General features: G+C 39.7%; 1 protein-coding gene across 6 annotated transcripts; it reads right to left on the bottom strand.

The window, feature by feature from the left end:
* Window positions 1-39125: 39125 nt before the first annotated feature.
* Window positions 39126-140064, bottom strand: TBC1D4 (TBC1 domain family member 4). 6 transcript variants are annotated; one of them, XM_032677608.1, is made up of 21 exons: window positions 139493-140064; window positions 85329-85931; window positions 83896-83985; window positions 80245-80349; window positions 77605-77737; window positions 75567-75658; window positions 74659-74769; window positions 73457-73576; window positions 69799-69873; window positions 68580-68806; window positions 66640-66789; window positions 59836-59996; window positions 58714-58923; window positions 56176-56178; window positions 54361-54519; window positions 53399-53557; window positions 52729-52973; window positions 49767-49926; window positions 47634-47803; window positions 44959-45135; window positions 39126-41374 (listed from the first exon to the last, which is right to left on the bottom strand). In XM_032677608.1, the coding sequence occupies exons 1-21, from the start codon at window positions 139979-139981 to the stop codon at window positions 41147-41149; spliced, it is 3867 nt and encodes a 1288-aa protein (XP_032533499.1). In that variant the 5' UTR covers window positions 139982-140064; the 3' UTR covers window positions 39126-41146. The 6 variants fall into 6 exon arrangements, with proteins under 6 accessions (XP_032533499.1, XP_032533529.1, XP_032533538.1 ...); XM_032677638.1 differs by lacking the exon at window positions 139493-140064 and adding an exon at window positions 92059-92222; XM_032677647.1 differs by lacking the exon at window positions 139493-140064 and adding an exon at window positions 92077-92221.
* Between the last annotated feature and the right edge of the window lie 4115 nt (window positions 140065-144179).

Genomic DNA, 144179 nt, shown 5'->3' with positions numbered 1-144179 from the left:
TGTGGCACTTTACCCTGCTCCTCCCTCCCAGAATAATTTGATGGGGTCCGTGTGTGCTGTAAAGTTGATAAAGCAGGTGGGCTGGTGAGGTTGGGTAAGCAGGCAGAGGTATACACAAACTGAGTTGGCCGACGGCTTCTATTGCTCCTCGTTCTCCCAAAAGTCAGTGGAGGCCAATTAAAACAAGACTGACATGATGGTGAAAGAGCGATTACCCTGTTTTCTGCCAGCATCCCTGGAAATGTAGCTCATAAAGTGTACTGAATCATATAAAAGTGTTCAAGGATTCAACAAGAGACAGGAAAATTAATCTTTTCTCCATTGGCATCTATTTTTGCTATAATGATAAAACCATACTCCTTGAGTTCTTCTAAAAGTTAAAGACTTTTATTCAAAGAGGACCTGACTCTGCAATCCAGTCATGTTGAGTAACATTTCAAGGGGATTTTGCTGTGACAGCTTGAACAAAAATATATTGTTTTCCTATGAATCAGGCCAGCAGAACGGGTCTTCAGCTTTTGTCACTGTTGTAGCAATTTTCAAGCTGGCAATTAGGGGCAATACGAAGTGTCAAGTGAAATATTTTGTATCCCTTTTTCAACAGTATTCTAGAAACTACATGCCATGCCAGCTTAGGGGACCAGTTTCTTAGAGCGGGAAAAGGGTTATGATAATATACTTTACTTCCACCCCGAAAAAAAGCAAACGCGGGGCGATACACTGCTAGTCTGTTGTGGAAGCACAAAGATGAGAGGTTGCACAGCACAAAGCTGCCAAAATTATTCTTTTCAAAATCTATTTTCTAGTGCTAACACTTCCACAGTCCTGCACCTCCAAAACCCTGGAAAAAAAATAGAAGCTATTTCAAAAATGGCTCCTCTTTGCAGGTCAGGTGAAGCTGTAATCTGATGTTCCCTTATAGACCGTTTAAGAAACGTAGTCACAAGTGAGAAAACTTTCTCCTTAGCTCTTTTTAAGGACTAAATAGCATTACACTCTAAAAGCAGAACCAACCTTAACACAGATGTTCTGAATGTGGGTTATTTCTTCTAAAGAGTCCTATAAACCACACTACCTTTTCCTGCAGTACGCCAAGGAGACATCGCAGGGACCATCTCTTGTGGAAGGGAACCAGGAAGATTTTGGTTGGTTTTAATCGGGGTAGTGGTGGTGGCAGTAGGGGTACCATGCTTGGGTTGCGAGGGGACAAATTGCAGGGGTGAGAGACAGAAAGAATTACGACTGCAGCATAGGTGAGAGTGCTGCTGCTCTGCTTGGTTCTCCTGGGAAGGCAAAATTTATGTTTGCTCACCTCAGCTCCACAGGAGGGAAATAAAAAGTTTGAAACATAGCATAGGAATAAGAATTTTTTTCAGACAACATATTTTCTTATGGGCAGCCTCTAGCTCTGTCTTCTTTAATGTCATTGGTGTTTGTGACTAGCAAATTCCTCATCACAAGGTTTTTAATGCAAGATAGACTTTTCTACAAAATGTAGAAAAGTCACTGTTCACCTCATAAATACCTGAAGCAACTGATGTGTTATGGTGCTATGCATGCTTCATCAAGCATTAATGTATTCCTTGTAAACACATATTTTTTATTTGGTTAGGACAATGACAGTGCCATGTGACAGACTCACCATTAAATCCCAGTTCCTCTATTTGTAATGGGCTGTAACAGATGTTTTATCCTCAAAGAATATTCTTCATTCCATTTTCTGCTCTGAACACCCCAAAAATCCTACATTATTGATCTGTACCAGTTTTCCCTCATTGCCTTTCAAATTACCACACAGAAAGCGCTTTGCTGCAGACACGTGAATAGCTGTTGGGAGGTGAGTGATTTATATCCTGGCACAAGAATGACTGAGAATCACATCAATGATTTAAAATGTAGCCAGTGGGGGGGAGGGGGAAGGTGGAGAGAAAAAAAAAAAGAAGAAAAAAACCCTCATAAATTACAAGCACATCATCATAAATCTCCCTCAGACTGCAAACATCTTGCACTTTAGCAGCCTGCACCAGGGCTGTTTCAAGAGCTGGATGTGACACCTCTGCAGGCCCATACCCTCAAGTGGGCTGCTGCCGAGGCTAGGCTTGCAGAAGTACAGGTCCAGGGATAGTTTTAAGGGCCACACCAACCCTCCATGCAAATGTTGCCTTAGCCACAGGAGTGCTTCATTAAGGCACCGGGAAACACAATTTCTACCCTACCCATTAATCCCATGGAAATGCTTGGCTGATTGCCAGAGCTGAGAGTGGGCCATGAGCTCTCTGCAACTGCCTCTTTTTTTACCTTGTTTTATGCGCTATGGAAGTAAGACCAGAAGAAACCAAATAAGTTGGAGTTCAGTTCGTTTCAACTTATTCAGTTCTTTCAAGAATAACTGCATCATATCTCACAAAGAGTACCGTGTGTAGCTCAGCCAGGGTCTAATAAACATATGTCCTCTTCTAAAAGCCTACCAATAAGACAGATAGAGCTGGCACAAGCTTCTAACCTGTTCATACAAAACCTTGTGTAGCTTGGCTTAGAGCACAGTTTACTTCCAGCCTGCTTTCTAGAAAGCTGGTCTGCAATTGAAAGCACGAGGTTATAAAGGTTATGAAACCTTGTCTCTAATACATCTAAGCCACCAAATCAATCGGCATGCATCACCCTGTCTGTACATACCTGTGCTATACATCACCCTGTGGGTGAGGCAAAGCTAGATTGTGGCGTCAGGCAGGGAGGAGGTCTCTTCCTATGCTTTTAGTAGGTGTCACTGAATAAAGCGTCAACTGCAACCGAGAAGCTGGAACCCGAATAAAAATGACTGCTATCACAAATCAAGCAAATAGATTATTTCCCCTAATACTATTAGTGGGATTCAGCTCATCAGAATAAGCCAATAAATATAATCAAAGATCTTATTTCATCTTTATTTGATGCTTTTTTAATAAATTTGTAGGTTAGTACCTGCAGTAGTTTGATTAAGGGGTATATGTATTTTACTAGCAGTAACATTGTGTCTCCTGTCTAGACAGCTTTGTGGACATCAGGTGACATGTTTCTCCTTCAGGTATTTTTTGATTCTGAAAAAAATTTGTGTTTATTAGTGCTTTCAGCCAAGATGCTAATTAATTTCCAGTGGTTACTCTGTTCATTTTCTGATTCTTTCTTTGACTGTACAGAGCTAAACAGCAATATTTGTTCCACACTGGGTGATATACAGGTAAAAATTTTATTGACCTTGTTTGTCAAACCTATTTTCCTCTGAATATGTCATGCTGATTTTACTACTGATTTGTATTAGATGAGGTTTTATTCCATATAGAAACTATAGGTGCTTAACCAAGTGCTCTTGCTACTTAGATGAATTATACACTACAGAGGATAACTACACTCTTGTAATATGCAGTATTATATATTGCAGTGTTGTCCTGGGTTACACAAAAACTCTGGCATCCACCTGTTCTTTTGTCTTTTCTCCAAACATGCCTTTTTGGCTTTTTGGTGGTTTACCTTCTTTGGAGAGGCTGAACTGCTAGTGATTAATGATTCAAACATTCGACCACCTGCAGTGACCGCCCAGGTGCTGTAAGAAACAGGACTATTGGTGCCCATGGCTCAATCAACAGCGTGCTTTGCTAACAACGTGCAGAGTGGCCACCCAAGGTGTGGGTGTGCACACCAGACACCTCAGGCTTCAAGATGGGTGTTGAACAAGATAAGGAAAGAGGCAAATCCTGCGAGGTGGGGTACTATTATCTTTTTCCTTACACAGATGACTCAGCTGTGATAACTCCGATTTGGGGCCAGCTGAGACTAAGCTTGTCCGGATTCAATTCCAGTTCAATGAAGCTTCAGAATAGTTTCAGGTTCAGGATTGGTCCTGAAGCCTGGAGCAGTTGGTAAGGATTTTTAGCTTTGTTTTGACTCAACTCTCTGAGTCAAACATATTTTTACTGAAGAAGACAGTTCTGTGCCCTTTTGGGATATGGGGTGGGGTTTTATGATTGTGAAATTGCAGCTGCTATTGTAGGGAGAATCCTATAGAATCTTAGTACTGGTGAATTTGTGACATTGTGAGTTTAGACAGATCATCATCACATCATTTATTCGGGTGAACCTTTATATTAATTTGTTAAATTACAACAGTAAATTCTTTTCTTGCAGAGGAAAGAAAAAAGAACTCAGACGCCACTGTGGATAAATTCTGAACAAAAAACAGTGGGAAACCTTAGACTAAACTATATATTCAGCAAATGCAATTCAGAAAATCAATTGTACCAAAAGCTGCTTTATGGTGTTAGGTGCTGAAATTATGGCCGTGTTAAAGTCAATGATTGTTTTGCCATTAACTTCAAGTGAGCTGAGATTTCATATTCTTGGCCTTCCTACTGGAGACAGAAGTTTGCTGGAAAAAATAGGGCCAAAAAATGCCACCAAAAGAACAATACAGGAAAGTGATACATAAGCAGAATTGCATCAGGTGACAACAAACACCTAGTCTATATAGGTTTAGGTGCTGACAAGTGCACAAATGTCAGGGAAAATAAAAGCACAGTTTTGCTCTGAAATTTTCATTAGGTCTCAATAACACCTCAGTATAGGAAACAGGACTAAAATTTTCTTAATACAAGACCAGAGGCTCCCACTTTCTGCTAAAATAGCAGGGAATAGGAATTTCCATTTTATTGGCCTTCTGAGACATACAGGCAGCTTTGTGCTTTGTCATGTGGACCAGTTGTTAGAGAAAAAATACTGGTACAAGTGTTGCACGGGCTCTCTTTTGCCAACACAGACAAAACACTGTTCATCTTTCCATTTTTTTCAGTGATCTAACAGGGGACCAGTCTAAAAAATGAGCTGTGTATCATTTTCTTCTAGCCATCTGAATGCTGGAAGTTATGATAAATATTAGCAAGGTGCTATAAACATTAGAAAGTTATGTTAGGGAAAATATGCCTAGAAATCATCACAGGCAGAGATGGGGAAATCTTAGCAACTCATGCTTCCAGTTCTGTACTCAGTTCCTCAGACCAAACTTCGTATAGTAAAAACAAATAGTCTCCAAGTGCTGCTTACAGCCCAGATTTGTTTGGAGGAGTTGCAAATCTGAAAAGGAAAATTGCTGTGGTATAAGGCTCAACAGGTATATTTTACTGCAGGGAAACATTTGTCATTTACATTTCTTTATCCAATTTGAAGGAAGGAGAGAGGAATTGTCATCATAAGTGGGGAAATAAATGAGAAAGCAACATCCAGGGCAAGTCACCTGTGTCTGAGAGAGGAAAAACCTGGGCCAAAGGAAGATCCACCCTTGCAGGAAAAACATCTCAAGGAAGCTGGGGTGGGCCAAGTGGGGAAGCAGAGCTCTGCCTAGAAAATAGTCTCTGGAGAGCTCAGCATAGTAACAAACAGACATGCTGTATAAAGAATTTCAGGTATGAGGGCATCTCAACTATGTGTCTGAAGAGCACAGAAAGTGCAAAAATGAAGAAAAAAAAGAGTGCTGTTCTGTTAGCTGTGGTTTTCCTTTAAACATTAATGTATCTCAAAATCAGCATTTCTTGCAGTTTATTCTAGTCCTTAGCAATGGATGCCAGGAATGCAAATGAGCAGCTGCCCTTCTCAGCCCCTGTTTTGGATTTTACATAGTTAAGAGAATCTTTAAACCTTGGAACATATTTATTCTTTGATTTCTTTTGCTAAAACAGACTGCAGCCTGGGTAAACACTGAAGAGGGCATGGAGCCAAGTGGTTAGTCTACATAGGCAGCTTTTTGTTCCTCCAGCCTTCATTCAGACTTACAGCTGAGCAGTTATAAGTAGTGGATTCACCCTAGAGAATTGCTTTCAACCTACGCAAATGGAACTGAAATCTGTGAAGTTTACTTCTCACATCCAGATTCAACCAATTGTCCATATATATCTCAGATGACCTGGGCAACCTACTGAATTGTCTGTCATAAGCACTCACCAACCATCACAGTCCCACGAGGTCCAGGTCTGATCTTAGAGAAGTTTATAGTAGCACAGGTTTTTTAGCACTAGCAAAGTTTCTCTCAATTTATATCAATATGTAACAAGTTGAATCATAATGACGAAGGGCTAAAGTGTCGGTACTCAGTCAAAAGTTCATGTCTCTACCTTACGGTTTAGAAGAATTTTCCTTTATATCAAAGTACTTAAAATTTACCTTTCTGTTAAGCGTGTTGGTATTTGCACTTGTAGGTCTAATGAAATATTGGATTAATAGATTAATGGTTAATCTAATGGCTAATTCAGTGGCTAGATCATGTGATAAAGATTGATGAATCACTGGTTCAGGAACCATCTCAGACAAATAACTTGTTATACCACGCCTCACCTATCTCATTGACTTGAGCTGATACAACCCCAAGTCACTCATAATGCCTGTCCGTTTGATCACCCTCTGCCCCAAGTCTGGTGTGAGCTGAGAGAAACCATAAATACTGAAGTACACCTAAGTACAAAACACACATTACATGGATAGCCTCTACTTGCCCTGCAGAAAACTTTGTAATGGAGAGTAATCAAATATGAGCAAGGTAATTGTTTTTTCCTAAATTTCAGGTTCTTGATTTTAGTAATTTAAATAAGTTTAGTGAAATTTTACTCTTACGTTTTCTGCACAAAATCAGTTTTATATTTGCAGAGCTTTATTTTATGTAACACTGCTGTAGCTCCCTAAAGTCCACAGGAGGACTGAGTAATTACGCTTTCCAGTGGGATAAACCTCTTATTTTAGCTTTACTGAGAGAGTGCAAAGAGAAATCAACTGCTGATCAAAAGCTGAATTTTGTCCAGTCTGAGTCAATATATGCCTATATTTAGATGGATGAACAAAACATACTTGCAGTAGATCCATTAATTTTGTTTTAGTTGTAATGGCAGATTACAGGCTGAAGGTACTCGGAAGTTTAGAGGAAGTGCCAGTGGTGAGGATTTCATGGGTGATGTATAGCTGAGACTGGTAAACCTGGAAGTATCTATTTCCTCTACCTGAGTGACACATAGCACTAGTCAGTCTACAAATACTGAAGACAAATGTATTGACATTGTCTAAACTGAGGTAAAGTAGTGAAGAGTAGTATAGTATATGTATCTGTAGGTTCTCAAGTTGTATATAAGTATGTGTGCCTAAATATGTACGTCTCTTGTTTCAGTTTTGGGACACTACGCTTAATACTATTACACAAAAGTTCAGAGATAACAGAGAACACAGAAAAGAGGCAATTTACGTCTCATTTAATAAATTAAAATCTGTCATATATACAGGCACATTAAAACATTGGATTAGGACTTTTTTGATTCAAACTAACTTAAAATAATACAAAGCACTGTATTTTAAATGTTTTATACAGAAAACTTTTTTCATATCATTCTGTATGAATGGTTACCTTTTTAGCTTACACAGGAGGTTGACTAAGTTTTAAGCATGGTGTAATAAGATAACAGAAAGCCTAATGTTGGAAAAACTGTAGGAATAGGGAAGGAAAAGAAGGCCAATTGAATTTGACTCAAATATTATTTGTATAATAGATTTTCAGTTGAAATAAATTAATTCTTAGCATCACCGTTATAATCACTGTACTTTGCTAAGGTTTTGTTTCCTAAGGCCTCAGAATAAAAGGCTACAGTGTCATTTTCCTCCTGTTGCCATGAGTAATGTTAAAGCCACAAACAGTTGATCACAGGATCCTACAGAGCAAAATGGTTTTGGCAAATGTGTCAAACCTAAAATACGTCTCCATGAAATATATACCAGAGGGATAGTGCTCCTGGTTTAAGCCTGAATCCATACTAAGGCAGAACATTGCATTTTTCATTCATCAAATTCTTCCTAGTAAGTTATGCCGTTTGACAGACAAAAAAATCTTATTTTACCTCCTTTTACACTACAGTTGATCTATACATTAGAAGATACCCAGTGTGTTTAGCATAAGTTATAAGCTTACACTCTTTAGCACAACTTTCTAGCAACCATTTTTCTCAATTTTCCACTGGGCAGTTGGGTTTAGGTCACAGTGACTGACATTTTTTGTCTCAGTAGTTACATTTGCAGTGTATTTAAAACAAAGGTCCAAGGCCAGTTCAGATTTCCCATCAAATCCTGTGTTCACATGAGAAAATGAAGACTTGGGCTACACCTTTGCACTAGCTCAAACAGGAACACCAGGACCTGCCGAGTGGCAAAGCGTGTAGGCATGAAAAAGTCAGGGAATGGAAAAGGGGAAAAAACCCCAGGCTTCAGCTCACTGCCCAGCCCTGGCTTTTGGAGAAGCAGCATAGGTACAGCTAGTCTCAGTATCTCCTTTTTCCTCACTGCATTAATCAATTTAATAGTATAGCTATACTGTTGCAATGCAGCATCAACACACAGAAAGTACTGGCTGTGATCCCAAAGCACTGCAGATGGTTTAGTATAGCATATGGGAGGATACAGGGTAGTGTTTTACACCATGGGACACACAGCTTCTGGACTGGAGGTGGGGCTGTGCCTAAATTTGGATAGAATAAGCCAATATATTTCTGTTCTGGTCCATGTAGACTCAGTCCAGGAATGCTGCATGGTCTTTCTCCAGTGGTGCTGAAGAAGGAGGCAGCTGCTTCGATTCCTTATTCAGACACTGACAGGGAAACAGAGAAGCCTTTGAAATTATAAGTTAATGCCAGAACTGGTAGCGACAGCTATTACAATTCTTGCCAAAGATAGTTTTTTTCATGCTTGGGGATACACATTTAACAGAAGGGAGGGGAACAAAGAGGACATGAAAAAATAAAAGAAAATGGGTCATTTTTTCCTTTCAAGAAACAGTGAAAGTGATTATTTCTCAGGCTGTTCAGCAGTTCAGGATTGTATCACTTAAACAAAACGTTTCTAAACCAATATAAACTAGGGTCAACTCTTATGTGCACACTGTTAGATTTTTTTTTTTAATTAGATGAAACAAGGCAGACAGATACAAAACCAGCTAGAACATGAAGTAAGCAAAAAACTGCTATATGCATCTTCTGGTGTTTCATTTTTTCTTTTATTTTTGCTTTGATGAATTTGGGCTCCATTTTACAAAGGTGTCAGTAAAAAAAAGGTGTTAGTAAATCTGCTGACTGTAGAAACAGTTTTTTTTCTTCTGGTGAAAACTGCATTTTTTTTATTCTGTAGTGGATTTATCAGAAGGCAAAAGACAAAAACCTGGTTTTTATTTGCTATCAAAAAAATCTTTTTTTTTTTTTATCAAAAAATAACTTTTGGTAGTATTGTCTAGCTGAGACAGTACCAAGTTAGGACACAAGAAAGACCTCTTCTACTCATCTGCTGTTTTCCTATGAAACAAGTCATATTATCTCTTCATTCCTTAGTTTCCTCAGTAGCCTAATTTGTAAAATGTTTGAAAATCCATCGATGAAATACCTCCATTTTGTCTTTACTGTGAGAATCCCCTTAAGAAAATCAGGTTGAATAACTCTCACCGCTTGAAAAATTTGCCTGTCATACATTTGAAGAAAAAAGATGAGTGCTGATACGCAAATAAAAAAGTACAGTCTATCTTTTGAATCTCAGCTGAGAGTTTGGCAGCTGGGAAACCCAAGCAAACACATTTGTTTTGAAATGAAACTTGAAAATTAATGAGACCAAACCCTGGATCACTCTAGTGCTGTTCATACTATTGGTTCTCACAGCAAAAACATATATTGGGCCACAGGACAGAGCATATTATACCTGTTATGATAGGCAGGAAACACATTTCTAGCTGAACCTGAGGCCATGAAGACTTTAAGAAAACCTCTGCACTTTCATCTTCTAAACTCCATCCAGCTGATACAGCTGCTCAACTTCAGGGTTCTCCTTCCTCTCCATCATCTCACAAATGGCCCTTCAAGGGTTTGCTCATGTATTGGAGCATTTGAGGTACAAACTTGCATCTGGCCAGGACAGAGCTGGTGGGTCAGTGCTGGTGCTGGACCAGGACCCAGCCAGGCTGGACTTCTGCAGGAGGGTGCAGGGCTCCCAGCACGGATGCACACCCCAGCATCTGGGGACCTGAGAGCTGGCAGGTTCTAGCAGTGGGAGGAAAAGCGGTAAACTGGCATAATAAAGAGGTCTTCTCATTTCTCTCTTTTCCAGGAGAAATGCCTCTGTCCCCTTATTTCTACTCTCCCTAGAAAACTCACTCACAATGAGCCGAAACACTTGACCATCAGCCCCACCTCCTCATATTTATGCTCTTCAAGCAATTTCCTCAGCTCCCTGCCCACATCCATCCAAGGATTATATCCTCTACCTATTCCTACCACAGTGCTGCCTCTGTGTCCCTAGATGGAAGTGCTCAGCAGAGACACTGCTGGTGCTGAGTGGGTGGATGTGCTGGCAGGGGCAAGATTTTGGTGCAGCCAAAGCTGTGGGAGCTATTTTCACCTCATTTAAGCCCTAATGATGATTTAAATAAGCAAGTTAAAGCTCTGGTGCACCTGTGAGCTCAGTGTTTCTCCAGCAGCTGAGCTGGCTGCATTTTCACAAGCTGTGACCACCAGCATTGCTAAGACAATCACCATCTCCTTTCTGTCCTCTTCATGCCCTGAGTCCCTAATTCCCACAGCCACACTGGCTCCCCTTAGCCCAGCACAAACATCTGTGTGGCCTAGCAATGAATCAGCCAGGGAAACTGATCCAGAGCAAATTCACAATGTCGTTTTGGGATACTGCTGAGCTGACCCAAGTGGCTGCTGCACAGCTAGTCTTGATTCTTCCCATCCAAGGCACACAGACTATCCTCCTTCACTGGCCTGGCATGTCTCTAGGCGAAGGGACCTAAACCATCAGGAAAATATTCATCTTGTTACTTTAGTAGTTACTTTGCTGCCCGATGAACTCCCTGAACTGGAATGCCACAAGATCATCGGTTTTCTGTCCGAGTGGGATGAATAGGTGGGGAAAAGCAGGATGTCTCCCTGTGGCAGCAGCTGACAGTACAGATCATCAGCACACTCGTAACTGCACCCTGTGTCCAGCCATCACACATGCTCCTTAACCCTACTCTGGAGCATCCTCCTTCTTGCCTTTGCTACATGGCCCCTGTGGAAAGGACGTGTGCAGTGCAGAAGTGAGCAGGTGGGGATAGAAAGGAGGGAGGGACTGAGTCTCTGAGAAGCTCTTCTGGTTGCACCTGTAGATGTGTTTGTGAAACAATGGGGTATGAAATCTTTGTGCAGCTCTACTGAGTTTTCCTAATTCAGAAATTTTCTCTGATTTTCTTTTTTTTTCTTGGAAAGTGTTATGTTGCTGAATACTGAACTCTTCTCTATGATTTGAAATTATGAGGTTTTAATTATTAATATATGCAGGTTTGTTCTGATCTTTTACAGGAGATATAGCTGCTTTTAAAGATCAAATAACTGTTCTTTAAAGTAGTTCATTTATGGTAACAAAGCCTAAAAATCTTAACAAAAATTTTCAAATATCCAAATCCAATTTTTAATTTCTTTTTCTTTTAAGTTCCTCCTTCTTCTCCACAGGTTTTCACCTTTTCATCCTGATTAAGGCTTGGAAAAGCCTCACAGGTTCTCTTTCAGAGAAGTTTTTTCCTATGCATCTCTGGCTCTGAATTAGCAATAGGTAGTGTCTCTGTGTTCTGTTACCCCTGGAGCCAGGGTGAGCTATGCTGGAAGCAACTGCCAGTGAAGAGAGCAGAAGCAGCATGAGCTACAGTTTGGACGTACCAGAGCCCCTGCAGGGCTGTCTACAACCTTCACCACATCTCTGAGAATACAAGTATTCTGGGACCTGAATCCCCAGACAATATTTCTAGCAGGAGCCACTCCCCACTGGGAGAATTAAGAAAAGAAAAGGATCCATAAGCGAGAACTTAAAGAAACGTATTTATCCCTTTTTTAAAAGAGATGAAGTGCTGCAGGGAAGTGTCGGTCTCTAGTGGGCACTTCTGAGCTGCGGCAAGTTTTCTTTGTAGTTAGGTAGTTGGCAATAGATCATCTACCACTGTAATAATATGATCCTGAAGTAAAATCCCTGATGCTGGCTTGGCATTCATAGAAGAAAATCCTTCATTGTTATTAGCACTCTCCATATGTCTTAAACACAGCTGAGAACTTCACAGGTACGGGTCTCCTGGCAAGACAGCAATACTTGCTATTCCTTATGCTGATGACAATGAGGCTATTTGTGTTAAAGCTGGTCACCATCAAAAGCAGGTAAATAATTATTTCTGTATAGTTAGGGCTAGTTGTTCCAGAAATTATACCTGAAGTTCCTACTGTTTAAAATTGAACAGGAAATTCCTTGGAAAAATACTTAGCTAACGTGACAGACCAGATAAGGTAAGAGGTATTCTTTTAACTCTGATGTAAATTACTTTACAATTCCTTACATGGATGTCACCTTCAGGGTGATGGAGTGAAGGAGAATGTTCCTCTTTGTAATAGCTGAAGACTGGGAAGTTGAGGTAAATAAAAGTTTTGCCAAAGTGCCTGTCAGGGGCACAGACGCACAGAGGAGGAAAGCTTAACACACTATTATATAGAGAAGTGAAAGGCTATAAATACTAGGTAATCAAGTTTTTCTTTTTTACAGCCCTACACATCTATCCATTCCTTGGACACAGGACAGCATTATTTAAAGAAAAATGCTGGACAAAATCGTAAAGCTCCAAGTGCTTTTCAATTGCCTCATGTTCCCTGACTGATATTAAAACCAAACTGATATAAAAACAAAATAAACAAAACTGAAATGAGACAGAGAAAAAAAAGAAAAGGTTGCTAGACATGAAATGTAGCCTTAGACTAGCCCATCAAGTGTGGAATTATGATGTTTGATAGGCTAGACCTGTGTTAGAGTGTGCTAATAAATGCTAATAGTCTAAGTCATGTGAGCATGTAGATGGACATCTCTCTCAATCAGACACAGAGCTGCTTTAAAATAATATTGAGAAAGAAGCTATGGAAAGGGAGGCACACATGGCTGAAACACTTCTGGCCAGCTTTCAGGGCTTATCCACTGAATATCAGCATTGATACAGCTCACTGTCATTACTTGGTGTGCTGCATTGGCAGGCAAAGAGAAGAGAATCAGGAATCCAGCAATATCTTGATCCACAAGGAAGTTGATGCTAACCCATGGGAAATTAATTCTCAGACTCAGAAGGGTGAATGCCTGTGCTGTTTGTTAACATCCTCTTTCCAAGCTAAAGCACACCTTTGCCTACCTCTCCTCACAAGCTTCCGAGCAAGAAAAAATTAGGATTTGTTCATAGGTAAAATGTCCTCATTATATTCACTCCTTCTCCTGAGCACTGTTGGTCAGTTCAAACTGCGCCATCTGTGTCTCTATGTATGCAAGATATTTCCAAACAAACATCTCCCAACTTTCCATCCTTCAGGTTATGTGAGATTATAGTGTGGCCCAAGGAGGGTGCAGAGGGTGTGTGGTTGTACTACTACAGAGATGCTGGAGCCCAGTCTACTGGCATGTCTTTCTTTCTCTTTCTCCATCTCTTCTGTCACTTCAGTGACACAAATAATACACTGCTCTACACCACCCGTGCACCTGGCATGATGTTCTTCACCAGTTTAAAGCCTACCATGGGTCAGGAATTTAACGTACTCAGTAGTGATAGTAAGTCCTGAAAAGCTACCCCATAACGAGGTGCAAGTTTGCCTTGGCAAGTAGAGCCCTGGTTTATTGCTTATGATAAAGGATTCCCTAAAGCTGAACATATAATAAGTTCCAAATTCCTCCTTCTGCTTAAATTTCTTATATATTCTATGCAGCCTGTGGTATTAAAGCTGTTATGCTACAAGGAATGATTTTTAGTTTGTTTCGTTTTAATTGAGAATGTCTCAGCATTCTGAGTGGCTAGTAATGTGGCTTTTGAAAACATACTGCCACAGCAAGACACTTGCAGATAGGGTATTTTCTTTGTTTCTTTCCCCTCCTACACACTATCTCATTGTTTGTAATTTCTCTGGCAGATGAGCTGAAAATCAAAATCTTAATGCTGGAGAGAACATACTGTACATCTGTTTCCAAGTTTAGAAATTATTGAGATCATATTGTTTGTGGATCTACGAAGTCATTCCCTTATTCTGACAAAGACTAATGCCAGTTCTGTCTTGGTCCATTGTTATATTATTGCTGCTTATATTTTCCTTAGTACTTCTGAAAATCATTGCACTTCATCTTGATCATCAAACTGGTGTGACACACAACACCATGTAGCTGCTTAATTTTGCATGTGAGTGTTCATTTTGTCAAAACCACAGCTTTCGTGTGCGAGTCTCTAGTAAGGCAATGACTTCTGTGTAGTTGTTTTGTGAGATACATCCCTGCATGATTTTGCAGATGCCAGCACCATAGTGTCACATCATTCACATCACAGAATGCAACAGCATGCCACCATGAAATGCAATGAGAAAATAGGAAAATACTGCTGTTATGCCAAGCTGACATTGACTACTGTAAAATTTGTTAGCAGTTCCTCAACAAAGCACAGGACTTACCCTCTCAAAACCAGCCTCACCATGGAGACCAGAACTGAAGAAAGAGCCCTTGTGGACATTTGCAACCATTAGACAACTATCGTTGTTTGTCGGCTCCTTTGCTGCCTTCAACGTGACACCTATGCAATGGCACTGGGATAGAGGGAAAATTTTCCCCTTCATCGAGGTCAAGAGGAGTTACTTCTCCAGTGCAATGACCCAGCACTCTGAGTCCAGACTGATGTTGACTGACCTTCATACCAAAAATCACCCCAGATGATGCTCTTGGTTGTTTCAGCAGGCAGCTAATGATTGAATACTCCCTTTACTCCAAAAGTTGGCTCTATGGATGTGGCAGGACAGTGCACTGCCAGAGTCTGTTCTCTAGATACTGTGAGGAGAGATTGAGTCTTTCTGTTCAATTGCTCTCTACAGTTTTCAACATTATCTAGTCAAGATATAAAGAAAGAGCTATATGATTTCAGGGTTTGGATTGTCCTATGACTTTTGTAGATTCAAGGAGTATTTGTTAGCTAGCACTGTCTCCTTTGATTTCTGTATTAGATAAGTCTATTCTGTTGGACAAGGAATTTTATGCTTCTTAAACTATGTTTCTGCAAAGAAGACCTAAATGACTTACTTTTTGGCTCATTAGCTTGTCCTTGCACTTGAGAAAGGGCAGTACTGCTTATGAGTTAAACATCCATTTTGGCTGATGATGAATGCCAAAGAGATTAGTATGGCTTTATCTCCATTTTGTCCACACTTCATAATAAATTTGCTTGTCGATTAAGAATCATGTAAAATGCTTAAATCACTGCAGAACTGTTTTGTGTGTCCTGGCCTGTGGACAGTAAGAAGTAATACTGCAAACAAAGAGCTAGAACATGGCAAAGATAGGCAGGATAATGACAGAGCGATGAGCAAAGCAGCAGGACAAGAGGCTGTGGATCAATTTGGAAAGTAAAATAAAGGGAAGTAAAAAGTCTTGATGAATATGTCATTTTCCTGCAGACAAGTGTCTGAGAACCACATTAAGGACACTTTCCAAAACAGTGATAAGCTTATTTTAGTAAATTATGGTGTGAGTCAGTTTTCTTGCATCTATTATCTGCTTTTCCACGCATAATGAAAGATAGAATATTAACACATGAAAGAAATTCCACATATAAGGTAAGTTCCAGTGTTCAGCAAGTCCTAGTTGTGGACCTCCTTTTCTTCTCAAAGCCAGCCCCCCTCCCATCCTACCGAGTTATATTTGGATGATGCCTACCAAGGACCCACATTTTACTTTTACGTTCCCTTAATTTTATCTGTCACCCAGAATTCCTTGCTTCTAATAGCTGCAATGTATTTTTTTTTTAGCAATTAGACTAGCTGTGTATTCATTCCCCTTTTGACAGAATTCAATAACCTGAAGTAAGTTCAGTTACATCAATATAAATATGTCGTTCTTTCAAAATATGTAGTTTCCCACTCAACATTCCTTGAATCTGTTTTTAGTTACTTCTGGGTTTGAATTTTTGATAGCTTTGTTGTCCTTAGTTTTAGAAAATTAGAATATAAGATAGATTATCTTCCCCTTTTTTGGCCTTTGTATAGAATCCTTTCCTATTAAATACAGGAAATCAGGATTCATACTAACCTTATTACTTAGACCGTGAAAGCAGATTGCTGCCTCCTTTTTTTTCCTATAAACAAGAAAATCTGTCCAGTGGCTAGAACAGATTTATAATGATTCATAACAGACTAATCATTCACACAACCCTACCAACTAACAATATTCCACCAGGGATTAATTTGTCTTGTGACATTTAGGACACATGTTGCACTTACCAAGTTGCAGGTACACATTAATGTAACTTGATAATCATTCTGTGATGAGCTCAAAGTCTTTCAGTGAAAATCCATTAGTACCCATAATCACCTGTGCAGAAAACAATCATAAAAATTTTCTCTGGGAAGTTGATGCCTTCAGTATTTTACATAATAGCTGCCATAGTGTTTTATATCATAAAGTGTCCTTAGGAATAAAATATTACTATTTTCAAATACTTTTATTCATCAAAGCAGAATGTGTGGAGTGTTTCTACAAGACTGCATCCTTTAAAGCCTTGATCCTGCAAATGCTTGACTTCGATGACACCTGAATGTGGCTATTACTCATGTTTCTAAGGTTAAGCATATTCATGTCCACTGGATCACTCCTTAGCTCCTAAGCATCTTGAAGCAGGAACATTGCCTAGAGATGAGCATACCCCTGGGAATAAATTTTCATTGATGTGCTTCCATGCAGAGTGTATAAAGAATCAATGATGTATGTATTTCTTTTAATTTAATGAAAATAAATCCATCCTGTGTCCTCAGCGAGATTAGTTTATCACCAGTACATCACAGCCAAATGAGTCACAAGTCAGCTAAGGCCAGTTCTGCCTCCTTAGACCTCACCTCTGCATCCCCTGCTGGTTTCTACCCAAAGAAAATACAGCCTTTAACACCACTTCATCAGAACTTATTTAGTGGAGGACATGATTACAAGTTCAAATCTACGTGTTTTATATATTTCAGATAAATTTCTTCCTGTTTTTATAGGTTCATGATGGCATGGATCTCCATCAGAGAGGTTTGAATTAACTAGTGTGGCAGTGGCTGACCTAATGAGTACAGGGCTTGAAAGGACCAAGGCTGTAAAAAAATATTAGTCACATTTCATTATTAAAGAGTGTTGCAGAAGTGCATACCTAGAGTTCATTCTTGCTGATTCAGCAAAACAGAAGAATAACTGCAGTTTGTTATTTTTCGCACAGGAATTTACTATTTCTGAGCAACAGTAAAACAGAAGAGGATTGGGACTGCAGCACGTGAGCAGCAGAGCAAGAAATACACAGGTTTAGACAATCACAACATTTTCACTTGTACAAGAAATACTTCTGTCTACCCAAATACGTTGTTGAAATCAGCAGCTGGGGTCACAAAAATAAAGTTGTATGACTGGGTTCTTTACTTAAGAGAGAAAAAAGCTAACAGAATGAACAACAGAAAAATCACACACACCATAACCTCCAGTATGGCACTGCACATACACACACATGCAGACACACAGTCCTGCAATGCCAATTTTATTGACAATGCCAGCTCTGCACCTGCCTCATGGCTAGAGAACAGACCCAGGGGCTTCAAAGCCAAATTTTGCGCGCACACACACACACACACACACACACACACACACAGATAAATTATAAAGGTATGGCTCAGGAATAACCCTCTGACCTCTTGAGGCACAGCTAATTCATCCCAAGGCTCAGTACGCTGAGAGTCACCCCATCGGTGCTGCCGTGGGGGGAATGCCACACTCTTGGAAAGGCCTCATCCCATTCCAAAATTGCTTTGGCTTCTCTGCCACTGTTAACATCCCTGCTCCTGCCCACACCACCCATGGGCATCCTCTACTTCATCCTTCACCCCAGACAGTCCCCCTGGCCATGGCGCTGCTGGTGCCCTCCAATCAGCAGATATCCATGGCAACCGGTCTCCAGCACCAGGAGGAGACAGCTGAGTTGGATTGAAAATCTCCCTTCTGTGCCTGCCTCCATTGCGTGCTATGAATGGGCAGGCTAGCAGTTTCCCTGCTCCCTCAGATTAGGGTGTGCATTTCTGCCTCCCTTTGTTTCCTTCTTTCCAGCCATCAACGGCACGCTCACCATGGACACCCTCGCATCGCTGACGCTGCTCACTTAATAAAGATGCTGTCGGCTGGCGGTTCTCTCACACCCTACCAAAATTAGCACTCAGTAGGCGAGCCTCGCAAATTGCTGACAAACACAGAGCCTCTGGCCATGCCAAGGCTTTTGTTGTGCTGCCCTCAGAAACCAGGCAGCCGCATAATAAACAGATTCTTATAACACAATTAAATTGGGGGACCAAGTAACTGTTATTGTTTTAAAGCATTTGTTGATGCCACAGATATTTAAACAGGATAACAGACTGCACATCATTTTCTTTCTCCTTGCCAGTGGAGACCCAGGAACTGATTTGCATGCCGTGGCCCCCTGGCATGACAGCTGAGCCCTCCGTAAATTTGCAGCAAACCTGTCAGCTTTGGACTGTTCAGTCCGCAGACGGCAAGCACATGCAGATAGAACCCTTAGCACCAATTTCTGTTGATCAGAGGTATCGACAGCCCTGGACCAAGCCAGGCTGCCAAAGAATTTTGAACTCTGTTTGGGGAGTGTTTCCATCCTCATCTGTGAACTAGTATTTTTGGATATCCAGATAAATTTGACTTGAAGTTTGGCTTTCTGTTCTTCGAATGAAACATTTTTTTTTCACTCTGTGGAACTTCTTGCCAGATCCTTGGAAGGAAAAAAGACAGAGGAATTCGATGGGAACATAGCACATAGTCCTGTCCCACCTCAGCTGCACTAGTTCAGAATCTGATACTAAACCTCTGTGCTGTGTCCAAGTTGTCTCTGCTGAATTATCCTAAAGGGAGGCTGAGAGACAGACATCTTACCTTATTTTTATCATGGAGAGACCAGTGCCAGATGTCTCTGGATCTACATTAGCAAGAATCTGTCTTTTCTTTGGCCAATGCACACAAACCCCTCTACAGCTCTGCAGTCTTAAAAAGGTCTTTCAGGATTAGTCACTGAATACATAGTCCATTAAAATGCCTTAGGATATACCTATGAAACACCTGTGGTAAATGTAACTTTTAAGAAAAAAACCTGTAATCCATAACTATTTTAAATACTAAAAATTGTTTTTCCCCCCAAACACATAGAAAAGTAAGAGCAACTGCAATATGAAAAACCTCTTTATACCCTCTTTCTAAAATACAAATTCTAATGATTTTAGAAGGTGTGTTCCTGTTAGCTGGGATGCCTGAATGGCTTGGAGCACAGATATATTTCAGGTGACTGACTGACCTAACTGGCTAAGATGGCCTCAACATCTTCTTCAGCTGCACCATGAAAATAGTAACCCATAGCTACATCAGAAACCTGTGTTCTCTATAGACAGATGCAGTGGACAGGCCACATATGTAGCCTATTAATACAGAGAGATGATATATACAGGTTTTCTGTCTCATCCCTCTAAAAAGGTTATTAACTATCTTTCTTGCATCTAAGGGGAGAGATTGGCCAGACTTGTCATATGTTCCTGTCAGGTTTTTCATACTGGCACTGCAAATTAGGGTTTTGGGGAGTTAATGAAAAATAAAGATAGGTGGTACAGAGCCAGGTGGAGAGAAATGTTGAATGTTGTATTTGCATAGGGTTTAACAAAAACAGTATCAAAGTGAAATTCATCCCTGTTGCAGAGGGCTGGCTTGAGTCCCATGAAACACCCCATTAAATCCTGATGGCTCCACCGCTAAGGTAGATCCTTCATACAGACAAAATACCCCCATTAAAAAAGAGCAGTCTGGCTTGGATGTCTGTAGCATTTCTAACTGACTCCAAAAAGACACAATGCAGTGTCAGCAAATACCACCCCTCAAAATACGCAAGACACAGCTATCACTAGAACTTGGAAGGGGAGACAAATATATCATAGCAATTTTCTCCAAGGTAGGAACAGCTATGACTGGTCTGGAGTACAAGGGCTCTAGAAGTGATGAATTTCTGCAGTAGAAGTCCGGTTACAAGAATCCCCTGCTTTGGTGTGATTTGTTTACTGCTTGTTCATACATTTACAAAAACAGTATTATCATATCTTATTCTTTCCTGTTGGTTATATCTTTATGATATCATACAGGCCATATCTTGACATAAGTCTGGTTATCTCAGAGGCTGTCCCAGTGTACAATGCCTGCATGAAAAAAAGGGGCAGAAGGACTTTTGCCAAGCTCCTACCACACCCGTCCCAGCCTGTTCCCACCCTAAGGTGAGGTATGCGGTGCTTTGGTCAAAAGAAGGTTTCTACTGCTGAATTAATTACCTTACAATCTTTCAAAACTTCCCTTATTTAGCCTGATTGCTTTGTTCTGTCTTGGGTCTCCATCACCTGCATTGGTTCCATTGCTTGCTCCTGCCTGTGCTTTCGGTCTTATCTCCAGTGCTCTGGGGCACCCATCCGAGTACATTGATTGCCCTGATGAAGCCATAATAACTGCCTAGAGATGACTTCTGGGGAGAAATGCAGAAAAAATGAAGTAATCAATTCCGGTAAGAGTAGGATTCAAAAATCATGGTATCCTGGGTTACACAATGACTCTAGCATCCACCTTTTCTGTTTTCTCCAAATATGCCTACTAATTTAGACTGTGGGGAGGGACTTAAGACAAGGGTGGTACTCTATTATCCTGGGAGAAGAATGTAACCACCAGTGTGAAAAGACTGGAATGCTGATGACTCAGAGTGCATGCACACCTCCCACCTCAGGCTGTGGGCTGGATATTGTTTCTTTGTCCTTACACAAATGACTCATGGCTGATAACTCCCCTTGTGCAGACATCAGGACAATTCACACACACACACACACACACACACACACACACACACACACACACACACACACACACACGGCCATAATGGATCCACCTGTGCTCAGAAGGTGTCAAAGACTCTTGAAATGTCCTGCGATCCAGTATTAATCATCCAGTGAAGAACTGCCTGCCTCAGGGGAGGTACCTACCCTGAGCCCAATAAAAGACCACACTAGGACTTCATTTGGCAATGGTAGCAATGGAAAGCTCACGTGAGATTTCAAGACCCATTCCTACCCAGTTTAAAAAAAAAATAAGTCCAAATACATAAGAGTAAACTACAAATCAGCACTATAGGAGCTTTTGGGATTTGAATGTTTCTCAGAGATCTACTGTGCATCACTGGCAGGCTTTGCTCACTAGGACAAAGATAACAAGGTTTGTTTATGCAACTAGCAATTTGACTTTAACAAATTTACTCCTATTGTTTTGAAGACATTCATGTTTTCTTAAAAAAGAACTTTCTCTACCCAGAACCTGGCTGCTGCTGCTTGCTTATTAAGTGAAGTCATCACAATTCTGCATCAAAACTTAACTGTGAGATAAAGAAAGAGAAGACACGTGGTGGGGTTAAAAATACTTTGTGAAGCAAGCAAATGCCTTTTAAAGTAGCCAGAGAGGCTTGACAGAAAGAGAAGATAAAGCACCTGAAAGGTAAACAGATGCAGGCAATGACACAAGTCAAAGTTGCCTCCAGTGTGAAAACTCTCCTACACAAGACAAATGAGAGCATTTGGGTCACAGAACAGTCATGCCTGTGTGAAGGGTGGAACATATGGAAATTTTTACTTCTAATTAGGGTGTGCCTATGGCAAGGCCGCTGCAGTTGGATTTGCTTCAATTCAGAAATGTTCAGCTCAGCATAATGGTCTGGTTGGAATTCAGAAAAGAAAACCAAGGGTTGTGTTTTTTTCCTTTTTGTTTTTTCCCCCTCACAGATGCCAGAACAGACAACGTAGAAATCAGGAGGAATAGCAATAGGAGGAATGGAAGAATAACCAGAGTTTCTGAGCTGGGAAGGTGATGCCCCAGGTGAGAGACCCAGGTTTGGTATGACAGCTAGGACATAGGTCACATGCCTTTCCATTCTGCTTAGGGTCAATTTTTGCCCTTCACAAAATGAGGATGATGATATTTAATGGCCTATGTAAAGTTCATCGGGTTGAGATGAAGGGGATCTGGACTTTGTTCTTGTCGCTTCCATTACTGGTTGAGTGATACTGGGCCAGTTCCTTTGCTCTACCCTGGGTTCCTCAGCTTAATCAGGGCTAACAATACCGACCTTCTCTATAAAGAGCTTCCCAGTCCACAAAAATCTGGATGTTATTATAATGATTGGCAATCACATCATGAGGGTGGGATTAATTTGTTCAAATTCAGATGCTTAAAGTATTTTTAACTCTTTCATACCAACCCATAAGATCATTCTTACAGTCAGTTTAGAAGTAAACATTCTCTTTAGTGTTTGTGCATAATATTTATGTGACTCAATCCAATCACCAAACGTAAATGCAGTCCTGAATATGAACTACACTTAGACTCACCTTTTGAAGGAAATTTTGAACACTCAGGAATTGAAATCCTAACCTATGATGTTAAACACTCTGGTCCCTCAAAGAAATATATAATGGAACTAGATTTTCCGGGCTTATTTTCTGTATACCAACGACTTAGTAATATAGAGAATTTGTATTCCCTAATAAATAAAAAGCATATAGCTGTTAGGGTGATGCCTGTTTCTCTAGGGAGATATTTTTTGTCACTTTGTTTTTCTTCTCTGAGTTGAACTTCAATAAAAAATTCAGATTCAGGACTAACAGTGACATAGAAGTCTGCAGACTTGGACAAGGTCTATGGTGAACTACAGCATTATGTCCTCACTGGGCCTTATACAAGTATGACTATCCTTGTCACAACACCCATGATGTGTCTTATGCGCCTGACATGGTGTGACACTATGATGCTTGCGGAAAAAACTCAAGTTTAATGAAGTCCCCCAGTGTTAATAAAGAACTTAAGAACTGATAGAGGCTTTTAAATAAGCCATTTAGATTGTACTCTCTCACCTGAGCATGAATAGGTCCAAATTAACATTTTGAATGAGATAAATTGCTGTAGATCCAAGCAGGTAATCAATCACATTTTATCTAGGTCTTTCCAGGGGAAGAGCTGGTGAATGAAACTGCAGCATTGAAAAGAAAAAGGACACAGATACACCAGCCATGCTGCCCACCAGCTCCAGAATAAAGAGAAGATTTTAGACAGTGTCCATTACAGAGAGATGCCCCTTTTATAAGTAAACTTTATTAAAAAAAAAAAAAAGCTCACAGCTTTCATTTTTTCCATAAAATCTGAGAAATGAACCAAGTAAGACTAGCTGGTTATGTTCAAGACACCATTCTTATGGTCCATTTCCCTTTGACATTTTCTGCTACCCACTTTCCGTTACAACAGCACATACTGCTAGTTCATTTGACAGCCTGTGCTGCCCTATACATAGACCTGCTTATTATATCAGGTTTGTTGAGGTTCAAGAGCAACTCAAATGTGAAAGAGAGCCCTCACTTAGTTTCACAGTAGTCTTGCAAATGCTGCACAAATGTATATCTAATTTCCTGAAGGACACATTGACCCACAGACCACTGTGAGTCACCATGATTTTCCATCAGTGTTCCAGGGATTGAGAACTTGTAAGGGTTTTTGTTGGTTTTGTTCAGTTGTTTTTTTCTGGAATGATTTAACAATGGAAATTTACATCACATGAAATCTTCCAAATATAGCTTGTACTGATGAGAAGAGATATATTTATCTCCCTTTGTACTTCTCTGAGACCACCACAGATACAAAGAGTAGAGGTTATTAAGTCTGATGTCCCAGCTGTATGAGCCTTTCAACACTGTAGCTGAATACATGGAGTTGAATTTATTGACTAGATTTACATCACTGAACACGGGAATCCAGAAAAACATTCTTTCAAGTGAATGCGGGAAAAGAGAGTGGGCTAAGGCAAAAGATATTTTGATTTTTATTAAAGTAACAACTTAGGGAAAAAAAAAACCATTTTAAAATATATAACAGCAACAAGATACTTTCCACTGTACATGACTTTGCAGTCTAGTATATTAGAAACTTGTGAAATTATTCATGGTCTTTTCTGCCGAGATAAGTCAGTGGAGAAAGACATCTCCTCTCAGCTACTTTCTCCTAGGCTTGACATGGCTTCTGATGTTGACTAGCTTACTCATATGGCTAGAAGGAAGACAAAAGCCGAATGCTTTATTCAGATAACCATCTGCATTTTTTCTTCCATGTTTGAAATACACAGGATAGTAGCTGAAAAATTCCCAAAATATTCACAACTCCCCTCAGTAATTTCAAGACTCATGCTTGTCATGTGTGGGCAGACTCTTTACAGTGAGACAACCTTATTCCTTATTTATGTTCATTGCTACCACTACAGAGCACTCTGTTTAGTTGGTTGGTTGGTTAGTTTAACAGAAATTTAATGAAGGTCTTTCACTCTTGACTGTTCTTGCCTCTTTTTTACCTCATGTAGGTGAAGGACAGTGGTCTCTCCAGAGCTGCTTCTGTTGTAATCACAGTTGTTATGTTACGAGCAACTAATTTCAGGTCAGGTTTGAAGCAGCAGTTAAGATTCTATTTCACTGATAGCCATGTCCAAGAAAAATACAGTTTATTTGAAAACCTGAGGCCACTTGTATTAAGTGCAGATAGTGACAGACATTACAAGAAGTGCCAAACAGTTCATCCTACTGGGAAGTAGGCAGTTATGGTAAAGGGATGCTTGGACAAGCACTTAACATTGAATGGAACTTAAAGCAGAACGACCTCCCACAGTCACACAGGCATCACTCTATAGAAGCTTTTTTTTAAAGTAAGATATACCACAGATGTAAACAGAGGGCCTGAATAGTAGGTGTGATCCACAAATAACAGCTTCGATCATCTCTTTTCTTTTCCCACACCAGATCAAAGCAACATTCAGAGACAGCCTTGCAGAAATCCACAGCAGACTTCTCCACCTCACTCTGCCCCTTTGGAGCACGTTGCCATTCCCTCTTCACAGGCTGCCCACAAGTCTCATCTCTGTTCCAGGCGCACAGATACTCATCCCTGGGCTATGAAAGCAGCTGCAAATTGCTTGGATATACAGAGCAGGTGGCAAATCCCTGATCCATGCCAGGGCTGAGAGGATTTCATTGCAAAGGTGGTTTAGACCTTACCTGCATTCACAGAGACAGAAATGGTTACACAGCTTACAGGATATAATCAAACCTGCCATGCTGAATCCAGAGATACAAAATGCATATTTTGGAACCCTGGCAGAGATCTCAGTAGAGTGCCCAGAATAGAAAACCGTGGAAGTGTATAGGTGGTGGAGGATGAAAATGGGTGCAGGCAGCTGCCAATCACACAGCACAGGAGTACACAGTGTATTGGCCAATGGTCACAGAGGCACAGGGGGTTATTCCGTTCTCACTCTGTCTTCTAGACAATCCATGCTCGGTGGCTACATTCCAGTTATCCTTTTTCCCCAGTACAACTAGAAAAGCCAAGGATCATGTGTTAGCATATAAGGTAAAATCTGCTACTTTTCCAAGAATAAAAGATCTCATTAAAGACACCATTCCCTATATCAAAGAAAAGCAACATCAAAAATGCCACATATCTACCCAGGTATAGAGTGCATATTTGAAGGACAAACCTGAGAAGCCCTGTCAAGTTCCCTCGCCTACAGAAGAAAAAGTCATCTCTGCCCCCAAAACAGGAGCCAGGGCTGATAACCTCTAACTGATAGGCCAAAACAGAAAGCATGTGTTTGCACACTGGTTGGGTTAAAGTTACCAGACTAATTTATATTCTTCAGCTAATTCCTGAGCAGCAGCAACAATATTCATTGCTCACTAAAAGACTAACTCTATCAGGGTAGTAATTTTCCCCATGAAATACGCAAGCAATTGAAGGAGCAGAGACCTTTGCGAAGAAACAGGAATAGTCGATTTTTACATAGCAGATACATTTTCACTTTGCTATTGTGAGGAAGCTTCAAAGGAGAGTTAAAATATCGGGTGTGACTCAGTTTACATATCTATGTGTGTCAAGGGTCCAGCACAGTACCTGTTTGAAATGAGCTGCTTTCCGCCACAAAGGACTGTGATTCCTGTGTGGGGGCATGGAGTCAGTACTGTAGTCACCTTATTTTCCCCCCTTTCACTTCTATCAGCTCATACATTCTAGGCATACTGTATCAGGGTGAATTTATGCTGATACTTTTGGTCTGTGTTTGGCCCAGACAACTGTAAAAGTTTTATTCTTTCCCTGCCAAGTTATAAGACAACAAGTACTGATAAATGGGTACTTTGTCCTTGGAGAGAGAGCTTCTTGTATAAACTGTTTTAATTGGTGTCCTGTGATTGGCTAATTGTCCTCCAAGGTCGCTTGAAGGAGAGACTGGAGAAGAGAGGATGAAGTAGCGCTCCCAGACTCATTTGGACAAGACCCCCCGAGTGCAGTACACAGGCGCAAGGGAAAGCCACGCGTGCACAGAAGAGATGCACTTACATAACTAAGGGGTGGGACGAAGAGCCTCTGGCTGGGCGGTGATGACCACTCCTGCCTAGGTTGAGGTCACTCAGTTAATTGTATAAAAGCAGATAGTGCTTTCTTGGAGGGGAGCTAACTTCACACCAAGGACAACGTTGCCTTTGGCGGGGACGCCTGCCAGTTCGTGAACTTACTGACTCTCCAAGGATGCAGCTTCTGCTATGGGTAATTATAGGCATGCTAGGTCAGTGAGATAACTTTATGGGCAACAGCTGGGTAACTGGGGAGGTTGTGCTGGGGGCTCGTTTCTCTCCTCCTTCCTCCCTTTTGGGTTTGTTCGTTTTGTTGGCCACCTCTTGGTAATAAATATTGGGTTTTGTTGAGCTTTCAACGGTGTCATGGTTTCAAGATTCAGTATGGTTCAAACCCTCCCTAATACAGCATACACAAACACATTGTCTTCTTAGACAACAGGCTTTAAAAACAAGGGGGGAAGATGTGTTTTCCCAGGACTAGGCAGCTCAAAGGATTATACAGCTACAAAGATCTACTCACAAGGGATTCACATGAGAAGACATACAGGATATGATGGGGGGAATAAAAACAATAAAATCAAGGCAGCTCACAAGACTAAGAAAAAAACCTGATGCTTTTCAGGATCCTAACCAGTAACTGCTGAAGCTGTGAGAAGACAAAGATCATTGAGCTGAAATATTAGTAGTAGTTCTTCCACAAGGGAATGAAAGATCACAATGACATCTTCTCTCCAAGATGTAGTTTCCAATTTTCTCCCCAGCACCAGGAATGAATTCACTGAGAAAGCTGTGCCCTTGTGGAAGGTGTGAAATCTTCTGCTTAATATTTACATCTTTACTGAGCGGTAATATGGAAAACAGGTTTGGGTAGTGTAGAAGCAGGCAGCCTGGGGAATTTTCTGGCCTGGGTTGAGGCTCTGCAGAGGCAGACAGCCATCTACTGCCAAAAAATGAAACAGAAAGCAGCCCCACATGATTCCTGAGAGCTGTATTGCAGAAAACCATGCTTCACAGGAAACAGCTTTGCTTGGCACATCAGGCTATCCATACTAGCCAGCATCAAGACAAACCTGTCTCAGGAAACATAATATTTTCTTCTCCCACTGACATGTTCGTGCTGCAGCTGGGGGGAAAAAATCAGGAGCAGATGATGGAGTGAAAGCCTTTTCCATACAGACATGTTGGAGGTTTTTGGTTTCCGTTTGTGGAAAATCCCTTCTCCCTCTCCCTCCACCCCCCTCAACATGCACAGTCAGATTCACAATGAATCCTCACAGACTGAAACGCTCTGAGCTCCGACAACAAAGGGCAGTGAATGGAGGCCAGCAGTGCAAATTGGAGCGATGGGAGCCGCAGGTAGCCAAGTATCAGCTTATCCAGGCACCACAGCCTGCAGCTTCCACCTGGAAGGCAGGGAAACAAAAGCCTCCCTTTGTGTCCCAGGGTTTTGCAGGAATTAAACACAGCTCCCCTTTGTGGCAGACCCAGACTCTCACCAGGAACAGGGAGCAGCCAGTAAACTCCCAGGCTGTCCTCAGGGAATGGACTATTTTAAGCCTGCTTGCAAACATCTCTCTGCGTATGTGCTGTATTTTCACGGAAGAATAATTTAATCTTCATTGCCATCATTAATTTTTGACAGAGAGCACCATACGACATCCTGTTTACAGCCCACTAAATCTCCATTGTGAAGCCATGCTTACAGAAAGAAGAACAATCTGAAGAGCTGTGTTAACTTTTATGATTACATTCCAGCCCTAGAAACCAGAAACATGACTGGAGTTACACACATACAAAAAAAAAAAAGTAAACAAAAATTAAAATAATTAACATTTTGTTAATTAACATTTTCAGGCTTCAGAGGAAGAGCATTTTTTAAAATCACCTATACATAGATATCCTTAAAAATGCCTCTATAACATATTGGCATTCATCCCTATGCAATATTTACCCTGTTGTTTCCAGCTGTGTTGAACAGCACAAGTAAGTGCTCCTATTCAGAGGAATTCTGTGATAGCAGCAGAGATTTAACCCTGGTCAGTGGGATTTTGCTAACACTTCTCACACTAACATCCTTTCATTTAAAAAGGTAAGAAGAATTTTGGTGAGAATTGTTGATTTCCCCTGGGGTAAAGCCACTCATCAGCAAGGAAAATTGAGGGAAGCCAAGATGAGACTGGATGTGGCACTTAGTGCCACGGTCTACTAACCGCAGTGGTAGTGGATCAAGGGTTGGACTTGATGATCTCGGAGGTCCCTTCCAACCCAGCTGATTCTATGATTCTATGATTCCAGAAGGCTTCTGACAAAGAGGCATTATGCAGAGTCAAGGTTCTGAGAGGGACTTGTAAAACCAGAAACTGTTCAGTAGCCACAACACACCATGCATTGATTGCACCATTTCAACAAAAGAGAAATCCCATCATTTAGGCCTAGATTTACCCAACTAAGTTAGGCACACCCAATTAATTTAATACTTCTTCAAAAGTCAGTGAAACAAGAGAGGTCCTCCAGAGGATAATCCAGACCTTATGTTAACTTTCAAGTAGTATAGTCTAAGACTGGAATTACTTCCACACTTCCCCCCTTGCAGAGAGTGCATAGAAACACTCAAGTGCTTCACAATGTGGGGTAAATCTGGACAATAGCTCTCCTCTAGCCCACCTCCTTTGAGATGAGACTTTCTGTTTTGCAGTGGTTTGAAGGACACAGCCAAAATTTCTAGCCCTACCTAACTCTTCCAGGTGAGACTATCCTCTTCCACTATATACTTTAATAAGTATATATTCTATTAAGTATTTTATGAAGCATTTAAGTATATATTTAATACAGTACTTCCTTTTCAATCCTACTCCTAGCAGCTGTCATTCTCCACATACACTCAATCTCCTTTGGATTTAAGAAAGTTGAGTCATGGCTCAATACCCTAAAATGATTCTCATTAATCTTAGCTCCCAGTCTTCAGTTTCTAAGGAACAACCTCAGAGCCACTATAGAGATGACAGCTCATGACTATGCAGGGTAAACCCAGGTTTGTGTGTGTAACTCTATTCAGTGAGAATCTCTGTAAAGAATCTGGACATCAAGACGAAAATGATTAGACACTAAAGCAAACAGTGCTGTGGTTAAATTAACCTTCATAGATTAATCAAAACATTCTATAAAAGTTTATCATTGTGTATATTTTGAAAATTTACACAAAGCCTGAGTTTCAGATTCAGTAGTCTTTTCAGCCTACCAAAACCTAACAGCAAGTACCCAGAACTCTGTTAGAAGAATGAATAAAATTCTGGAGATTTAATTTTTTTTTTTGTCAGTGCTATTTTTCTATTTGGGTGATAGAAACAAAATAAGGAACCACTAACAGTTTTGACTGTTTCTTACCAAGTTCCCTCAAAGTTGAGGGTTCTGCAAAAAGAGCAGAACCCTTTATAACAACCTTCAAGTCAGATATCACTTTTTTTCCTATTTATTTATTTTTATTAGTAGTACAGCCTGTTGAACCTCACACTCCAGTCAGGGAATTGCACAGCCATCACCTGGGAAACACCAATATCCCATTTAATATCTCTTCTACAATCCACATGTACACTTCGTCAATTCTGGTTTTTGCCTTCTCCACTCATTTTCTTAAAGAAAAGTTGTTCTCCTTTCTCAAAGCTTAATGTCCCCAACTGCCTCCTGCCTGTTTCCCCTCCGCCCCCATAGTCCCTAAGCTCTTCTTGCTTAAGGCCACTTGCTCCTGCTTCACAGCCCTGTCTCAGCTTTCATCAGAAGGTTGGTGAAAGCAGAGAAAAGCTGAGGACTGCTCCTCAACCTCTAAAGAATCCACCTTGCCTTTGCTGCCCACATCTCTGCTGCTGCTCCACCACTTGCACCTGCACCTGCCCCTACACTTCAGGATTTTGGGCTGCAGCATAAGGAGCAGGGGTAGGAGGCCGACAGGGAGAGCACATCGAGATGGTCTTGTTTGGTCTGGAGATTACATCACTTCTGAATTGCCTGTGTCACAACCATCTCAGCCTGGCACCCTGCTCCTCTCTCTTTCCCTGCCACAGCTGTGGTAAACCTTGCCCTCTGTGAGCTACCTGGCTTTTTCCCACCTCTGCCTCCAGCATTCAGAGTGCAGAGAAAATAACAAAGCTTTTAGTGCAGGCTATGATCAGAAAGGAATTGAGTGAAACAGTTACTTTTACTGAGATTTCTTTATTTCCATGGCTGTTAGGGGCAAAATTGAATAAGGGGATAGTATTGGTGATCACATCAGCTCTGCACTGCAGTTAAAGAAGTGTGATCCCTGATGAGAAATTGGTGATCTTCTTCCTCTCGTCTACATCTAATGCATTTCTATCTAAATGCCCTGACATTTGCCTAGTGGAGATCAGATGTAGGATTTGGAAGAGAGAATATCTGTTAACAAATGTAACAAATAGATTATGTAAATGAGAAGAGTGCTTAAATACTTAGGTAGCTGACTTTGCAGAAAGCTCAACACTCCAAACATTTTGCAAGCTCACTGCTGTACTTTAAGTTAATCCTACATGGTATAATAGCCATGACTATATGTGGCTTTTCATGTGGAGAGAAAGGAAATATTTAAAGCTTTTGTAAAAGGATGACTAAAGGAAGCCTCAGTATACAAGTTTCATTGGCCCTGCAAAATCAAAGAAATATGCTAGAAATCCTTGAGCTCTCTGTACTGAAATTATATTTATCATTTACATGCACAGAACAATGTATATTTTGACATTAAAGAAGAAAAAAAAAAAAGCACAAATCAGACCAGATGGATGCTCTTGCATTTGGAGGGTTACAAAAAAGCTAACACCAAGGAGGTCACATGCTCTAACTGCCTGGCCTGGCATTTGGATTGTTCTGAAAACAAGAGTTCCTTTTCACTGCAGTTCAGAGGCCAAGCCAAACAGATCCAGGGATTTTGTGCACTGGATCTTCACTCAAAAGCTCACCTCTTCTTTTTTGTTATTTTGAAGTTTAAATGGTGCTGAACTTGCTCTTTGGGAAGGTGGAAAGGTTTTACCCACTTCAGTGCTAAAGTGACTTTGGGTCTGTGGCAAAACTTAACATGTGACTTGTTTCCTGTGGGAAAAGGAACCCTGTTTGTGGGGAGCAGTGATTGTGGGTGCCATCAGTGTGTTTTACACCTATCAAAGATTTTGTTGGTAGGTGCTTTCTGCTCCCTGCTTTCTGCCCTATTGTGAAAGGGCAGTAACCATTGAAATGTTTACAGCCTGGAGAGAGTTGCTGGAAGAGCCCAAGAGAGAGACTGTGAACCTGATTTGTGGCTTCAGACCTCATGGTGAGAGGTACGTCCAGCATGCAAAAAAAAGTGGCACATGTTTTTCCTCACATACCTAATGCAACCTCAGTCTTTGTTCTCTCCTGCAGTCCATGTTCCCTCCTTCCCTTCCGTTTCTTCTTTTCTTCCCTGCCTCTGGCCCATTACACTTTTAGCTGTGTCTGAAGTGGTTTGCTCCTGTCCACATACTACAGAGGGTGATAGAGCACACATTTATTTTGCGACAGATATATTAAACTAGGCCCCAAACTCCAGCATGTTCAATCTACTTAAGGCATCTGCAGCAACAAATCCTTCTTCACCTTTCCCTGCAGGTCCAGGCAGCAGCAAATCCTTCCCTTTCACTTTTCCCTGCCGCTCCAGGCAAAGTTTTACTGCTATTCATTTTCCTAATCAAACACAGGACAGACTACAGTTTATTCTGTGTTCAGAGGTTTACACTGAGACTCTCGTCAGATTTGGATTCCCCTGGGATGAGGGGAAATAAAAGGAAGAAATAAAAACAATAATAAAAAACCCCAAAACTACTAGCTCAGATGACACTGCAGTTGCAAAACAGCAGTGCCTCAGGTCTTGGCATGTGTGGAGGGACAGTGAGAGCACCACACTCCCCTCTTCTTTTCCTGCCCTCCCTAACATGGCGGCTGGAGATCCTGACTCTGGTGTCTAGGAGCAAGGATGGGTTGGAAAGTCCTATCAGGATTGCAGCTCACACAGGGGAGCAGGAAGAGAAACTTATGCACACTTCAAGGAGCAGAGGATCTGCCATAGCCCAGATAGCCTGAGGGTTCATGTTTAATAGCATGTTCATTATAATTTCCCTCAAAGCATGCCATAAATGGGGAAGAGAGTCAGTAATTGAGATCCTGTGAGAGTTCAGTCATGCTCATTATTTGAATCTCTAAGTATAAGAATAAACAAACAGGCTGTGGAGGCTGTCCATGTTACATATTTCCCCTGGCATTTTTTTTCCAGGATGCATTTTTGACCAGAAATCAGGCTTTTCACTTCCTTAACAATTGTGCTAAGCATTAAGCTATCATATAGAGGACATTTTCTTGCTGATACTATGGGGTGGATGGGAGAGAAGAAAGGACTGAGCAAATGTTTTAGGACCCACCACAGCCAGAAAAAGGTAGGTATCAAAATTAGATTAATAAGATTTACTCTTTGGAGATGTCTCTACAAAGTCAGTGTTGAGCCAAAAAGCTTGATCAAGGCTAAATGAAATCTTCCCACTTCTAAAAACAGGCATCTACAATACAGTTGTACATCTGCCTAAACTGATCATAATTGTCCTGGGCCTACACTGTTCTTCTTATCAACTCACTCCTGTCCTTCTTCCCACCTGTTTGATTTAATGGTAAATTTCTTGGGACAGTGTACATATTTTGCTGTCTTAGCAGATTTATGTTGTGCTATCTCTCTAGGCTCTGTTACATCACAAAATAAATATCATTTCCAAATGCAGGACTCTCCACTTAGCAACTTTGTGTCATTTTAGTGCTTTGGCTCTCTAGAATGCTATGAGCACTTCAGGTGACGCTAGGAAAAATACATACTTTTTGTAAGAGGTAAGTAGGACAAATGTCAAGAAATCAGAAATCCTCAAAAACCGGCATGTTATCATGTGCTCTGGTATAAATAAGCTGCTGTAAGAGCAGAAGTGTTTGTCCCATCTACTTTACGATTTCCTACCTTTATTCCACTTTTTCCTGCCCTCCCACATTACAGCCACTTTACACATCTCCAGTCCCCTCAACTGATGTTTCCTCCAGCACTGTTTAGCTGCATCAGGTTCACTTCCACTGAGAGACAGATAAAAAAAGTCTCAACATCTTTATGTACAGACATGGGTGTTACAGATATCAAAAACCTGGACCTTTAATGAGGAGCCAGCTGTAGCAGGCACATGAAGCATCCTCTGGCATTGCTTGTGCATAACCTCTGCAGGAGCATGCGAACTAACCCCAAGGAAATGCCACACAAAACTCTCTGCCTTTCCACGAGAGTGGGGAAGCAATGCTGCTGCCCATCGGGCTGATGGAAATGCATTTCTTAGAAAAACACAAGAGCTTTGATGCTATGTTTCTCCAGCAGGCTGAGGCTGGTAAGAACATCACCCACAAGCCAAGGAAATGGTCAGTGAAGATCTTTGTGAAGAATGCAAACAGGAGGGAAATGACTGCACATGTGAGACCCAGCTGGCATGAAGGGAAAAAAGATATGCAGCAGGATCCTGTCCTCCTGCAGAGAATATAAAGTTGGAAAAATATGAGAAAAAGAAACACACACAGAGTTTAACACTAGTTTGCACATTTTGAGGAGAAAGTCAGTGAGCACCTGCGCAGGTCAGGCTGCAGAAAGAGATGCTATCAAGTGTCAGACCTGGGTTACCCTCTACTGCATTCCTATGCCTCCTCCCACCCACCGAAACACTGATCCCTCTCCTACAAAGCTGAAGTTTGCTGCAGCACTATGTCAAGTTTATTCATACACAGAAAGAAGAAAAAAAATCTTAATGGAGAATTTTATCTATTGGTCTCCATCAGAAAACTGCTAGAAGTTGGCCTCCAATAGACGTATTATTGTAGTTATGCACAAGTACATGTATTAAAGGCAGTTATGCCACTGTGAACCATTTAGTGGTTCAGCATACCTTCTTTCCCTTCACTGGTCCCTTCAGAGTAGGAAGCATCATGTATCTTTTACTTGTCTAAGGCAAAAAGTGACAAATTATGTTCTTCCAAAAGGGCTGCTTTGCTCCTTCCACAACATGCAATACCAGGAGTTAGCAAAAAAAAATGCCCATTTCAGCCTATAAAACTGTCTGAATTTTTCAGGATCATCACAAGGGGAGAGGAGACAAACATCACAAATTTTGGTTAGGATGATGACTTGACAGTGCATCCAGCCTCAACAGCTGTGATTGCTCAGCAGGCAAAGGGCTGCAGGGAATCACTGTTCCCAGGACCACACAACTCCATCCCTGCTACTGGGACTGCAGGTTATGCAGTATGGAGGCATATTTGGTCACTGAATTTTTAAGATACTCTCTCCCTCTCCTTAAGCATTGCTGAAGTTAACATTGTTTCTAATTATTTCTTAAATAAACACGTGACATCAAAAAATTACTCTAGATTCTCCCTCATCTATATTTACCCAGGCACAATAACAGCTGCCTACCCAGATTTGGTCTTGCTATGCATAGCAATAATCATAGATCCACCCACAGCCCATCTATTTTGGTAGAGTGCAGAAATAGACATTAAACCTATAAATGTCAGAACATGCCTTCATTTCAGATGTTAGTATTATTTAAATTAGCACTTGAACGATGTTTCCACAACGTGATAGCTTTTCAAATGATGGTGTATTGCACATGAAGTGCACTGGCCCTGCTTTAAGCACCTTCAACCCATTAGGCCCATCTATAATTTGGTGCTTTTACAAATGCAAACGCATTGTGAAAGAGCTGTGGTCTCTTTGCTTATACCCAAAGGTCCCCAGGGAGTTGCTGATGCCATAATTACCTGAGTATGGTTTGAACATTAGGCTCTGGTTGGGAGCTTTGCGCTTGTTGTTCAGACGTATTTGAGAACAGCTGTGTCTGGGTGGCTGGAACAACATGTTAACTTGAACGTGTGCCCCACGTTTCAGAGTGAGTGCAATGCTCATTCTGGAAGCAATGCTGTAGGAGGAATATGTGTTAACTGGAAAATGGAAGCAGCAAATCATTCTCTGTAGCTCTGGGAAAATTAGGAGCAAATCCTTAATTTTTCTTCTATCACTGAAACCCAGTAAGATTAATTAAAAGAAAACCAGGGAAGAAGAACTGGTTATTTGAGACTCAGTGGGTATGGGGAAGATTATTGCAAGGAAGCCTTATTTAAAAAAAATTAAAAGAGCAAGTGTGGAATCAGACTACAGTGAGACCAGAACAACTTAAACATAAATTCTGCTCAATCAGAACAGTACAAAAGGAGACACCTGGGATCCAATTCCTGGGGACAATATCACTGTTGCAGGGTGTAGAACTGCTTCCATAATTCTTTCACACAAGACCAGACGTAAAATACTGCAACTAAGGCATCTTTTTCTGAGAAGGTCCTATATGCCACTTAGTAAGTCCTCTCAATTATAATAAAGTCTTAGACCACAAACATCACATTATAAATAGTGTGCAAATAAAGAATCATGGTTCATCAAGCAGGAGACTAAGTCAATTCTCTTCTTTAAAGTAAGAGCCACAGCAACCACCATACACACGAGCTGCATGTTCAAAACAAACACTGACACCTTGTGGGCAGTATTCAAGCACAGATTTAGTAATTACAATTTCTTCTGAAGCATCAATTTTATCAGATTGATCACTAAAAAATGAAGGCAAATGTTCTTTTGTAGCTCTGGAAAAAAAGTATCATGCTTTACTGAGTGATGGAGAGGATAGTGTAGACAGCCTGGCAGATTCTTACAAAACTAGTCTTGTATTCTCCAGAAGTACCAATGGGATGCTGACTGGCACTGGGCCCTGCCTATGGCAGGGTTTTGGTTAGAATCAAGTGTGCACTTCGAAGGAAATCTCCCACTCATCCCTACTTTCTCTGATTTGGTTTGCATCATACTGCTGTGTAGCACTAAATTGGAAGATGACTTGCAGGAGCACAAACTGCACAGGACAAATGGGCGCTCAGTCCACAGGCCAGGCTTGACCTCATCTGCAGCAAGGAACCCCAAAATGCAGCATGGAGGTGATGGCCAGCGCTCCCAGAGACAAATATAGACTGGTTCAGCAAGCCAGGCTTTGCACAGTGCCATTATGGCTGCTCCCAGGCTTCAGCTAACTTGGATCTGCACCTCACAGTGTGCCCCAGAGTATCTCTAGTCCCCATGTCTGCTGATGATAACAAATTAGGAGGAGCTGTGGACTCCCTCAAGGGTAGAGAGGCCTTATGAGGACATCTAGATAGACTACAGAGCTGGGCAGTCACCAACTGTATGACATTTAACAGGTGCAAGTGCTGTATTCTCTACCTGGGATGTGATAATCTTGGTCATATGTACAAATTGGGGGATGAGAGGCTGCAGAGGAGCCCTGCAGAAAGTGATCTAGGGGTCTGGGTTGATGGCAAGTTGAGTATGAGCCAATATACGAGCCAACAGTGGCCGTGGCAGCAAAAGGGACAACTGTGCCCAGGGATGCATCAGACACAGCATACTTGTTCCCATCTAAGTTCCAGCATGACAAGATGTATGGCATCTATGTTATCTGTCAGCACACGCTCTTATCAAAAATAAAACCTATATATTAAAACCTTCTTACTTCTTTTATAACAATGAAGACTTGCATAAGTTGCAATCTGAGTACAGAAATAGTTTGGATAAGATCCAGAAGTTTTTTTAATGGTAAACCTATAAGTAAAATTCTCAAATCCCTTGTTAAAAAGTGGCTGCTGAGCAAGACTTCTAAAGAGAACAGTAACGGACTGGAAAACGTCTCAAAGCAAATGCCAATAGAACATTTCAGTAAAGAAGCACTGCCAGCTCCTTCCTTTGGTCCACAACTAAGGTCACCATTAAAATAAACCCAAGCAACACACCAAATGCCGATCCATGCACGTTCTACTTCCCTGCAAGCCAGTCAGCATACAACCCATTAGGTGCTGAAGGCACAGTCATCTTTGCTTCACTGCCCAGCTTTTTACTGTCACTGCAGAGTTTCATATGCTTTCAGATAGAGAGAGTTAACATGTGAAACTTTTAGCATATAAATTCTATCCCTTTCACACTAGATGTCTGGAGGAAGGATATAGCTAAACATTTGATATGTTTTTTTGGAAAAGAAAGTTAAATTTTGTTCTTTCTAGTTCCTGAAAAGACTGAGGAAGGAAAAGCATACATCAAATGCATTCAATAGCTAACACTGACAGTAAAAACTGAACCACAGAAATACAGAATCAATCACAATTCTTCTAAAGGATGGTATAGCCTGGTATAAAGCTTGACATGCTACAGCCTGCACGTGCCTGTCAAAACCCATCTTTGACTACAAAGACTGAGTGGATAATCACTATTAACAGTACCTGGGGTTATTCACCTCAACACACAAAAGATTACTCCAATTAATACCTATACAGTTTGAGGTTTAGATTAAGCGTCCAAAGGTAGACTCTCTGGATCACACTACTAATATCAAATTCTTGGATCAAACTGCTGAAATTCTTTCGTATGTTACAAATTGTTCAGCTTTCTTGTATTGATATTAAGCAAAGAAATGTGAAGAGGGCAAAATCAAACCGCTTGAGATTATCTAGATTTGCGATTTCAAGTCTGGTCTATTTTCAGTAAAATCTAATGGTTTTTTTAGAGAAAAGTGAAAAAAAAGCAACTCTAAGGAACCTTAAATAAATAAATTTTGTGGAGAGAAATACTCTCTGTTTTAGGAAAACAAAAAAACCCAACAAACAACTAACTCTCCAGACAGGTTTTCCATCTGTAACAGATGCGAATACCAGAGTTTCTTACATTGGCCCTTCTTACCTGACTGATTTACTTCAGTTCTACTCCTGGCAAGTGGTACTCCTGACTTCCCAGCTAGTTTGCTAGCTAAAAGGACATACGTCTTCCCAGACTTTTAAAAAAGCCCTCTGCCAGCAGAAAGCAGTCTAAGTTACCCGTTTCTGAAAACAGCAGATACTCTTTCCTCAAGAGTTCAGTCTTCTAGATAATCTTGATGATTATTCTTCTGAAGATAATCTAGAGGATACTTGCTTGAGTGCAGACTTAAAGATACACATCCTAAACCCAGTGGCCAGGCACACCGGGATTCAGCATACAAACGTTATCATAAATGTCCTAAAACCATGAGGCACTTACCTCATTGTAGCTTTACTTCTGTAGTTTATTCCTCTGTGTTGCTATGCTGTCCTCTTCCTCCTCCCAAGCTAGATGCACAGTATGGCATATGTACTAACTGAACTGCTACAGAACAAAAATATCTTTTAACAATTTCATCTTCAGTTAAGAATGGAAAAAACTATTTTCCCTGACAATTTCTGTCCTTGTACTCTGGGTTTTTTGACAAATCCTGTAGGTTTTTTTTCCCCACAACTAGAAACTTAAACCAGATCCTTTTCATATTTCATGTGAACAGTAATATTGAAAATGAGATTGGCACTTGAAGTGTAGAAAAATAAAACTAGCCAGAGGCCATGGGAAATGCAGCAATGACATTTATTAGAATTTCTCCAGGCATTACACGAAAAATTTTATAAGTGAAACAAAGGATAAAGCACATTCAGTGCATCTTTAAAAAAAAGATGTATCTGAATAACCTTGATTCCTTGTAATAAACGCTGCTGCAGTTCCTGGGATTGTTTTTTTATGTACACATCGGCTAAAACTTACTCTGAACAAAACTGCAAAAAACTGCCTTTTCAACTGGCATTTTCCCACTTAGTACAATACAACATTCTTGAAATATCTAGAGAGATTCCACATAATTTCATACACAGTGTTAAGACCTTTCACCCCAAATGTAAAAAGAAAGTCTGTTACATGAATCAATTATCTTTAATCAAATAAACATCATGGAAGTAAAAAAACCAACAAAAAACCCCAGGAAAGCCCAAGCCTCTAAGTTCCACAGCAGCGTGCAGCCAATCAGCATTGTTGCTTCTCACTTTTATGTTAACATAAAGCATATAACTTAGAAAGCAGCGATATTCAGTCCTTGCTTTCTAAATTGGACAATCTTACGCAAAAAGACACTGCTGGATTTGGCACTTTGCTTAATTGTTTTTCTTACTAAAAAGAATAAGTGTTTTCTGAAATACAGTGAAAACGGTGCAACATGAGCTACCGTAACACTCAATTAACAGTTCAGACGTCCACTCCAAAATACTTGTCTATTACACATTTGTCTAAGCCTTCTCAAAAATTCCTCTCAAAAACATTTTCAAATCTATATGTAACTTTTCATATCTTTATAAACATATTTTCTCCCTTGAAACAATCAGAGTTTATCTAACCTGCCCAGAACACAGAAATACATGACTATTGTTTTAAAAAGAAGACCACAAAGCAGTATTAAACAGAAATAGTCTGGAAAGAGTTATTAAAACTGTGCCTGTACTCCAGAATCCCCTTTGACATGTATATCCACTATATATGTGAAAACTGAAAGGTATATAATATTTGAAACTTGCTTGGTCCTTTCTTACGCACTTACGTTCAACTTCCTGCAACCTACCTCAATTTTCTGCTCAAATAAAATTTAAGAACCACTTTCTGCCTCCCACTACAATAAGACAAGGCTTCTTGCAGTATTTCTTCGGTTAAATGAGAACCCCTTACATGCTTAACTCTTACGACAGCAAGTCTCCGGTGGAAAATTAACATCAGAATAAATAGAGCCCACAGCTGTGCTTCCTTCCTCCTGTCATCATGACCAACCCCAGGACAGGTGGAAGGAAACAGGCCAGAAAGAAAGGAGTAGTCACCGTTAGCTCTTGGCTTTGCAAGTTCTGCGAGTGTGAATAGATACCTATTTCTTAGCTCTGAGTTACGGAGGTGGAGCTATGATGCAATGCTTCTTGTTTCCAGTTCTAACATGCATGTGGAATTACACTGCTGACTGGTGCAGCCCAGGCAGCTGATGGCACTAGAGCTTTTTCTGTATGAACCAAGTCATGATACTTGTTCTGCTTATTGGTCTGTGCTCACAATGTCAGTAGAATTAAAAGAGAGGTACGCATGAGTTCACACAGATTTTCCACAGAATATGTGAAACATGCTGCCCTTTGGAGGGAAAATTACATTCTCCTTTTTTTTTCTTCAAGTATTATTCAACATATTCAATATACATATATATAAAGACACGCTATCCTCATTTCACTACAGAAGAAGCACATCCAGACTGAATTTGTTGATCACCATTATCTTGGTTTTGTCTACTGAAATTTCTCTTTTCCTTTAGGTGAAGTCTAAATATACATCTACTCATCAATATTACATATGAGAATCCTTTATTTCTCCCTTGTGATTTATTTACATAATCATAAAAAAATTAATAGCCTGAATTTGCATATAGACATTTGAAGGCCCATTTGTAGCTATGAGTGTCCCAGCACTAGTTTTGGATAATACCATTGCCTATTGCTAAGTAGCTATTGAAAGCAGCATACTCATCTTTTCGTTCCCTTTTCTGAAGTGGTGCTGCCTAGAGAGCCCTGGTTTATGGCTTACTCCTTATTTTATTATTTGGGTTGTAGTTTACTTCCTTCAGGAGCAGTTCACAGTCAGACAATGCTTCTGCTGGCAAATACTTCACTATCTGCTCAAGAGTCTTTTGATACATTATCTTCTCCTGTTCCAATGACTGAATTGCAGTCTTCATTCTGTTCTCTCGAGTCAAAATAGTCTCCAGGCTGGCTTCCAGACTCTGAATTTTAGCATGAGCAACCTGTAAACAATAATAAATTGATACATTCTGAATAGCTTTTTTTTTAGTATTATGATATGGTATTGAAAACAGCATACGTGCCTACATACCAGGTCCAAAGCCCTCTACTCAGTGCAGATGGTCAAATGTTTCTGACAGATAAAACCTCCATTCTGAATCGATGGTCTGAACACTTTCAGACTCTTTTCAGTACCAGCCGTATAGTTCGAGACTCAGCAATTCAGTCCATCTCACAACAACCAGTGAAGAATTAATTGGATATTGCCCCTACTATGGGAGAAACCCTTAAGGCCATACAGCAGGTGAAAACTGGAAAGGCAGCTGGGGTTGATGGAATTCCACCTGAAGTCTGGAAAAATGGGGGTCTTGCACTCCATGCTAAATTTCACGAGTTTGTGGTGCACTGTTGGGAACTAGGCGAACTCTCATCAGACCTTCGTGATGCAGTCATCATCACTTTGTATAAGAAGAAAGGAGTTAAATCAGACTGTTCAAATTACCAAGGTATCACTCTGCTCTCCATTGCTGGCAAAATCCTGGCAAGAATACTTTTGAACAGACTAATACTCGCTATAGCAGGAGTTCTACCTGAGAGCCAATGTGGTTTCAGAGCTAACAGGAGTACCACAGACATGGTATTTGTCCTCAGACAACTGCAAGAGAAGTGTAGGGAACAGAACAAAGGTCTCTATGTAACCTTTGTTGATTTCAGCAAGGCTTTTGACACTGTGAGCAGAAAAGGTCTGTGGCAGATTTTGGAATGTTTAGGATGTCCCCCCAAGTTCCTTAAAATGATCATCTCACTCCATGAGGATCAGCACGGTCAAGTCAGATACGGCCAAGTCAGCACGGCAATGCACTTTCTGAGCCCCTTCTAATAACCAATGGTGTGAAACAAGGTTGCGTTCTCCCACCAACCCTATTCACAGTCTTTTTCAGCATGCTGCTCCAAAGGGCCACGGCAGATCTCAAGGATCAGGACAGTATCTACATCTGATACCATACTGATGGAAGTCTATTCAATCTAAGGCGACTGAAGGCCCACACCAAGACCTTAAACCATCTTGTCCGGGAGCTGCTCTATGCTGATGACGCCACCCTTGTCGCTCACACAGAAGCAGCTCTGCAGCGTTTAACATCCTGCTTTGCTGAGGCTGCTGAGCTCTTTGGGCTGGAAGTCAGCTTAAAGAAGACACAAGTTCTGTATCAACCTGCACCTCAGGAAGTCTTCCATCATCCCCATATCACCACTGGCGAATCAGAGCTCAAATCAGTCCAGCAGTTTAATTACCTAGGTAGCCTCATCTCCTCAGATGGTAAGATTGATGGGGAGATAGACAACAGGTTATCAAAGACATATAGTGCTTTCAGAAAACTCCATAAAAGAGTTTGGCGAAATAAATACTTGAAGAAAAGTACAAAGATCAGTGTTTACAGAGCCATTGTGCTGTCTACTCTTTTATATGGGTCCAAATCATGGGTCATCTACTGCCACCGCCTGCGACTCTTAGAACGCTTCCATCAACGTTGTCTCCGTACAATCCTTAACATCCGCTGGTCGGATTACGTGACTAATACGTCTGTTCTAGAACAGGCAGCAGGTACGAGTATTGAGGCCATGTTACTGAGAACACAGCTGCATTGGGCAGGACAATTCTCCAGGATGAAGGACCACCGCCTCCCTAAGATCGTGCTCTATGGTGAACTTGCCACCGGCTGCCGCAAGACAGGAGCCCCGAAGAGAAGATACAAGGACTCCCTGAAACAACATCTCAGCCTTGGCCATATTGATCAACATAACTGGTCTTCTCTGGCCTCCAACTGGGAGGTCTGGAGACACACCATCTGTAATGCTGCTGCTTCTTTTGAGAACGCACGCAGGATCACTCTCGAGGAGAAAAGACAATGCAGAAAGAACCATGTCTTGTTGATACCACCTAAGGAGTCTTTCCGCTGTGCCTTTTGCAACTGGACTTGTCTATCTCGCATTGGCCTTTTTAGCCACCAGTGTGATTGTAGCAAATGTCCTTCCCAAATCTTTGTTCGTGAAGCCTAGCCATGATGATGATGATAGTATTTGTTAAAGAAAGAATAACACAGCTATTTCTAAAAGACATCTGAGTAGGCAGACAATACAAGGATTGCCTACTGTGTATCATACAGTCACTAGATCAATCTGAAGAATTTCTGAAAGCTTTACAGAAGGAAGGAGACAAACAAGTTGCAGCAAGTAAGAAACAGATGAGAGTAACAAGGAACTGGAGGTGCAGGGATAAAAAGGAAATCAGCAGCTGGAGTAGCACTGGAAGAGATGACCTGCCCGATAGTGATGAATCAATGGGAAACCTATGTAATAAAGTAAATTAGCAGGATGGAGAGGTTAGAGGGAAAGAGAACCTCAACATTAAATCTAGAAGCAGACAGTGTTCCCTAGTCTCCAATAAAAGACCTACAGCTTCCTCTGGCTAGTCGACAGAAACCCTGGATCTCAGCAATAGCAAATGTCCCTCTGCAGAAGTGGGGAAATTCTGATTTTTCCTGGGAAAGGGCCCAAGCAGAGGAATGAAGACGCTATACAAACAAAAAGGTGAGGAAGTTAAGGAACTGAGAAAGATGCACTATAATATGGCACTCTGGAAGAACAGAAGAGCTTCGACAGAGCCTTTCAAATCAGTCACTCTCAATTATTCTATGTTGTTGGTGCAATTTTATAACAGAGGTAAAAGCCTAGGCTGCAGTAAATAAGTAAAGAGAAATAACTAAGCAAAACCAACAAAAGGAAAAAAGCAATTCCTGTTTTCAATATCAAAAGAGCACAGCACAGCAACCTTAGCCCATAAACATAAAAATAATGAGGACTTGATTTTTCCTTTTTTGCTTTCTTCTATTTTCAGGTCTCAGAAGCTGAAAGTGCTCTCTGAGCTCTTTCAAGTGCTTGTTCAAATTAACCAATATATCAAGAAAGAGCCTGGTAATGAAAAACCAAGAGCTTGTCTTTCAAGAATATGCACGACAATACATATCGGAACCTGAAACAAGTCTTAGCCAGGCTAGGGGACAAAGGGTGAATAGTGAAGGGAAGCAGGAATTTTTTAAAACATAACTTTATCTGGTGGGCATTCAGATGAAGGCAAGTCTTGTTAGGAGAGACCACCTACCAAAAGTAGGACTATGAGTTTCAGTAGAAGGAAACAAAATGATATTGCCTAGAAAGGCCTGGAGAAAGCAAGTTTACTGCACTACGGATTATTTCTTAAAACTTTCCAATAGGAAAGCAAACAGATGAAGGGATAGAGAACTTATTTTTGTAAGATACACAAGTTTTGCCAATAGATTTTATAGGAGATAAGAGTAGAGATATTTTGGGAAAAGAGAAATCTATATCAAGAAAGAAAGGTCCCAGGAATGACAATGGAGTTTAAAGTATGTCTAACAGAAGTAAATCACTGTTGAGAGAACTGGTTAACTGAATAAGGTCTTGCAGTTAGGAGACTTCCCAAATACATTTAAAAAACCACTTTCAACTCTAATGGCCAAATCATAGAAATGACTACTCTATGATTTTGTAGTCTTAAATCATTTACCTGTAGCTTCTCCAACAAATCCATGTTTTGTCTCTTCAGGTGATTGTTTGCCCTTTCCAGCTTCTCCAGGGGTTCACCTTCCTCACAGGGACTCACATTTTCCTGCAGTTCATCCTGAAGAACGTGGTACTCTACTTCGTAGGCATGGAGCTGTTTTGAAATATCCATCTCAAACACCTGCCATGAGAGAAAAGACAATTTTTAACTACAATAGGGAGCACTTATTCCACATGAATGCTTGACTAAGAGTCAACTCTCCTTGATTAAATTAATGCTTTTCCTGTTCCCTTCAAGAAAGTATTTTAAGAGGAAGTCTACAGTAGGAACATTTTAACATCTAGAGTTCTGATTGCAGCCATAATAAATCACAGTCTTTAGAATAAACTGGATCATGCCTTTTACTATTACCAAATACCATCTCTTATAGCAAGATGTATCAGCAGAAAAGTCTAATTTCGTCTAAGAATTCTATAATATGACAAAGTTTTATCCACTCTTGCTCAGGAATATGAAGACAAAATTTTTAAATTTAAGTCTCACCAGATTGTGATTGGAGCAGCATCATATGAGGAAGAATAATCCAGGACTTATCACAACTCTACCTTCAAAACTGGATCTCCAAGTGCTCATTTACAGACTTCTATAAAAACATTCTTCATGATTACAGTTTCCCTGTGTTCTGTCTCTGCATGAAGACATACTATTTTCTTATTGGGATACTTTGGTGATAAAGTATTCTTAAGACTATGGAACTGAGCCTCTAATATTGATGGGACCATATGACCCTTATCTGTTTACACATCTAGTCATAGCCTCTCAGCTTTTGAAAACTACCAAATATTTTAGACTAGGATTGGAAGGATGTCTACAGCGACTTTAATTTTCTGTTCCTTGTCCTAGAGATCACAAACATTCCATCAACGGAAGACACACATGGATCACTTAAAAAAACAAATTCTGCATTACTTTCACTGTTCTTCAGGTAATTCAAATGAGGTAAAACTTAAAATTATATATAGTTTTCCAGTGCCATTTTCCTCTACGTAGCTACCTGGTCAATTCTTCATCTGTATTACAGATCTGCATAATGTCTATATTTTTCTTTCATTATCCATTATAAGAGGATGGTCCTGGGAATTACAACACTGAGACAGCCAAATAACTCCCCCTGCAGCCAGCCTAGGTGGGAACAATAGGATATAGGCAGTCTACACATGAATGCAGATCCAGAAGGCTGCTCAACATCAGACCACAGCACAGGCAAGCAGGCGACCTTACTCTCAGAGCTGAGCTGACCCTGTGTATAACCACATTCACTTCTGCTCAGGCAACATAACCCATTCTTTATTCAATCAGACCTGGCTTTGCACAAAGCCACAGATTTTTACCATGCTCATCACAGCATGATTGCTCTGCAACCCATGCAGAGCACAGAGTAGATATTTGATTTCTAATAGTATTAAAAATATCAAACTACCACCTCTATCATTGCTAGAATCAATGACTTCTGAAGAGACATGAAAGTGCCTGACACAGGTTTAGCATGGCAATCACAGTCAATGCAAAGAGGAAATGAAGATCTACACTTCGTGGAAAAATGAATTCTTAACTAAGAGCATCTGAAACATTCAAACATTAACAAACCACAGGAATGTATCAGTGTTAACTGCACTCCTGCATAGGGACATAGTTTTTTAGAGCTCTTCTGTTATCTCCGAGTTACCATCTGAAGGGGGGAAACTGTTCATAGTTAAGGTACTAGATTGAGGCTCATTCTCAATTTTCAGCTTCAGTACAGAGGAAGATGATGTAGAAATGAAGATTCCAGCCACTGACAGTATTTCTCAAGAAGCTTTTCATATATAAGCAGCAGTAATTCTTTGTTTCTTTCCTATTCTAGCCCTTTGCCATGAAGCTGAAATAATTCTGATGAAATAACACTACTCCAAGTCCTCCTTGCCCACACCCAGGAAAGGCAGAGATCAGTCCTGAGGGACTTCTACCTCTGACACCTGCCAAATCTGATTCCTCCAAGGAGAGGATTGAGGTGAGAAGTTGCATGGGGACATCCTAAAAGTGATCCCCAGGAAGATAGAAGAGACATCCACAGAACAACAGAAGTTTGCATGACCTTGATTTTAATACAGACCATGAAAGCAGTGCCTCATCAGCCTCCTAAGTTATGGGGTTTTAGGCTGGAGGTGTCAGAAAAGTTCTTATGGGTACTTGGCACTGTACAGCTGCAAGTTTGAAGGACGAGCAGGGGAAGTTGCTGTGATGCTGCCTCTTCCCACCATGGCAAGTTGTGCTTCCCATCACAAACTGTTGGACTGCTCAATCACCAACAGGAAGCAACAGCTGGGTTTAGGCTTGGAAAATAGGCTACTTCTACCCTTCTGATGGTGAGGGGAAATTTATAGCAAAGTCATGTTTTTTCAGTACCTGGGACACAAAAGAACTTTATACTAAACCTTGAGGTAGCAACTAAAGACCTGCTAAAATTGCAGTTAAAACCCCACTGAAATCCAATCACGTCCTATTTGTATACAAGTTACTGAGAAAAGCATTTCAAACCAAAAGGAACATACTGAGAAGACTTTTACATATAGTTTAGGTATGATTCTTTTAAAGTAAACTAAATGGAGGAAAAAAAGTAAAGAGAAAAACATCCTTACCTGAGTAATAATTTTTTCCATTTGAGGCTGAGTCATATCTGGAATAGTGGTTTTAAGAAAATCAACAATGTTCTCAAAATTCTCACATCCCATTATAGCTGTTTCTTGACTGCTAAGTAGGCTCAATGCTACTTTAAATATGACTTCTGTTCCTTGAAGAAAAATAATGTCTAAAAAAAAATAGAGTATCATGAAAATGGGAGCTAGAGTCATTGGACAAACACATATATCTGATGGGATGTTTTTCTTCTTAATCACTCATACTGAAGATGTATTCAGTTCAGAAGAGCAATCTGTCTTATTTCAACATGAGGTTAAAGCATATAAAAATCTTTCATCTTACAGATGTAAAAGAAAATATTGCACCTTTTATGTCTGTAACAGTTACCTGCAATAAGCATTTCATCACTGTCTGCTACAGACTGGTAATGAACTGCTAGCTGGTTTTAAGTGCATCTGTGACTGAAAAGCAATTGGGAAGCAGATCATAACACAACATACTGACAGAAGCTAGTCCTTAAACAATCACGTAGATTCCATAACCAATCGCATTACTTTCAAGAACATGTAGTGATCTTACTGGTCATAACCTAAGCCCCAAACCCTTACTTTGAGGTGTAATTACATGGATGTTGAAGGGAAAGCCTGGGCTCTGCAGGTCAGTAGACAAAGACTACAGAAATGAGAGTCCTGGTGACAGTACATAGAAATTCTGCCTCAGAAGCATTACTGAGATGAACATAGAACATGAGTAGTTCAAATAAACCACCTGAGCTGCTGGCTCTGTCACACCACAAAGAGTTTGTCTGGAGCTACGCAACTGAACAAACCCAACTTCTGATCCTGATACTGAGAGGTCATCCCTGGCCTAATCCAGTATCACAGGATGAAACCAGGACACCAGTGAGGCTGCCATCTCCCTCAAACTCAGTTCGTAAAAGTCTCCCTTCTCAAGTCTATGATGCACATTCAAACAGCATAAACATAATTTGTGAATGGTAGAGACATTTGTCCCTGGTATAGGACAGTAGCCCAAATGACATTGAAAATGCAGAGAATCCAAAGCACTAGGAGGTAAAACGACACAGGGACTTTAAAGTGTTAAAACAGGAACACGCCCTTTTCAACTCATTTACAGAGAAATAACGACTCTCTTTTCCTCCCTCCCTCTCCACCCCTAAAAAATTCATTTCCAAAAAACCTCAAAACCCAACAAAAAATAAAAACAAAAAATGCTTGAGTGTCCTGGAATCAAATAATCCCACTGGGAAAGAGATATTCATGCGATTGGTACACTATTGAAAAAGAGTTACACCAGTCATTCGATCACAAAAACAGCAGCCAAAAAAAGTTTGTTGTAAAAGGAAAAAAACCTCTGTAATGATTAGGTAAAAAAAAATTTAAAAATTAAAATCAAAACCAACCATCCAGCCAAACCCCTTTTCCCCCCCAAAATCACCACACCCAACAAATTGAGAAATTTGAAAAAAAAAAGTTGCATTACTAAAGATTTGGTTAAGGTGGCAGTTCTTACTGATAAGAAAAGAAGACAAAACTAATTACTTGACATTCTGATACAGTAAACACTACAAGGCACAAAAAATATTAAAGCTTCTGTAGTACATGTTACCTGAAGAGGAATGTATCATTAAAAAATTATCTAAATGGAGTAAGAGTAATACTAAGACTCAGAAACTGTTCAATACATACATGAACACCTGAAACAGCCTTTAAGTTCAAATTTGCTGGGAATTTTTAGGAAGCACTTTAGAATCAGAATTCCAAAACAAATGCATTCTCTTTTTTGCAAATTGAACTTTTCCGTGGACATAAATTGTATGCTTGATGCATAAAATGCATTTGCAACAACAAACTTTCTGCTGTTTACACTTCAGAATTCTCTTGGCTAATATGAAAAGACAAAATTAATTGCTCAAGTCTGATGTTTCAAAGAATACCTCTCAGTTTTCCTCTTTAAAAAGGAGCTGACATCCCACCATGAAAAGCACTGCTACTTGCCACCCACAATGGTCACCCCAAATGTCCCCAGTATGTAGAAAACTACTTCCCGAGAGTCTCAAAACACAATGGACATTGTTCTTTTTATTACTGCAATAGAATAAACTTTCTTACCAAATACTCTGGCTACAAATCCTAATGGAAACTGAGATGCGAACAGTGTAAGAAACCATGGTGCAGCATAAAGACTGGGACTGATTTCATTTTCTTCAAGATGATTATACAGGTCTCTGTGATAATCATGTAGAAGCCTTGAAAGCTGATACATCTGAATCTACAGTGCATGAGGGGATTGGGGGGGAGGGAAATAAAGAAAGAAAAGTTCAGCTTTACTCAGCTTTCCAAATCATTCACATTTAATTTGAGGGAAATTACCTCCAGTACACATAGCACTGTAAAATGAAGCTTAATTGTTGCCTGGGGCTTTGAGTGATATCTACTCACAGATAAACAACCCGGCTCTAATGAATTAAAACTAACACAGCATCCAATAACAAAGAACAGTTTGAACCTAATTATTAATGAAGTATCATTTCAGATTCACAGGCTTAATGTAACAAAAGAATGTATTGCTCTAACTTTATCAACAAACCAAAACTTTCAGTCTTTCAGCAATGAAAGTAAAGGCACCTCTTCCAAGATGTCAAAACTCTCCATTACAGAGTTGAACTATTTATGAGTAAATTTACATATTGCAGCTTTCGGACTTTGAATTTTTGCCATATTTTTGCTGCATTTAAAACTCCTATGCTACTTAGGACATCACTTTAGACAGCTTTTGTACCCACAGAATACATATGTACAGAGGTGTATACATGTTTCTCAGACATTCCAATGGTCCTGAGGAATTTAAGATATTGATGCAAAAAGTGTTGCTATACAACCCATAAAAGGTTGCAAGGCAAAACGATTAAAAGATGCTTTTCACTGCTAAAAATACCACCCTGTGGCAAACTATTTCCTTGCAATTTTTATAGTTTATATGACATGGTAAGTCACAGTATAGAGCAATGCTTCTTTCAGAAAGCAGAAGATGAGAAGCAGACATTGATTAGTTGTCAGGTCCAATTTTGTTGTCAACAGTGCCTTTGCTTAAGGTGAATCCATTCCTTAATAAGAAAATGACTCATCCAGCTACTTTCCTACTTCTAGAGTTCATGTTCTTCTCTACCAAAAGCTGATTGCACTAACTACCTGGTTAGTCAGCAGTGTCCACAGGCAGAGAGATCACTTTTCATTTAGGCAAATCAGCTAAATTTGTGCATGCATTTGAGTCCTTGCTTTAATTGCCAAAGATACCAATTAAGTACAGTTTGTACAGTATCAATATAAAACACATTTACATGTGAAGTTAGAATTGGTTCGCTATGAACTAAGGATCTAGATTACTACTTTTTCCAGACAACAATTAAAAATTTTAAGTCAAATAAGTTTTCATTATCCTAAAGAACCATACAACATTTTTCTTCTACAGGACTGAAGCTAATTCTGCCTATAAGCTTACTTGTGTTTCCATACTGGAAATGCAAATGTTCTACTCCTGTTAGAAAACAACCCAAATTTAGTAAGATGCTCTAAGTCTTGTCTAGTTTGTCTTGAGCAGACAAAACACTACTTTTGTGTATTACAGAAGACTGGCCTAGAAGCAAACTGTGGGGAAAGTAAGGTCATTTAATTTAAAGGGCAAACAGTACTACAAGTGGTAAACTTTCTCAAATTTAAAAGTGTTCTTACTAAAAGCTTCTGGCAATGAAAGAGTCATACTCATTTAAACCAAAATGTGAAATCCTGGACATATGAATGCTCTCAAATCATCAGATGTTACTGGAAGTCTACAAATGCAGTATAACACACAAACACAAAGAGAGCATCATCTAGGGGAAAACCCACAAACATGTATTTATCACACTTTGATCCCCACAGGTTTAAAACACATTTGTAGGGTGGAATGGAACATGGAGGAGGTAAAATGATGGTACTTATGGTTGTTCACCCTTAATTCATCAACAAAAAACTTGCTATAGCATACTTACATCCACAGAAAAACACTCCTCTATAGTTTTCAGAATAAGCACACACAATTTCTTTAACTACAATCTATTCCATTGCTCTGGACATTTGTCAAATAAGCACCTGAAGTGACTGGTCATGAAAAGTGGATTCAAACTCTCCTTTAAGTTCCTACTTAATTTTAAGCGTTTGCTAAGCAGGTAACAAAAAAAAACCAGGAGACTTTTGTATCTGCCTCTTAGTTTTCTCCACTGTGGACTACAAGCTTTAACTCAGCAGTGGTATACCCCTTTATAATATTAGGGGTTTATAGCATATAAGTTATTCTAGTTAGTGGATAGTCGCATGTCAAAGTGAAAGATTTCTCAAATCTTAAACCTGGAGTTTATATAGATCTGAAAGATTTTCTGCCTCCTTCCTAAACAGTCTTGAGTAGCTAGCTGTTAAATAATATTGCAGAGCATGCACCGTTGCTTAGGAAAATTAAATGATTAAAAATTCTTCTGTTTTCTCTCTGTATTGAGGGGTGGTGGACTAGAGAACAATGAGAGAAAAAGATGAAACTATGAGTCAAGGCAGAGCTGCCCAAAGTACAAATGCCTGTGGAGTACACTGACTGGCCACTGTGTGTCACTATTGACTTGACTTGGGGCTACAAGAGAAAAATCTACATCCAAGTGCTCATGGATTGATAAATAAAAAAAAAAAAAAAATCTAATTAATTTCTAAACTCCATCCATACAGATGCAAGCATATTGGGTTTGGGATTTTTTTGGCGTAAGGATGAGAGAGAAGTAAGGAAAATGAAAGGAAGAGCAAATTAGCAGAGAAAGCAGAATTTCCAAACAGGAGATGATGAGGATGTGTGACAGTAAAAGTCTGCAAGTCCTGAACTTCTCTGTTTTCAAACTGAGAGGCAGAGAGGGGGGTCGACAATAGAATACCCATGCATTTCACAACATCCCAAACAGCATAAGAACTTCATAAGGCCCTGAAGAACATAAGCAACCCCTTAGAGCTCAAAAGTAATTTAAAACTCTAGTTTGCTCTGGAAGGACTGACTTACCTGTAGTGACATCATGTCTGGCCTGTACTGTTTACGGAATCCAAGGTCATACATGAGGAATTTCAGCATTTCAAAGGCCTGTTCTTCACTCATATGTAGAAGCAGCACTCCAGCTACAAAGCTTATACCTTGACAATAACCCACTTCTTTGTCCAGCAAAGAGTATGCTTTCAGGAGATTAAAGAGTGATAGCTGTCCTGCTCCCAGGTGGGCAGAAAAGTAAGGATGTGTAGGGAATGTGCGTCCTGATGCAAAAAGAGAAGAGTTGTTCATATTCAATTCTTTTGAAAAAAAACCCCCGATCCAATTCATCTGACAAACAGCACTTCTCCTCCCACAGATCATTTCTCTTTGTTTTTCATATGCAGGTTCCCTTTAGTCAGGCCAGTCTGTATTTTGTCACTGATTTTAAACTTTATCCATTGAGCTCATTTACTACTCTCCTCTGCATAGAACTTGCAGAAGTGACTGAGTTCTCTTTTCAAACAGATGTAGAAGAGCATAAATACAAATGGCATAAACTCAGAAATCATCTGTTTAGAGGATGGCATACACAGAATGTATCCTGTGTTGGTGCTCATATAGCATCTATCTCCAGCAACATCTTCTGTTAAGACTGGTGCGTTTTCACTCAAAGACCCACAGAACAAGTCAGAAAAAACAGACATACCTAGATCTACAAGGATGGCGTGCTGTTGAGCAGTCAGTTGTTTCAGAAGTTCTTTGTAAGAGATGTCAGGAGGTTGTTGCTTGTTTGGAAGCCTGTGTCTGACTCGATGTTGCACAGCCAAAAACTGCCATATCTCTCCCCGACGACTTTTTGGTACACCTGCAGGTAAGGCAAAAAGCAAGAGGCCTAAGCAAGGGGATATTTTTAGTGCTACAACACAAGAATTTGCTTTGTCATAATCTTGGCTGAACCACTCTGGTAGCAATTTAAACTTCCCTTCTGTACCACAGCCAGATTATACTGAATTATTTTTCAGCATCTGTAACACAGATATAAGACTCTATGGAAGAGGAAAAAGCAGCATAGTCAGACCCAACATCTGCATTATACTAACAAGGCCCTTAGGATACCCTCTTGGCCTATGGCTAGTCCACAGGAAGATCTACTTCAAGCCAAAATCCCCAGCCTTTCACTCCAGAAAATGGAATACTAAATAACCATATTCCAAATCTACAAGATGTGGTTGTTCTGACTCTCCAAAGCTTGGCTGTGATTCCCCTAGGTTTTGGGCACAGTCCACAGGAGACATTATGGTCCAGCCTTCTGGGTAAGTAAGTAAAATTAGAGCATCTGAAACTCAAGAGTCCATTGGATCCACTGATCAGAAACCAGAAGGTTACACTGTTAGCACAGAGGCTCCAAGTTCAATCTTGAATGTAGCAATATGTGGGAACAAGAAGCTACTTCCAGGAGTATGACTATACATGCTTCTACCTTGCTGACATTGTAAGCTGCAAACACAGTGGAACTAATTTTCTGTTTGGCAGCAGAAAGTGCACCTGTGAAGGTAATTTTTTGCTACTGTAAAACGTGTATTGATGGCAGATTTCTTCTGGTATCAAAAAGGAACAACAAAATACAATCTTCAGACTTCATAGCTAAAAGCCCTCCTACATAAATACCTTCTTTTAAAGTGGAATGAATATCTTCCATGTCACATCGGATTTTGGCTCTGCAGTTTAGTAACTTCTTATCCCAAACATTTATGGCATCTTTCTGACATGTACCAACTTCATCATAGTCCAGTTTTACTTTTCTTGATTGAAGCTCATCTCTGCTTGCTAGAGCACAGAGCACAAAAGAAGAGCACATGGAAAACCAGAATATCAGAAAATTACAAGACACAACAAATACACAAACCCCATTCAATTTAGATATAGCTCTTTGATAATCTGACTAGGGATAAATGCTCCTTCTACAATTCATTAGTTTATAGCTCAGATGGGGCCAGCGTTTTGTCATAAGATCCTGCAGGTAACAGTTTAACTTCTGTTATTGGGTCATGAACATGAGTAATTCATGGAGCAAACAAAACCCACTTTTTTAGGCTTGGGGCAGGAAGAAAAACCCACTCAACACAACGTTATAACACCTGCTGCTTCTTTCAACAGCAAAACCACCTTTGATCATTTTACTCTTATTTATATTAAACATTACAATTGTTTTAGTATGGAAAGTCCCAAACATATGAACGTATTAGAGGTTTAGGCAAGCAAGCTAGGCAAATCTTCTGAATGAAGTCAGTCACACTGGTTCCAGTTCTTATGTGTCCCTTAAGAGAGTGATAAGAGCTCTTGGCAGCACTAACTGGCATCATCAGGTTGACTAGAGTAAACAGAATGAACCAATGTAAACCATATTCAGAAAGGTACATTTGTGCTGAAGCATAGAACTCCTGTTGCTATAAACATAAAAGGTTTGCTGCATAGGACTACCTGTGGTGCAAAAAATTTATTCCAGAGGACTCACTATTTCTGAGTGGCATTGGTATTTCATGGAGGAAGAGCTTTCATTTCCATTACTGAGGAATTAAGTGTGGGTATTTTACATGTGCAGGAAAGTACTCCAATTCCTCTTACTACTAGTGTAAAAAACTGCAGTCTAGACTTGAATGTGTCTTAATTTAGAGAGGTGTATTTAATCATCATTGGACTGAATTGTACATTCCACAACATGACCTCAGAAAGCTGCAGTCCAGTTTATCCCAAATTTGCCTTGATCTGTGTGCAGTACTTGCCCCTTGCAGGAGCCTCCTTCCTCTTACAAACGTACACCCTTTCCCCATCATCACCTCTAGGTAAAAGCAAACTCTTGCTCAACCTGCAAAACAAGACAATCTGTTCCTTTGCCTACTGATCTCACTTGAAATAGAGTCAATATTGGATGAATCCATAGAATCATTGCCTAGCCCTCTTCAAAAATGACAAATTATTTCCAGAAGCTTTATGTTACACCTCTGAGAACTTACCTGTTCAAGAATACAGGAGGCCTTGTAGAAGCAAGCATTATAAAAGGTGTGGTACACTGCCATAAAAATGGGAATGTGATCTTACCACAGGATTTTGCAGTTCAGTTGGGGTGATTTTAAATGCAAGTCTATTGTTGTACCATTTCACTCAAGAATGCTCACTCTTGTAAGCAGTATGCAATAGATTAAAGACAGCAATAACATATTTCAGTGTGACAATTAACTCCGAGATTAACTATGCAGTTAACACTAGTGAAAGTCAGCAAGCTTGACTGTTGATCATACTTGTTCTACCTACTATTCCACCCTTGGTTGCTTTCAACCATCCTTGTTAACATTCTTCCTAATCATTGCTAGGTGGCCTAGCATTTTTTGCAGCTCTTATATTTCTAGGTGATCTACAGGAAGAAGTAGCTTCTAGATTCTTAGGGAAAAAGAAAAGCAAGTTTGTGCAATTGACAGAACTTACCTTCTGTAAAACAAAAGAGCTAATAGTATTCGAGTCTCCTCGACAGCAAAAGGAATAGGAAAAGAGGTTCTATTAATATTTTGTAAATTAAAGGTAACAAAAGATTAACAGAAAACCACTAGAAACAATTCCATAGCAATTTTGGTCTTACGCCAGTCGTATAGAGGTAATAAATTCCCAGCTAGGAACCTGGTTTCAAGTAAAGAAATTTCTGCATTTCTGTTACTACATCTCCCTTTCCTGAGATCTGCATTTCATTATATGCTAGGATGCCAAGAACTACCCAAACCAACACTTGTTTGGAATGTATCAGTTCTGTGCATGTCTTGTCCATAAAATGGCCCATGTTCTAACAGCTCACAGGAAGGAAACCTACAGCTAGGAGGTCAGACAGTTTACTTTTCACCCTTTGAAAATAAGATGTTGAATTTTAGCTGGCCAGAGCACCAGTTTCACCAGCAGTATTTACGAACCTGAATACAAGAATGAGACAAGCTCCTTGGAGCACAAATCAAGAATGGGGGCTGGCAAATGAGCACCAGTTTGGAGGTTCTACTGCCAACACTCATGTTTTCACCACAAACGATCAGGTAGGAAGAACTTGCTTTCTACACATCCATTACAGAATGAAAATAAGTTGTCACTGAGCCTTAAGGAACTGGATTGATTCAACAGTTTTCAGTATCCCCGTACAGGGCAAGTATGGCCCTGAGTTTGTCCCTCAGCAGCTCAAATTAACAGAGGGAATAACATGAAATCAGTAACTACAGTAGATGTTCAGCTTCCTCACCCCACAACAGACTGTTTGTTAAAACGGTTTATGAAATGAAGATTTTGGCTGAAGTTAAAACAGACTTCTCTCTAATGTTCCCTCTGAACCTAGGAGTTTCCACAGAAGTGTGTGTCAACAGGGAGAAAAACTGTATGGAGAAACTGCACAGAGAAATACCAGGATGCACTCTTGTTGGGACACGGAAAGACTTTTGTCTTAGTTTTTTTTCCTCTCCTTGCCTTCTCAGTAAGCAAGACTAAACAAGGAAAAAGAGTTAACTGAACTTAAAAAGATAATTATGTTTTGTCAGAAGAATCATATTACCATACAATAACATTATACAGCTGTGAGGAACTGAAAAAAGTTATTAAAAACTTATTACTGGCTTGAAACAACTCGGGGGGGGGGAAGAGGACTGACTGGGTTCTGCCCAGGGGGAATGGTGCTTTGCTCCCCCATAACCTGCCTCTTTGAGAGCCACTGGTGCAGCTGTCAGTCACTGGCACATCAGGAGCACTGCCCCATCCCCACCACCATCCTGTCCCTTTAGTCCAGCCCAGAATGGCTATTAGACATTGGCACACCTGAAACCCTAAACCACCCCGCCTGAAGCCCCTAACCCAGCCCCACATGGCTGACAGAGCTCCCATGTGCCTCTCTCTCTCTCTCACTTCTTCCTCTTCTCCTAATTCCTTTCCTTGATATTTGGGTAATTTAGCCCTAGAGAGGTTGGAATTTGCTAAGTCAAGCTTTGTGAAATGCCACATGTTGACTGAATGCTTGTTTTAAACTTTTGCCAAGTTAGCTTATTTTCCAAAGTTTATGTGTTATTTTCACCCCCTGAGAAGTGTCATAGTGTTTCTCTTGTGGGCGGTCTTGAGGTCTAAAAGAACTGAAGGCCCCTTTTAATAACTACCTCGTGTGGGTTTTGGGAGCCTTGTACCTTTTTTAACGTAAAACCCCTCCAATGAGCTCATGAACCAAGAGTGGGATGTTACAACAGCATATAGAAAAAGATGAGGGCAGCAATTCCAGAGAGGACACTTGAAATTTTCAGCTTGCACTGAAAGCTTGTTACGTCTATTATACTGAAGAATTTCTATATGCTAGGACAGACATTGCACCTTATCTTTTATTTGTGTGAGTCTTGATCAGTCATAATAAAATATCTTAACTGTTGCTCAGGTAGCTGACGATCAGAATGGTTAATTTCAGATCCCTCGCTAACAGCACTCAATTTCCAGTCTACAAGTGCTCATGTTCCAAAAAACAGAACTTTCTGACATGCCTCAAGAGCCAGTTGCTCAAAAATCATATTTGGATTCAAGTATTAATAAATTACCACTGTGATATGGTTAATGAAGGACAAAAAGCCTGGAGAGAAATACCATGAGCTGCAAAGGACTGAAACGAGATAGAGAGGGTAAGGTTTACTATACCTAAGTGTTCACAGAGCACCTGTTCTCACTCCACATTAGAACTCCTACACTTAGACAGATAGAACACAGACTGTAGCAACTCTTGCCTAAAATGCATTAAAAAAGGAAAAGTTATTACGTTCTTCTGTAACTAAGGTGACTCAAAGTCAGGCAGATAGAGAACCTGGTAGAGTGTGAGATAGGACTAAGCAAACGCATTTTTTTTCTAGCACTGTTAACCAAAAAGTTACAGAACCACATCTCTGTGGTGCCCAGCACCAGAACAGTTTTCATTTTAAGGCAGCAGAATCTGCAACAGCATTTAGGGGTATTTTCTAAATAGTTTACCTTCCAGCTTCTGGTTTTCTTTTTCCATCCGAAGTAACAGAATTTGTTGATGGATGGCTTTTCTCCACAGGCTTTGTAGTTCTTCTGAGTTTTTCCTCTCTCCAGTTTTATCTGGACCATCCTCATTTTGCAATACTAGAACAAGAGCGTCCTCCTCCAGGGGTGGAGCAAGAGGGGATAAGGGTAACAATTCACTTCCGTCATGACCATCTGCAAAGAATCATAAAGCCATTACAGGCAAATTAGATTGTTTGACATATCATGAAAAACTGTGTCACAACAGAACAAAAATAGCTGTCTTCCACATTCAGCAGAGATGTGCTTATTCCAAAGACAGAGAAAATGAAGTTCAACAGTAGAGAATTATTTTTAAATACAGTGTTTTGTTTACATTAAAATTATATTTAAATTAAATGCAGCTAAATAAGAGGTCACCCAGTATTTCAACTCTTTCCCCTGCTAGCTCTTTACAGAGTTACAATGAGGCATTTATCCATGAAGTCTCCTTTACAGCTGAGCTTGTTTACTGCTGTGATTTACCACAGGCTCTATATTAAAAGCAACTTTTTTCATCTCCTAAGCTGCACTACAGGCAGTGATGTAGCACTTTATGGTCACTAAATACAGAGTCTGTAGCTTACCTATGGTTTTGAATTCTGCCAAATGGGACTTCATCAATATAGCACTATTTTAGATATGTCAGAGGTTTCTACCTTAAATGACTTAAAGCTGTAAGAATTATTAACACACTCAACAGGTGCTATGTGCACTACAAGGACAAGGCAGAAAATTTACCATTTTCTGCAAACACTCCTATTATGTACACAGGCTAGGGTAAAAATTTCCTAACTCTTAAAGAGGGTATCTTTGTCAGCATGAGGCTACCACTGTGGCTATGGGAGGTTGCAATTCATTTTATTTTGATGACAGAATCCTCTGTTCAAAGCAACAAAGACCTAAGTAGTCTAAAGCCAATTGAGCACAGCTGATCTCTAGCAAGGTTCTAGCATTAATATTGTATCAAGCTGACTCCCTTCTCCCTTTTGTATTTGCACATGTTGCGGTTCACTATAGTATTAAATAACAACTGCTTGTTTATTTTCTTTAAAAGCACACACAGACCTGGATGCTGCATCTTGGAAGGAGATTTATTCATAGGTGAAGCTACCTGCAGGAATATTCTCCGCCGCCAGGAGATGCGGCGAGGTGTGAGCGTGGCCCCCACAGCATTTAGAGACTCACTGCTGCAGAAAGTTGATGTTCTTTTCTTTCCCTCCCCATCACTGAAGGAAAGAAAAAACATATGGGGTGTTTAAAGTCAGTCATCTTTGGAGGGGAAAAAAAAAATAAATCTTTATTAAGTCTGTCTAATGTACAACCAAACCTGCAGGAGCCTTTGCTGGGAAGCTTAAGAAGGGCAAAGCGTGCTGTGTGTGAGCTTCACCTTGAATACAGAAGTGCCCAATTGTTTTCTTGTAACACACTGCTGTGAAGTTGGCACTATATACCACCAGGAAGCATTCACACAGGGCTCAGCTGGAAGCTCAGAATAAAAGCTAAACTTTTGGAGCAGCTAAGAGAGAAACACGGTAATACTTAGCCTCTAAAATAGACAGCAATGGGTTTTATTTTGCCATACATTAGTCTTATGGGAACAAACTGACGTAACACTAGATGTTGCTCTAGTGGAGCACAACACTCCATTTAGTGCCATTTTGAATGTCATGACGAGCTCACAGGTGAATATTTTATTGGAGGTAACGTTCTGTCTTCTCATATAGTCTCTTTCTTATGCTTCAAGAAGTGGATGTTTCACTTGCATAAATTACGCCAAAAGTCTTCATGTTTCATCAACATCTCCAGCTGAGGGAACAGAGCCTCTGCAAACAGAGGGCACACTCAGCTCCTACACAATGACCTGAAAGGGGCTGATCTCCCCAGTTACCATGTAAAAATATATTTACACAGTAATTTTAACAGTAGCTTATGTTGCTGGAAGAAGCAAGGAGAGGATACAGGAAACCTCTGCTGGGAGGTTATTCTAAGAGGACACACCAAGCATACCTTTCTACTGACTTCTGCCAGAAGAAAAGACCTTCAGCTTTCATAAGTACTTGAGCCACTTTCAAAAATATTTCAACGTTTTGTATTTCTGGTAGTAAAGTAGGTGCACAAATCTCATATAGCAATGGGTACGCTGATTATCTGCCACAAATCCTTCCATGTAATGTCAACAGCATGAGACACAACTACAGGCTTTTAGGAAGAGAGCATCAAACCCGGGGAGTTATGTCCACAGCTTCACTTTCATCACAGGGAAAACTGCTATATCAACACAGTAGCTACACTTAAACCTCCATCCTGCGACGAATTTCCATACTACAGTGCAAGAATCCTAAAAAGATAGATGAAAGGAAAGCCCAGCATGTTCACTATGTTTTTAGTGGTAAGGCAGTTGCAGGTGATTGCAGTTTGTCAGCTGCAGTCTGTCCCCCACATCTTGCTTGCACAAAAGGAGATATCTGCAAGGGAGGACTGTGAAGTTTCAGCTACACCATCTCAATCAGCACTTCATATCTCATACTCTGTGCTAAATGAATGTGCTGAATTCACCAAGTTAGAACCAGCCTTTTCAGTGACCAAAGCTGTCATCATGTTAATGATCTACAATAGCTCCCTGATATTTGTAAGTCTCAGCGAGCAAAGTGGACTCACCATCGTACCAAGGTATCAGACCTTGCTTCCATATCCTGGCAGAGAAATAATCGTCTTCAAATTCAACTACCTAGCAGTAGGCACCACCCTTGCCCTCCTCTAAGAACAGCACTACAGGCTGGAAGCCCTGAATATCAGACAGTCTGCATTATTCTCTACTCCTGATTTAGTTTCCATTATGTCTCAGTTCCCTATGCATCATACTATTAGTAGGTGGTCTCGGTAGATCCCCATGTTGCATTAACCAAGACAGCAACTGTGACAATCTTCTTTCTTTAGTGATGGCCTAACCACTGCTCGTGGTAGCTAAACATAGACTACAACACTAATTCTGAATCTACAGGTATTGTTTTCCAAAGGTATTTCAGTCCAACAACTCTTGGAAATGAGATATTGAGTTTGGATATATAATCATTCTAATGGATATATAATCTGTTCTGTAAATATCTGTAATGGAACTACTTCTCACTATTTCAAGTCTTACATATCTCATGTTAGAACACAAAAACTGAGTCATTTCAGGGCTTACTAAATAGAAGCCACACAACAAGGGAATGAAAACTTTCTTTCTACTGCTGTGTACAAAAATCTATGTTCAGCTACTATGCCTCTAAACGTGCTGACAGTCCTATTTTGAGCTGGAAGGAATTCACAAGGATCACCAGGTCCAACTCTCAAGTGAATGGCACGTATGGGGATTGAACCTGGTACCCTGGTGCACCATGCTCTGACCAACTAAGCTAATCTCAGGGTTAGTGTTCAATTTACAGTAGTAAAATTAGCAGGAAAGTCAAAATAAGAAGATGGCTATTACAGGATAAGAAACTAAGCTGTTTACACCATTTAAGTCATGGAGTTGACATTGGGATGAACTAATTACATATGCTACCTCATGAAGTATGCAAATCATACAGTTCTGAGGACCTGTACTTCTGTTGTTAAAACTTCCCTTCCAAAAATCCCCTGGTATTTTAAGTGACTAACATTAATCACCTCCTCTTTCAAAGTGCTGTCTGATGAATGATTAGAGGAAACCTTTTGAAAGTCTCAGGAACACACTTTACGATATTCACCCAGGAAAACACCAAGATTTAGGAAAAGGAGGCTAGAAAGGGAGCAAAGAAAGTTTTCTCATTTCAAGAAAAACAAGTCCTAGCTTAGTATCAGATCTGAAGGTGTGAAACAATATCCTACAGAGCAAAAGTACGAAGAAGTCAGAGTAAAATGGTTGTGTCTCCTATCCTAATGAAAAGGTTCAGGAGATTGGTGCAAAAGACAGTTTTCTAAACAGGGTGGGGGTAAGGAAAAAAGTGTATGTGACCATCAGATATTAGCTCCCTACAAAATGATGAGGTTTATTAAGTGAGTGGAGAGACTAAGAGCCAAAGCAACTTCAAAACTTCTTAAATAGAGTTCAGTCATTGCTACTGAGAAGCAGAGAAGAGCTTTCACTACCTCCCAACTTGGGGAAAAAGACTTTCACAACTTTCCTGTCAGGGCACCAATACTGAACCTCACTCACAGAAGAAAATTCTTAAGAATTCTTAAGAAAAGACCCTGTTCTGACAACACCACAGGTGAAATATCCACATGGGAAACATGTTGCACAGTCACCTAGCAGAAGTAGTCCAATCACTTATTCTAGTTTTTAATAATGTTTTCCACTTTTAAAAAAACGTTTCTACGTCAAACTAAAGAAATTTATGACTCTCTGTAGACTATGAATTATAGAGCCTAGGCACTGGGGCAAGGCAGAGGATGAGTACTTCCTGGGTTATACAGTAACATAGTCACCAAGAACAAAAAAATCATACCTACTTTCTACAAGTTCCTGTTTGGTTAAACAGACATACGAAAGAGTCAAATACTTCAACAGAGAAATTCCACAAAATGGAGGATTTCCATTTGTTTGGGGTTTAACTTAACTGTTTCTGTTTTAATCACTTAATATACCTCTCATGTAGCTCTGGAAAAATAAAACAGCGTAATACTCTATATTTAAGATAAACGCATCACAACTCAGGTTGGAGAATAATGGTTCTCTGTAAGGCTACTAAGTCTCTGCTTCTGAATTAATACAGAAACTAAAATGCATTTATCAGCTTATATGCAATAAAAAGTGAAAAGCTACAAATTCAATGTAATGCCTCAAATATTTCAGTCTCTACTTTTATCCTTAAGCTGTTACAAGCAAAAACCCAAGTAAGTCAAGAGTATAGTATACTGATTATCTCAGTTTTTTATCTCAGGTAATTGCAACTCAGTTTCCCTGAAGCATCATCTAATTCACTATTCTATCAGATAATGCAGAGTATGAAGATGAGACAACTACTTCAGGGGAAGGAAAAAAAATAAGGAAAGAAGAAATCTCAGAAACTTGGTCAGATTACAAACATGCTTACTGCTTTGTTTTAATTATCCAAATATCTTCCCAGAACCGTTCTTTAAAATGCTCCCTAAGACTGATATTCAAAAAACCACAAAGCTACCTAATTTCTTGTGAACTCTTTACATAATACCTACCTGAATTATTTTGCGCTTGAGTCCATGAAAGCCAACTGACTTTTGAACAAATACTGTTGCAGCTCGTGCCAAGATTTGCATTTTTCCCCATTTCACCTTCATTTAAACTTCTCTTCTTGATTGCTGTAACTAGCAATTGAATCAATGCAACCTACTTTGCAGTTTGGAAGCTGATGGTACAAAATCCCCCAAATCAAGTACAGAATTCAACTTCCCAGTGCTTAAGCTGCAGAAATCTATATGTAAGACTAATACATTAAGTATTCCTCTCCTCTGGGAGGAAGAAAAACTAGTTTCTATCAGTTTACACCCCTCTATTGGTTTTCACTCCTGTCATATATTTTTATTCTGATTAATTACTTTCTGCTATTTTGTTTAAAGAATATTCCCAAGTATTTTACTTTGTTCATGACATGTGAAGCTGTTTTAAAAAAAGCAATCCATTCAAATTCAGGCGGTGATAATTCATCTTAAATTATCCTTGCACAATGATGCAATGAATAGAGAGTCTGAGCTAGTCAAGTCTACACTTAAGGTTGTTCCATTTTTAAAAGTGCTGCTTTTATTTTTATATTAAACAAACTTTTTTATCTCTGTATTAACCAGACTTTTTTTTTAACCCTTATGTGTGCTTCTGCTCAATACTGAATGCTGCACAACACACTTGTCAAAAATCAAGATTATGTGGAGACCACTTCCACGCCAGACCTGTCTCCAGACAAATGTATTGAAAATGCTGTAAAAACATTCTGAAGGCACCTATAAATATTGTTTTGTTGCACAACTTTAGTATACTGCTCATTCCTTAAAGTAGAAAACTTATACGTGTAGGAGGATTGGAACTAAATGATCTTTAAAGTCCCCTTCCAACTCAAACCATTCTGTGATTCTATAAAAAAAAAACAAAACCCAAACCCAAACCCAAACCAACAACATTCCCACTCCCCACCAACCACCATTCTATATGTTTATATTTGTATAGGCCCATCTGACTGCTACAAATCAAAAATCTTTCCAAACTGAACTCCAAGTGAAACTGTCTCTGCTCCTGCACATCAAAGTTCACCAGGACACCAAGAAAAGCTGTCTGCTTCATCATGTGTAATCTCAAAGTTACATAATATGGAAGTCAGACTATACAGAATTTTTCTCCAGTGTAACAGGACTAGGAAACACTTCATGAATGTGTAGTAACCATGATTACTCTGGAAAATGCACTGAAGTTTTAATTAGGGTCCCTAACAGTTAAACTGCTTATAGTCTGCAGACTGTAAAGGACTGGCATACCACGCTCAATTCCAACCTATCATACACGCATTCACACAAGAATGCTAAGAATACCTCACATTAACCCTACTGGGATAGACGATGGTCCTTCTTTGGAAAAACAGCCAAACGAACAAATGCACAAGAAAAAATACACTGTAAAAATTAGAACTTCCTCTCATGAATAACCTGACGGCACAATACACATTTGTGAATTTTGGCCACCATCAGTTGGACAATATATTTCACTTACCATTAGTAAGTTCAAGCAATGGATTACTTAAGTGTTCAGTGACTTATCACATCAGCATTATTAATTCGGTACTTCTTTCTGACTATATTTCTTGTCTTTACTTCACAAACTCAGCTAGATGCTAACAGTTCATTCTTGCTTCTGCAATTTTGTTACCATGACAGTTCAGGCCCAGTTGCTCCCAACAAGACCTGCAGCTAATGAGAACTCATTTTCTCAAGAGAATGTGCCTTTTCATACAAATTCAAGATGAAATTATATCAGATGTGTATACTGTAAAACCTACATAGAAACATGATGGTATTCTGGGAATGGTTCCTGATTTGAAGATCTCCCCACTTAGAGTTCAAAACTCCATTACAATGAAACACAGTGTCTTGACCTGTCTGCATAACCAATTTTAAAAAAGAGTAATATCTTAGAACAGTCTGGAATTACCTGGGATTAAAGTACAGTTTTCATAAAATAGTCAATCCCTACATTCCCCAAATCTAGAAAGCTAGGTTTGATGGGAACCAGCTGTCGGTACAAAATGACTTGGGCATAGGTTCAGTTTGGATCAAGACTGCTAACTAAAGGGAACACAGAAACAAAGCTGCACTGGAACACAAATTAGAGGCAGCCTATAAGAGACAGGTTATTTTTTTTGCCACTTCTCATATCTTTTCTTCTTCCCCATATCTCTTCAACTGGAAATTATTTGTTAATTCTCCCTAAGCATCTCACAGTTAGTATCACCCAGTTAACTTGGTGTTTCCCCTTCTCATGCACAGGCAACCCACACTAGTACTGTGCACTCTTCACATTGCTCTTTTCTTATTGTAACATGCCAATGATCACAGCAACGCATGCTGGTTTACATTCAGCAGAGAAAGCAATTAACTGGTGTGACACTCCTAAAATCCACTGCATTTCACATGACAAACCAATGCAGCAGATTTGCAACACTAGAACAGAAATAGGTGATAGCTACTAGATGTCAGCATAGAAGCCTCTATTTTTAACAGGTTTTTTTATCCAAAAGCCTGTTCACCTATTTGCATCACAGAAGTCTGTTAGAAATGCAGGAGCACAAGGCAGTGGGAGAGATGCTGTGTGCTGCATTTCACTAGGAATCCTTTTGTTAAGCTGGTGGCACTGAAGAACTAGGCAGAAGACAACGCTCTCACCTCTTGGAGAGGTCACTTTCTGAGCGCTGGAGCAACCTTCCTGAGCCCTGGTAAAAGCTTTTCAGGAAAGAAGGGGCAGAGACAGAGGAGGGGAGACCAGGTGACGCAGATTCACTCTCACTGAGAGCGCGCCGAACCCCGACCTTAGGACTGTGCAGGCAACAAGAGAACATAGCAAATGGGTCAGCATAGATTTGGAAACAACAAAACATCCAGATTAAAGATACTGGCCAAGTACTCCATCTTTGTTTCCAAGAAGATAAAATGTACCAAGTGCGCTACAGGGCAGTTTCCCTGGTGATACTCATTTTCTTGTTACAGCTGATTTCTTTTAAGAAACTTTCCAATGACACTGCAGAACAGGGAGACCACCTTATTTCTTTAGTTTTATTTACTTTCAAAGCAAATTCAGAAAAAATAATCTCTTAAACATTCAGAAAATATCCTTAGAAACCTTCTTCCAATAATATGAACCGCCTTGTTTCTTCCCTTCACTTTTCTCTTGCTTTTGTAAATACCACATTAGAAATTAGACATCATTTAAAGGCATTATTTTTGAATAAATTTTTGTGAAGTGTTTAAATCAAGAAAGACAGTCAGCTAAACATTACTTAAGAGTAATAACAAGTGTTGGGGGGACATACAAATTAATTCACTTTCTTTTACTTAACATTTATGACTAATCCTCAATAGGAAAGAATGCAGAATCTCAGTCTAGAACCACCACCGCTACAAACTCTTGACTGAAAATCTGATGATGATGTCACTTAATCAGAGACTGCTTAAAAGTTATTACAAAGAAATGTAGTCACCAAGTCCTTCGGCTGGAACTGTCACAGGGTTTCCTGTTTGCATACAACATGAGTGAGTGGGGAAAAAAAAAAACAACCGAAGTTTATCTCAGTAAAAAACACATTATTTATGCCTTCAGAAACACAGTGTAACAAAGCTACCTCAAGGCTAGCTTCTTACCCCTCATCCCCTTTCATTCTCTTAAACAGAATAGATTTTTTTTCCTTCCTCTACAAGCTGGTGCAGCATTCACACTGATATATCAAACAGGTGAGAAATTATTATTTAAACCATTTTTAGAAAAAGCCCACAAAAAGTATAATTGCAGCTAAGCACTGAAACAGACAAGTAGATTGGAGAAAGTGATCCTCCAACAGGAAAAAACTCAGCTCATCTGGGCCTCAATTTTGTAAAGGTTTTGGAGTTTGTACACTCATTTACTGCAGATATCCAGGATGGAGGCAAAGAAAGTAAGTACAGCCAAAGAGACCCACAATGAACTGTGGAGACCTCTTCTACTGAGTGACGGAACTCCTGAAGGAACAGTGTTCCTCCATATGTTTATAGCTGGATAGTCTCCAAAGGAAGGGGAAAGAAATCATAGAGGAAGCTTCGGAGAAAGGCAAACAGGGAAATCACAAGCCTCAGAGTTCAGTGGAGGTGTTTAATCTTTATGTCCTTATGGAAGACTCCTCACCAGTTTAAACTGGACGTACTCTCTGTGAGCTTTTACGAACACAGTGACAGACACTTGTAGCTTTTTCAACCTGGCATAAAAGCATCAGGTTACCATCTCTGCTATGTAAAGTACTGAGGACCTCTTCTCCAAAGGGCATGACTACCCATACTGCCAGAGGCTCAGTTCAGAGTTGACAAATAAATAAATAAATAAATAAATAAACAAACAGATTGGTGCCAGTATCCAGCTGAATCATCAGTTTGATCTATTGATGCCTCCTCTGAATGACTTTCAGGGATTAATGAGTTACTGCAAAGCACCAAACTACTTGGAGGCAAAGACAGGCTGAAAATATATGAATGGGCAAACCAGCTCTGGAGAAGTGCAGAAACAGCGTCCATAAGGAGTGAGGCTTGCGTATCGCAACGCAGGAGAGAGCAGGAGCTTGGCACAGCATTCTCTGACTCACCTTGTTGCCTCCACGCAGTTCTGCCGCAGCAGCGGGGACCGGACACTCTGGGACCTCCCGTTCTGGAAGGTTATCCTCCGCTTGGCGCTGGAGGGGGGGTGGCTGAAGGTGTGTGCACGCCTCCTGAACTGGGGGGATTCCGAGTCTTCCTCAGGAAATGTCTGCCAGGCCGAGGACACGGGGGAAGCTGGAGGAGTAGCTGGCGGGGAATCGCCCGGCGAAGTGTCCTGAAAGGAAGTGCTGGCGGAGTAAGGCCTGACGTTCTGTGCCCTACGAGAGCTCTCATCTAACCCACGGGCCATGCGCCGCAGCATCAGGGCACCAAAGCCTCTCCCCCTTCTGGGTCATGGCCTATTGTATGCTAATTATCACCCAAACCAGACATCCTTTGATAATTCACTCAAAACCAGCAGCATCCTTCTTAAAAAAAAAAAAAAAAAAAAAGAGAAAGCAGAGGGAAGAATAAAAATGTATATGCAAGACAAACAATGTATTAATTACACCGGGCATCCTCTCACAGGGATTGGCATTCCAGTTACCAGACTTTTGTCTCTTTTGGGAAAACAGGGGAATGGAAAAGACTAGGGAAACTGCTTTTAGCTAGTTTCCTCGACATATCGCGAGCATACTTCCTGTACCGTCACAGCAACATCCTGGAAGAGAGACTGTTATTACACAGCCAGTTTATGAGTAACTGTAGCAGGAAAACCTTAACAGAATCTTCACTCCTGGGAAAATCAGCAACCAACTCTCATGTGAGGTAAAACATTAAAAACAGGAAATAAAAAGAAAGTGAACAGAGTTCCGCCCTCTTGCTACCATACAGCATGCCCAACAGCTGGGTTTAGGTCAGAAATTCTTACTTCCCTAAATCAACTATTACTAAAGAAAGGATTCTTCACCTTCAGCGCATTTCCTTCTGTTGAGACATGACCTTTTTAAATTACTTCAGTAAAACAAGGCAGAAACTTAACAGAAACTCCTTGTTTTTTGTAAAGCAAGAGAAATGTAGAAAAAAACCCGATAACCAGATTAAAGCTGAAGATTCAAGTCAACATAAACCCCAGCTTTCTTACACCCCCTGACTCCCAGTGGAAATTCTTCTTCGAGTTTTGTAAATTGGTGTGCTTTGTGCTACTTCCTTCCAGAGTGCCATATTTACACTTCATTAACACCCGTACATGAAAACGTGCCAATTTAAACTAAGCTCCTTACATACTTTGTCAGAAGCAAGGCTGTTGTAGCGCTCAAAGCTGTCCACACTTCCCAGGCGGCCTCGCATTCTGTTGGCTCCCTGCAAAAAAAAGGGCAAGTAATCTAACCTGGTCTTTTTCCTCTTTTTCTGAAGGTTAAGCAAAGATGGCAACACCTCTGCAAGTGAACACAGCACTGTTCAGGCACAAGACAAGTTTGACATGAGACCACAGCTGATGGGGCAAGCACAGGATTTTACAAGCAGCGACATCTTTAGCTGGTCAAACTGTACCTTCTCCCATATTGCTACCAGGAGCTTTAAACCTGCAACTCTATTGTCTGAATCAACTGAATATTTCCTGATACATCTGAGGCAAAATAGCTGAGTTGGCTTAAAAAGCTGAGTTCAAAAACTGTGCAGACTTCAGTACTGTGCACGCACTGCTGTTAATGGATGCATGTGACACACTGTAATATCAACACAATTTGCTCCATATCTAGACATTTCAGACAAATTCAGTCCACCTGCGCAAAAGTAGTTAAAGTACTAAAACTGGGAAAAAAAACGCTCTTTGGCTGCAAATCCCTCCAAATAGCACAAGACACAAACAAGACTTTTCATTTACAGTTCAGATAAACCTGACAAGAATTTGCCAGAAATTAATGCTAGAGGACCTTTGCTGAACTTGTAATGGTCCTTTGGTTTCACAAGAAGAGGTGATAGATCAGCAATACTTTTGAATACCTTTCTCTCCTAACTTTAACTCCCTGGTGATGTATGCTGTTGGACACTTCTGACTGCTGAAGTAAGTTGCTTTCAGTACTTTATCAGGAGAAAAATAGCCTAAGTTTTAGGAAAACTGTAGACAGAACTCCTCTTGGTATGCTTGCAACTCCAGAGGAAGTTTTGTTAACATCAGCAGTATTTATTTAGCCTACTTTTCCCTAGTAAGGGTTACTTTCTAGACTCAGAGTGCCCTTTAAGTACCTTATTCCATTTAAGCGCATTACCAATAAATACTCTGCCTGAAGCATCTCTTCACTGACCCTCACAATAAAACAAGAGGAAAGAATAACTCACTACCTTTGAAAGCACACACTTTTGGCATTGTAATAAGGGCCTTTTGGTTAAGAAAGAAAAACAACAGAAGAGGTTAGTGCAGCGTGGGCTGGAAGAAATCTGTTCATGAGGTCAAAGAAAGGTTATACTTATTTTCCTGAGGTACCTCATTAGGAAGTCATGGCCTGTTTTCAGTTCAAACCTCACAAAAATAAGATCAGTCCAGAAAAACAAAGAAGTGAAAAAGTGACATTCCTCTGGGACTAAGCAAAGCCAGAGCACAGAAACCAGCATGTTTCCCTATGGCAAGTAGTGAGCAGCCACTCCTTCAAGTAGCTTAAAATGTCACTTGATGCTATTTACCTAGCTAAGAAGCCATCCACTTAAAGTGTTCCTAGATATCTGGTTACTACACACTTCTTTTAACTTTGCTAAGATTCAGGCTGTCTAAGTCTCTCCCCAATATATACTGACTTTTACTTTTTATATAAACCTTTTTATCTACAAAAAGATGCTGAATGCCAACTTAAAAAAAAAAAAAAAGCCCAAAACCAACTTAAGTTTTTTCTTGGTCTCTTCATTCCTAAATGTACATTTACATAAAGATGGTAACTTATGCATAATTAGCATCCATTACAAGATCAATACCATTTGCACCTGGCTTAAGGAGGAAAAACCCACCACAACAACACGTATTTAGTGCTTAAATACCTTCGGGAATTAACCATTATCCATTAAGCTTGTTGTAATAGCCTGATGAAAAATATGAACTATTGATACAGTTATTGTGTATAACATGTATGCACATAACACAGTGCCAAATGCAGAGAGATACTTGTATATACTTGCTTTAATCAAATAATTAGTGGTTGAGCTGCACTGCAAATAATTTTTCTTGGTCTTGGATTGTGTAACCTTTAAGTGGATCAGCAAGGATGAACCCCTACACGTATCATGATTTCCTGCAACATACTGCTGTTTCTGATCTATTGCACTGTGAGGTTAAAGATGAAACAACATTCCTCACAACAGGAAGTCCACTTCATAAATAGCAAACTTGAAATTGCCTTAATCCAAATTCAGGTGTCCCCTTCTCTTGAACTCAATCATGGACTGTGTACATCCTTACATTATAATATGCAGCATGTCAAAGTGGCCCTGGTGAGAAGAAAGATACTACTTAAAAAACCTCAACAACTATTTTTAAGAAATTTCCCTTTAGAGACTTTTCAATTAAAGCAGTGTACTTTGTCCAACTGATTTTTCCTTGACATGACCAGAGTGCCAGTATGCCTGTATATGCTTTACCGAGTTATTTCAGTGATGTACACTTGTTCCATAACCACTGTGGTTCGTGACCCACCATCAGAGCTAGATTACTTTCCAGTCACATGTCCTTTGGACGTGGAAAAGAAATCAGACTCAGGAAAGGCCCAACTGTAGCTGTGACCATTTGACGATATTCCAAACTGCCAAAATTATCCAGATCTTCTGACTGTCATCACTCTCTTTTGTGCATGCTCTATCCCTCTCTGTCTCTTTCTCCATATTCAGACCAAATTCCTAGCTTGTTAAACTTGCTACACAGCAGAGGTCATATTTGACCAGGAGAGTACCTATGCTAGTTTCAGCAGAAGACCAAATTGACACCTAACTGTAAGTTCTAAGGATTCTCTCTGGCAAACACTATTTTGTTTCCTTTATAGGGAACATCTGTGGCATTCTACGTTTGTAGGTTACTTTATGACATGCCTATGAAGCTGCAGGACAAATGCAACTTAGTGCTTGATTTAGCATGGTACTTTTAAAATTACTAGCAGAAGGAACTTCATTTCACTACTCCAAGTTATATTTAGACCTCACCATCCAGTACTCACAGCTCATCACACTTTGTAATGACACATTGGATTCCAGGCACCCAGCCTTCTTCAGTTACTCCTCTATATGTCTCTCCTCTGACTCAACCTACTAAGCAAGGGGACACTAAGCAAAATTTGCAATTCAGACTTCTTTATTAAAAGAATTTTAATTCTTATATTCTCTTATATTTCATATAAGAGAGTTTCAGTAATTATCTGCAATTTCACATCATATCTGGCTAGGAACATTAAAATGAAGAACAACTTGCTTTTTAAGACTATTGCTTATTTATTCCCTGCAAAAGGAACTTTGTAACTACTTTCTGAAGATTCTTGGTGCCTACTAGAAGCACTTTTAGCTATGAGGCCTAAAGCATTACTTCTCAGAAAGGAAAGATTTCCACTATATGCAGGTACACTTATTCACACCTTAAAAAATGATGTCTCTTTATGGGATCATAAGAGATAAAATTAACTTTTATTCTGAAGCAACACATCTGATAATGCTCAACTAACTCGCCACCTACAATGAATGTTCATTATTCAGAAATTTGTCCTTTTTCCACCCTGTACGTGTGGCCTTACCATAAACTTTCTAGTGCAGTTAAGTCACAATCAACCCAGCTGTAACTCAGATTTCACAATAGGGTTATTGCTTCATTAAGCATTTATCAGACTGAGGCCAAAACAACAAAAAAAATCTGATAGGTCTTTACTGTCAAGGGGATCTGGGAGAGCTGATGACAATGAGTTGTTAATCTTACCCTCGAGAAGATATTTTCCAGAGAGCTAGTCAAGGATTTCTTGGCCTTGTTTTTCAGAATGTCAAGTTTAAACCTGCCACCACTGGTGGTGCTTTCTGGAATCGAACTGTTAGAAATGACCTGTTGAAATGAGCAAGGACACAACTCAGCTTTGGCAATTATTTTTTTAATCACAAAGACTATTTCCAATGACTAGAGCTGAAACCAAGTTACATAATAAAGAATATACTGTTGGTTCTTATTAAAAGAACACCATAAACCCATCACCCCTCTCCAAAAAAACAAACCCAAACAAAAAGCCAAAACACACTCCCAAAAAACCAAATCCACAGTTAAATGCACATTCCATCCCTAAAGGCTATATTGTAAAAGTATATCAATTTAACAATACTGTTACATGTTTCTTTTGCAAGATGAGTTCATAGTTTAAAATGAAACCTGTGGGGGGAAGTGGCAGGCCCGTTAAGCCCCTAGAAGTTGAACCCATAGAAGAACATAATATATTGGATGGCATAAGACCATTCCCGTGAGAGCAGAGAAGCTAATTAACCATTCCCATGAACAGAGCAGCCTCAAGAAGCTGGAACTTAATTGGAAAGGTGATAAGTAGGTTTAGGGAGGATAAAATGTACAAGGACAAGAACGTTGGCTTTGTTCATGGTGCAGGCGCATAGTGATGATGTTTTGTAGAAATTATGTTATTTACAGAAAGTGTGTGAGAAAATGTGGGCTAGCTGTCCTAATAAAGGATGCTGCTGCGCTGACGTGGCAGACAGCTCTTGTCTCAACTCCTTGTGCAGCGCGTGTGTGCTTTTCTATCGGCCAAATCTAACTACTACGATAGATACCCCACAACAGAAACCAATGCTCTCTTCATTTCTATTCTCCCTGAATATAACTGCTTGGGAGGGGGGATCAAGGAAGAAAGAAAAAGAAGAGGTATACTCACACTGTAAAGAAATATAGATCTAAAAGTATTTGGTTATCTTTCTTCCCTTTCTTCCCCCCTCAGCTTATAAAACCCAAACATGTCACTATAAATTAAATCAAATTCTTCTCTCACAGTCCTCTCTTAATTGCAATATCCAGCTTCAATCACTCCTGACGAAGTAAAGTAGTGGTCCTGCTAGGACCATATACATTAATACTGTATTTTAATAGAGTGGGAAGAGGGAGAGGGATAATACAAAAACAAGCTTTACCGATGGTGCTTCACCAATGTGTATGTGCGTTTTCTGCTTAGTTTCACAGAGTTGACGGAGATGTAAGATCACAAGTTCATTTTCTTCCTGGTCATTGTCAGGCTTCATTTTCTGTCAGTAACAGCAAAGAAAGGAAAATTTGTCTTTCAATTCATGATTTGATTATTTTTTTTCCATATGTATATATTCTTTGAAATTAATATACTGCTACACCAAATCCCAGAGTGCGCTATTATTGTGTCAAATTGCAATACTGTCTGTGTGCTCTCATTCTCCTGAGCAAAACAGAACTAAAATGGAAACACCTTACAGGCTGTGGAGAAAAGGGAGCCTTACGCCCATACATTTTGTTTTCTAAAGTTGTTTGCCAGTGTATAGTCTCGTAAGTGGCATAAGGAACCCAGGAAAACCAAACAGCCATTCTATTCTTCAGGCAACTAGAGAGCAGCAGAGCCTTTGGAAGCCTAAATCATTGTATACTTCATCCACTTAAGTACATCTGCTTACACAAGAATGTTGCGCCCAAATAAGTAAAAAAAGACAAAATCTAAAAGTGCCAGACATGTTCCTGATACCTGCATGTCTCACCTGCTCTCAACCCACTCCCACATCATTTTCAGGTGGGAAAATGTGTTTACAGATGAAAAACTAAGCTCAGAAAAAAAAATACACTCTGGGTAAGAACACAGAGCATCTCAGCAAACTCGGGAAACCAAACTTTTCCACTAGCAGTGTATCATACATGGGGCTAAGTTGGAGCAGGACATTTCAGTATGAAATATTTGGTGGAAAAGCAGTAAATTCTAAATCAGCTACATAACAAACTAAATGTAATAAAAAGCAAGAAAATCTAGTTCATTTTATCATGGTCTTTTTCAAATTTGGAAGAACAGCTTCTAAGGTATTACCTGAACACGTTCAAAAATGTCTGCTTGCTCATTATCAGTTAGTGATGACAGATGTCTCTGAATTACAAGTTTGGCTCTTGGTGGATAGAGTCCTGGGAAAAGAAAGGACCATTAAAGATTCTAGATTCTCAAATGATCTCTCGAAAAACTTTTGAGAAAAATGACAGCAGAAAATATAAACCTGCATTTGAGTTCCTACAAGTTTAATGTATGACAGTGGTATATCCACAGTATTCATGATAAAAAATAATTCAGATTTTGCTAACCACATGGTTTTGTCTTCTTTCTTTAGCAGTAAAAATACAAGTAGCAGCAGTTTAGCGGCTGGTTCCTATGTATAAGGTTGTGCTCCCTACCCCACTGATGGCTTCTGTCCTAGTACCAAGAGATCACTGACAGCTCAAAATCTGACAACTGTATGGGAGAGGAGGAAGAGAGGAACAGATCAGGGTTATAACTGAGAGATAATCCATGCACAGGATACTTGGAAGTTTTCAGATGCTTCTAATTGAAAGACTTAGCACTTTAAAAAGCAAGAGCTGCATAAAAGCTGTGGAATAAAGGGAAGAATTTCTGATATTCGATAAAAAGTGCAAATTTTCTCAGAGTTCATTCTAGGAAGCTACAAAAAATGTGGGTGAAAACAAATCCCAGATGAAGGTATGTTTTTTCCATCCAAGGTACAAATTGTTCATAGAAAACTGCAACCAGAACAGATAAAAGACTTTTCCAAAGTCATGAAGTTTTAGGTTTGATTTTGACAAACTTCAGACTCAAAACAAAGCAGATGGATAAAAACAAAGGGACACTAAAGCCTTTCAGTCAGTAAGTATGAAGTTTATGAAACTACTATTATGGTACTCTAGTTGTTGTCCTAGGAGAGATTTTATTTTAATACTGGATACTTATCCTGTAAGTACCTGTGTTCAATATACTTAACTGCCTTATACAGCAGCCTCTATAGTCTTTCATTTACAGAAGGCTTTCCCAGTTAAACTTTATCACTTCCAAATATGTGTTGTTAAACCCAGAAAATACCAGTCACAACCTAACAAAATTTCACTCCACTAGGATTTTATACTTCGCTTGTCATCCACCAGAGGGAAGCAAGTTGCAACAGTGACTTTCAATGAATGGGAGAACTGGCAATATCGAGCACCATCATCACCAGACCAGAAGATACAAGACTATTTGCTTTTTATAACACACTTGCCTTTTTTTTTTTTGCATATAATACTTTGCAAGGACACATAGCAGAGTGACTATAAAAATAGGATCCTAACTTTTTTGTTTTAAATTCTATCTTGTAAGAGTTTTTACATGTGTTTTGGCATTCTTCATTTTCAGAGAAACTACAAAGATTGTGAAGTTGTGTTAGGGGGGTTTAGGTTGGATATTAGAAAAAAGTTCTTCACCCAGATGCTGGTTGCATGCTGGAACTTCCCAGGGAAGTGGTCACAGCACTAAGCCTGACAGAGTTCAAGAAGCATTTGGATGATTCTCTCAGGCACATGGCTTGACTCTTGGGGATGGTCCTGTGCAGGGCTAAGGGTTGGATTCATCATATTCTCTGATTCTTTGTAGTTTCCTAACTTAATCATTTATTTCCCCATAGTATAACTAAGTTTTGAAGTGCGTGAGAGAATAAACACAAAGAAGGAAAAAACAACCCCACACAGGAAAGAAGGAACACACAGAAAAGCAAGATCCTTTTAGATCACCACTGTCTTTTTATGACTCATTTCAAAAGCATGCAACTTGAGACAAAAAACCAAACAAATGGAAGGTGAACTGGTGGGTTTTGCTGCTCTGCTTAACGTTCAAGAAAGGTATGATGATGAAAGAGTATGTATTTATAACAGAAGCTATACTAGATTTGGTTGCAGTATCATTACTGCTAACACCTCCACCTAAACACAGAGAGTGCAAAGTGATGGTAAGAGTTGCTTATTGGGATATTTTTCTCTCTGTTCTTACATGAAGTTATTCTTCTACAATAATCAGCAAAACAAAATTAGAAAATAAATTCAGCTTCTACCTTCAATTCTTTCACAAAGTTTGTGCAATGAATGCATAGGGCAGGCCTCACACAGTTTAATCTGTGTCTTGGCATTTTGCAGTGCAGCAGCAGTGCTAAAGGCTTGTTTCAGGGTCAGCATTATCTCATCAACCTGTATGGGAGGGAGAGAAAAGAGTATTTAAACAAAAATGCATGCCATATACGTGAAATTAGATTTAAAAATCATGGCATAGACAGGTACTTCAGAATTTAAAAAAAAAACAAACACAAAACCAGAAAAAACCCTTTTACTGTCTTCTAAAGAGATCAAGGTTGTGTTCCCAGCTTTCTACCTGTTCTGTAGATACTTACCATCTTTAAGTTCAGCCAGACATTGTAATTTTGAGTATGTGACTGCAGCTACTCAAGCTTACTGGGAAGCACTCACTGTTTTGAGAAGCTGCAAGTGGTAATTTTTGGCTTGAATATATGCTGCCTAAATAAAAAGCATTAATCTCTTTAGCTTTAAGTTTTTCCTGTAAACTGCATGTGTTCCATTCAACAACTTTCCTTCCACCACTATACCATTTTAGCATAAACCTCTACAGACTCATCCCTGCTGCCAGATAGGAGCTTCTCCACAGCATTTCACTTTTCTCTAGGCTACTAGACTAGCTACCGGCTTCATTATAATCACAATTTATCTTTAAGTACTTCTGGCCTGCCTTGCATTCTGCCCTGCTATTTCCTCTGCTGCTACCACAAATACAGCACTGGAAAAGCTCAAACTTTTGTCTAAGAAAGGTTGAGGGGACAGCACTTCTCCATATTCATTCAAATATGCTCCTAGACCTTGTATGCAAAACACTTGGAGGTCCCTTGTCTGTATTTCGGGGGAATAAAATGTTTATTAAAACCTGTTTCCTGAGTGTTTGCATAAGCATGGAAAGAAGGAGACAACTGCTTGAGAACAATTTTAGGAAAGAAATCAGTACTCTACTTCAGAATCAGGTTCTCACTCCACTTGCTACTTTTTTTATAAGTAGGAAAAGGAAAGCTGAAATATTTCAGACCAAAATCATGCAGTTTAACATTGAGAACATAGACACCTTTTTGAGGGGTTTGTAACTGGGGAGAAAAAATGGAACCTGAATGTAGAAATCTGAACTAGTTTGTGTCCCAGTATGTCCAGATCTTTTTTGTTTGTTTTAAAACCCACAGTTTTAAGCTTTACCAGCAATTTCTGGGTGCTTTTTCTTCTTAGCAATAAAGCAGGACATTGAACAGTGAATATCCATCTTGCAACATGGACTGTTAAGTTTTTTAAGCGGGCTACAATCCCCCTCCAGTGGAAGATCCAGAGAACAGTGCTAAGCATAAGGATTATGACTACACTAAAGCCATGAGAATTGTAGCACAAACCCTAACTAGATTTAGAGCAAATATACACAAGCCTACCAACAAAGCCTGCCTGACAGCAGAGAATCTGGAAAGCTCTGCCCTACCACAGTCAAACTGCCACTGGGGTCCAAGCAATTGCATCTGAAAGCAGCTCAGGAATCTTCATTTCATATTGCAATGTGGGCATACCCACACATATCAGTACCAGAATATGTAAAGAAGTTCATAAATACATGGAGGTTTTATATACCACTTAAGCCTCTGAATTATGCATGGTCAGATTTATAGTAGGTCAGATGTAACATTTTCTGTTAGTACAATGATAGAGCTGATTCCATAAGCTCCCATTTTGATAAAAGTGCAGCCTCAGTTGCCATTGTACATCTAGGGTTGTTAGCTGTTTAAAGTTTTACTGATGTAAATCTATTCACTATGAAGCTAGTCAATGGAAAACTTACATTTTCAGCTAACTGGAAAAGAGATTTTTAAGTTTAGCTGAAAAAGAGTTAGCAGCTGTTACCACAGCCATCAGGGACAAACACAGTTCAGAACAGAAAACAAATTCTTTTAAGGTGTCAGAACTCTAAAAAAAAAAAAGTAGTCAAAATTATTTCCTGTATACTCTCACATTATTAAGTTACCTGTTATCAGTTAAAATCAGTGGCACCTGGAACTTCAATTAATTGATACATACTTTATCAAATGTCCAATGGACTTTTTCAGAATTACATACATCCATACATACTGTAGTTTTCTTCTTCTGTGATCAGATACTGCTATTTTCTTCTACTGAGGAACAAAACATACTACAGGAAAAATCCTAAAGCCATACGCATGGTAAAGACGGATGCAGGATCAGACAGTAGTTTAAACCACACCAAGTGTATGTTTGGGTTTTATCATCAGCTTTGTTACTAATTCAATACATGTTTCTACATGTTTAATGGAGAGAACCATGTCTCTCAACAGTTAGAAACTGAAGAGTTACAATCAAATACAGAGCCCAAATATGCTCATGTTCTGCATACATGAACACACCCATATGGATTTTTTTCTATTTGTTACTGATATATGCATCAGCCAAATAGTAGGATATGGTTATGCAGGAACGGAATGTAGCACTTCCTACTGCATATCTGCATATGCACAGTCTTGCACCTGGGAAGATGTGACCACTGAGGCTCAACTGACACAGCAGAATAACAGAGACTCACATTGTTTAGGAAATACCTTAGAAATCCTCTGATGAAAAGGTCAGGATCATTAATAAATACTCACCAGAGACTCACTTGCACACTGGAACACATAGCAAACATACTGGCTTAACCCAGTTTCCACAGATTCCCGGCAAATGAAACCAAAGTGATCAACGTGTTTTATACCCTACAAGAGTTCAAAAACAACATTAGTGGACTATTTTATAAAGAGGTTTAGTTTCCAAAGTGATCCTAAAAATAGTTGTCAGACTCCAACACTTTCTTGCCCATGCAAAAATTTGAGAAACTATAAATGCATGCTCCTAATTTTACAACTACTATCGTTACCTTATAAATTGCTTTCTGTTTTTAAAAGTTACATAAAGATCTTTACACAATCAAAACAGAAGTTATAAAGCCATAGACCTTGACCTTGACTGGATTTTCAGGGAAGTGAACTAAAGATTTCTAGGTTATATTTGGAATTGCCTCCACAGTGAAAACTTGATGTAATAAGCCCATGCTAAAACACAGGACTGAAGAAGCAACAGAGTAGCAACAGACCTTTCCTTTTCTGTAATACATGTTAAAATTATACCAGAAGAAAAGAAAAGGTAGAGAATGAGTGGTGACATACAGAATTCCAACCAAATTCTGAAATAAATTCTTTGAGATTGAGATTGATTTACATACCCGAAGTTTCAAGACTTACTATATATTACTACTGATGTTTTCTTTTAAGATCTTGGTCTAACAACTTGACAGGGAACATTGCCTTGCTAAAAACAGCACTAAGAAGATCAAAGAGAGCAGCTTCCTAAGAAACACTATATTTCCAGTCTCAATTCATGGAACATGACTCACTATTGTTAAAGCTTTTGCCAATGTTTTTATCATCTCAGTATAGTAATAGTAGATTTTCTCCAAATGAAAGGCTAATCTCTCAAGTTCAAATACAACAGAAAGCAGAACTTGTTTGCTTGGATCCATCTCCAAAGAAAACACCTATATCATAAAAGAGAGGAGGAGGCAAAGCAACTTGCCTGTCACTACAGAAAACACTCTCAACAAAATTGGAAATGAAGTACGTGACAGACTGAACATAGCGTCACTACATGCTGTTGTTTTTAAAAACAAAATTCCAAAAGTTACATTTGTGCCACTTAAAACTTAACAGAGGTGCAGACGGTGTCTAAAATGACACTAATGGCATTAGTTTAACGATGGTCCACAGTAATCTTGACTTAACTGGACTTATTTTCTCATGACACACGAAGTCTTCCAAAGCATAAAATAAAAAAGGTCAGATGTATATACATGTTGATCTATAGATAGATCAGTGAAGTGTTGCAGCCTGTTTTGTGAAGAAAACATGTTTACTAAAGGTGGTTTGGGGAGATTCCAGTTCCCTCACTGCTGACAGTTCCTGAACAGGCCTACTGCTCTCTGACTTCTCAGTCTCAACAGGAGAACATTCAAAAGGAGAGACAGATGTGACACTTGCACTACTGAGGCAAACACCACAGTATGTTCCTCAATCAACACTACTTTCATCACATTTCTCAAAGAGTGTGGTTGAACCTGTCATGACAAATGAACCAAGTTTTTTGTTGTTCTGGGTTCCCTCAAGGTCAGCAAGGTTGCAACAAGAAAACTTCTACAGCTGTCTCATACCTGAGTTTAATCAGCACACACACAGAGGTTTATCATCAATTATATTTGCTGCTTTGACAAGTATATGGAGTGTGGATAATTAATTGAATGCAGCAGATCAACCACACTTAATCTAATAAAAAGTACCTTTATTAGACCAGACTAAGAGAATCCAGAAGGCAAACTGACCAGAACATCTCCTTTTCATTGTTTGTAAAGCTTTAAAGAACAAATACTCCTAAGCTTCAGTCCACAATACACAGTAAATCACTGCCCTGTAAATTCATAACAGAGAAGCCCTGTGGCTAGCATCAAGTTCTTAAAGAAGAGGTTTATGCAACCAATACTTAGTCTTCAACAAATTAATGTTTCATTTCTATTGAACACAGAACCCCCTCAACTTCTCTAAAGTAGCTGTTTTGCATTAAAAAAAGAAATCAAACAAATCCCCCTAGAGTATTGTTAGTGCCACTTTGAGATATTCAAGAATGCAAAATAACAGAAGCTTTGCTCCAAATGAAAGTGAAGAGGTGGTGTGAAAAACTCCACCTCCAAAGTCCAACACACAGCATTACTTGACACTATTTACTCTACACAACTATTTTCCTGAAGGAAAGTTGAGCTTTGAAAGTCTGCCACTGTCTTGCTGGTCACCATGCTTTAAAGTCAGCAGAACAAAGGTTGTTCCTGCTTAGAACTGTTTTGTTTGACTATTATCAGTATGTATATACAACCTAGGAGGCAGTACCTAAAGCCAAAGTGTCATATTCACTCAGTTCAGTACACCCAAAAAGCAGAAGACCAAAGCTGTCTGCAAATTCTGGTTTCCTTACCCCTTCTTTAAGAACCTCTTTGATGTGCATTTATTATAAAGCTATTACTACATCACTGTTTGATTACACTGTCCCATTCTAGCCTTTTTTCTCTACGAAAAGCAATACAAACTGTAGTTTAACAGTAGAGTCAGCTTAAGGATCTGGACCTTTAGTTAGTAGCTCAAGACTCCACTTGAGTTACAAGTATTGACCAGTTCTTAATTTGTATTAGAATTGGTAGACCAGTCATGAAGAGCAGATTTGTTAATAGCATTAAAATGAAAGCACTTGGGAGTGAAATAGGTTTAGAGAATGCCAGACGTGTACTTTAAACTAGAATAAAAATGTTTAAGGAGGACTGAAGTGATGCATGTGGCATGGCAAATGAAAGGAGGTAATGAAGTAAAACATCAAAACAGAAAGTGTCTGAAGTAAGAGGTACCGAAAAACAGCAAGATGGAAATGTGAATCCCTCAGCCCCGGCATTTAACTTTATAAGAAATATTTTTTTATTACTGGACATAGCTATTGCCATATTCTCCAGTAGAAGTGATGCAGGTAAACTGCTGTTTTTCTGGAGGGCTGATCTGATGCTCTCTTCCTTTCATTCTGAAGGCTTTCAGGAACTTCCTGCTCAGGAACAGCACACTCAGAGTATCCTAAATGGAGATTAAGCTAATTCCAAAAACATATCCAATGCTCGCCCAAAGCAGAACACTTTATACTTTGCTGACCAATAATCAAAGTTGCCACTACCGCTATTTTGTACTCATCTTTTCTGTACTTAAGCTTTTTGGAAATGACATTACATTCTAGTTGAAACTGCTACCAGACGAGTGAAAGCCACAATTTGAATAACAGCTCTCACTCTTGTAAAGGCAAATAGTAATTCCAGTCTGCTGCAACTGTTTGTGAGGCAATGGCAGTTTAATATTCATTTTTTTTAGTCATACTCCCCAAATAAGCTGATGCATCAAACTTATGCAGGATTTGGGTATACATTAGTCACAATCACCCCTCCCTTTTTTTTAAATTAAGGAGCCAATGGTATAAAACAACAATTTACTCTTATTAAGGGTGAGATATGATAAACTGTTTTTAAATGGCCTTTGAGACTCAACAAGGGAAAATAGCACAGAACATTGACAAAGAATTCTACATTTCTTTTTTTCTCCTGCCTACAGACTAGCAAGGCAAGCCAACCAAAGAACAAATAAAATCTTTTTCTTCTGCTGATCTACATGTTGCTTTTTAATAATGCTTACCTGAGAGCATGAGGAGATATCTTTAAAATTCTTTTCAAACACAACAGATTTGGTGTCTGGACTGATGAGGTTAACTTCAAACCTTCCAACCTGAGAGGGGGAAGAATAAGTCTAGTTTATGACTGTCTTGGAGGTACAGCACTGACAGCAACAAAAATGTCAGAATCTAGCTCTTTCTTGTTCACACAGCCTTTCTTTGGCACATCAGCTTACTCAGCTTTTACAAGGGTGCCATAATTCTGTCTATATTGAGTAAGAATATTTCAGCAAGCACAATACACTCAGTTGAACAGGAAAGAATTGGAAAGAAAAAGTTGAATTTGAAAGAAAACAGCTTTTCTTCTCCCCCTCCCACCCCTTTTCCCTTCAAGCTGGGATTGATTGAGATCAGATTTTGGTCCAAAGATCACATTGACAGACAATACTAAAACCTTTAGCAAACAATGTGGCTAAATTAAAAGCTACAATGATGTTTGTTTTTCAAATCATACCATAGGTTACCTGAGAAACTGAGGTGGTACTTCTTGGTTTGTACTAATTCCAGATGAGAGAGTAGGTTCTGCAGTAAACTATCTTTCAGTTTTCCCAAACTGTTTCTCAAGCCTATGGAACTTATTCCACAGATTTCAGAAAATTTTTCAGCTAAATGCATTATAAGGGATAGCTGTGGCTTTCTGAAGGGCAATTCTCACTTCGGTTATCATTCCCCCAAGAGAATAAAAGGCAAGAATGATCTTTAAAACAAATGGAAAGACAAAATCCAGGCATTTAGTCCCCTGTTACTTTAAGGTCCAAGGACTTTTCCTTTTATGGGTCATCTCTTTTACACATCCTTTTGTTTTCTCAAAATAAGTTCCAAAGATGTGAAATACACTTCAGGCAAGAGAAGAAATAACCACTGAGGTGTGAAGGAAGAAGCCTTCAGTGCAGAGATGTTTGAGTACTCATCTGGGAAAGATAAGACAAATCATCACAAAGGGGCTGGGCAAAATGTAAGGCTGCGAAAATCTTATGTGAAGTTGTGAGTTTCTTTTTAAGAGCACGAAAAAAGAGGTTTGGTTTGCATCGACTCTCTTTTCGAAAGAATACTCACTTCTCCAGCCAGGTTCTAGATGTCATCTATACAGGTAATCCAGAACTGCATATAAAATAATTATTTCTCTAAAAACGCTGCTCCTTTAAGTGATTACTCTATAAGTAATTACTTTTCTTTAAAATCTGTCCAAGCTCATGACTTGAGGTGACTTCCTTAAGAAAGTTCAGCTACTTCTGTTGCAATCATTTATGAACAGATACATAAATATTTATGAGAAATCATGAAACCATACTGGACCTATACTACTTATAAGGCAAAACTTGTCTCAGCTTCAAACTGCACAGGGGAAAAAGATACAGTACAAAACCAACAAGAAATTGCTCCTCCTAGTACACACCTGGAACAACATTGTCCTGTTCTTCTCAGAATCAGAGGGCTGAACATGACTGGGTGCACTTGCGTGTCTTCTGCGTGACTGTATTTTCAGGTTTGCGTCATGAACCCTTTTTTGTGTAACTGCAGTGACGCTGCTGCACCGGGAGCGAAACTCTTGCTGCTCATCAAAGCCAGAGTCCTCTAAAATACTCTCTGGAAAGAAGCTACGAGTGCTGGCCAGGTTGGTCAAGTTGGTCTGGCTGCCGACTGTAAACATTGCAGCATGCCCTGAAGTGTTATTTGGGCTGTCCAGTTCCTCAAAAGGGCTATCCAATGAAGAAGCTGGCACGTTTTCTTCACACAGAGGCAAGTCCAAACTTGACTCATTATTGCGCTGTTCGTTTAATAGTTTCAGGCGCTGGCGCTCATGAAGGCTGAATTTCTCTATGCATTCATCAATTAGCGTGGAAGGAGCTTTCTTGTGAGCCACTGTCACCTTTCCACAGTAAAGGACCTCAAATTTTTGAGAGTCATAGAAGGCATCTTCACTATCCTTACTTGGTTTGGCATCTTCTTTTAGTGCGGCTTTGGAGACTTGTCTTATGCTGCTGATGACATCAGGAACCTAAGTGGACAGTGTGAAAGGCCTGTTTAGTAACCGCAAGTGAGAGAGCACAGCCAGTGATATGTCAGACATTTATTACAGTAAGTATTTACATTAGCTATTTCTTCAGCAGAGTGCCCCTATCTTCTTGGCTAACAATATAAAACCAGTAAAGTTTAAATTCTGTGTAGATAATTTATGCAGTGGAAGCAAAGCAAATAATTTTTTTTCTGGAACTTGTTTCAGAACATAAGGTTTTAAATTACCAGAAGGCCTACTGACAAATGTTCACATCTTTTTTTTTGTTTGTTTATTTTTACTGAGATTGCCTTTTCTTTTCTGTGGTCCTCTGCCCACATCGGCATGTTTTGCTGATGTATTTTGCATAGGGCCATCACTGTTCCTGTTGTGGAAACAGTTTTGGGAAAAAGAGACCAGCAATATCCATCAGTTTCAACTGACAGCTTTGGAATACAGGTAGCAAGAACATGGAAATTTTACTGAAATACCATGTACAGTTGCATTAGCTATCATTTATTATCTACTACAAAAACCTCACCTCATCCACCTTATGACATAGTTCACTTTAAGGTCACACTTCCCTGCTGTCTCAGTCATGCAGTTAAGCAGCACACCCAAATCTCCCTTCTCCTCTGTCATTCTTACCCACAGATTCCTGCTACATCCTGTATAGACAAATTGTGCATGTCCAGTAGAAACTCTCAATTTCAGCCCTGTACCACCCAGTCTCAAAGACACATGGTTCTTCCTCCATTTTATCCCTATCACCTTGGGAGGAGTCTGCTTTCAATATCAACATATTTAATACAAAAGTTCTTTTTTTTGTTTTGGCTTCAATAAAGAAAACAAGGACTTAGGACTTATCCAACTCTACTGACTGCAGATCAGAGTGATACTAGTTGCACTTTTGACAGTACCTATTCCTCTTAACCAAACCTCTTTCCACCATGACTCATTTTCTCTGGAAGGATAATGAAAGGCATCATGTTACATGCACTGGGGAAATTACTAGTGACAATGAGATAAAGAGAGAATATCTATACATCTTCTTTCCAAGAGAAATCGGTTCTCAACATTCACCTAGTCCAATATAATCAATCAACAGCTTTTGTATTCTATAACCATATCAATAATATTTGATATCTTTCAAAGAATTTTTCTATTAAAAAAAGATAACTTTGAAGTCACACCTTAATAAATAATCCATGCTCCCAACAGCATCTCTTTCTTTCAGTCACATGATACCAGCTGAAGCCTTGATACCAGCACTTTTGCAAGTCACAGTGGAAAATTACCTCGTCTTAATCCCCATCTCCTATTACACACTCCTCACCCCTTGGGCATTCAGTTCAAATCTGCTTCCAGTTCATTTATTGCAAAATGAAGTTCAATTACCCTAAGGTCTACTGACTGTTTGGCTTTTATCCCTATAGATGTCATCATCATCTCAGTTTTCAGTAAGCCTAAAAGTTAAGTCTTGATATAACACAGACACTAGAGGGTAACTATTCTTCACTCATTCTCACTACAGGCTGCTTAACCATCACCCAAGGTGTGCTTCCTCCCAGCCGTGCCAGCTCAGCTGGACATGAACAATTCTCACTTTATACATGCCTGTTCGCATTCCAAGATGCAGCTCTTTTTCCACTGATGGGTCTCTTATTCTTTCTGTGGCCTGTGCTCAGAGAAGCTCTAGAGTTTAAATTCCTTAGTTTTCTATTATAACGACATTCATGAACTAGCTGTCTAACATTTCCCTTTTAAGAATCCAGAACCTGTTAAAGGGCATTTCACATATATTTCTATTCAAAGTACAGTGAAAAATGATAATTGTATTAAAAATGCATAAATTCCACATACGATCAACTAAACATTGTCAGCTGTTTAATTGGTAATTTGAATTTTTTAAAAAGTGTACTGAGCCTCTTGCTCATCACTTCTAAGAAAAAAGACTGGAAATTCTTAAGTCTTTCTAAAAATACCCACTAGCCTACTAACACATCCTTCCCTGTCTCTCCTCCTCCAGCAAATCTCCAAATATCTGGGGATAAGACACTACCAATTGTACCACAACAGAAATACCCATCCATTCCCTCCTCTGTCAGAGATCTCCACCACAAATACATGCACAGTTTTAAGTAACTGCATTTCTATTCAGAAAAAGACACCACTCATCCTGCTGTTTACCACTTGGTTTTACTTCTATCTTTTCCAGATTGTGTGTACTCTTCAGACATTCATATTTAAGTCACAATTATTGTTTCAGAATCCCTGCTCCTTGTATAGCTTTTGCACCATATAGTATTTTCACTTATGCATATATGGATCCTAGCATTAGAGCAGGGGTTTCAGCTCATACAGTCCAAACAATCCTTATTCCCTGCTTTGTTTAAATGAATTTTTTTACAGGCTATTTAGAGTGCTCCCTCATCAGTATTCACTTTTTTCTATTTTTTGACCTATACACAGAACTAAAGTGAAAAATCAAGGAGAAAATTTTGAGATCCATTTAATGTCTGTAGTTACGAATACTTCTCCTATATACAGCTGAAGAGGAAAATAAGCTAATACAGGGATTTCACAATTGATAACTAATATCTATCAGACAGCCCAGAACCAGTTCCAGATGCTTACTGGTTCTTTCATGGATACTCTAGATAGTATGGTGTGAAAAACAGTGTCAAGTATAACATGCAAGACAGATACTAACACCGCCTGGCTATTAGTCATACACATGGATTTTGCTGGTCTTTAGTGCACAGGAGTAACTGTATACTGATGACGATGTACCCAAGGACTGACAATGTGCCAGCTTCTACTGTTAGACCTGACTCTCTTCACTTCCAGAGTGACACTTCCTTATCAAGAACCAAGAATTACAGCTATCTGAGATATACCTGATCACATGACAATATTTTCATTTAAAATTTTGACTTTGAGCGAAACCCATAACTGCAATCAAGTGGAGTCTAATGAAGAGTTTTCACCTGTATTTTCCTGAAATGCAAGATACAGGAAAAGTTACACCATTATCAGCACAGTAATCATCCCAATATGACTTTCTACATATTTCTTTGGCATGCATCATTGGGGTTTGACATTTTGTTCCTCTGTATATCAAGAAGCCCTAGTCAGAAAAGTTTCACCATCGAAGTTTTGTAACTTTTTTGGATTTGGATATTAGCTTATTTGTTAATGGCAAAATTGCAGGGCAAAGTTAAACAACATCATAAGCAGAACAGAGCTTTCAAAATACTAAATTACCTGGATGAAAATGCTTAACTACGTTTAGAAATCAGTTTAGGAATATTAAGAAGGCAGACTCCTGAAACAGTCAAAACTTATTAATGTGTTTCCAAATTCTAGTATTTCCCTGCAGCAGTCTCATGAAATTAAGCAGCCAAAGGAGAGAAATGGGACTCTTGCTCCAGACACAGACAGGGCCATTGCAGATCTTTTTGGACACCTACTACCACCTTTTTTAGTAGAACAAAATAAAAAGGTTAAATGAGTCATTGCATAGGTTTTCAGCATTCACCTGAACATAAAGAAATTAAATCCTTAAAATATTTTAGCAATTAATCTATTTAACACACAGAATTTTTTTGTTATATCAAGAAGGAAGACTAGGTTAGAGGGGGCTAAGTAGTGTATTTTCTGGGTGAGAGAGGCACAATTTCAGCCTGAACAAACCCAGTGGTGCTACTGCTGGAACAATGCAAGAAGACTTAATTCTCCCCTGCTTTGCTTCTCCCAAATCCCATGGTCTAGGGGCCTATAACCTTTTTCCAAATGTTGCTGGACAGAAGAGAAAATGACTACGTCCCAAAGGCAGTTGCAGAGGGCTTCCCAGACCCGAAAGGTAGGAGCTGATAGGGCAGTGCTGGGACAGGAGTTCTCAAAAGCAGAAACGTAATGTAGGCCATTACTATAGGTTTTATTAATGAAGTTTCCCTAAGCTGTTGAGGAGTAGCAGGCTATTATAAGAAGCAGAACAAAGTAGTTAACCCCCCACCCAACATGCTTACTCAAATATGTTGGAACAGCACACAAAGCTTTCTCTAATATAATAGTGACCTCATGCTTAAACAGTAACAGGCACACTAAACCTTCTCAGGTATTAATAAACTGAAACCAAACAAAATGGATGTGAGAGCTTCAGATGAGCCTTCTTCCCCTCCAGGATGTTGTCAAGAGCATACATGCCTGTCAGGAGAAAGTAGCAGCACGTGTACTTTAAGACCCTTGAAACAGTGCTCATAAGTAACAACTCAATATGTGAACAGAGCCAAGAGAACTCAGAGGAGCCGAGATCCTTCTTCAGGGCCAAATAACTCCCCCAAATGCTAGAGGTCAAAAACACAAGGACGGACAGTGGGTACCATAAATACAAAACTAGACCTGTGATACTAGTTCAGCTCCTCACTGTAAAGAACACTGAGAAAAAACAAACAAACAAAAAACCCTACTACCAAAAAAAAAAGAGGCAAGTAATAAGAGCTCCATAATGTCACTAAAGAGGTAATATTTCACTCCAGGGAAATACAATCAATCTAATAAGACTAATTAAAGAAAAAATCCCCACACTTAAGAACGCAAATTAAATTTGTTATTCATGTTTGAGTAGCCTAAGACTGTATGAATCACTCTTCATCCAATTAGATCTGATTCAATACATGGCAATTCAACAAGTAAAAGTTAGCTGTACTAAAAACAGAACAGATGGCACTGGGCAAGTTCTGCATCACCTACAATTATAATCACAGTTCTGAATAAACAATGTAAAAAGTAAAGTATGACTGGTGTTACACTGTCACAAACTCTGTTTACTACAGGTAGTAGAGTTTTGGTAAGCTGAAACTAATGAGAGCATCAATTCTAGCCAGATAGTCCCCAGTCTCTTCTATTTGCACCATACACCTCCCACTATGACCTTGTTTTGAGACCTTACTGCAGCACATCACCCATTTGGCCAGCTAGTGTAGAATAAGGTCACAGCACCCAATCCTGGCTAGAAGACAGATATATTAGTACTCTAGACATGCTAATTTCAGCTCTGCAGTTCATGGGCTACATCTTGTTCTATCCCTTGTGACAGACCTGTAACAGGGTCAATACATAAAGGAGTGCAAACACCTTCCTCGTGCATTAGTAGTACGTTGCCCAAAGGGCACGTGATTAGTACTGCCAAGAACTATTCTACTACATATCAAGACACTTCACTGTGTTCTAAGCAGAATATTATTTTCACATTGGAAACATCATTTTAACTGATGTAACTAATGCAAGCTCTTTCATCTGACCAAAGTGAGGATTAAAACAAAGGAGAAGACTACAGAAAAATGACACCAAATTCTTCTCATGACATTTTAATAGGATTTTGTTAAAATTAATTCCAACTTCAGCCTCTAAAATCCAAAAAACATCTTCAGTTAAAAGATGTTTATCATCAATATCTTGAAGTTGCAAAACAAAGAGGCTATTGAACCTACTCATGCATGCTGCTGCATAACACAAGAACAATTTGTCACAACTCTAGAATAGGCAGAGCATCTCCATGGTGATACTTCATGCTTTCTTGAATAGCAGTGACAGAAGTTGAAGCATAAAAAAAAACCCCACAAAAACATTCCTTTTCAATTTACAAGAGCCTCCAATGAACAAAGGTGGAGATCCTCTTTTTTCTGGAGGGATAACTTTCAAGTGCACCCTTCAGTAATTACTGATCAGTACTTTCAATTTTAATCCAAACTTAGAACTTGAATACCATGAATATTGAGAAGAAGAACAAAATTCACTAGTTGTATATCATTATTTCCACAGCTGGACTGAATTTCACTGCGCAGAGAAGCTGCAGCTTTTCCTAATTTATTTCTAGCTTCCACATGGAAAATTTCAGTCTGGAATTTATTAACAAAGCAAAGCCCCTCTTCATACCACAAGGCTTGTAAACATTAGTATGTCTGTGAAGTTCTAATCTAACAAACATGCCTAACAAATCTGGCTACTTAATGATAGCAGTTCTAGCAAGACAATTATTTTCTCACTCCATCACCACACAGGGTGCATTGTCAGACCTGTTCCATCGTACAGAGAGATGCAAGATGAATGAACTTCACACACGCACCTTAGGAGCAGTCAGTACCTTCTGCTGTGAGATCCAGTTCAGGAGCAGAGGCATGTCCAAGCAGAACCGTCACTGAACGTTAGCGTCATGAACACAAGGACTCAGGAACAGATTCCTGGGACAAGTGAGCGCAGAAAGATCCCTCCTCTCACAAAGGGTTGGCAGCGCTGTCACAGCATTTCCTCAGGCTCGTTTCATGATATCACAGCTCAGCCAGAGTTCTGCACAGCAGCCGTTATTTTTCAAAAGCCAAGTATTTCCTGACTTGGGGCTGGAAGCACCCGCAATGCCTTGGATTTGAATAATGCTTCCCACTCACGATCAAGCTACGTATATTTAAAAACAAACAAAAGAGAAACAGGATACCATCCAGAAATCAACACCCCGGGGTAATTACTGAGAGTCTGACCTCTATCAATTAGAAACCAGCACAATGTGAGAAAAAATTAGGAGCAATTGGACATGACTATCCTTTCAGTTAGTGTTAACTTACATATCCACAAAATAGGAGAACCCAGCCACAGCAGACACATGAACACCAACAAAATAAGCCACACATCACGTTCTGCTATGTACCAGGCATTCGATATCAAGGCAAAGTTCTTATCTTACATAAAAACACAGTCCAATGTCTGCCAAAGTACAGATACCAGTAACTATTCTCAACTAGAAAGAAGGGTGGGAGAGAGAAAAAATTGTTTTTCTTTAACTGCTATAAATGTTTTTACTGCCATGCAGTTAGTACACTGCTGATAATTCATACCTTTTATACTGCTAAAACTACTGCATCCTGCTGCTTCCCACTCTGCTGATAGCTGTCCACTGGACACTTTTCACCATTAAAAATGCATCTTTCCAACAAAGCGATAAAAGACCAGCTCAGAATGACTCAACTTATGCAGTCACACAAGAAATTTGTTGACTTTGTTTATGCTAGAGATATTTAGAAACTAGAACAGAAGAATTTGTCTCCATCAGCTGACTTTGCTGAAAGAATACCATCTTCTGTTTTACAAAAATAAGGAGGATTCATAGCCAAGAGAAATGCTATCACAAAAGGAAAAGAATAACAGCCAAATTACTAAGCACTTCTATAATCCATCTGCACTTAGTGTACAGTCTAAAAATACAGTTTAGAAAACACAAAGTCAGGTTCTCAGTAGGCAGTAATAAGCATCTGCCACCAACTCCAATTCATTCTGCTGCATATCTGGGCTAACACAACACAAGCCCAGTAGCAGAAAAGCTGGAACACAGGGGCTGGCAAAGAAAGATTCAGTGAAAGTAGATTTTGGAGCTTCAAGCTGACTGTCGCCCCTGGTAGCTAGTGCTTTCACATTTCTGCTGTTCCCTACAGGTTCATGAGTGTAGCCAAAGCTTACAGCATCAGAAAACACATGGGGAACATCCTTTAAAGGACTGCATATAGTAAATTTCAGCTTTCAGGAGACAGAGTCTTCCCCCTATTTGCCTGGCCTATTTTTTTTCCAGGTGATTGGTCAGGACCCAGTTAGGTTTGTTTCTGAAGAACTGCTATAGGGCAGTGTATGTATTTTACTCTGACATTCAACCTCAGACCAGATATTGGTGAGATCACACACTCCTGCTGAAGGCAAAGCTGAAGACCACCACTAAACCACCCTAAAGAGAGATATATTTTTAGATAGGTAAGCTAAAATACAATAAAATTCACTTTTCAAAGTAATTCTTATTCAAGATCAACGCAAGAGTTACTTACACTATTTAGTTTTGATACTCAACAAACAGCAAGAAGTACCACAGTTGCATTGCTTAGCAAACCATCACATTACCTAATTTGCTACTGGAAGTTTGTGGATCACCTAACACGTTCTGTGTGCTACACATGCACACAAGATACTGCTTTGTCAAGTATCCAAATTCAAATAAGTAGTATAATGATAGAAAGTGGATCAAGTTACTTAAGAGGAAAGAATGTCTAAGAGTTACAAGACTGTTTTAGATGCCTGAGCAGACAATCGATCCCTTTTTTTATACTTCTATGCAAACACTCTACAGTGGGGTATCAAAGAACTTCAATGATGGAGTGACAGCAAAACCCAACAGGAGTACTGCTTTAAGTAAGGAAGGTTCTTGCATTCAATATTTTGCTCCTATGTTTAGGCCACCCATCAGGCTGATGCTTTTCCACCTTTCAGATACAGTTCCTATTCACTCTGCTTGAATACTTTGCAACCCACAGAAGTGTCAGTACAGAGGTCTCATGAAGATCCTTACACTCTTTGAATATGTATATTAGTAAACCTCAATTCACCTACCAGTTTTATACTTCGAGCATATGCAAGTTTGTTTCCAAGCTTGGGACATAACTCCCACTGAAAGATTTAGCAAAGTACAGCTTGCTTGTAACATCATTTCTTCTTTCAAACTGCTTTAATCCCAGTTTTTCCAAACAATAAAAGCACAAATTCAGATCTAAACTAGGAATTTTCTCCTGAAAACTGCATTTTAACTTAATTTCACAGTTAATTTTCTAGTAAGAGGTTTGTTAAAGATGTTTTTAAGAACTCCATAACGTTTAACACATACCCTATTTTTAAAAGGGCTTGCCTGAGAAGATAAGGCTGTCACGTGGACAGTCCCAAACAATTAATACATTCTCTGCATTCATTTCCTTTTAGGGGGAAAAAAAAAGTTGGGAGAGCTCATTGAAGTATTTTGCCCATGTATGGCCACTATCCACTTCTCAAATACAGATCAGAAGACCATGAACTTCCTTTTAACAGATTTAAAATGCTAAAACTGAAATAAATGCTCTATGCACCATATTTAAGAAAGCGACAATTTTTTATTCAGTAGTTTCAGGTAGAAGTTCTCAAGATTTTAATTTAAAAATATTAACTAACATTTTGCTTTACTATGAAATGAACACACTTTGGAAAGTCTGTTTTTCCCTAGTCAAGAGATCAAGGTTTCAAGACTCCTATATGGTAGATCATGACAACTCCTAAAGTGAGTATCAATCCAGGTTTGGTTGAAATACACCATGATATCCATGGATGACACCACTTCTAGAACTCATTTGCAACAATAACCACCTTCTTCTGCTATTACTGAAGGAGAAGACAGTAAGTGTTTAGTAATTCAGCACTGTCACCAGGAGATGGGAAAAATTACAGACTCTGTTCAGTCTAAGAGATCTAGCAGGTGACTATATACTTGGTCCAAAAAAAGTCAGTCACTGAAATAACTTCTAACCCCCTTAATGAGGTTAGAAGTTCCTCAATGACATGCAACTAAGGAGTTAGGTCTTCTCCTATTTGATGTGTTCCCATAAACTCTCGATCGCAGTATTGAGAAGTTTCAGACTACAAACTGTCCTTAAAAAAGCTCTGCTTACAGAGAGCTGGATACCAAAACCAGTGTTGAACAGCTGGAGATACTGCAGCAGAGACAGAAAAAATGTTACTACTGGGTTCAAGGCTCCTTCTCTCAAAACAACATTCGCTACAAAACCATGAAAGACAAATGCACATGATTTATCAGACAGTGCGCACGGAGTACAAAGAAAATGGACTGCAACCTAATAGCATTTTAACAGCTTCTCCATACAGTGCCAAGTAATGTTCACTGGTTTTCTAGCACTTCGGAAATACACACTTGTACATGTTCCAGCTGGTCTGGTAATCTCACAGGTCACAGGAGCAACTTGCAACTGTATCAAAGGCCTAAACAATTAGTAATACAATTAACTTTTCCCAGCCAGCAAAAAACCCTAGCAAAAACATGGCAAGAGAGGATTTCAAAGCCATACTCATTCACGTGCTGAATTCCCAACAGCTTTGAAATGAGGTGCTGGGCAGAGCAGGGAACTTCCACTTAACTAGACTTCCACCAGCACCGAAGTCTTGAATCACCACTTTGCCTGGGAGTCAGAGGAATAATGAATATCATGTCTGAAGGCAGAGTTAGCACAGCTCAAAACACCAAGCACTACTCTCACTGAGAGTCACATAAGTCTAATCTTGTCAATCACTAACTGTTTAAAATGCTATGATTTCATCAGCTGCTCATGGTAGCTGTGAAAAGAATTAATAATTAGATAGCTATGGTGTTCAAAAGTAAATCCACATAGACACAGCTGAATGGGCAAGTATTTCAAATTTAATAGCTGAAAGTAATTAAGTGCATGGTCCTCTTTTTCACACAGAGAAATTCCAAAAGAGTTACAGAGTTGCTGTAACTACTGCTAATAATAAAACAAAAAAAAACCCAACCCACAAGACCTAGGGGCAACAAAAACAGATATGCTTTCCCAGAAAGCTTTGAGATAAATGAGTCAATGAAGTAAACAGACAGTAAGGTCTTCTCAGAGATACAGCTTCATAAGACAACACCAATAGTGACACCAATAGTGAAGGGACACCATATATGAAGAGTAAGTTAAGAGCTCTTGATAAAGACCCATGAGACTATTTACACATATTCCCAAAAAGCCTGTGAGAGCATTTTGTTTTGGTTATGAATACGGGTCCTATAGAACTGTAGGGGAAAGGGAACATATAAGCACTTAATTACTGTGTAAGTAAGCAAACACGTAGATGATGAATACAGAGTCAAGATGCATGGGAAGGAGTTGTTTCTGAGAGTACATGGGGAGGCTCTGCTCATTTTTTTAGGTAACATTTTCATATATATCAGGTATGCACTTGGAGCAGGTGAACGCCCAAAAGAGGCTGTGACCCTGTGGGAAGCCCGCAGTGGAGCAGGTTCCTGGCAGGATCTGTAGACCCATGGAGAACAGAGCCCCTGCTGGAGCAGGTTTGCTGGCAGGACTTCGGCAAAGGACCCACACTGGAGCAGTCAGCTCCTGAAGGACTGCACCCTGCAGCAGGGGCCCACATTGGAGCAGTTTGTGAAGAACCACAGCCTGTGGAAAGGGCTCATGTAGAAAATGTTTATGGAGGGCTGTGTCCTGTGTAAGGGACCTCACACTGGACCAGAAGAGGGTGAGAAGTCCTGCCCCTGAGGGGGAAGGAGTGGCATACGTAATGTGTGATGAACTGACCACAACCCCCACTCCGTCCCCTTCACTGCTGAGGGGGAAGGAGGTAGAGAAAATTGGGAGTAAATTAAGTCCAAGAAGAAGGGGAGTGGAGGAGAAAGTATTTGCAGATTTGGGTTTATTTCTCATTATCCTATTTTGATTTGATTGGTAATAAATTAAACTGATTTCCCCAAGTCAAGTCTGTTTTGCCCCATGTGATGGTAGTTGCTGAGTGACCTCTCCCTGTCCTTACCTCAGCTCATGAGCCTTTTGTTATATTTTCTCACCCCTGTCAAGCTGCAGAGGGGTAAATAAAGGAGAAGGGCAGCAGAGTCCTAATGTCTAGGGCTTGGCAAAAGTATGCTTAGATATAACATGGCAAATCCCATCGTGTGGCTCCTGTCTGGCATGGAAATTAAACTCCCATTTATGGACTGATGGGTAAGGCTTAGGGATGAGAAGGGAAGAGTGATTTTGCCACTGACACAACAGTGTTCTCATCACAGTTAAATAAGTTATTTGAAAGGATAATATAAATCTCATTCACTTCAGCTTACCACAGGAGTTTCCTAAATACTTTCACCTAAGGTATTACTAGTCATGCTTAGCTGCAATCAAAGAAAGAGACAGCTTCAAGTAACAAGTTCCAGAAGTGAGTTGTTCTTCTTCATAAAATATGACAGACTTCTCTGGACTAAGGAACTTTAAACTCAGTTTACCCATAATTTTGTCATTCTACAGCTGAAGTTATCTTTACTTCCAATACCCCTGATTATGAAATATTTCTCCTTGCAACTGAAGATTAGTTTGCTGATGAGAGTTAGTAGTGAATATGTAACTATTAAAGGAAATAGGAAAATAAGCTCCCCTGAGGAGTGGACTTCATTCCTCCTGCCCATCAACTCTCCCTCCCCTGGGGTGGCTTAGTTGATCTGGGAATTATCTATGTTAGGAATTTATTCTTGGTCATGTCCTGTTCTCACTGAAGTCAAGGCTGAAACTTGTTTTGCAAAGCCAGTGAGGAAATGCTGCATCATAAAAGCAAGCATATTTGATAATCCAGCTCTTCTGTGCTTTCCAGCATCATATCTTAGAAGGCAAGTTATGTCTAACTCACCAAGCCTCAGACCCTTCTGTGGTGGGATTTACAAGCATGCCTTCCCCTTTCAGCTGTGACACCCACAAGGGCTTCCAAAACAATTCCATACGTTTCTATACGGTAGATACTGGTAAACTTCAAGGAGGAACAACAGAAATCTCAAATTCAAGGGTTATCCCAAATGTGACAGAAATATACAACACTAGTTAGATTTATTATTCTTCTAAGGAATTTTTAAACCATCTGGCATAGTCCCAAGTGCTGTAGTTTCTGTTTGTTCAAGAGCTCTCAGGGACTTGAATCTAGCATAGGGCACAAATTGGTTCATTGTTGTGTTTTTGCTCTTATAAAAACATCTTGTATAAATCAGGTAACTTCAAAACAGAATTATGATACAATGAAGCAGGTTTAGCAGATTCATACTTTATCAAGTGAATTTTATTAGAACTTATTCAGAAATTAATATGGTCAGTCAGCTAAAATCAGCACAATCTGAGAAACACACAATCCATTTGAGAAAACAAATGGAATTCACAGACTAAAATGGAGTTTAGTTCATAGCAATTTACATAAACAGAAATAAAACTGAATATATTACCATGTCTGTATTTTTTCATAAACAGAAGCCGTGTCGACCAGGGTATAAATCTTTTGTTGTTTGGGGTTTTGTTTATTTTTTTAAGTGGGAGAGACCTCTATGAGAGGCTTATTAAGCACTGGAGCAAACAATGAAAAAATTGCAAGTAATAGAAAAATGTAAGAAGAGTCATGTTTGCTCCCAAATCCAGTACTTGATATGTACATTATTTCCAAGTGGCAACTGAGAGCAGCCTTCTGCAGTGTTGCAACTTGCCTAACTGAGGCTGCCCTGCACAGATGCTTGAACCTACATCCTGTAAAAAGCTTTTTACACCCTGTTTTCCCTCACCGGAACACTGGGAATGACTATCTCAGACTTGGATGTTCAATTTAATATCATACTAAAAGTACTCCACTTCTGAAAAGTCTATGAGGAGATATGAGCTGCTACTGCCTCTACTACGCACGAGAGCTTACCTCTGTTTCATGCCGTGTGGAGCAGAGATTTCCATTTTTGTGAGTCTGATCTTAGTTTTTCAACATGCCTCCTCTCCCCAGTAAGACAAAGTATGAAAGGACCCATTTTATGCCAAGGTCCTTATGCTCGTCACAATCCAAGTTCAGTCTGTTTGACTCCTTCAAAGATGCATCACACTTGCAATTAAACAATCTGGAATTGCTACCAGCATGTAACACTTGAGAAACTGTATTTGTTTCCATTAGTAGCAGCTTCATGACCATTGTTAGCCCAATTTATTTAGATGATGCCTGCTCTCATGTTGACCATAGCAGACAGGGGTTCCAGGAGTACACATGGAGTTGCTGCAAGGAATTTGTAAGCCTCAATAGCATATGGTAAAAAATTGCTACCGAACGGCCAATTTGAAATCTGTGCCCTTTTTCTGTATTAAGGAGGAAAGCACTTCTAGCACCAATTAGAAATCAATCAATGTTAGGGATGTAACAAAATAAGACTTAACCAAAGGAGAAAAAGAAAAAACAAAACAGACTTACATATAAATTCGGTTCATTATGGAGACACAGAACAAAGCCTGTTATAAGTTGCTGGATTGACAAGTCTGAAAATTTTAGGTACAACCAAAGAGTAATAGTTTTTTGAGAAAAAAAAATATCTTTAGTGTCAAAAGCTGTCACTTCTGGAAATCAGTCCCTGGTTTAAGTGGATAAATTGGTAAGTAGGAGGATAATCTTAAGGTAGCACTTCAAAGAGACACGTTAGGTAAGAACAGATACACGGTATGTAGTAACATCCTGGTATTACACTGTGTTCTTAAGTGACATGAAAGTGAAATACAAGGTTTAGGACACGAAGGGTTTATTTCCAGTGGGAAGTATCCACATAGTCTAAGATACGGACACTGGTGAAGAATAACTGGCAATGCTAATATTTTATTAGTTTTTTCTGTATCTAAGAACAGATGCAGGAAATTAAGATCAAATTGAGGTCACGTGTCTATAATATATATTTGACCATAAAAAGCATTTTACCAGGAATACACAAGGCAGGGTCATCTTTGCAGGCAACTTTTGTCAATAATCCTGTATTGTTAATATACAGCTACACCAACTGCTTGCTGTGAATTCCCAAGCAGATAAGAACCGTTTACGACGCACAGGCTTCACAAACAGTCCCACCTCAATAAAACCTGGGGGATGCACACCGGCCACTCAGAAATTATGATTCCCCCCAAACTTTATATTAGATCTTACTTTAGAGTCTATAAATTTACAGTCCAATAGCTGTCATTTCTTCTAAGGAAAAAAAAATTGCATCATTTTGCTCAGCTTATGGAATACTCTACAGTTTGATGCTGCAAGAAATTAATGCAGGTATTTAGAATAATATTTATGCACTTGGAAGGATTTAAAAAGGGCACGTCTATTTGCTTTATACTTCTGATGTACCCACTTCAGAACTATCAAGATTCTTTGCATGAAAAAAAAGCTGTGAACAACAGAAGTAGATCCTTGATGGAGGAAGCAATAGCCCCGTTTTTTACTCATGTACTTTTGAGTGTTGTCTTTTCCATGGTTTTGATTTACCATGCCTTTTAGGGTGAGAAAAACAGACTGCTGCTATAGGAGGTGTCAAACCCTGGCACCTAATATTCCAGTAAGAATGGAGTATATGATAATTAAACTTTTACAGATCGCTTATGATGTAAAAATGTGGAAGAATACAGCTCTTTAGATTCTGTGGTTCTCAGAAGGAACCTACCTGGAAGCTGAAATCCTGGTTCATGCAGCTAACAGCTCAGCAACACAAGTCTAAGCAGAAAAAGCACATACTTGCTGAAATAGTATTGGTCCTCTCAAACCAAGCAGATTTTTCCCTTTAGAGCAAGGCCTGGTAGTTTAAGGCATGAAATTGGTTGAGGGAAGAGATGAAAGAGTAAGCTGCTAAAAACAAACTCACACTAGTTGTCAACCCTGAAAATCCCAAGCATTTATCAAAACTAGAGTGGATATCCCTTCTTATGGGGTAAGAAACAGCCTAAATGTTTCTTACCCCATTATTATATGCAGCATTGTTAGAAAGCCTCAAATTTACAATAAGAATTACGTAAGAAGTGACAAGAGGACAAAAGAAACTTCTACTGGAAGGGGAACCTCCCTTAACAGCTGGTTCTTAGAAGGGTTCATACATGCAGCTGGGAAGGAAGAGATTCATCTCAGAATTGAGATGCTGAAAAGCTTCTCTGGCAGCACCTCCTCAGTATTCTCTTAAGATACCACACCAAAACCTGGCAGTGTTAATAGTTGGACTCAATGATCTCAGAGGTCTTTTCCAACCTCAATGATTCTATGATTTATCCTTATAGCTGCACACAAATAGGACTGCAGACATCATTATATTTCTATAAGGCTTGGCTGGATACTTACACCCACAGAAGATAACAATGTACTTCCAAACACTCATTTATAAAAACCATCACATTTTGCCACTCCAGCTTTACCCAGCACTTTCACAGGCTTTATGAGCACTTTCCTTGAATACAAAGAGGAAATGAGACTTTATGAGGCTATGAGACTCTACCCAGCACATGTTGCTCATAAACTAGCTAAACTGGAGTTTCAGAACTCTTAAGTTCCCAGATAATTTAAAAATATTTAATTAACCGAATAGAGGTGGGGAAGATGCTCTTTATAATACAACAGGTCCCTTCATCACATAAAGAACAAAGCTGTATTTATATCCTTTCACTGCTTATCTGAACAACACCCTGTGCTATCTAACAAAATACATACTGCACTTTCCTGATAAAACACCGTGTGCTGAGGTAGCTGTACCTTTCCACTGGGACATGAACATGTGTCCTGAGCCCTACTACAAGCAGCACAGAAACAGACTATTTCAGGTTTTATGTACTCAGCTTGGATTTAATCAGCAGCTGCTCAGTAAAGCCTCTGCACACCCACAAGTCTGAATGAGCACTGGCTTGAGGGGTCAAACATTTTTGGATGGTTGCTGCTTGCATAGTGTATACCAAAATCAATCAAATTATACCCTGTATTTAAGCCTTGCATTTACTTTGAAAGCCTAAGATGACAAAGGACGCCTGAAAAGACATGACAATGGCAGAGACAGCCTAAGGAGAAATGAGGGATCCAATACTTGCTTGACGTTTCTTTGGGGTTGGTTTTCCCCTTTTCTGAATGAAATTTGCAGAATGAATGCAAATCCTTCATGTTTTCTCCTGAAGAATTGAATTTCCTCAACTTTAATACTTTCCATATACCTTTCAATTACTATTAAATTCCAGCACAGGAAGCAGGGCTGATTTCTGCTTACAAAGCATTATAATTTATCATTTCACAGAATGAAACCATCAAAATAAAGGTGCAGTGTAACAGAATGTAAGAATGCTCAACTTTTTTCCTTTTTGCACAAAACTCGTCTTTGGAAACAGAACTCAGATTGGAATTCCACATTGCCTGTCTTAGTTTTGGTCTTAGACGAGTCTAGTCAATCACAGAGGTAAGTGTTTGTCCCAGTTACTGCTAACAGGTAGTTAAAGTCATTTTTGGGGGGACAGTCAGGCATATACAGAACGCTGCCCATGCACAGGCAGTTGTATTTCATCCCCAGCATCATGAGGAATGAGAGGATAATACTGAGAAATTACACCCTCAAGCACAGATAGAGCAAACGTACATTCAGTGGCCATCTTTCGCTAGAAGTTACCTAATGTGCAGCACATAAACTTCATTCCTCTCTTCAGATATTTAAACCTCTCAGGGCAAAACAGAACTTCCCTGTTCTGCCCAATCTGCCTTTGTATGGGATCACAGTGTGCTGGCAGGCTTCTCACAACAAAAGAGTTGTGTGCCCAGGCCATGAGACTGGACGGAATAATCACAGGTCCCTTGTGAAATACCAAGGACCAGCTACAGGAACCTTCTGAGCCTCATCTCCTGGCTAAAAGAAAAGGCTTTTGAAATTATATCATCAGTTCCTTCTTGTCTTCTCCATTCTCATAAGCATCTAAGGCCCATGTCTTCCACCAAATTTGACTACTATCTACCGTAAGGCCAACCTTTCTTGGGGAAAGACAAGTGGAGAGTAGAGAAGAGAAAGTGAGCAAGTGGATGTGTAAAGCACAGACACACAGAGCAGAACTGACAAGCATGTACTGAGGGCATCTGTTCTGCTCAGCTGGCCAATACACACATGAGTGTGTAAACAGCTACAGCTGGCATAACACACTGTTTCTTGCTCAGCAACCACCTGAGGACTTAGAATAAGCCAGAAAACTATAAGACTGTTTAAAACAAAGAACTCAATAAACTGCTTTGTATGAAATAAATTCCTATTGTGCATTTTATTTGTGTGTTTTTCCATTCCCTCTTACTTCTGCTCCATCTCACTGGACAATTTCATGTTCATTTTCCAGGAAATGCTGAAGGTCTAGCCGAATCTTTTGAGTTATCCAGAATATTATAATACATCTTTCTTATCTCTTTTAAACAGAAGGAAATGGGTCAAAACAAGAAAGTCTGTAACTCATGAAATGGCAGGACTGTTTGTTCAGCAGCAATCTGGACTTTTCCCATTTCTGAATGAGAAGTTGTATTATGTGAATGCTAACACAGCATTATTTCAGGCATGGTGAAGAGCACTTTGCTTCACAAGTTCAATCCCTTCTTTCTGCTCCCTCTTAGCCATACACACATTGCAGCATTTCATCAGTTACAGTCACTAGAGCATTAAGCCAAATGTTTCACATTAATACTACATTACTATCACCAATGCTATACCAATTTACTGTGTTTAAGTTCAACCTGTTCCTATTTACACTTTGCAGCATGTCATTGAACACCATCTGCTATTTAAGAACACTGACAACACCAGACAACATTTCCCTAGCTTAGATACTGCCTCTGAAGCCAAATTGCTGACTTCACAGCTGAACTTTATAAGAGCAACAAGATGGAGCTGTATCCCCAGCAGGACGCCTAACACATCTCCATTAGCTTGTCTCACAGTGCACATCCACAACTCCTAGACGTTAACACTTCAGATTTTCAAAATACATAAGAACTATCCCTCTCCTCCTTCCACAAACTCTTTTCAAAGGTATTATACTACCAAGCTGGAATATCTGTTGCGTGCCTTCAACGATTGAAATGATTAGGTGTTTGAATTCAAGGAGTGTTACACAACCCTCATGCACAGCAATAATTCTTTAACCTTGATAGAAACAGCAAGGACTCTGCCATCCTGAAAGATAATGCCACAGTTACCTAAGCTACAATCAAGTTCAATATTAAAAAAAAAAAAACAAACAACCAAACCAACTGTAAAGTTGACTTTTTGGCATACTTGTTTTCAACAGAAAGATGGACTCTAAATAGCACATAAGATCCTAACGTAGAAGTATTATGTTTGACTAGTCTGGAATCTTCAAATCCTAGGTAGCTATGTAATATTTAACTACTTAGGCTGGGTCTTATGAGAATTGTATTTTATGAAATGACCTACAGCAATTCATGCATACAGTATTTCTGTTACTGTCAATTAAAACACAACTTTCTCATGCTTTAGGCAAGACTACTTATTATGAGTGAACAGACCAGATTAATATTTAGTGGTTGTTTAATAAAATGCAGAGGAATTTTATTACCACACATGAATGAGGTACAATAGCCATCTCATGTATGACACGGAATTTAAACCTCCAGCTGAATCCCATCCTGCCCTGTCCCATCCCCAAACAGCTTTCTGTTTTTCCCCCCTCAAATGAGTTTGAGTGAAGATTCTGAATTTGGACAGCAGAAATCACACTTAGATCACAGAGTGCCTTGCATCTTGCTGACATATGGCCAGGTACTAGCACTCCAGACTCCACAGACTGAATTTGGTAGACCGTCACCAACTATAATGACAATGTGAACATCTCTGTTAAGTTGCAAGACCATGAAACAGCAACAGAATGAGAATTCACTTACAAGGAGCTCAATTTTTTTATCGTATCTTCATATACAAACCCCACATTATCTAAGTATCCCAAACTGGCAAGAGTTACTTTTGAAGACAAATAAACACAGCCTTCCATTTTCCAGTTAATTTAACTATTGAACAATAAGGAAAAAAAAATCCAGTCTGGCTTCCACTGAACTAATTGGAAATACTTTTTTTTTTTTATGAGCACCACATCAGAACAAAGTTTACTGAACCCGATCTGACATTTCAAATTATATTGAACAGATTAAAACTTTTTATTTACTTACCATTCTCTTTCTAGTTATTTCCTATTACCTTTTCTCGCTGCCTTGTGAAAGTCAAAAATTAATGCCTGCTCTTAAGAAACTTATTCCTCCTAAAGCAAATCCTTCATAAACTCCTCAGTGACACCATTTAAAAATGAATTGAGGCAACAGGGGTATTTCCTAATATCCAACTACTTAATTATGAGAACTTTTGTACTTCAATTCTATCCCAAATTTATCCTTCTTTTCCAGGGAAGACAGTAATTTGCATTAAAGATAAAAAAGGAAAAAAAAAATGAAAAAAGAAGGTAAGAAAATCCATCATATCTTCCTTCTATATTCCACTGTTATCCTAAGGGTTCTTTAACCCTCTAGCCTGGCTAAATGATCAACTGCCACTTGATCTTATTGACCAGGACTACTACTTGTCATCCACAGCATAAGTATCCAGGAAGGCAGGGCATTTCCTATGACATTCAGCGTTACCTGAGAGATGCATTTCAAAGGCTTCCACTCCAGTCTCTGGCAATAAGTACCCTCTAATAGAAAAAAAGGTTGCACATCTAGACTGCAGTAACTAGAACAACTTTGTGCCCTATCACCTCTACCACACTCTCATGAGGCCATTAAGATTTGTTTCCCTTCTTAACCCATAAGCCTGAAAAGAGCCATTGATTTCAGAGGAAGCAATCACCTTGCTACCAGCTTTGGATCCTTTTTGTGCAAAGTTTATGGTTAGCAGGATAGATCCTAAGGAGGCTTGTGCTGATTTGTGAGCAAGCCTGGGATCCTCAGGGAGTCTCATCACAAAGCTCAAGTGAGTTGCTACAGGATCAGCTGGTGTGCATTTACTGAACAATTTATCACACACACTTTGACAGCTCTGGCAGCTGCAGAAAGCTCTTCCAGTCCTTCCCTTATAGCAGGGATTCTCTGGCTTACAAAAAATCCTTGCTCGAGCTTTAGACGTTAATCAATGTTTTCTTGATGACCCTTCTCACAGAAAGCAACTACACATTTTAAAATCACTCTGAGATACAGACTACCTTCTCTATGAAAGGTGGTCCTGCTATGTCCAAATGGTTAACTTTGGGCAACCTATCCAAGCAAAGCTCCCTGATGTGCTCACACACTCTGACAGCATCTCCCACGGCTGTCAGTGCTGACACACCTTATCCTAGCTGAGGGTGGGAGGGAGGTGCCGTTCTCCTGCTGTGTTACTATCACCAGTAAAGCACAGCTATGGCAAAGCTACCATGGAGCTGTCAGCACTTGAGCTCTTTTCCCTGCATCTTAATTGCAAAGCAGACAGGTTTTGACAAGAGCTGGGACGTGTCTCGTGCTCTGACCTGCTCCTCCAACAGTCTCACGGCTGGTCTGAAGGCTTTCCACACCAGTGCCTCAGCCTAAAGGATGAGAGCTTGGGTTCAGTAGATACGTACTCAAAGGCACACTGACCCAATTTATGAGGCCTGAGGAAATAAGGGTGGAAATCTCTCTTCCTAGGATATGAAAGTCTCATCCTCTTCCACGTCATAAAGCATCAAGACAACAGTGCACGTAAGCCCCCAAGAGTTGCAAATTACCTGCCCAAATGTAAACAACTACGTTGCTTTAGCTGGGAGCAGCGGGGTCATGATCCTGTTCTTTCCTGAGAAATATTCTTTGAGTCAGAAAGGTCTTCACCTGAAGTTTAATTAAAACTAATTGTCTTAGGAAGTGATGTTACTGTTTCTAAGCATGATTTGTGGTTAAAACGGCGTGAAGAGGGGTACAGGAAGGAAAAAAATATTCTGTGTTTTAGTTACTCCTACTAGGAAAAAACTGAAGAGAAATAACCTGTGTCTTCTCTTCTCTTAAAATGCTCCAAAGCAGAGGCTAGCACTACTGAATGCTAGAAAAGCCTGATCTGACTACACAGTACAAATGTATTACAAATCAAATGTATACTGACAGTCATTCGACAGGGAAATCCAAATTCATACTGTCACAATTTACCAGTCATATGTTCCCTACAAGTTACTTTCTTTGGGGCAGTGAGCAGAAAAAGACACATCCTTTAAGAACTGCATTTTTGCATGTGCAGTGCAAGTCAATACCACACACAGAGCGAAAAGAATGTTGCACACCAGTCTCAAACCCCTGCTAACATTCACCAACAAGAATCGCCTTCCAGGTCCAGAGCATTGCCAACATTCTGGAGTTTTGTTACACAACTGCAAGAACTGCCTCAGCTCCCACTGTGCAATTTTTCCTGGTAGCAATTGTTAAAGGCTGTTTTCCCTGCTGTGTTATGGAACAATGAGAATAATTATTGTACGCAAGAGCAATATTTGAGTCAACAATTATTGATATCAAGTGTTGGTGTTTGGCATGAGACAAACTAAAGTTCTGTTACACTACAGACAGCTCTCCTCTCCCAAAACCTTAACCTCATTTTTCTAGAGATAAAAAAACCCAACTCAACATAAATAAAAATATTTAAGGTTACCCACTTAAAAAGATATAGTCTGTCTCATTATTTGTTAAGTACTGGCAGTAAAATATATAAAACTAAACCCTGACACATTTGATCTGATGTTCAAAAAACTTAGTAGCATGAAGACCTTTGCTTTACCCATAACTTGTCTCTTCTAGTACAGGGCAGTAACACCAACAGTCACTACTGTGTTTCTGTTCACTTTCCCTTTAATCAAGGTTCTTTGTTTGTTTATTCAGCCCTTATGAACTAGGTAAAAGTACAGTTTTCCTTGGGTACACTTTGGTCAGCATCAGCTCTCCCCTAGGATTTATTGTTCATGACCACAAAATTTGCTTATCTTAATATTTCAGTATATTTTCCTATTTGTACTGAACATCCTTTTAATCAAAAGGTACACATACCACTGGGTTCTTTGAAGCACTTCAAAGCTTCCCTTTTTGAAAGCAGCACATGCTCAGCCACAGCTCACCCCTGTGAGCAGTGGCTTCAGGCGCCTCTTTCATCCAGCAAGAGATGTCTTTGTGAGGCCAGGCCTCGTGCATCCAGATCTAGACATGGATAGATAGGAGAGGATACACGTTAAGGAGCAGTGGCACAAGGATGTTGCAGCAGGAGAGGACACAGGATCACAGCTCTATTTAGGAGCATGCTCAGGAGCAAGATTGGAGCATGAAAAAGCAGGAAAGAGCTAACATTTTTCTATGCAAGTGATATACAGCTGTGTGATTGTTTATTGCATTGATGATAAATGCAAGCACTTGAGTAGTTAAATACCAAATACATGCAACTTCTAAAAAGTGGATACAGAAAGCATGAGGTGCACAAGTGCAGAATGTCTTCCAGCTAGGCTCTTACAATTTTTGATAAATGAAACAGCATAACTGGGGGCCAAAACCCATCAGTTTTTACTGTTCTGTAAAATGTGTTATAGTAGTCAAGTTAGATCTAAATCATTTGTTTGTACACGACTTCACACAATTTCGTTTTTTTAGTGCTGAAGTTTAAAAAAGGGGAACATGTGGAAGCTTGGCACATATTTCATATGCACATGGCTTAAAGAACTCCGAAAATTACAAAGCAACAGACATTATTTTTTTTTTTAAATGTAACCCCCCACCTTAATGGGAAACCATAATGAATTGATACAAGATTATAATAAGGAGGGAATTTGGGGTTTTTTTGAGAAGTTTTATAACAGAGCTTTAAGACCATAGAAATTATATAAAAGGATGCCAAGATCATCCTTTTAACACATTGATACAGACTATTTTTCCCCTCAGACTATTTTAACTCTTCCTGTGATAACAACCCTTCTGACCCTCTTATCTCCTTTAGCATTGGTCTAGTACATGTAGTGCAAGCACCTTATCACAAAGTTCACTGCTGGACCTCTTAAACTCTAAATTTATGAATGGAATACTCCTATTTACATTTCTTTAATGGAAATTGCTTGAAGAGTGAAAGGAGTTGATCAGTTGGGTAAATGAGACAGAAAGACCTTAGTTTAAAATACACACTCCTTAGAAAGCTGGTGGCTGCAGTTGTAGTGTACCAGATTATGGACAGCAGAAGCATGTGTCCAGGAAGTTCGTGTTTGTGCAAATGTTATGTGCACTCTTCACCACCAAAACAGCATGAACCACCTTCGCTGGTGGGAGCAATGAAGTGGAGGAACAAACAGCAAGGCAAGATACATAATTTGTAAGTGTAACAAGGCAAAGGATACAAAAATAAACATAAATTTCGTAAAAAATAATGCAAATTTTATCTGATTCTTCCCCATTCCCATTACTACTACATTTTCTTAATCTATCTCTGTAGCTCCTAGCCAAGTGCAGTTTACACCAGTATTTGCATAACAGATTCTTCAGCCACAGCTTGGTTTCAATACCTAACCCTATTATTTCTGCAAAACATTTGAGCCTCACTTACTTATCTGCTTTAAAAAGTCATAGAAGTCATAGTATCAACACAACACAGCAAAAAATATCTTAAAAACATAGTAAGTACCACTTGGGTTTACAACTGGAACAATTTAGTTCCAAAGATCTGAAGATCTTAAATAAGTACTTTGCAATTACTGTGATTTCATGATCAGTGATGCATGCATTCCTTCTTGCAGGCTACGAGAAACATGCATCAGAGAACCCAGGATACAAGTGTCTGGCGGAACCACAGCACATGGCTATGTTTGCTACTGTTGGACAACATTTTTTTTTAAAGTCTCATACTAGTATTAAAAAAAAAAAAAAGCTTTGCTACATACTCAGTCAGCAACCACATAGAACAAGAGAACACAAGCACTGTCAGCAGCCAAATTCCATAATCATAGCCAAGCATATGTTGTAACTCTATAGTTTGAGACTTCTTTTTAGTTTGGCATAGAAGTGGTTTCATTAGCAATATTAAACTGCAATGTGAAATTTCACGGATCCTAGCAGAAAAGATTACCATGTTTTTTTCGTCGTGACACTTCTAATCAGCAAGCTATTTGTGGAAACATTTCCTGATACTATTAGGGAAATACTTCTGGCTCTGCAATTCAGAGTCTAGTTTTTTCCCATTAATTAAATACAAAGGCAGTGAAATCCAAGTGTCATGTAAGCATTCAATCATGAATTATGAGAAGCATTGGTAAACTCCTTATTTGACAAAAAGAATAATCCAAGTAATTTAAAGCACTTTTTTCATACTCCAGCATAATATTAGAAATAAGTGAAAACCTTATAAAAGGACAAATTTTCTTTAGGAATAGCTAATTCATTTACTTTAAGATGTATTCTACTAAACATATACAATTGAGAACGTTCCATAAAAAGAACAATTTTCTAATGTCCTACTCAACGCATAAATGAAAAGGAAATGAGCCATAAATACAGACATTGGAAGTCAAACATTCATCAGAATGAGGAAGATAGTCCAGCATCACCCACTTGTTCTCTGCAGAAGCTCCTTCTTCAAAGAGAAGGAAATTGCCTCTCCATCAGTTAAGACTAGTTCATTAACATAGGTAAGTAGACACAGTTGCTGTCAGATGTGACCAGCTTCCCAACAACTAACTCTCCCCACACACCTAGAAACTTTGCTGTGATTAATTCAATCATTTGCTTCTTATACTATCAGTCTGAGTGGCTACAGCTGCCTGTAAGCTCCTCTAGACAAATGCAGCAGTCAGTTAAAAAAGACCTCCTCACACCTGCGTTCCTTTAAAAAAACCCCCACATTTACTTCTTCATATCAAGTCATTTAGCAGCTTTCTCTTTTTAACTGTGGATAAGTAGCTGGCCAAATATTTTCACTGGTGCTCTTAAGGTCACCAAAATAAAAACCCTTGAAAATACTGCTTGATACCTTTCAGCTTGCCACTTACTTCCATTTTCAGTCCAAAGCCTCATCCCTGCTCACCCACATTGTACCTACAAACTCACTCCCAAGTACCCTGTTGGTTCTCATCACCTCACCCAGCAGGCTTGCTCTAAGCATTAAGCCAAGTAGTACTTGCTTGCAGGGTACCCTTACAACAAGAGAAAACAGCAAGACTGCATCAGATTTGACCCTTTCTCCCCTTGTACCTCCAACATTTCATGCAAGTGCTGCTTTCCACCCTCACTCATCCTGTACTCTCTCTTCGTATAAGGAAAAGGTTCTTTGCCCACAGGGTGGTTTGAGCACTGGAACAGGCTCCCCAGGGAACTGGTCATGGTACCAAGCCTCCTGGAGTTCAAGAAGCATTGGGACAATGCTCTCAGGCACATGGTGTGATTCTGGCCAGGAGTGGAATTTATGATCCTTCTGGGTCCCTTCCAACTCCGGATATTCAGTGATTCTGTGAATCAGCCAACTTTCAGGACATGATACAATCACTTCAACACCATGCCATTGTGTCACTCATGTGACTGCCAACCTGAACCTCATGTTTTTAGCTCTTTGAACTATGCAAAGAGTCCACCTATCCTTAGAGGTCCTGTGACCACAACAGACCTGGACAAAACGGCAAGCAGATGCTGGTCAGTGTGGACACAGCCAGCACCCTCTGGAAGGAGCTAGCTGGGCATGTTCAAACACAAGACTCCCATCTCTTTGATGCTGGAGTCAAAAAACACTTCCCAGAGCAGAGGCCTTTAGCAGGATATATGTCAGCTCAAATAGGAAGCTCTTCAAGGACAAGATCATGTCTTTATTTATGCTTGCACAGTTCCCACTGCAATGCAGAGCTGACTCTAGCTGTTCAGCTGTGCAAGAGAGACCGTGACTGTTAATGCTATCAGCTCCATGGTAATTAGATTAAATCTGCCACTCAAAACTGTACTTCACAAAAACCACTACAACATCCAGCACAAGCTGTTCATGATGTCATTATCCTCCAAGAAGGTTACAACTAGTGATGCCTTCATATGCTTCTTAGTATCAATGTTTAACATTTACAGTTTGAGCAGTCTCTTCTCCGAGAATGACTGTGGCCAAAGCTCAACTGCAGCTGAAGCTGGCCAGAAATGTGGAATGCAGTAAAGAGTTTTTTCAAACATATTAATGGCAATAGGCAGTGTACAAACATCATTGGCCCATTACAGGATGAGGATGGTCACCTCACAAACAGGGACAGAGACAAGGCAGAGGTGTTTAATGCTTTCTTTGCCTCTGTCTTCAACATGGTGATGTGCCAAGGGGGTCTCAGTACCCTGAGCTGGAGGACCATGATCGTGAGAATGATCAATTCTCAGTTGACCCTGAAATTGTGCAGGATCTGCTGCTCCAGCTGGATCCCTACAAATCTACAGGGGCTGATGGGATTCATCCCAGAATCCTCAAAGATCTGGCTGATGTCATCACAAAACCTCTCTTGATGATTTTTGAGCGGTCTTGAGAATCTGGAGAGGTCCCAGCTGACCGGAAGCTGGTGAACATTGTCCCAGTTTTCAAGAGCAGCAAGAAGGAGGACCCTGGAAACTACAGGCCCATCAGTCTCTCTTCAGTGCCTGGTAAAGTTATGGAGAAGATTATTCTGGGAAGTACTGAAAAAAACCTGAAAGACAATGCTGTCATCAGTCACTCTTACATGGTGATTCCCACTAAGCACTATACAATCTTGTATCAACAGGATTGTCCCATTCTTTATTCCTCATCCCATTATTTATTTCTCAACTTTGTGACCACTGATCTGTGCTACTATTTGATAGATATTATAATATCCTCATTTAGGTATAGCAGACATGGAAAACACTTTCACGCTGAGCTACTACATACTTGTTCATAATTTCACAGATACAGTGTACAGAAAACTCTAACTTGGAAAAGATGATTAGTTTTAAAACACAACTAGTGTATTTTTATTTGACAGGTATGCACTGACAAATGATGACTTGACAGGACCTGTTTCTATAAAACCCCAAAGCTATCCCAAATATTCTCTGGACTTCTAATGTTTAACTATGGCCATTGAGCTTATAGATATTTACTTTGCAAGGATTCCACTGCTTTTCAGTCACAGTATCAGCTACGTGTAGGATCTGTATACCACAACTGTTCCCTATTTACAGTAGTAGGTGTCTGTACTGACTTCTCAAGTAGAAATAAAACACTCAGATAATACAGATAAAGCATGTGTAAAAATAGCAGAGAGAATTTACTTTCTGGTACTTCAATGACAACCTGTCTTTTATAATTCAAATATTGTTTTTAGTTTATTAGTAGTTCTGCTAATTCAGCCTAAAATTAAAAAACCAAGCAGTATTGTTTTGGGAGGTGGGAGGTGTTGTATTTTTTTTGCTGACAAATACAATGTAACAATAAACTTCTGCCTTCAATTCCACTACATTTTTCTACAGCTGCAAATTTTGCCTGGAGTTTCATCAGGATAACTGAAGGCAGAGTTTGCATATTGAATGCAGCTAACCTTGCTGGACTGGAAGGCAGAACAGGTCCACGGGACACCTGCTATGCACTGACAACTCAGTTAGAACCATGTAAACATTCCTGGCTAAAGATAAAACATACAAGGACTTTTACTGTGCATGAGGAACAGGGTAGCTAATGAAGGTGTTGATTTTCTCACTCACTGGGTCCCAAGGAAAAACCTAGCCAAAGTTTCCATTATCTAAAGTAAATGCTAATCAGCCTTTTCAAATATTCAGCAACTGGTGAGTTGAAGCTCTTAGTTAATTCAAATTACACTGATTATCTTCGTTTTGCACCTGCCTTTCAAGACCTGTCTGATATGAGCTTTTCGACTTAGGGTGAGACAAAGCACTCTTCAGCTACAACAGAAAAGGTAAGACTACAGATCTGTTATAAGATGATGTCCCATTCAGAAAAATAAGCTCAGATGGAAGGTGCTTAACCATTCAGCAGTTTTTTTTTTTTAAAAAGGAGTAGGGGACACAGCCTACAAAATACAAGAACGTGTGAAATAATGCATTAAAATACAGCAAACAACAAACCACCCTAAAAGCTTATGGTTAAAGCCGGGGAGTACCAGCATCTCTTTTAAATAGAAGTCTGGATTTCTCTTAGTCTGTAGCTTTCTTGTGGAAAGCCACAGTGACTTGACCACTAGATACTTGAACGTGAACAGCTCTTGAACTGTTTTCCCTTCTTTAGCTGTTCCCGAGTTGGTTCTAGCAGTTCCTGGTGCTTCTCGCTCAGCTCTTCTGCAGGACGTGCTTCCTTCCTACAGTTCAGTCTCCCCCTAATAAACATCCAGGTTTATTTTAAAATAAAAACATTATAACAGACATATTCAAAATAAAAGCATTGTAACAGAAACCCTAAAAACTCACAATTTTCTTCTTTTCTCAAAAAAATGGGTTTCTGCCTTTTTTTTAAATGGCAACTAGAAAAATCCATGCTTTTGTAGCTTGCTGTTACTCAGTTATGGCTATGGAACTGCATTACGGAAAAACTAGCTAACAAAAGTGAGAGGTACTCTTTTAGCACTTTCTAATCTAGGACAAAAAAAACCTTTTCAAATCATGAATTCTAAGAACACAGTTGCAGGCACAGAAGGAGAAGAAGCTTTCAAGTAGCCTTAATTTGCAATTCATACCACATGTAATAATCTGCAAATCCAGATTTTTAAGCAAATATCCACATCTGATAAATTTTTTTTCCAACCACATCACTTCAAAGCTTACTGTCAAAATTAATCCTGCTGGCATATTTTATCCAATACACTAACTTCTCCATGAAAGAACACCACAATGTCATTGGTTAAAAGCATCATGTCATCTTCCAACTGGAACTTAAATTGCAACATAATTAAATATAAAGCAGATGAAGTATAAATAACTTCATCTGAATGACTGCAGCAGAAACATCTTCACTGTTTATCTGTATTTTACAGCATTTTGCGTTCAAAAATTTCAAGCCACCTTTCAATTTAGCTAGCTGATGTGATATCAACCAGTTTTGTAACTTTTGTGACATCCTTTGAACAAGTGAAATGAAAGTTAAGAAATATATCCAAAACAGCTAGCTACGGCTTTTGCTGAGATGCAAATGTTTTGCTGGCGCAATTAACACCTCTATTATAGCAGATTTGATTTCTGAAAACCCTTGGAGGGCCTGAAATTGTGTGTCCAGGAGGATAAAAAAAATCACAGAAGCAATAAAAACTTTCTGGCATTTAAGGGAGGCTGCACATGAGACAATGTGAGTCCTACCATTCTGGGCCAATGCTAAAGCCTCTCAAATGTACGCTAAGGAGCACGATTACATTTAATGTCTTCCAAGAAATCTCTTGAGTACAAATTACAATCTCCTATTCCATTTCTGAGAGTTAAGAGCTTATTTTGACTACAAGAGAACTTGTAACAGCTAGTCATAAAGCAAAGACGCTGAGATCTTAAGTAAACTCCAGAAATAAGCATAACCATGACTTCTGGACCGTCAGGTGACAGACACAGCCAAGAAGAGGTTCAGCAGAATCCAGCAGTCCTGCACCATGCTTTCCCCAATTATACAGGATCTTTTTCTTTCAGTTACAAACCATGTGAAGTCTGAGCTTTACTACTTGCAAAATTACTGAAAAGTATTTGGAAATCTTACGGTTGTGCTTTCAAGTTGTGTTTAGAGAAAACCGTTCAGAATGCACTTCTACTGCTCATCATTTCCTTATTGGTTCATGTGCTTTTATGGTATTTTATATCAAATTTAGATTGGGAAGCCAAATTCACGGGAACCACAAAATGAAAATTAACATTCCAAAATTAATGACTTTGTTTCTCAGCCTATACACATGCTAGATGTCAAAGAATATCTATTACTGCCAGTGCTTCCTTAGATTTTAGGTTCTTTTCTACCCAAGAATTGCATGTCTCAAGTCACCCCTAGGAATATACCACATTTTTTTTTGTATACCAAATTTTCCACATTTAATACTTTTTTAATTTTTTAAAAAATGTCCTTCAAATGTTCACAGTCCACACAGCAAACGTGATCTTTTTTCGACATGTTGCTGGTTGAACAAGCTATTCTGTATAAGTAATTTTATGCTGGTTTTCTAATTCTAGAACTTTAATACTACAGTTACAGTTACTATCACAGCGAATTACCTGTGTCTGTACTGAAACTTACTATTCAAACCCATGCTTTAAATATATGTTTAACGTAAAATATTTTAAGTGCGTTAAATGCACTAAAAAAACCCCAGGAGTGCACAGATCCTACTTTAAAAGCATTGACTTCAAAACTAAAAGCATCAGTAACAGTGGCTTTCTTTTTACAAACAGATCTGAGGCAAATTTATGCTTTCTTTAATAAGTATCTGTAAGTTTGATCAACTTCACATTTCTGAGATTAATCCATACTTTCAGTGGCCCAAATTTACCTGTACTTAAATCTACAACAGCGGTAAAAGAACAGATTTACCTTTTTTATTTAATAATGAACATGAAAATTAGAAGGAAAAAAGGCCAGTCACTGTAAACAATGCATTTCTTTGGTCCATAGAGTAGGAAGAGTGAGGAATATAATTTTTTAATGTCTGGTTATAAAAAAACAAGCTTTAGACCTAATTTGGGAACTTTTAAAAATAGGAGTGATTATCAAATGGAGAGTGATTTTTACCTTATCAGTACAGGATGTTTATTCCTGATTAACTTTCTACATAGATGTTAATCTTTAATACATTAAAAATGGCTCTTGCATAACACAATATTTGCCCACATTGCCTGGAGATTATGTTCCATGGAAGTATTTCAGTGTTTCCAATAAAGGTTTGAAGGACTGTATTCAGATTAGGAACCCTAAACCAAAAGGTTCTACATGGTTGACCTTGAACCACTGTAAAGTGAGAATGTCTGTAACTTTTTTTTTTTTAATTATTTTAAAATCTGAGTGATGGACTAAGGAAATGTAAGTCAGGAATTCTCATGTTCTGACTCACTGCTCAGAGGAGAGGACCAGTGCTCTGGGGACTTCCCTCAGTTCCAGCTAATCAACAGACCTAGGATGTAGCTTGAATCTTTCCACACTGGGAATCAGGGAGCAGTCAGCTGCCAAACATCTGCTTTCAAAAAGGCAGAAAGTAGAATAAAAAAATCTGATAAGAAAGCAATTCCAATTTCCGAAGAAAAGGGATTTATTTTGGTATGCCTGGTTTCCAGAGGTAGATTCTGACCCCCTTCTGCAACTCATGCCAAATGGCTCTGATATGGTAATATCACCACTGCAAGGTGGGGCCATTCCACGATGCCCTCTGAACAATGAGGCAGAGCTGCTCTTCAGACTAAGGAGTCTTCCGAGGTGCAGCACAGCTCTCTTCTGGCTCTGGGGGCTCTATGTCTAATGAAAAAAAAAAAAAAAACTTGTAGGAGGTGGTGTGAACCCGGACCATACGCCATGGACAGAGCAAAGCAGAATCATGAGCTGAAAAACATTCCTGGCTTCTCCCGTACTACAAGTACCAACTAAGGATATATCTTATTTTCTGACATTAAGAAACAATCCCTACAGATTTCTGCTTGTAAAGACAAATCTGTCACCTCCCTTTGATCTGAAAACTATAACAGTGCAATTTGTGCAGCTTACTTGTGCAAAACAGAGGAATTTTGCTCAACCTGCATTAAAGCTATATAAAGCTTGCACTGAACAACTAAAAGAGACTGGTATTTTGATGGGTACATGAAGCAATCTCACATGGAAATTTCCTTACTGCTGCAATCCTAATTCAAATGATATGCTAGTAAATAACTGTTGAAGACTCAACTGCTCTCATTATACAGTTTGTTCCAAAGGTTTCTAAACCTCATCAGATCATTAATGGTCTTAAAAAAAAAAATTGTGAAAGAGTCTTAATGAATTAGATGTCTCTTTATACATCACAGTTGGGGCATGTGTGTATATAAATATATATATAAATCTAAAAATGAGAGTCATGACAATTTTTGTTCCCAGTCAATGGCAAGATTCTTACTGAAAGCGTGAGGATATGGTGCTTTGGGTGCTGGCTAGATGCAAGATTTAATCTGCCGTGCCATTTTGACATAAAGGGACATGCTCCACAGCACAATTTCAATTTTCTTCAAAATTCAGGAAGACTAAAGGACTATCCTCCATCTAGTTTGTATTTTGTTGTGGTGTTTTGGGTTTCTTTATACAATGCCCACTCTTTGCAGCATTATGTCAAAAAGAAGACAGACTCCACGATGTTCTCTCTGTAAGACAGTTATATTTCAGCTTATTTCTGAATTTTTAATGTTTGCATCTAGTTAGGGGTTTTTTTAAAATTCTTTTTAAGTGCAATTTAGCTGGACCTGTAAAGGCACATGATAAACTCCACTTGATAAAAAAAGTATGTTAACAACTGAAATAAACTAAAAATCGGCTGTTTCTGTGAAGCCTAATTCTCTAAAATAAAGTATATGGTCAAAAATACTGACTCTTAAAGTGTTATGGATTTTAACAGACTCTGGCCCTGTTAGGCCCATTTGCTTCAGCCCATAGCTGGCAAAGAATTTAGGTCTTCACATCTTAGCTCATACTTGCAAGTAAGATCTGTTTATTTTAAACTTATTAAACAAGTTTGTAATACTGAATGGATACAGGGCACCAAATTTGCTTCTGTTTCAAATTCAGCCTCTCCAAGCCGATTGTTTGGACTTCAGGAATACCTGAAAGTGATTAAAAACTGCTGCACTTTCTCTACTGTATGATGAAAAGAGACCAAGCAGCCACTACCAATAGATAGAGCTGGAAACTCCAAAAAGGAAACTGAAGTGTGTGTGGACAGATTACCCATCCTTACAGGTAATCTAGGTGTTAATCACTGAAAATCTGACGAAATCTGAAGAAATGACAAAAAAATTGTTTCAAAATATTCCATGTGTGTCTCAAAGGGTACCTTTCAAGATCTCAACGGAGATCTTTCAAGAGGTGACAGACTTTTTCTCTCAAAGACAGTCATATCTGCCCTTAATACATGTTATTATTCTAAAAAGTAGTTACTGTATATTTAGAGCAATTACTAAAATTTAGGCTATAACAACCTCTCCTTTGACTTCAGTAAATGAGTAATCATTTCCCTTCTGAAACTCTATTTGATAAACAGATGTATTTATCATGAAATACCTTCTCAAAAACGAGATAAGTCACTTTTAACTATGCATATACCAGTCGAACCATTGTGTCTCGAATTCAAATGCAGCCAAGACATTTTTCACAGACGGTAATGAAAAGGGTAGTGCATTCTTTACTACAGAGGCGTGACTGAATTCATTTAAGCTGTGAAATTACTTCTAATGCTATTGGAAGGTCGTTCTCCTTAAAATGAAATTACTTGTATTGAACCGCACAGGGAATTAATTTCTTAACATCTCTAATTTACCGGTTTTGCTGTTTTGAAATATTATGGAAATAGATTAGATTTTTGTCTACCTTTTCTATAACATCAGGAGAACATCTATCCCACTCCTGGCTCCAGATGCTTATGGCTAAGCTATGCAACTACCTCCTAGTTTTACTCTGACCTGAGAAGTGTTTCTTTAGGGCTTTCTTCTTGTAGAAGCAGGCTTAGCATTGGACCTCACACACATAGCTGGGGTTTCACCAGCTATTCAGACTGAATAAAATATACAGACCAACTATTCTGTCTTTATTGTCTACTCTTAAGGTACAAGGGAGGACCGACTGCTCTGCTGAGGTTCACTTCTTCGTAACCCTAATGCTGCTGTGCCAGGAGGATGCTCTGTCCCCAAGTGTTTGTTCAGAAATAACAATAGGAGACCGTGGGCAAAGGATCAGCTAACTGCACCAATATCTTCCATCCTTCATGAAAATGCTTTTAAAAAGAAATCTCTACAGCCCCTCCAACCCCCAAAGCCTAGGTAGGGTTCTTCTCTAGTTCCTCTTGCTGGTCTGTCAGTCCATCTGGAGGGAGACTACAGTGCTCCAGTGCTTGAAATACAACAGAAAACACAATGCTTTTGCTGAATACATGAATGGAAGCAACACTTCTGAACCAGTAAATTTCAACAGCAGTAGGACTGTGCTGCTTGCAGAAAACTGAATGTTTGAGAAGTCAGGCATTAACATTCCTGTAACAAAACCAGCTGCCCACCAAATTGTGGCTCTTAGGTCACGAAGGTCCCGTGACCAGCTGAGTTTATAGGAAAATGCCCTCTCTACACTGCCTTTCAGAATAATTTGTATGTTTTGTGTTTTCAAAATACAAAAGGCATCTGTGGATTTCCATATTAAAAAATTGTCTTTTAAGTGAAAAAAAAAATAGCAGGGTGGGGGGGCTTTCCCACCTTTCTTGTTTTCACACACAGGAAAGTAACTATGCCAGCAGCCCCCCTAAAGGGGGTACCTAAAGGGTGCCTATAAGAAAGCTGGAGAGGGACTTTTTACAGGAGTATGTAGTGATGGGAAGAACGGCTCTAAACTGAAAGAAGGCAGGTTTAGCTTGGATATTAGGACTTCACTTATGAGGGTGGTGAGACACTGGCCTTGGCTGTCCAGAGAAGTTGTGGATGCTCCATCCCTGGAAGCATTTGTTCAAGGCCAGGTTGAATGACACTCTGAGCCTCATTTAGAGGAAAGTGCCCCTACCCATGGGAGGGGGGCTGAAACTAGATAATCTTTAAGGTCCCTTCCAATTCAAACCTCTCTATGATTCTATGATATCTAACAACAGTCAGTAAAGTGTGAGTACATGCCTCTTTCCCATGTCTGAGAAAATACACTTCATCTTTGTTTGGATTAGGGTAAACTGCTGTTCTACATCTCTCTCAGAGAATTAGCTTTAGAGACATGGTCTCCAATGACATGCCAAAAAGGCAAGTTACTCATCTTCTCATCTCTTCAACTCTTCCTCGAGATCCACCTCACATTTAGCATTTGTATTTTCGAATGAGCTGACGATATCTGGGATGGATGCCCTTACATTACAGTCAACCTTTCAACTAATTTTACTGATCAGGAGAATTTCAAATACTGATTTATCATTCTATAATACAGACTTGTAAGCATCAGTTAGGGAAAGATGGGTCCCTTTACTAATAAGCATTAGCACAAGTTTGGTGTTAGAGACTGAAATCTTTGCCTAAAGTTCAAATGCCTAATGCCCAGTAGGGCACTACTTTTTCCTAATCCCTTTCAAAATGTTGTCTCTTCTATTATAACCTCAAGCACAAAATGTAAACACTATGTTAAATCTGAACTAAATCTAGCACAGAAAATCCAAATGAAAAAACTTGATGACACTCTGAACAATGTAAAATAAGGTGAATTCTTCTATGGAAGAGTACCACCTTGGATGCTGGTTTCTCCCCAACCAGTAGCTTTATTACATATATCTCCTACAATGAAAGGCTGCTCAAATGAGCCATCAGTTCATGTGACAAAGATCTGTTTTTAGATCACAACTTTGCCAAGCTTTCTGGACTGACACTTTCAAAACAGTCCAGCCACTGCTAAAAAAGAAATACACCTTTCCTTGGATTATGGCTTCTGTTAAAAAATAACATCACTGCAAGTAACTCTTTCAAGGCATCTGGGCAAATTCTTCAGTTTGTGCATAATTTGCAATTCTTGTCTCCACCAAAATCTCCCCAAATGGTAAATCTCTGCAAAATGTTGGCAAACAGGTGTTCTGTAATAAATGGAAGTGGTCAGGTTCCCTGGATGCCAACCAGACCCTGAAAATACTTTCATCCAAGTTTCAGCAATTTCTGCCTGAAAATACAGCGCATTTTCAATGTGGTCCAGTCCACAAATTCAGCAGTGGGAAGGAAAGACTGAGTTCAAAGAAACAAGCTAGGGAGAAAAAGGAAGGAAGAAAAGACAGGGACCAGAAATGATTAAGAGAAGAAAGAAGACTGCAGATGAAACTGAAAGACTAAACAAGGGCTGCAATCAAACACATGGCAGAGGGAATGAGGTAAAAGCAAGTAAAGAGAGATTGATGAGGACCTGTATCAGACTAGGGACTGCCAATACAAAAAGACTGACAAAAGAAACAGAGATCAGAAAAAGACCCAAAAGTCAGAGTCACGCTGAATGCAAATGAGCACAGCGGCAGCAGTCCGCAAACTGGGAAGGAGTTGCGATGGTAAAGGAATTAGATTAGACAAAGATGAGCTAAAAGCAGAATGCAGAATCTAGTACCCACTACAATCTCACTCCAGCATCTGAAATGTTTTTAGTAAATGTCTGAGAAAAATTAACAACATATTTTAGATTTTTTTCTTTTAGGACTGGGAGGATGAGTTTTGCAGGGGATATAGTAAGGTTCTTGTCAATTTTTGTGGCTAAGGATTGATGGGTTTTTTCTCCACAAGACCCCTGGGTCACTTGCAGGACAAAAGGACATCATCTGAGCATGAACTAGAACTGCAGCAGAAGGCAGACCACTGCTCCAGTTATAAGAACATCATACACAGCCTGAGAAACAGAAATAAGAAGATGAGGATGACTTTGGAGTTAGAGAAGATAAATGACAGCAAAGAAGGTCATCACCCTTCTTCTACCACTGCAATCTCCTGTGGTGCTAGACAAAGTGGTTAAACTTCACCGAAGTGTCCAGTGTTTTGTGTGCTTCTCCATGTCCAAGTGACTCATTTATAGGGTCCTGGAGCCCGATGAGCTGGAAGGCTGGGAAACTACAGTTGGACTAGAAGCTGGTATGAAGTCTGAATATATCAAGTATTTTGACAAGATATTTTCTAAACATTCTAAACTGAGCACTCAAGAGATACTTTCTATTTGTAACCAGTCAGAAAAACCGTCCTCAGACTTTTTTTTCCAAAATAAGACATATCTTCCCTTCTCTCACACATATGAAAATAAATTTAATACTGTTTTTGTAAAACATTCAGGTTCAATAGTAACAAGAACCTCAGAAAACCCTTTGAAGCGGTTAATAAGGACAACAATGTATAATAAAAATATTTGTAAATATTATTAATATTATTACAAAATATTTGATAAAAATAATAAAGATACAAGAAACTGTCACCAAGTTATTTTCTGCAGACGTTTTTGTACCTTCTGCCATCTTCAAGGGCTCCTGCAATCACAAAAAGGGACTTCATGAGAGATGCCCTCACTCTGAATGTCTGTGGCATACTTATAATAAAACTGCTTTTTCCAACAAACCCAGAAGTTATTAGAAGGTCACATAAAACTGCAATCTACTGAAAAAAGTATTTCAAAGAAAGATCTAGTAGCACGTTGTTCAGTTCCTGAGTTTGTGGCAAAACAAGTAACAGTTTATTTTTAGAATATTTTGCAATTATTTGAAGTTGATATTTCCTAGTAAAGTGAAACGTGCCTGCTGGAAAAGGATTGGCAACATCCTACATTATTTTCTATTAAAACACATTTCAAACCAGCTAATGAATAAGTGAAAGAACATTTGTAAAGCTCTTTGTAAAAATCAAAATTTACGAAGAGCTTACATCTTTAAACAAGACCTAACTATGGTACTCTTGAGATTCACCCTTCCAGTCAAATTTTGGGCTTGCAGCCAATTTCTGGAAAGTTCATACATGCGAGCCAACTCCCTGAAGTCAGCCAGACTTGTCCAAGAACACCTGAAAAGTCTGTGCCTTTAGAAATAAGCTTGGAAAGAATCATGACTTTTAAGTTTTTAAGCATGTAGATATTAGCAGAATAATGTAGTTCTGTGCAATAACTGGCACTTTTGTGACAGCCCAGCTGTAACACTGGGTGGTTGTGTTCAATCAAGAACTGCCACTCACAAGTCAGCAGCATGACTGCAAGGTCATAGACAAAGGTTGTTTACAAGCTGGGAAACAACCCGAAGTAAGGTACTTTATTAGAAATTATAGATGTGATCCCTGATGCATGTTCTTAGCAGGGGATCCAGAAAGAAAGGCTTATAGGAAAGGAGCTTACCTACCTAATAGAGAGAGAGCTGGACATTTAAAGATGAGTCCCACAGACAGGAGGTCAACATTTGTTGAAACAGGGCTCATGTTGTTGAAAGCAGTCACCAGTACTGTACTTGCAGGTTCCTTTATGTGAAACTGCAGAACCAGCTACAAAAAACTCAGTTATGCTTGATCACATCCAAATTACTTTACAAGGTCTAAATGTTTCCATGTATAACGTTTTGTGAGGCATGGGTGTTTCTGCTTTGTACCACTGTGTGTGCGAATTCTTGGGGTACACAGCGAAAGATGTAACATAAAAACATTAGATATTCAGAATCTGAAATAGCAAAGTGAAAGTCACCTGTGCTTGAGAAAATATAATTATGGTAGAAGCTGCAGGGAAATTTTACTGAGACATTACCATTCCTCACTGAAAAGCTGGAGAAATACACAAGTATTAGAGCTCCCCAAAGACTCAAAACAGGCATTTTTGTTAATCTGGACTATTAAAAACATTGCCAGTGACTCAATCTATTCTTGAAAATATCTGATCTTGTTTATAATCCTAATAAGCATTCCGTACATAAAGTCAACCCACCTCCATCAGTACTTTTTTTTTAATTTACTCATCTCTAAAAGATTACATCTTGTCTAATTAGATAAATCTATTTCCAAACTATTTCTCTGGCAGACAGAAATAATGTCTTTATGAATGGAATTTCCATAATTTCATGCAACTGCATCCTTTAAAATATACAATTTTTGATGTAGTTAATATCTTCTTTTTCTTTAGCTGACACCATCTGTTAGTTTATACTCTGTGGGCTGGAGCAAGAGGTATGCACTGATATATACTGTCATCTATGCCGCTGCTACAGGTTGAGACCATGCAGGTTGACAGAAACAAGCGACTGAATGAAACGGGTCATGAAGAACTCTCAGGGCACTCTGAGCTCCCTGGTCAAAAGACATGGTGGGCTCTCCATGGGACTTGAATCTGCAAGTGCCTAGATGTAATATGTATGATTTTTTCCTTCATGTTATCAAATTCAAAGTATGCAGGCAAGTGCTAACATAGATAATGGGAGGTATGATGTCCAGGAAGGTATTTAGATAGTTATTTATATTGTAAACTTGTAGTGCTACATCTGTAGGAAAACTGCCAACTAACTCTGTTTGGTGTTAGAAAAAACACGATTCAAGAAATAGAAGGAATATATTTGTCAGATTTTCGCAAAGGACGCTAGAAGCTTCCCTTTCCTCCGAGCTACCACTAATCATTCCTCCAGCAGACTGCAAGCACTCCAATGGAAGCATTACAATTCCCTCATGGAGCAGGCGGAATTGCTCTTGCTTTTCCTTCTAGCTTTAACCTATGTTGCTGTTATCTCTGAAATGCCACTCTGAAATTTTGTCATATACAGCTTCAAGTCCCAAGAATTTGCCAGCTTCTTTAACACCAGCGAGAGAACAGAAGGATTGTTAAAAACTCTACCTGCTCACCCTTTGCCACAGTGCACCGGGAGAGGAGCTTGGAGTTATTCTTGATTCTCAGTTTTGAGTCTGTTTGTTTGGAGGAAAGCATTTGGGAACTGGCAGGCAAAGGCATTATTAAGGAAGGCAGAAGCCCTCTTTGTCTTATAATTAATTTTCAGACAGTGTCTTATATATGAAAATAGTTGACTGATAGTTACCAAAATGACTACCATACGGAATTAAACATGCTTCGAAAAATATTTATCAACAACTCATCTGTCAAAACAATCTTCCAATGGAGATGATGCTCAAAGTCCACAAAGTGAATAAATTTTTGAAAAGATTAATTTTACTTAGTTGCATGGAAACCATATTTAAGGCTCATAATAAACACACTCAAACCTCATTAGATAGATACAAGACGAGCATAGTGACATACAATAGCAGCCTGATACTACATTAAGAAGCTGAGAAGTAAGTCAGGAGACTTTCAAGGACAAATATTAACTTTATAATTTGATATATGAACCCTAACTGTATTAACAGTAAAAAAGAACGTGTCCTCTGCTACTATTACTAGTGGATTCACAGAGAACAACGAATTAAAAATTGGTAATTATGTCAATGCCATGAATATGTTTGCACATTTGAAAACCTGAGGCACTCGAAAACGCTGTTGAACCAATTAAATGTTCCAGAGATTAAAGTATGCTTATCTGGAGTGTACTTTTCACAGCAGTTCTTGCCGGGTTCAAGTTTACTTTGCTGTTAACCGGGCAATCTACCAGCTGTAGCAGCAGCCACGTAATAACAAGCATCCTTCAGCAGCAATTTGTTTCACTACCAGCTACAAATAACTCAGCTGTTCATATGATGCTCCAGGAGATACATTGGTAATATTACAACCTTTTACCATACAGCACAGCATCCTTTCCCTATATAGTAGAAGTTGGGGTTTTTTTGTTTGTTTTGGGGTTTTTTGTTATTCATACCTTCCTTCTGAAACACAATACAACTGCCTTGGTCACCAAGGAAACCCACTTTCACTTCTCATCGGCCATTGGCAGTATGACTTAAAAATAAACTTGTGCCAGGTCATGTGTTTTAAAAAGAAGTGTGTGAAGGTGAAACTAAACTTTAAACGCAAAGGAACTTTGAGCAAGTAAAAACATTAGAATAGTGTTATTAAAATGCATGCTTATTTTTACATAAAATTTTCTGTTCGAGTTTCTGTTAAATAAAGAGCTGTTATCAGATCATACCTTTAAAAGAAAAAAAAAAGAAAAAGGTTAATGGCAAGTGATAAAAAAAGGAGAAGAGGAGCTAGGCTTCATGATATTTCTAGAATGTGAAACTTGGAACTAGCAATATGAACAGGAATAAAGTTAAATTTTTCATAATCCTGACAGCTATATCTGAAAAGCTCAGCTCCTGACAGCAAGCACTCAAAAGAATGAATGATTGTTTTTTATTCTTTAAAGTTTTATTTTGGGGCCAGTCGGCTTGTGGGAAGCAGTAGGAGTAAAGGGATTATTATCTTTTTTCGCTATGGTCAGAATCATGACTCTTCATGGTTAACAGTACTGCATGCAGTACCAACAACTCTTGCAAAATGCAAAGATTGTAATCCTAACTGGGACAATTTCAAGGAGCTGAGAAAAACAGAAGAGCGAGAGGCATGACGTGAGAAAACAATAAGCAGTAGCTTTCTATACACAGACAGTAAAAAGACTGTAAAAGCCCACAAATTTGATAAGTAATGCATCAGTTGTCAAGCAGTAAGGGATCTTATAGGGATGTGTCTTCTTTACTATTCTGCGTACAGCTCTGATTTCTGTACCAGATTCCCCATTATCTTCTTCACGCAGTTCTCAACCCTGATTACATTGCAACCATTCACAGGTACCCACTAGAGAGAATATTCCTTCAAGAAACGTGCTCCCGTGGCGAACACACCTGGTGCATACAACAAAGCTACACAAATTTTTTTCTGGAATGTAGATTTGCTGTTTTCTTAGGTTTCTACAAGGTTCCAAATGACAATAGCACCCAACACTGAATCTGAATCAGAAACCTGTCACATCCTTATTCACCTGCTTATTCAACTGTGCTGAAAGATATTTTGACATTTTAACAGGAACAGTACAGGCAGAAACAAAAAACTTCACGAGTATTACTTTTATGACACAGTAATAGCAAGAGATGGCTATTTTTGATACCAGGATGACACTTAAAGCTGTAACAGAGCAGTAAAGCAGTACGATCTTCTAGCAGCTGGTGATCCTATAGGAAAATACTGCAATTCAGGCAGAATGACTTGTGTGCCTTGGATCTTATTTCAGAGCAGGGCTCTCTAGACAGAGCCTTAAGTTGTTCGCTGAACAGTGCTTTGAAACCAACCCAAAGCAATTAAATCCAGAGTGAAAGCATGAAGCACACCCTGCACAGTTTCATGCAGGGCTCTTATGGGTGCATAACAACAGCCCTTCCAGGAGCAGTGATCCATTACAATACATGTACACTGTTCCTTGTAATATGGCTGGGGAGCCCACGTGGCAGCCGTATGCTCAAGTGAATTAATTGACCTCTGTAACAGGACACCATTAAGCTACTCTTTATTCCTAACACACTAGCCCAATACAGGGCTGAAAGGGAGTATTTTCTGTATTTTACACAGGTAACAGACTTAAATACTTTATATTCTTCATTCCATCTGATATAACACAAAAATAGAGATTAAGCTATCTATAAATAACCTCAGATGAGCCTAAATTTAAAACTTACACCCTACCTATTACCACTTGAAATCAGTAAACCCATTCAAAACCATAATAAAGATGCAACCATGCTTCAAATTGCTAAGAAAAAGGCTAGAATATACAGCAGAGTTAAAATAAAAACACACTGGTAAAACGCTCATGGGGTGTTAGCTGTTACGTATACAGCTGTATAGGCAAGCAGAGTTGGGCGCTGTGTTTCTACAAGGTCAGCAGCAACCCGGGGGACTCCACAGAGTATTTTGAGCTCTCCACAGAGCTACAGTAAGAATTTTAAAATCCTGAAGCATCCACTTTATTGTGCTGCAGAAATCCAAGTATTAATTGCCTCCTCAAAATCTGACCTTTTTATGGTGGTCTTGTGACAACTCAGAGCAGAGGCATATCAAATAGGTTGTTAAATCTGAAAAATTTAGACTCGGATAAGAAACAAAATGGCACCACACCCAAGCTTTTGTTCAGCTTACTACTGATGGTACTGTTGGAAATGAGTTTTAACTTGTAATTTTCTCTAAACACAGAAAGTTCCCTTTTAAACTCCCGTAAAACAACAACTAGTAAGACTGTGACGTTAAGTAAAACGGGGGAAGTGCAGAACAGTGGGTGACCATATAGAAAAAAAAGTACTTGGTTACATAAAGAATCACAGCGCTCATCAATTTAGCAGTCTGGACCAATCTCCACGTTTCTTACTCCCAACTGTGATACTGTATATTTTAAAGACAACAGGCTTACTGCACAAAGAGAAAGAAATTCCCCCAAAACACTCACAGCATTCATAGAGATGGATCGATAGCTCCATATAATTTTTTTTAATATCACTTTTCTCTGTGGTGATTTTTGCAGACAGAAGATTGCTATGGAGGAAATGTATTCATTTTATAAACTTCACACTATTCCACTAAACTGCAGATATTATTTTTAGTTCTCCCTAGCATGAAGCAGACAGGGAATCCAAGGCACGGTGCCAAGATGTAAACCCACTCCTTCTGAGCTGCCTTTAATCATGTTGCCTTGCTCCCAACTCTGCTCGCACGTTTAGGTCAGCAAATTTCCTTAAGGCTAAATCTGAATATATGTACACATATGCCATGGATAATCTGGGTGTGTTCCTTCATGAATAATTTAGATAAAAGTATGATGTGCTGCTCCTACTGAAAGGCTCACTTGATTTTCTCTTTTGGTAAGGTTCACCCAAAAAAGTGCTGCTGAAGAAGAGCCAACATCTTGCCTCTATTTATAATGTCATTGATTTACAAAAAAAGTGTATCCTCTTCACAAATTTCTTTTTGTACTGCTCAAGCTTGCAGTCCTGCTGCACAGAAAATTAAGGGACTCTTATTGAGTATGACCATAAAGCCAGACCAGAAGTATTTTCTACAAAAGGGATACTTATTTGAAATCTTTCTCCATAAAAAACAAGTCTTGTGTGCTGCCGAAACCAAATGTTACAGGAAGAGCAGTATTTTCCATAAAAAGCTCTCCTAAAGTTATGTGATTTGCACATCAGAGCAGTATTTCAGTATCTTAAATTATGTTCTTGTTTTGTTGTTTTTGCAAAGTATAGTTACAGTAGCTTGTTTGGCAAGTTGTATCCCAACTGCTTAGATTGCCACAGAAGTACCTTGACACTGAGGGCAGTCTACTATTTATTTTCACTGCCAAGGAGGTCATACACACGATCCCTCCTAATTTGCACACAAGCAGGAATGAATTTTTTCACATCAGACTACCAAAGCTATAATTTTGCACTCTATGGCAGAGCTGAGGCAGACAGGAATTGCAGACCTTTGCATATGTATGGCACCTGAAGGTCATACATCAGCTTTCAGCAGAGAGTTTAGTTGAAGGAGGTGTGATGCTTTGTTTCTGCCCTTCTAGCCAAGCAGTCCCTAAAGAAAGCAACTGGTTCCTCGCTGGCAAATACAGCACTGTTAAATATATACTACCCTACTCTATTTTTATTTAGAAATCCTACGGTAACTTGAGATGAAGTTGTTAGGAATAATCAAGCCAAAGCAGGAAACAAACTATGAGACGGCACATAAAAATATACTTCAGCAAGTTAGCATTGCATGTCCTAGTCTTTCATTGCTCTGTTACTGAATATTTACTCTATTTCAGAAATACTCAAGAACCCACAGACCACTGACTATTCCCGAAGTTTCTGGGACATGGCTGTTTTTAGTCTTTTTTTTTTTTTTTTTTAATTAACATAACAGGAAACCCATATCTGCGTCACACAGTACACAAAATATATTTAACATCAGCATTCTAATAAATAAATAAATATTAATCTTGCTAAGAAAAACAAAATTGAGAACGCTCTGGAAAGCTGTCTTTACTATGCCCTGGAGGATAATATTCTGACTTCCCATAATATGTTTTTCCACGCATCAAGGATCTCTAAACAGCACTGTGCAGATCTACATGTTCCTGCCAAGAAGAGTAATGAAGTAAAACATAACCCTAGTCATTTTAACAGAGCAAGCTGCTTGTTAAGGTTTATCAACATACAAAAATGAACTTCATGACTGAAATATACTTTAAAGTCAGCTGTAATGGGACGGGGAAAACCACAGAGCTAGGGATAGTAGAACTGGAAAAAACCCACACTTCTATGGTATTGGTTTTATCTTACCCAACAGCTTCTACAAGTCTTTCACACTGGCTTTGAACAAGGCTCTCTCTCATGTTTGCATTGCAAATGAATTTAATCCTTCAGAAAAGTGCCACATGTCCAATACTGTAGAATCCTACCTTTCTTCAGTTGTTCCAGAGATGCAGAACAAGAAAAACCTTACCACATTCCAAATTTCCAGAAAAGATTATTTTTAAAAGCCTACTTAATTCCAAAGAGATAAAATGATTTAGAAAAAAGGAAGTTATGAGTTCCATGAGAAAGTAATCAGATTTGAGCAGAGATGAAGACAACTCCCTATTACAATTTATAAAGTCAGGAAATGCGGTTTAGTAGATACAATTCCTCTAAGCACCAAGTAGAGTTTGATTAGCATTAGGAGCCCATTAAAAGTAATTTTTTCTTTTTTGCACTGGTTTGACTGAAATATTTTGCATCTCTTACAAATGACCCAAACTGAAAGGAGTTATAATGCATCTAGGTAACTTATTAGTTTATTACATCTTTTTTAGAAAATAAAATTTAATACATGGATTTACCATATGCCATCTAACAAGACTGAACAGCCTTCATGTTACAACAGCCTTTCAAGTACATGTTGCACGTTTTTGTTTAAGTGACTTAAATAACTAAAATCACACAGAAGGACAGAAAAGCCATGTTTAAGCGCTGCAGCTGTAGCCAAGACACAAAATTTCAGCTTGGAAAGGTAAAATTATACCTAGAGCTCTAGCTGCTGCCGTGGTTTTCCTTTTTTTTTTTTTTCCCCAGAGAGATTCTGGTAGAGGAGTAGCAGAAATCCTGGCAGTATCATCCTCTTCAGAAGAGGACCAACTAATTAACTTCTCACTCTAAATCCTAATTCCCTGCAGCAGGAAGAGGGGGCAGGAGGGGCTAAGCAGCCCATTTCACTTAAGAGGGATGGCTTTAAGCAGGCTTTGCCTCAAACAGCAGGGCACAGTGCTGTTCATTTCAAGCAGGGTGGCTGCTACAGAGGCAGAGGCAAGGAAGGGAGAGAGCTTCAGACGATGGTAGGTTTTGTGCTGGTAGAGCATGACTGTTCAGAATGAAGACTAGCTGAATTTTTCAAGATATATAGTTAACTTTTATAAATATCTAAAACTTCAGACTCTAATATGGGCTACTACGAGCCCTTTGAGTCAAATGCACCTAGTTTTGTTTGATTGGTGGGGTTCTCATGTCCTTTTCTCTGTAGTCTTAAATATACTACCAGAACTAATCCTATACAGGACAAACAGGTTTATCTCTGAACACTGAATTACCAGAGTACTTTCAGATCTACAAGATCATCAAGAAAGTTTATTTGCCCACCTCACTGATGTACCAGTTGTCACCTGATTAATACACCTGAACAGGAATAAAAAAACCCCAACATGTTCATGGATGAAAACATGCATATCCAACACTGAAGCATGTTCTGTGGTACTCAAAACAAACCACAAAATAGGAAGTTCACACATCCCAGGGGGTCATCACTTCCACATTTTCATCCTGCCCTGTGACATTCAGTACTGTCTTCTTATAGTTTGACCTCTTCAGGGGCAATATGGTTATGTGTAAAATGATCATAGGCTATCTTCCATTAGCAATGCTCTACTTTATTTTGGAACCCATGTAACTGCATATGGTCTTGGTGTACCTATTTGTATCAGAACATAAGGTGATAGATAATATATTACAGTCTATACAGAACAGGAAAGTTTATAAATTAAGTCACTTCACTTTGTTGGCTTAAGTTTGCTTTCCAGCAGCCCTGAAACAACACGTTATTTAATGACCTATATAAGTAGGTCTTTTTACCCAGTCATCTCCTTGTGGCCTCTGAAGGTACCTCAGAACAGCACAGAACATAAAGGTAGAAGATGCCACAGTTCACATATGGGGCAAATTACAAAAGCCACATTGGAAATAAACTCTTCCTTTTTATTCTTGTCTCTGTACTTGAAATAGTATCTGAAACCACAAAGAAAACAGAACCAGGTGGCAGAGGACAGCTGGTACCATGAGGGGACCATGCCAAAGCTGATGAAAGTCTGCATGACCTACAGACTAGACAGCAATCTCCAAGATCTGTCCCCAAAATTTATCACAGTATTCACCACTTTACCTCAGAGAAACTCATCACATTCGCAGAGTTCTCAGCAAATGGGGAAGATGGATGGAAGAGATGCAAGGAAAGATGCACATCAAACGCTGTACCAGACTCAAGCAAACAGCAGAGATTGAGAGGAGTGAGTCACAGACACCACTATTTTGTGATGGCTGTTTAGAAATTGAATCTTTTATAGTGTTCACTTTTATAAATAACCACCTTCAAGCACTTTGGTCCGAGTTTTTTATCATCCCTAAAAATCAGACTCTCCCTGTTGCCAAGACATATATAAGCTAGCCAAACCTTTTTGAAGTCAGTTTTCTATTTACTTATTTTTACAAGGAACTACCTCTACATTTGAAAGACAGGAAAAAAAGAAATGTAGAAACAGATAATCAGAAGAAGCCTTGATTTGGTATTCTCAGATGCATACAAGCTCCTTTCTTTAACTAAGACAGCCTTATTATCTGGTACACTGCTTACCTACAGACACTCTCAGTGAGCTTACATCATTACGTATATTTACTGTTCAAGGTTTCATTTTGCCTTTCTGAAAACACAATCCTCTGAGACATTGCTTCTACTCCTCAAATAATGGGATGGTTTTCATGAAATGCAAAGGGAAAAATTCATCAGTTATTTCTACAAACATAACAGCTAAGAGTATTTAAAACCATTCCCTTTCCTCTCCTAAACATTAATCAGGAATAAAAAGGCTGTTTCACCATTTAGAAACAACTAACAATGTCACTGTTTTTATTACTTCTTCTGTTTGGAACATGGGAGAAAATTAATATGGACAAGATGTTCAAAACTGGAATTTAAAGAGAGCTTCACAAACCTAAAATGAAAAGTGCTCTCATATGCAAAAAAAAAAAAAAAGAAAAAAGAAAAAAGGAAAAAAGTGCCAAATCTATCATTAAGGAAAACAAAAATGAAACCTGCAGCTCTCAACTTTCAGTTCCCAAAAAAGGGAGTGCAAGACTTCATCAGAGGCTGTATAGCCCATGTAAGCTGGAGACAATAAGGCTGCTCACCAAACAATTCTGCATTCATTGCAAGCCTTTACCATCCATGCTTTGTTCTGAGTCATTGCTTTTCAGTTTCTCACCCCATGAATGAAATCCTGATTCACAAGAACTCACAGAACATTTTTTTTTTTGTCTCTCCAAGACTTGTTTTCTTGATAAAACTGGGACAACCTATCTTGCTCATGGAAAACAGTGTTGCTTCTTTCCTCTGGGATCAAACTGTGCTTGTGCTCATCTATCTAGCAATCAAACGTCATCTCTCCCATTTCCTGCAGAATCCTTCAAAACCTAGAGCTCATCTTTTTTGTCATGTCTGTTATACCTATTCAAAGCACATCTCGTCAGACAACTCAACCAGTGCAACACTTTCATATGAATGGCAACAATGCTGTACATATGCACTTCCTATAACCAAGACTTTATTGTCATGGAGCTCGTGCTCCTATGCCCCATAAAAATCAAAGGACAACAGAAACATGAACGTAAACTTGGCAAACTTCCTTCTTCAAACATTTCTAATTTAGATTCTTCAATAAGAAACTTTATGTAACATGGTATTATTACAGCATAAAAGCCTCCTTTTACTAGACTTTGTACTGATGTCTTGTTTTTCAGAACAAACTGTCTTATGGCCTTGCTTTACTGAAACACATTTTCAAACGAGCAAGAGACACACTCCTGGAATAAACAAGTGTGTTTGACAAGCAGGCTCTTGTCTCTGTCCTTCTATCTCTCCAGTTCTTATCACAGCTTTATATTGTCAGCAAAAGGCTTCATTATTTCTGCTTCACCTTGAGAAAGCCTAGACCCCTAACACATGGGTGTAGCACAAAGACACAGCTATATATTACACCCATAGACCTTACTGAGGTCTGCGCACCTGAACATTTTTCTTTCAAGGCTAGCTTGGATTAGTTTTAAAACCCTGTAACAACATACTTTGATCACTGCTTATAGGTTTTCTAAAAGAAAAACAAAATACAACCACTAAGTTCTTACTTAACTGGAGGAAACAACTATCTTCACTAATAAGAATCAATTACAGTATAACTTGATTTAGGATGCCAGTTCAGGTTAAAAAAAAAAAATCCCTCCAAACAGGCTTATTAACGTTTCAAGAAAACACACAACCTAGATGAGCGTAATAATTAAAAAAAAAAGTCCAGAAAGAGATACCATAAGCCTTTCCTCCAGAAACAGGGAATCAAGGCAATTGTCAAACTGCGTCGATTTGTTCCACACAATTAAAATCCAGTTTACAACATAAAATCAGTATGCCAGGATAAAAATGTGTTGAAGTTGAGCTTGAAAACACTAAACGAACAGGCTTTCTTGGTGGCTGCAAGAAAGGTATGCTTGCCATATTTATAAACTCTAACTTTTCGTTTAAAAAAAAAAAAGTAAATCTGTTCCCAGGATTGTAAAGAAAATCTGTCAAATATAAAATGTGACAATACTGTCATCTGATGTCTACAGACAGACTCTGTGCATCCTAGATAATTCTCAAATGACATCAGTACAAAACTAACAAAGCTCTGGCTGCTATTCAGAAGCTACTAGGCAGTACTAAACAGACAACTACTCTTACCCACTTCAGCTGGCTACTGCTTTGAAAAGTTACAAGAAGCAGCAAACACTAATAATTCTGTGGAGACAAAAAAGAAGGGAAAAATTTCTTTTCCCATCTCCACCAGTCAGATGGCTTCAGATGTTTCCCCTTGTTATTAAACAGCAAGACACACACACACATACACCCACACCCCCCCAGTAAAAGCATCTTAGCATCCACTCCCATGCTGCCAAGCTGAGCTTTGGGTTTGAAACACTGCCAAAGTACTACTCCAGAACAGGAGTTGACCCACATACTTTTCAGCTCTACCTAAAATTTGTAGGCTTTCAAATAAAATTAGAACGTGTTTCATACTACCTTACTCTCACATTTTTCTTCAATCACAGCAAATAACATTAAAAGATGTCATCTTCCCACCTGATGTCATCAGAGCACATATTGCATTGGCTTTTTATTGCTCATCTGGTAAAGAAATTTGCAGGGAATGGCAAGAAGTATTGCTTTTTTCTAAAGAATAACAACCCTTTTTGTGGTCATAATACAGCTGGTGGACAAAGAAACAGGCTTGAAGCCAAAACTTTCGTTCTCACCTACACTGTGTTTTCAGAATTATCATGGTAGCATTAATTTCTTGGAAGTCAATCATTAACCTCTCACTTTCATAATTTACACCCACCATTAAAAATTATGGCTGTCTTCTAACTCAGACCACGTAACATCTCCTGCACTCTTCCTTCACTGCAGAGTGACTTAGCATGCTGCTAAACTTAATACTGCCAAAATGGGTAAACACCATGGCTTTGCAGTCATCTCTGGCTAATTTTAAGTCAGTATAACTTTACAGAATCATAGAATGGTTTGGCTTGCAAGGGACCTTAAAGACCAGCTAATTCCACCTGCCCTGCCACAGGCAGGGACACCTTCCATTAGACCAGGTTGCTCAAAGCCCCATTCAACCTCGCCTTGAACAATTCCAGGGATGGAGTATTCACAACTTTTCTAAAAAGAAACTTCTCTAGCACTTCTGGAAAGGCTGTCTGACTCTGACCCTTCCCCTTCTTGGCTACTCACTGATAACGTGTGCCTCCAACCCACTTGTCTTGACGTAAATGGTATTAAGGTTGCATAGTAAAGCAAATGAGGAAAGTAGTTTGGAAATAATCCAGAAAAGGTGAGGGAAAAGCAAGTTTAACACCAGTCAATTCCCTGATCCTGTTTGCTGTGCAGCTGCACAAACAGTTGTGCTGCCATGAGGACAAAGCCGAGAGGAAGGAACAAGGGGTCGAGGTTTCAAGGGGACAGGATCATTTCTCTCAGTAGCAGTGCCAACTTACATTGGCTGAAAGTCTCTACTGCCTAAGATGGCAAATGAGGTTGTCTTAAAATAACACCTGTGAAAAATACTTTCTAATCTAGTAGACAACACGGGACTCATACAACCACTATGAAACAGTAGTGTGTACTTAAAGATCTTGAAAGCATGCAAGAACAGCATCAATTTTATAAGAAGCAAGACTTTCAGAAGATTTTCGGAGCTAGTAACCTGCAGCCTGACTTCATCCACTCAGGACTAAGCTTAAGTACAGACCACTAGCTAGAGACCTGGACAGCCTTAGCCAACCAAGTCTCAATGACTGGTAACAAAACTCAGGAGGGGAAAAAAATTCTTTTCTTTTTGATATCTTAAAAAAACTTGCCTGTCAGTCAGACATTTGTGAATCCCATCACTGGCTGTGCATTTACTACCCTCACTGTAGTTTGAAATCATGTGCTGAGTAACAGTCATGTGATGGACATGTTCTTTTTAAATGATAACAAGGTTAAAAAAAAAATCTTAGACTAGGTAAAACTTAGACTATATTGTCAGAACAAGACAGGAAGGGGAACTTGTTCACACTAGTAACTTCCTTCAGTAAAAGACTTTACCTACATATCAGTTGGAATCAAAAGATACAGAATGTGTTTGATTTAATTCAATGCACATAAGGACATTTTCCTCCATGAGGAAAGAAGATATATGGATAAAAGCTTTAGTCAGAAACAGCCTCCCAAATATACACATACATACTAATTTGCATGTTCACTAGAGTACTAGGGATCCACTAAACTTTGTAAAACAATCTCACGGTACCAGCACAGACCTACCCCAAAAATAAATTTCAGTATCTTCTGCTAACAGCAGGAATCTCAGTCCATATGGTCAGTCTCCTAAAAAGACATTTTGGCTCCTCTCTTGCCAGATATGATCCCCTCCACTTCACGCTTCTTCTGCGTGCTCTCTCCTGGCAGAGCACTACAGCTGTAGCAGTTGCTAGCAAGCTAAGCGTAATTACCTCCACTTGGGATACCGCCTGTCCCATCATTAATGATGGCTTAGGCCACAGCTATGCATGCAACCGAAATCCCTCCCACGTTATAGTCTCTGGAAGTACGCTGGGCTCAAATAAAAATTAATATACCGACAACTCTTCTGTAGTTTTCTTAATGCTTTCTACCCTCTTCACTTAAAAAAACAAACAAAAGAAATCTGAGCAACTGTTCAGTAGATCTAGTAAGTCAGCTAAGCGGTTTCAGTAAATCCCAGCACTTCTAATTGCATGTGTCTTTCCTCCAGTTTGTGAAAACTGAGGAGGTGTCCTAACTTAACCAAAGAACTGTTATTGAAAGGCCTTTCTCCTGCTGTCATTTTGCAAAATCAATTGTCAAACCTACTTGTCAAACCACCATTGCTCACATACCCTAAACAGGGAGCAGAAAGAAGTCTGCTGCACATTTGACATGCGAGCCAATGCCTGTCAGATAGTCAGGAAAATACAGTCTTACTGTTAGGACTTTTTTCCAGTTGGCACGTTATCAACAATGTCCCCACCCAAACCAAGAGTTGTTTGTAGCATTACTGCGTGTGCCTGAGCACAGGCAGGTGTCCTTAGTGTGACCCGGGACAACAGAACCCACTGGTAACGAACGATGGTTTCTACACCACCAGGGTCTGCAGAAAAGCACCATCTTCACTACTCAATTCCCGCCCGACGCTTACGCCACTACAGGGACGGTTTAACACAAATTCTGCGTTTTGCTCCCAGAGCAAATTGTGCTGTTGCCATTGAGATGCGACGCCTCCCCATGGAGGAGGAACGGAGGAGAACGAAAGGGGGCTCCATCTTCCGCCGCACCGCGTTTCGCAGAGTGGGTATCCTCGGCCTAGCAGGGGGTGCTCCATGCGCTCGGGGCAGAAGTGGCACAGCACCCCGCGGCCACGCGGGACTGTGCGCCCGCCCCACGCACACCCCTTTTTCCCGAGGGCGCTGCAGCCGCCTGAGCTGCAGAGGCAGCCGCGGGACGAGCCCAGCGGGCACGGCCGGCCCCGGGCGGGCTCCCCCCACGCCGCGGGTGGGTGTGCGGGGCGTTACGGTCCCGCAGCGCCCCGCAAGCGCCACCCTGCCCCGCCCCAGCACACCGACACGCTCCGCGGCTGCGGAGTGCAGCGACCGAGGTCCCGCCCGGCGAGGGGGAGAAAAGCCAAGAGGGGGGATCCCAGGCAGTGCCCCCTTCCCCTACGCCCGCCGCCACTCGCCTGGTTGGGGTCAGTGGCCCGGAAGACGTGGCAGGCCATGGGGGAGTCGGGGTTGTCGGGCTGCGCCTTGATCAGGTAGGCGAAGTAGGTGAGGTCGTGGCTGTTGTGGATGAAGCGGGCGATGTGCTGCGCCTTGTGCTCGAAGATGAAGACGGCGGGCGCGGGGCTGGCGGGGCGGCCGGGGCCGGCGGCGGGGCCGGGGCTGGCGGGGCCGGCGGGCACGCAGCGCAGCGTGGGCGAGCCCAGCAGCAGCAGCACCTCGCGGGCCGGCACCGCGCTGCCCGGGGCGCCGCCGGGCTCCTGCCGCTGCCCGCGCCGGCGGATCTCGGCCACCAGCCAGGGCAGCATGGGCAGCGTGGTCCGCCTGTCCAGGCATGACGAGCCCACGTACCACAGCCTGAAGCGCTTCTCCCCCGGAGGCGCCGGCTGCGGCTCGGGCTCGGGCTCCAAGGGGTGGGAGAGCGGCTCGCCCTCCCCTCGCTTCTCCATGGCGGGTGCCTGGGCGGAGGACGCGGCGCTCCGCGACCGCTTCCCAAGGCACCAGGTGCAGCTGGCGGGGCCTGCGCTCGGCCGGGGCCGCCGCTAAGCGCGCATCCCGCCGGGCACGGCCGCGCCGCCTCCTCCTCCTGCCCGCGCGGGGTCAGCCCGCGGGGCGGGGAAGGACGGCCGAAGAACCTCTGCCTCCTCCTCCTCAACGCCCCGGGGAGGAGCGCAAGGGCTACGCCCCGAGTGGGCTCCGCGCCCCGACCCTCCCCGGCCGAGGGGAGGGGCAGCCCCGCCAACCCGGGCCCCAAAGCAAAACAGAAGGTGGGATGTCTTCTGCTCCCCGTTCTGCCGGGTGGTGCTGGGCTCTCCCTGAGGCTTGCAGTGTGACCGGCCGCGCAGGGAGGCGGAGGAAGAGGAGGAGGTCCGCAAGGGGAGGAAGGTCGCCAAGCGGGGGAGGAAAGGAGGTGGGGAGGCCGGCGGGGCAGTCCCCCGCCCCGTTTGCAAAAGCTCCCAAGCGCTTTTCCGAGTTAGTTTTGATTCCGGCCGGCCGGAGGGGCGCTGGGGAGAAGGCTCCCGCGCAGGGAGCGGGGGCCCAGGGCACCCCCACCCGGGGCGCTCCGCTCCCACCGCCGCTTCTCCTCTGGCTTCTCCCCTGTGCGGGGAGAACTGGCCTTGTCGCGGCCGTGCTACAGCAGCGTCTCCTGCCGAGCCACTGCCGAGTCAGAGTTTCGTTTAAGACTGATTTTATTTTTTTTTTTTCTAGGCTTGTTTTTCCTGCTTGAGTTTTAGTTGTGGGGGTTTCGCCATCGCTATCGCGATAACATCTCTTGTCAACGACAAATCCGCCACCTACTGCAGATGTTAGTAACTGGCCTCCTCTACCTGAGAAAGTAGTTGGACAAAGCTCTGCCAGTCATACATCATCCGTATCCCTTTGGTAATTGCCAGTTGTAGCGACAGCGGGGATGACTCGCAGTAAAACGTTACTATGGGTCCCGTTTTAACTGCCTCGAGATAAAAAGTCTGTAGCTTGAGCTGAAGAGCTGGTCGGTGTAATTTGAGGCTGCATAATTATTAGGGCAGAGAGGGGTCACGTAGCACTCAGGTCACAGCCCACAGCGGTCTGAACTGACACACAAACTGTCGCATTAGCGTTATTTTCATAGTAGTATAAACCACTCGGCTCATTTTCTGAGCAAACTGTTTTGCTCTTCATATTTTTCCAGTTTAACCATCTAATTTTGGTTTATCGGTTGTAGTTTTCAGTTTAAATATTCTGGTTTGGCAAGACCTCAAATACATATCCTCTCATGGCATCCTCCAAGCCTTAAGGGACATCCTACAATGTCCCTTGGGACAGGAGCGCTAATGCAAAAAGTCTTATGTAGGCAGAACACCAGCTTCAATATGTGCTACAGTGGTACAAGTTAAAGCCAGACTGGCATTGCTTCCCTGAGCTATTTTTACACACTTTAACATCTGAACTGCATTGTTGTACAGAAGATTTTACAACGAGGGTAACTAGAAGAATAATGGCCAAATTTTTTGGATCATAAAACTAAAAAATTTCTTGTCCCTCCCTCTGCACAGTTAGCATTAAACCTTTAGCTGAGAATGGTACTTGAGATTTTGTGTCCACCATTGCGGGATGACAATTCAGGAGCCACTGCAATCCTCTTAACAGTGCACCTAGGAGAAAGAGCCATTTGGTTTCTGGCAGCAGCCCTGGCTCTGCTTTAATCCTGCAGTGAGCTGCTCTTTTTCTGCCAGTTCAGTTCTGTGAGCCACCTCTAATTTAAGTGACAGCACTCATAGAGATACCGCTGTTGGCACAAAGGAAGCGGGAGTGACTGCTCAGGGGTGAAGAGGGCAACAAGACTACTCACCCCTTCTGGGGACGGTTGGTTAGACGATTCATCTAGAGCATGAAGCTGAAATTCAGTCACTTGAGTGCAAAGACCAATTTAACCTACCAGGGAAGTGAACTAAATGCTGGGCTCGCACTACAGCAGTGGCAAAACCCCCTCGTACGTTCTTTTGCAATGGTTTTAGATGGGATAATCGTTAACAGGCTCCAATGAAGCAGCCTAAGGGAGAGGCTGCAACATAGTGAATAGCTGCAGCTGCTTACCAACACCATCTCCAAGACTATTAGATCCCTTTTGCACAAAGAGACTGAAATTCTTTTAAGCAATCACAGATCCACTGATGTTCTCACATCATTCAAATAGAACAAGAAGCCTTGAAGATGCTACAGAGCTGCGTTTTCAGCTTTTAAGGCTGTACTTCAATTTTTGCAAATTATCAGGTAGAACTGAAATTCTAAAATGTGAAAAGTTAATGTGAAATTCTTCAATTGTCAACATTGTGCCTGTTATGTAAAGCTGTTTGATTTCTCCTTCAGTTGGGTCATTTCCTTAATATGGTATGAGATCTGATTATTTTGACCTCATTTCTTTTTATTACTGAATTCTTTATACAAATCCCTTATAAGATGAAATTAATCTATATAAACTCTACCACTAATATTTTAACTACCTTCAAAATAAAATTCAGATGTTAATCCAAAGTTTTCATGTTTTCTTCTCGCTTCAGCTTTTTATGTCTCTCTGAATTGATTCTTCATAGTAATCTCTTTTAGCTGTCCATTAACTTTATCCATTTATTCATTTATCGTTTAATCTGCCTAACACTTTTTATCCCCCCATCTCATTAATAGTGTTTCATTGGAAAGTCCTTTTGTTACATAACTTTTCTTCTTGAAGTTGGTCCCCTTCTCGTTTCTTTGCAGTTGTAAGATATCACACACCTTTAAGTTAAAAATTCCTAGTTTCTCTCATATTGAGCACAGTATTCCTGTGCCCGTGACACCTGACACGCCTCTCATGTAATTTCTAGTGTTTAAAACTATAATGGTAACAAGAGCATCCTTCTCTAATTCTTTGCACAATATAGTTAGGAATTCGCCTAAATTGTATAATCCTTATAGCTCAGTAAATAGGAATGAGAAACCTTGGGACAAAGAAGAAAGCAACTTTCCATAGCCCTTATCCACAGAGCTTTGAAAATACATCTCTGTTCTTAGTGAAAGAACAGTTTCTCTCCAGGTTATCCCAAATGGAAAGAAGTGTAAATGCGGCATCTGTGCCAGAGACATGACAGACAAAGCCTCTGGTGAGAGGCAACAATTTTTTAAAACTTCCTTTTTTTTACTATTATCATTATCATTGGCCAAGCTTCTTGAAACAAACTGGAAAATTCAAAGGGACCACTATATTGGAAGATCTTAAGTACATAAAGTACTATGGGCAATAATTGTCACAGCATGTGCTGCAAGTGCATGCTCAGTTGGTCAAAGAAAACCAACCACATACCCAGTCAGACTTTTTTGAATTGTTAATAACCTGCCATTATTTTTTGTTGAATAGACATTAGATGCAAAATCTGTTAAATTAGGGTATATTATTGAAGTGACCAAACACAGATCCAGGTAACTAAATGTGAGTAAATGCCTCTGAACAGTTTGGATTTGATATGCTTGTCAATGGAGTACTGCATGTAAAGGTTATTTTTCCAAATAAAATGGATAACTGTGTTTTCTTTCTGTTTATTAGAGAAAGGATGTTTTGTTTCTTAAGACAATGCCTTGATAATGTATGCTGTTTCTGTAGATAGCACCACAGCAGCCAGATCTTCAGTTCCAGATATCGTGTTCAAGGAACTTAAAGTGTTAAAGGATTTAGACCTACAAACTGGTAAGCAACCACAGCTCTAAGCAATTTCTTAAGCAGCAGAGAGACCTCAGCATCTCACACAATCAGACTGTTAATTGCTAGTAATTATCCATCCCCTTAAGCTTTCTAGCCACAGTTTTAATTGCAGAAAAAATATTAAGTTATTAGAGGAGCTGTAGGCTTGACTTTACAATGCCATGTTTATGCATAACTTCAATCACCTTGAACTATTATTTCAGTAATATGGCATGTAGCTGGGATTGTTTGTCATTCTTTTGCTTTTCTAAGAATGATCTCACTTAACTGTCTGGGAATTCAAGGTCCATTTCCATATTTGCAGTATTTCTTAACTAGTCAAATTTTATTTTACTTTCAGATCACCTTTTTGCAAGATCCAAGATACAGGCATTTTTACTTTAAAAAACCATGTAATTAATTTAAATTACCCAGTCTTATTTGAAGAATGT

The sequence above is a fragment of the Chiroxiphia lanceolata genome, chromosome 2 (genome assembly GCF_009829145.1).
Source record: "Chiroxiphia lanceolata isolate bChiLan1 chromosome 2, bChiLan1.pri, whole genome shotgun sequence".
NCBI lineage: Eukaryota > Metazoa > Chordata > Aves > Passeriformes > Pipridae > Chiroxiphia > Chiroxiphia lanceolata.
This window is presented reverse-complemented; position numbering and strand designations above follow the sequence as displayed.

What these genes read in the sequence shown, in the direction of transcription:
- TBC1D4 (XM_032677608.1), bottom strand. Translation starts at nt 139,981, where the DNA reads ATGGAGAAGCGAGGGGAGGGCGAGCCGCTCTCCCACCCCTTGGAGCCC. An exon ending in ACAGGACAATGTTGTTCCAG is followed by an intron (nt 83,986 to 85,328) that starts GTGTGTACTAGG and finishes TCCCCCTCTCAG; the next exon opens with GTTGGAAGGTTTGAAGTTAA. An exon ending in TTCCAAGATGCAGCATCCAG is followed by an intron (nt 58,924 to 59,835) that starts GTCTGTGTGTGC and finishes GATTCTTTGCAG; the next exon opens with ATGGTCATGACGGAAGTGAA.